Source organism: Sylvia atricapilla, chromosome 14 (genome assembly GCF_009819655.1).
Source record: "Sylvia atricapilla isolate bSylAtr1 chromosome 14, bSylAtr1.pri, whole genome shotgun sequence".
Classification (NCBI taxonomy): Eukaryota; Metazoa; Chordata; class Aves; order Passeriformes; family Sylviidae; genus Sylvia; species Sylvia atricapilla.
The window spans coordinates 10,676,930-10,787,517 of NC_089153.1; the positions used below are offsets into that span (position 1 = coordinate 10,676,930).

General features: G+C 43.5%; 4 protein-coding genes across 15 annotated transcripts; 3 read left to right on the forward strand and 1 right to left on the reverse strand.

Annotated features, from left to right (window-relative positions):
- Positions 1-15,251: 15,251 nt before the first annotated feature.
- On the forward strand, positions 15,252-27,769 carry MYOT (myotilin). 4 transcript variants are annotated; one of them, XM_066329067.1, is made up of 9 exons: positions 15,252-15,401; positions 19,432-19,585; positions 21,496-21,597; positions 23,543-23,592; positions 24,137-24,269; positions 25,335-25,542; positions 26,018-26,183; positions 26,677-26,810; positions 27,183-27,769. In XM_066329067.1, exons 2-9 carry the CDS (start codon positions 19,448-19,450, stop codon positions 27,353-27,355), a joined length of 1,104 nt encoding a protein of 367 aa, XP_066185164.1. In that variant the 5' UTR covers positions 15,252-15,401; positions 19,432-19,447; the 3' UTR covers positions 27,356-27,769. The 4 variants fall into 4 exon arrangements, with proteins under 4 accessions (XP_066185164.1, XP_066185165.1, XP_066185162.1 ...); XM_066329068.1 differs by having other exon boundaries at positions 19,435-19,585; XM_066329065.1 differs by lacking the exon at positions 15,252-15,401 and adding an exon at positions 17,130-17,732.
- Positions 27,770-36,078: 8,309 nt separating this feature from the next.
- FAM13B (family with sequence similarity 13 member B) lies at positions 36,079-80,424 on the reverse strand. Of its 8 annotated transcripts, none has more exons than XM_066329071.1 (25): positions 80,227-80,422; positions 69,632-69,798; positions 68,498-68,688; positions 67,841-68,053; positions 65,701-65,878; positions 64,930-65,074; positions 62,794-62,951; positions 56,988-57,029; positions 56,163-56,318; positions 54,123-54,258; positions 53,877-53,900; positions 51,519-51,586; positions 50,934-50,988; positions 50,388-50,535; positions 47,822-47,887; positions 46,549-46,759; positions 44,912-45,041; positions 44,370-44,451; positions 43,872-44,101; positions 43,449-43,532; positions 42,554-42,649; positions 40,276-40,359; positions 40,012-40,184; positions 39,485-39,586; positions 36,079-38,449 (listed from the first exon to the last, which is right to left on the reverse strand). In XM_066329071.1, exons 3-25 carry the CDS (start codon positions 68,652-68,654, stop codon positions 38,326-38,328), a joined length of 2,862 nt encoding a protein of 953 aa, XP_066185168.1. In that variant the 5' UTR covers positions 68,655-68,688; positions 69,632-69,798; positions 80,227-80,422; the 3' UTR covers positions 36,079-38,325. The 8 variants fall into 8 exon arrangements, with proteins under 8 accessions (XP_066185168.1, XP_066185167.1, XP_066185170.1 ...); XM_066329070.1 differs by having other exon boundaries at positions 80,159-80,422; XM_066329073.1 differs by lacking the exon at positions 42,554-42,649 and having other exon boundaries at positions 80,159-80,422.
- Positions 80,425-89,626: 9,202 nt separating this feature from the next.
- Positions 89,627-92,350, forward strand: LOC136367295 (thymosin beta-12-like). Of its 2 annotated transcripts, XM_066328814.1 has the most exons (3): positions 89,627-89,720; positions 90,605-90,712; positions 92,144-92,350. In XM_066328814.1, the coding sequence occupies exons 2-3, from the start codon at positions 90,613-90,615 to the stop codon at positions 92,179-92,181; spliced, it is 138 nt and encodes a 45-aa protein (XP_066184911.1). In that variant the 5' UTR covers positions 89,627-89,720; positions 90,605-90,612; the 3' UTR covers positions 92,182-92,350. The 2 variants fall into 2 exon arrangements, with proteins under 2 accessions (XP_066184911.1, XP_066184910.1); XM_066328813.1 differs by lacking the exon at positions 89,627-89,720 and having other exon boundaries at positions 90,544-90,712.
- Positions 92,351-103,924: 11,574 nt separating this feature from the next.
- WNT8A (Wnt family member 8A) lies at positions 103,925-108,017 on the forward strand. The gene is made up of 7 exons (XM_066328815.1): positions 103,925-104,074; positions 104,553-104,768; positions 104,856-104,889; positions 105,103-105,241; positions 106,122-106,247; positions 106,362-106,504; positions 107,439-108,017. The coding sequence occupies exons 2-7, from the start codon at positions 104,698-104,700 to the stop codon at positions 107,997-107,999; spliced, it is 1,074 nt and encodes a 357-aa protein (XP_066184912.1). The 5' UTR covers positions 103,925-104,074; positions 104,553-104,697; the 3' UTR covers positions 108,000-108,017.
- The last annotated feature ends 2,571 nt before the right edge of the window (positions 108,018-110,588 follow it).

Below are 110,588 nucleotides of genomic sequence, written 5' to 3' on the forward strand. Positions count from 1 at the left end.
TGCGGACTGGGACACTCTGTGTGCTCCCTCACAGCTTTCAGGAAATTATTGCGTCTGGCTTTGTTACAGCATCCCAACTGCGGAGACGGCATTTACAGGTTCTTGGAACAACATTCTTTCCACGGCACTGAATGGTCCATAGGAGTCACATAAAGGACCCTCAACATCCACTACACACAGCCTCTGGGGCGTGCCTGTGCCATGTGCACGCCAAAGGTACAGCCCAGAGCAGCAGGCAGGTGCCACAGGATGCCCAGGGACTCCCCAAATGCTGTTGTCTGTATTCACACCTGCACATCCTCTGCAGGTCACAGCCACGGGCACCAGAGCCTTCACCCCAGGGCCTCCACGTGTCAGGCAGTCTGGGCTCAAAATCCTTCTAACATCTCTGTAATGCTCTGGCATGCAAAGAAGTGGGACAGGGTTGGGTTTTTTTTTTTTTTTTATAGGGAAGAAAGAAAAGAAATCATCAGGATTTCTGTTTGACACGAATATACTTTAACAAGTATGGAGCCTCATGACTTCAAGTGGAAGCTTAGCATCTCTTAAAATAAGCTCTAGGCTCCTTTTAATGTCGGTGCTTAAAAGGGGATTTAGTCACTTGGTTCTAGGAACTCCAGTTTGACTCAAGTGTCCAATATCTGTCAGCAGTTCAGCTGTTATCCAAATAAGGGGAGGGAAAGCCAGGATTTTCCAGCCCTGAGAAACAGCTGTGCTCAGAAGAGGCATCTAATACGAGGGATAAAATTAATTCCCCCTCAGCCCTGGTGTGTGAGCCTCTCCCAGCCTCTGGACGAAGGGTCTGTCCCTGCCAGAGTGTCCCACAGGCTGTGGGGCCACGGGGAGCCTCTCGCTAGGCGGCCCCCGAGCCCCACCAGGGACCTGCCCTCCCCCAGGGACCTGCCAAAAACCAAAAGGAGATTTGGAGGGACAGATATTGAGGCCCCGTCTCTTCACTCTGCACTTGCACCCTGCACCAACACCCCACAGGCTTCACAGCCACGAGAGCCACACACTGGGTGTGTTTGCTCACCATCTCATCAGGGATGTGCTTAAAGTAGTTCCAAAATTAAGCTTTCCACTGTGCTCTTTCCTGTATTAAGGCTGCTGTTGCTCAAATGCCCTTACATTCTGAGTGCTGATGCTCTTTGCTTTGCATCATTTGCTCGGTAAAATGGACAAACCCAACTTAAACTTAGCAGTGGCTTTGAAGCATGGAACACAGCACACTCATTCCAGTAGCCATGCTGGTCTCCATGCTTGACAGTCTTTGATAATTCCAGAGGAAACCTCTCCTTGAAAGGCAGCACATCTTTTCCCGCTTCCCAAACATGAATGGAAGTGCCCACAGGAGTGCCAGGCACAACTTTTGAGATGCAAATCTCCAACCTGCTTCATGGGAGGCATTAAAAGCTGAATTCACAGAAAGCAATCCTCTGAAATTGTGCTCTTTGGTGCTACCTGTTCTGAAAATATGCCAAAAATAAAAGAGGCCTTTGAAACATACTCAGCTGCATTTCTCCATTTTAGAAAGACTCTCAGCAAGCTTCACATCCAACCAGGATTCTGCAGTTTCTGTGAATACCTTATGAATGGCTACAATAAACTCTTGCAGCTATTTGATTATTTTCAGAATATCCCAGCTGATGCAAACCTGCCCCATTTCCCACCTGAAGAGCAGTGATTTTAAGAAATCGTTCCAGGAATCACAGCTGTCTCTATAATCCAACTGATTTTCTCAGGATTCTTGGAGCGTAGGAAGAGAAGCAAATAAAATCACTCTTTTCTCACTTCCTACTGAAGTCTCGTTATTCACATCCCAGGAGCAACAGGAAAGCCACTCTCTAATCACACATTCACACCACTAATGTGTGTGAATAAGGAACTCACAACTAGAGAGCTCACTACTGAAGTGGTGACAATTTCCCTGTTTAGCCATATGGCATGGAAGAAATAGAGCTCCAGACAGAGCTTTCTGCAGCCCACTGCCATTGGGAGAGCCTCGTTCTTTGCAGACCTCTTCATATCTCTGTTAAGCCCTACAGAGTAGTGCCACAAGATACCCAAGTGTCTAGCACACGCTCCCAAAGCTTGAACACCTCTATGAAAATGAGTAGCGCCATCAGGTACATGCAGATGGCCTGCAAAATGCATCATTTTCAAAGTGATTGAAAGCTGAGTGTTATCCTGTGTGTCTATCCAAGCCTGTTTTTTAAAGAAAAGACAAGCTGGTACATTAATGTGATGTTGCAGTCTAGCTCTGCCTCAGCTCTAAGTGTAAATTCTAAAAAGCACTCCTCCCCTCTACACACACTCTTTGCAATGCAGTGTATTTCAGATCCAGCAGATGCTTGTCTTGCCCTAAAACAGATTTAATGTATTTTCCATGATCTAAACACCTGGCAGAAGGGCTCCGTGCAGATTTAATACTTTCCTAGCCCTGTGTTAAATTTGTCCTACTGTTGCATATAGCATAATTCTGCAGCCATGTCAGCTATTCAGGTAATGCCAGAATGTCGTCACTAAGGTTTGTGTCAACAGCGTGATCTGCATGTACCTTGTAATCATTCTGGTGTTGGGTTGCAAAGGTCCTTGGACTCTTCATTTGGCTGACTCTAATTCTGTCCACAAAGGTCTAGAGTTACACTAAGTAAAGGTTGACATTTACATGAGACACTAGGACTGCTAGAATGACTCACCAAGGTAAAACCTTGGCTAGATATTCTTTCAAGGTCATAAATTGTAGGGTGATGACTTTTCACAGAATCATAAAATTACAGAATGGTCTGGGCTGGAAAGGATTTTAAAGACCATCTCATTCCAACTCCCTTCCCATGATCAGGGACACCTTCCACTAAACCATGTTGCCTCAAGCCTCATCCAGACTGGCCTTGGACATTTCCAGGGATGGGACAGCCACAGCTTCTCTGGACCCCCTGTGCCAGGGCCTGCCCACCCTCACAGGGAACAAGGACTGCTCACCTATTGTAGAAAACCTCTCTGCTTAGCAAGGCAAACAGACAGAGGGGCAGGTCACACACAGAGCTCCTCAGGATGAGGGATGAGGATCTCAGAAGTCTGAGAACTGATAGTTACAGAAGCCTGGAGCATCACTCATAAGGAAAAGGAGATGTGTCAGAGAGAAAACAGATACCTCAGAGTGACCTTCCAGTGTTTTCCTGGAAGCTGAATGACCTCCTCTGGTTTTTACTGCTGAGCCATACACACAGGACAGCTTTGACCTCCTACAGAAGCCCACTATTTCAACCACGTGAAACCAATTAGTAGTAGCAGGGCTAGTCAGCATTACAGCCAGTGCCCAAATGCTCTCAGCCTATTTACTCTCCCAAATACACTCCGCCCTTTAAAGAAGCACCAGCCATCATGTTCAGCAGGCTTGAAAGTCTCCTGGTTTACTAAATATCCTAGTCCTAATGTCTGAATCAAATCAAAATCAAATTGAGACCTTTTAGGTCTCAATCAAAACCAGGGAATTCAGACTAGAGCAGTGACTGTCCCAGCACTGAAGCTCAAAAGCCTTTTATCTGTTCCCATGAACTCTGCTTTACCTAAATCTAATATTAATAGTGAAAGCATCCAACACACTCATGAGAAGCAAACTGTGGAATAGAAGGACCACACAAGAGGAGGTGAGAAGAGAGCGTCTAACGTGAACCATGTGTGTGAAGGAGGAGCTTGTCTACAAACAGAGGTGCTGCCAGCAACGTGGATTTCAAGGACGGCTTCTGCATTTTAGTAAACACCTACAGCAGCCAAGAACAAACAGAATCCCCAGTGATGGGGTCTTCCCTCAGCTGAACTGAGGGGATCTGCTCTGATGAGAGCTTAGCCCAGCCTTTCTCAAGCACTGGCAGCTGCAGCAGCCCACACAGAGCTGCTGTATTTACTGTGGGAGCACTGACTGGTGTGTCACAGGGCACCAGGCCAGGCACACTTGCAGCCCTGACAGCCACCATCCCTTGGCCATGCCTCTGCCACGTCAGGAGGTCTTAGCAGCAATCATCACATCGAGGAACTAATGCCATGCAACTGAGTAACTGTCTTGAGCACAAATTCATAAGCTGGTGCTATTCCTGCTTAGTGCTTAAAGTTCAGTGCCTCTTTCATCATACTGGAAACTTGTCAGGAGCTCTTCTTATTCAGTTCAGTAGAGCAACCTCTCTCTAAGACCCTGCTCCTCACTCCAGGTACAGTATGTCCAAGGGCTCCTGCAGCACCTCACTGTGCTGTGGTCCTGAACCACAGATGGCCACAGTCCTCTCTGACCACTGCACAGGGCAGCCTCTGTGCATGTCTTGTGTGAGTGCAGACTGATCATGGACTTGGGAACAGAGTGGAACAAGAAGAGTGTTGGCAGTTCTGAGGATAATGAAGTCTTTCGTTGTGCACAAAAAGAAGTGGCAATGATCCTCCAATGCAGTTTTGTTAATGGTGTCTCAGGTTCATGGGACACTCTTTAAAGCAGATAAATCTGTCCAGGAACTCCATTCCTAATCTGGACACGTCTGATTTTTCATCACTCTTTTTCTTTGGTGGCAAAATAGGAAAAAAAAACCCCAAATCATCCAATATTGCAGGTCCTGAGAACTGACTATACCAACTGTTACTGATAGACTGGCAGGCAGCACTGCAGCCAGCACCACAGGAATCTGTGGTGGAGTCCAGCCAGGATTGGTTTGCAGTGGGAACCCAGGGCAACTCAAAAACATTGGCTTCCCAGGCTCTGCTCCCACATCCAAGGGTTTGGGATTATCCAGCAGCCCTTGCATCACAGCACAGCCCTGTTGATGGCCTCATGATATAACCTTGGACAGGAGCCATCCTTGAACTGCTTGAGACACGTTTATAAATCAAGAGCAACAGCTAGAAATATGAAGGCCATGGGTGGTCCAAGTCCATGGGAAACTGTGCCTGGGGCCTCAGGGCTCAGTAACACACTGCAGGTGTAAATGAGACACGCAGGGATGTGTTCTTATTATAACCAGGCAAACCCAACTAGACTGCAAAATATCCATCATGGTAATTGGGTGTCACTCTTTTGGAGAGTGCTGGAAAGCAGAAGAGAAAGAGAACAGATCTCAAGTAAATTATTTGCACCAAAGAGCTATGCAAAGCCTCTGAGGAATTCAGACACGTACATTGATTTTATGTGATAAGATGGGTTATTTGTAGCCTACTGACCTCTTCAAGGTAACTAAATCCCACCCTGCTGGGGTATCTCTGTCTCTCTACACCCAAGTACCCATCTGCAACTCCAACACTGTCCCAGACAGGTGACAGTCAGCTAAAAGATCTCCAATTTGCAGTTACTCTACAAAATGTGTCTAAAAAACGCTGCAAGTGCCACACTCTACCATGTGAGATCAACAAGGGTAAGATCCAAACCCTGAAGAACCAACCACACTCTTCTGACTTAGAGCACTGTCAGGAAAACAGCTGAAACCTTGAAGAGAGTTAATGTGCCAAACCATGACCTCTCACATCTGGACCTTCACAGACAGTGAACACAAAGGAAAACTGCCACACAGGCAGGGGCTCAGGCAAGGAGCTCACAGGGGTACACAACAGTGGCCTTCACAACTGAGCATTCAGCAGAACACAACAGCTCTGCAAACATCTGCCAATACCTTCAGGTGCTGTCTGCATGGCCACAGGCTCAGGGCTTGGCTGTGCACACCAGCTACCAGGCAAGGTGGAATTTGATGCCACCAACAGCAGGAGAGAGTGGAATCTGCCCTAATGGATGGGGAATGCAAATCCCAGGGCTTGCTTCTGCTCAGGGGGATTGCATCACAGCAGTGAGCAGCAGGGCACCTCCACGGCTCCTGCAGCCCGCAGAACACCAGCTCAGGCATTTCCATGTCTTCTCCTGGCTGGAAAACCACCTCCATTCCTTCCCCACAGCTGTAGGCACAGGAGCACTGTCACCATGTGTCACACGTGCTGCTGGCCCTCACCAGGGCCACAGTGCAAAGGCTCACTCCAGCAGCAGAGTGTGACAACAGCCCTGCTGCTGTTCCTGCAGGGTGTTTCTCAAGGCTGGCCTTTGTCCTGGTGCAGGTGGCCCCAGGAGAAGGAGGGTTGGCATCCTGGGGTACACCAGCAAGAACGATCCTTCTTGCTACAGCAGAAGGGAAGCAAAGAGGAAACCTGCAAACCCTTAATTACCATGGTGAGCTATTAAAATCTCAGTAACTGCTTTTTCTGTGTCAATCCAATGCCCTCCAGTCTTCATGCAGAGGAACCTAGCAGCTGGTTTATAAGGTTGTATTTTCACTTTCACTAAAGTAGCAAGGGTTTTTTTAGATTTTCCCATCCAGATACAGGAAAACCCTAGTTCCAGCATGAAGCCAGGTTTCACATGTAACTTGAGTCTTTTATAGAGGTCTGTATCAATAATCTTCTTAAAGTGTCTGTGTTCTGGAGGTGACCTGAGCCTACTCCCTAATACTCAGGATGCTTCTATTTCCTCTGGCACCTCTGTGTGACCCCAAGCAGCCTATGCTCTGTTCACAAAACAGTCATTGCTGTGTTGTAAGGAAAAGGAGATAGTTCTAAACACACACTGCTTTATGTTTGTCTCTCCAGGTTCTTAAGGTAAATCCAAAGGCTAAGCCTCCTTGTAAGTCTCAGCATCCTGTCGGGGCCAGAGGAATGTCACAGTAAGTGTAAATATTATTGGATCATGTACAATGAGCCTCCTAAAGCCTCTGTCTCCATCCTGCCCTGTTTATTTTTCCCCACACACTAGGCAAAAGCAGAGATCCACCAGTGTTTTTCTGTCCATTGTTTCCTCAGCCACTGCAGTCTCTCCCAACCATTCAGTTCACCAGAGTTACACCACTTGAATTCAGCCTTATCTGTTGACACTCAAAGAGCAGGTTACACATGTTCTAAATTATTATTTACAGCATTCTAGAAATAATTTGCAGGGATCAGCTCAGGCTCATCTTCAGCAAGTGTCTAAGAGGCAAGGATCAGCATGAATGTCAAGGTCTGGACCCCAAGCTCTGGAAAAGGGCTTTCTGGCTTGGAATATTTCCTAGTCAGAATTGCCAAGAATTGGTGGAGCAGGTGACAGGACTGGAAATGCCCAGGGAACTGCCACAGTTATGCTTCAAAGATTCACTTCAGAACAGAGAGCTGGTTTAGAGCACACATGTGGCCAAGAGCTGGAGAATTCAGAACATCTGGAGACAGATTCACATATTAACCCAGGCTGGGAGGGAAAGAGATGAAAACATGGGTTATTTCAAAGATAAGATTATAAAAAGGAGGCCAGTGTCACAGCAAAATAAACCCAAGCACTTCAGTTGCACATTTATATGCAAAACACATGGTTCCAAAGCTAAATGAGACAGAGATGAGTGCACATCAATACTTCACCACGGAACAAGGACATATCTTGCACTGCAAATATTTATCATCTCAAAAGTGCCTTTCTTGCCTTATCAGAGGCCTTACTGGAACTTCTGTGACAGCTGAGCTTTTAAGAGAGGATGTCAGGACAGAGCAGAAAAATCCTGCTCATTTCTCTATGCTCACTGTAGCAACCACAGACATGACACAAGCCAGGGAGTGCCAGACCTGGGATCAGCTAAACCAGGTCAGGATCTCTGGGGAAGGGGGCAGCTACTGGCAGCAGCACTGATCTTTACACAGAGGCTGCAAGATGTGAGCAAGTAATTGGCTTAAAGCTCTGAGCAACATTTACTGGTTATCACCTCCTCTTCCCACTAATTTGGTGTCTGCAGGCCAGAGAGTTATTTCCTCTTGAAGCCCCTGAGTGGAGGAGACTTTCCATGGGGAATTCATTAGCCCAGAACATGAACAACAGATAAAACACTCATCTTCTCCTTCAAAGTAAAGTGCCAGCAACACAGCCAGGTTTCTGCATGTGAAAAATTCAATCTATAAAAATCTCTTTTCTTTGCCATCTAGATGCAGAGCCCCTCGCTGAGTCTGGCTGGGTCTGCCTTTGGAACCACACCTGTGTTTACAAAGGTAAAGAGCACAAGTTGTCTGAACAACACATCTTTCCTGCAACTATCAGCATTAGATTTTGCATTTTTGTTGTTGTTGTTGTTCCATCAGAATGTATTTCTAGGCTGGAACATTGGTTCATTTACAATTCAAAAAAGCCAGCATACTTGGTTAGTGATGCTATCAAACTAATATCTTAATTGGTAAACGATCCAGACAGACAGAACCACTTATAGGAATTCGTCTCATTTATTTCCTGCAAAGGAGGCTGAAGTGGAAACCTCACATTATAACCAGCTTTATTATTGCATCCAGCAGAACAGATGTTTTTTCCTGCATTTGTATCTTTATTTAAATGCACAAGCAAGGCTCTAATGAACACTGGTCTCCTGGTGAAAAAAACTTCTACCCACAACCCACTGCAAATGCATATAGAATTCAGAAAACTATTGTAAGCAAAATGAAAATACAGGTGAGACCATCCACCTTAGTAAAGGGTGCATCATTTCCTAATAAATATTTCAACAGGGGAATACTCAGATCAGGCATTTAACACAAATATTTTCTCCTCCAGGGTCTACAAAACATAAGAGCTACCAAGGGGCAGCTGGTGGTGTTTGAGTGCCGTGTTCACTCCACGCCCACCCTGCAGGTTCACTGGTACAGGGAATATGACCAGATCCGGGATTCTGCCGATTTCCGAATCCTGCGGAAAAGTAGGTGTGCCTGCTCCTGTCTGGTGTTCAGACAGCCCCCTGGGACAGGGATAAGACAGGGGTGACAGCTGCTATAGAAATCAGGAGGTGTTCACGGAAGCAGAGTTAAGTTTACGGTATCAGATGACCCCAAGTCACAGGCGGCTGCGCGGTCTGCACTTCCTCTGGCAGTGCATCAGTGGGTCAGGCACAACTGGGGGATATTCCAGGCTGTTAGTTATTAATGACAGCCCTGCTGGGCCATGGAGGCATTGTCACCATATGCCAGAACTACTGATGAACTCAGGGGAAAAAAAAACATAGCCTCATTTCAAACAATTTCTTAAACTCCCAGGATAGAGATCAGAGCTGCAGAGGGCCAAACCTACAACAACCAACTCCAAAGTCAGTGGTATCCATATCACCTCTTCGTGTATCACCTCGGTGGAGCTTCTTGTGTATCAGCTCAGTGGAGAGGTGTTTGTACCACCAGGTTCCTCAGCCACACCTGAGCTTTCCCTGTCCAGATGCTACTCCTTGTGATGGACAGAAAGGGAGATGGGTCCCTTGTAACCTGGGTGGCAGCTGAGGTTAAGGGAAAGGGAGGGAGGGTTAAAGCGTTTGGGTTTTTTTTCCATTCTGACATTATAATAATTTAAATTATTTCTCTCTTATCTTGAGCAGAGGCTTGTTCATCAGCAGTTCCTGGTAAGTACACTATGCACTTTTTGTTAGACTCTTCACCACACTCAGTATTTCCCACCTAATCCAAAATAAAACAATAATGTCCAAAGGTAGCCAGAAGATAATAGTCAGTTGGGCCAAGACCATTCAAGTTCTTAATTTTGCTGCAAGCACCTGAAAGGCCCTGATTTTTTTTCCACTACCATAGAAAAAGGCATCAATCCTTTTACATTCAGCCAATGAAGAGTAGTTCCCTGTGGTAGGAGAAGGCATATCAACCATTCTGACCTATAATATTTTAAACTTGTGCAAGGAAAGACAGAATTTAGGGAAAAAAAAAAAAAGTAATGTGCTTTGTTTCATTAATGTCACAGGAAGAGTCTTCTTTAATCTTGCTCCTTCTAAAGCCCTTGACTTCCTATGCCCTCTATATCACTTTTTTTGCACTTTATTAATGCCAATCCACATCACTAAATAAAGAGCCCTGTAAAGTGCACTTCCTACAGGTTAACATCATGCCTGAATCTCTTATTTCAGAGGAAGTTTGCACCCTGGTTATTACAGAAGCTTTTCCAGAAGACTCTGGAATATTTAAATGTGTTGCTGAAAATGAATTTGGCTCTGCAGCCTCCAGTGCACATCTCTCTGTTTCCCCAGGTAAGCACATGGATTTCTGTGTTGAGCAACTAAGGACAAAAGAATTTGCTGTTGCTCAATATCAGGCAGAATCACAGATATTTCCCAAGCAGAAGCTAGACCCAAACAATTTTGTTAGGCTCAAAAAAAGAGAAATTCCAAAAAAATGCAGTCTGCTTGGGTACCTCTCAAAGCTGGATGCAAGTTGTTCTGTGTTTGTGCTTTTGGTCCCTCTTCTTGCTGAGTCAAGGATGACAAGGTGGAGATGCTGTTCCCTCTCTCAGAGGAGTCTCATCCTTGAGCTCCATCCCTCCAGGGATTCCAGCTTGGCCCACACACTGGCAGTGTCTGTACCTTGTTTATGGTATAAACACAGCATGAGCCAAACCTGACCAGTTTGGCTCGTGCTGGAAGCCATCTGCAAGCAGAGCAGCACCTGGCACATCCCCAGAGCTCACCAGCCCTGGCCAGCAGGCAGGTTTGGCTCATGCAGCTGTGCAGGTTTCAGTCTGTGCCTCATAATGAGCCTCATCCACCTGCTCAGACATTCCAGTCTCCCATCCCGTGTTATTGCAGTGCTGTACTGGTGAGTCCCCACTGCTTCCTACCTGACATGGGGACAATTCTACTTCCAGGAGCTAAAGAGCTGGAAAGCTTTGGGGGTGCTGCCCCCAGGCCAGCTGTGCAGGTCACCATGAAGAAACCCACCTTCCCCAGGAACAGCCAGGCAGGAGCCAAGGACCGTGGGGCAGCTGCTGTGCCATCCTACAGCCCAGAGAGCCCTGGGCTGGCCACTCGAGCAGCAGCCACAGCCTTTGGTCAGAAGAACTCCAAGAGCCAAGCTGAAGATTTCCATGGAGCTTATGAAAATTCACCTCAGGCTTCACCTCTGCGGTAAGACAGAGAGGAAATCACACCCCTGGGTCAGCTTTTCACAACACATGAGGCATGAACTTGCAGTGCTCCCAGCTGCACAGCCCAGTGCCCCTTACCCTGACAGGGATCAGGCATATGCAGTAGCCTGAGCTGCTTGCCTGGGTGACAGTGACAGTGTGCAGCACCAGCCTGGCAGGTCACAGGCTCTATTTCACCAGTGTATAACCACCTAAAGCATCAGGGGAGTGCCTGATGTCGTTTGCAGGAGTGCCTCTCTGTGAGTAACTTAAAAGCATCACCCCAAATAACTGTCCTCTAGGAGACCTTTGGCTCTACAGCAGGGCATGAGGCAAAGATTATAGTACCTGGAAAATCTCAAGGTACAATCCTGTTGCCACCACCTTCCTTGGTGGCCTTGGCATCACCTCACGTTTCTCTTTCCAATTCAGAAAGACAGCAATAAAACTCAAGATCCATAAGCATGGGGCAGACAGGACCTGCAAAGCACTCTGTGGAGGAAAAAAGCACTAAACCAGTGACCCACTGGATAGAAGGAAAACTGTCCCACGCCATGGTAGGGACACTCAGGAGTCGGAGATTCTCCCCCAGTAACAAAGTATTCCACTTTATAAAAAGACTTGATCCAATTTCCATCCCAAATGCAGCTCTCAGGTCGCTGTACACTTATTTCATTATCAGTTATCCTGTTTGATTGCTCCAGAGAAGTCAGAATGCATAGATTGGTAATGTCATCCCCATTCTGGAGGGTTTCTCAGGGGTTTATAGACACAATAATGACCCTGGATGGTGACAGTTCAGCCATCCAAGCCCAGCAGAGGATTCCCTCAGTCCTGTCAGTGACACTGAGAGCTACGTGGAGGCAGACGTGTGCCTGCCCCAGCTGAGTGCCAGCCTGCAGCTGCAGTGATCCTGTTACAGAGTGGGGAAACGGCTGTCCCTGACAGAAAGCATTCCCTGGCTTAGAGATTATTTTTGGATGTACTCAGCCATTTTACCTAACCAGTTATTTTAACAATTCTGAACACCCTCCTTTAAATTTTACTATGGGAGAGATCATTTTTCAATACGGATGTCTCCACGCAGGAGAGTTACTTTTTTGCTAAATTACTGAGTAAAAATGGGTTTGCTTCAATAACGAGCAGCAGATCATTAAGAGGAAGCTCTCATTTTCGTTTTAAGCCCTTCTATGAAATCCAGGCTCACTCCAGGGAAGTCAGCTGAGACCCTAAGCAGACCCTAATGCATAAAGGGATTTACCATGCCACCAAAATCAGCTATGTAATGGCTCTTAAAAATGCAGGTTACATATGTATATATATATAAATAAATATAAACAAAAAACATTAACTAGTCCAGACTTTGGACATCTCAAAATACAGAGAGAAACTATAAAAATTTCTAGATATACCCATCTATGAGAATTTAAATACCTTTAAATCCCACAGACATACTGCCAGGTGCTTTGAAACATCATTATGAATGTGACTCAGCATTGTAAATGTTGCTGTTACCTCAAACTCAGCAATCATAGCTGATGGCTGGCTGTAAAATAACTGTCTTGTTAGTCAGATTTAGCATATAATTCCCTCATGTAGTGTATGTGGTTGCAAATGTATTACCAAAGGCAAATACCAACAAAGGCAGTGATGACAGAGCAAAGTCATTACTGGGAATAGCTAAAAATGAATGAAATTCTTGTTCCCATATTCTCTCAATTATTGCCTAGCAACAGGCACTCCACAAAAGCTGGAGAATGCAATTCGACGAGACTGTCACTATCAGCTACTCCTTTCTGAGCCCTTTACACCTGCAGCTTACAAGTGGCCTCAATAGCCTTGAGGAAGCAGGATAAAACCAGTTTTGATTATTAACTTCATTAAAGAAACTCAATCCAAGCAAAAGAAGGGGCTTCAGGCACTAATATACCGCCAGGTATTTTAGGTAGCTTTTAAGTATCTTAATTAATAAGCAACAGATCCTTAACTCTTTTTCTAGGCATTTTTTTTGCTCTGACTCAAGCAATGAGGAGAAAGAACCCAATCAGAAACAGCAGGGCATCATTCTTAGAGAGTAAACTGAAGGACAGAAAAGCTGATTTCTGACACCTCGCAGTGCTGGTCACAGCACTATTAAGTTACTTGGCACAGGAGGTGAGATTTATTCCTCTGCCTTCATCAGTTCAGCTTCCAGTTCTTTCACCTTTTTCCTACCTTCTGGATGTCACGTTTTTCTGTTCCTTCTCTTTCACACAAGCTGTCCCGGTTGTGTGCAGTCTTTTTAAGTGTGTAAACTGTCCTTAAACTGATGCCTGGCAGCCAACTTTAGTGCTAAGTTGAGGCTGGTGTGAAGCCAGGGAGCCTGTCTGAGCACGGAGCCTGACCTTTACCGTGCTCACAGCTTCCTGCAGGGCAGTGGTTTCATCCACGTACCTTGTTTTCGAGTACTCGTCTCTCTTTGGGCAAACCGCCTCTTTTTAATTATTTTACTTTTGTTTGTTTGTGTTTGGTTTTTTATGTAAAAAGCAATTAACCTCCGACAACTAGGGACGAATTCCCTCCCTTAATCACTTTCACGAGAGGAATTTATATAAATTAGCACTCAATTAACACCTGCTCTGTAGTTTTGGTTCACGAACGATGGGGCGATGTTTAAATACAAACACTGGAGGTGGATTAACCTCTTGAGGATCGCTGTGCTGACAGACTCACGGGCATAGAGAAGGGAGATGGGAGGCAGCTCAGAATTTTCGGGCTTGGGGTGTGTTTAAACAATAGGCGAGGGTTGCCGAAGTATAATTAAGATATTTAAAACACTATCGTGCTAATTTAAGATGCAATTAGGCATTGAAGCTGGTGATTCAAGGGGTACAAATCACCTAACCTGCCAGCAGGATCTGCTGCTGCTCTGGTGAAAACACCACAGCTGCATTTTTTTAAATCCACGTAAATAGCTGTAATGACAAACGCCAGCAGCAAAATATTACTATTTACCATATTCTTATCACATTCTTTCCACAAGGCTAGGTTTGTCACTCAGTTTATGACTGCTCAGACACATCCCGAGCCCGCACGGAGCGGGCTGTGGGTGGCCCCGGGGCCGGGGGAGGTGGCCCGGGGCACGGAGGGAGAGAGAGCTCGGGTCTGCGGCTGGGGGGGTTCAAACCACCTCTAAATCCGGCTCTAGGATATCTGCTGCCTTCAAGTGCATAGCCTTAAAATCAGTGCCAGAGTTTCATCACTACAGAGGCAATTAGCTACAAACCGTTAGTAAATGAATTAAAGAATGAATTTAGAACTATAGAATGGTTTGGGTTGGAAAGGACACCAAAGAGGACCCTTTTTTCTGCCATAGGCAGGAAACACCTTTCACTAGACCAGGTTGCTCAGGGACCCATCCAAGGCGGCCTTCAACATCAGGGATGGGTCAGTCACAGCCTCTCTGGGCAAGTCGCTTGGGATAACAAAGTAGGATTTAGGGGCGTTTATTGCAGCGGTCCTTGCTCGCTGCTCCCTGGCGCTGCTATGGGCAGAACAGCTGCTTTTCTGTACAAAAACTGGCGACTTCTTCGGTTCTCCCCGTTCCGCTGAGCCGGGGACGACCCCGGGAGCGGCAGCGCTGAGCCGCGGGGCGGGACGGGGCCAGCGGGGCCGGGGCTGTGCCCGCCGCCAGCCCGGTGATCCGGGGCCGGGATGGAGCCGGGATGGAGCCGGGATAGAGCCCGGGACATGGCCTGGACACAGCCGGGACACAGTCGGGATAGAGCCCGGGGCAGAGCCGGGATAGAGCTGGGATAGAGCCCGGGAGAGAGCCCGGGACACAGCCAGGACAGAGCCGCGGCAGAGCCGGGATAGAGCCGGGACACAGTCGGGATAGAGCCCGGGACAGAGCCGGGATAGTGCCTGGGAGAGAGCCCGGGACAAAGCCGGTATAGAGCCTGGGGCAGAGCCGGGATAGTGCCCAGGATAGAGCCCGGCACACAGCCCGCACACAGCCGGGACACAGCCGGGACACAGCCGGGACACAGTCGGGATAGTGCCCGGGATAGAGCCCGGGACACAGTCGGGATAGAGCCCGGCACACAGCCCGCACACAGCCGGGACACAGCCCGCACACAGCCCGCACACAGCCCGCACACAGCCGGGACACAGCCCGCACACAGCCGGGATAGAGCCTGGGGCAGAGCCGGGACGGGCGGCCCGCAGCAGCCGCGGCCCCGGGAGCGGAGCCCGGAGCGCCGGGCGCTGCCAGCGCTGCCCGCGGGCACCTGCCCAAGGGCCGGCCCTCACACGGTGTCCGGGCTGCGGAGACTCTTATTGTGACAGCGGCGGGGGCCGGGGACACGCAGGTCCCGCGGTGTCACCGCTGGCAGCACATTAAAGCCTCCGGTCTCGTACCGCCGCGCAGAGGGCGGCTATGACAGCCCGGGCCGGTGAATGACCGTCCCTTCCCAAAATACCGGCCCCGGTGACAGCTCCTAGGCTGTAGGTAAGGTGCCCGTTCGGGTTTTTTCCACGTCGCCTTTCCCTCGGAGGCTGGCTCGGGAGGCGGCGGTGGGGCCGCAGCCGGGAGTGCCGAGGGGCAGCCGTACCTTTGGGGAGCGGCCGTGTCAAAGGAACGTGGGCGGGACAGAGCCAAAAACCTGGGTTTGGGTGTCAACAGGCAGACTGTCCCTGTTGTTACTTGCTGCTTTCATTTCGTGAGGTCAAATGTCTCTTCGGATTTTTTATTTTTTTTTCCCTTCCCAAATCAAGGTGGAACGACTTGAGGAAATCATGGCTTATACCTTGCTGTGCATCAGAGCTTGGCTAAGTGCAGGGTTCTAGAAAACAAAGTGAACGCTGGTTGCTGCCCACAGCTTGTGGTACAATGAGTGTACCAATCCCTGCGCAGGTAGTGATATAAAAATGGGGTAAAGACAAGACTTAACGAGTTTTCTGCACCAGTGAATGAGGACATAGTGTGGACGTGCTCCAAAAATTTGAGCCAGCTTCAAATTCCAAGAGCATGACAGGGGAAAAGTTAGGGAATTTTTACTATAAGGTCTCTGTTTACTTACGGCTAATTCACAACTAATATTGACGATTACCTTTAGGAAATGAAAACCTTAAGTCTTTAATATCAGAGCAACGTCTCCAGTTATCTCCCCCCGTGGGAATTTATGACCTCGTGGAGCCCTTCTCCAGGCTCTCCAACGAGAGGAATACAATATACTGGGTATATATAGCAGTGAAACAGCTGATCTCAGTGGGGCAAGATTACAATATTTTCCAGCACATGTAACTGTGGGGATTTATAGTCTCTCTCTCTCTCTCTCTCTCTCTCTCTTTTAATTTATATTTTTTTATTGCCGGCTTTATGTTTATTTTGGGGGATTATTTATTTATCCTGGAGCTGAAGTCACTTGTCCATTTAAAAAAGCTTGCTCAGTGAAATGTTCCCAGGTCTTGAACTGATGGAAAGCCCAGATTTAGATATCAAACACCTGCAAAATAAATGCAGGACTCTGAGCAGCTCAGCTTGTCCTACCCTATCTTGCAGTTCATATCATTCCAGCAATTAGCAGCCTTAATAGCAAATCTCAGGAAATCACCTCAAACAGAGACACACAGTCCTTGGCATTCTAATCCCAAATCTCAGCTGGGTATTAGAAGCTCTGAATTCAAAACCCATTAGAGGAAAAAATCAGGAGATTTGGTTTCAAAAGTGTGGGTTTAGACTTAAAAGAAAGTGAAACTTTCATGTTTCCCTATGGTACGAGGAATTTCTTGGCACAGATAGCTGGTTCTGGGAAATAATACGTTTAGCATTTTGACAGGGCACAAACCAGCAGGATCCAGGGATCTTTAGTTAAGATGATACATGGGAAATTACCTGACTTAGCAGTAGTATCTGTGTATATCTGTAGACTTAGGCAGGTGGTTAACCAATTGCTGTTTCCTTTAGAATTTACTGGGCTCTGGCATATGAGACAAGCATGGTGATCATTGCACCTGAGCCAGGCAGACTGAGTTGTTGTTATTGTAACCCAAAATGCTCGTACAGTTGTGGGACAGTTCTAATAAATCCTAAATAACTTTATTTTAGGTTCAAATCTTAATTTAGTTGGACTTTACCTTCATAGTGTTTGGATTGCTAATGACTGCTCAGAGCACAGTATTTCTGTGGTTCAGCTTGTGACGTACAATTTATTTTATCTGTATTGTCTTCCTTAAGGGAAAATCCACTCCAAGAAAGCCTCTATTCTGCAAGGCAAGGGTTCCATTCTATCCAGGAGCCCAACCAAGAAAACTTTTGTGGCCTACCACCTAGCTTTTACCAGCCACCTATCCAAAGCCAATTATCACCAACAAAAACCCAGGACAGCCGGGAAACCTCTCCTATGAGTGTCCCTAATCTCCCATCCGTTTCCTCTATGTGCCAACCAACCATGTTTAACTACGAACGTCCAAAACACTTTATCCAGTCTAAGAATGTGTGTCAAGGGCAACAGCAGCCTCCAGGACCTGCAGCCTCTACAGAGCCAAGCAGAGAGATCAAACAGTCCTCCATCCTCATACAGCCTCGTAACCCCAGCGGGCAGAAATTCTCCTCCTCGTCATCGCTGAGCTCTTCAATCACGCTCTCCTCACCTTCCTGTAGTGCCCCTAAGGAGTCCACATACCCCATCACACCTGCATCTGCGCAGTCTCCTGCTAGCTCATCATCTGGGCAGAGGCTTCTACCCATGCCTAACCAATCCCCCGCAGCCTTCCTGTGCTCAGTGCTCCCCTCGCAGCCCGACTATAACAGCCCAGCTCCTTCTCCCATGGAACCTCAGTAAGTATACACAGCCTGCTAACCTGCCCTGCTTCCCTCTGGCCTGGCCTGTCCCCAGCACTCCCATCCCAAACCCTGGTAAAGCACCGGGCTGGCCCGGCTGATGGCACAGCCCCCACTGACTGCTGGTGGCCAAGGCAGAACTCAGAGTCGGGTTAGGAGGCTGAGTGCCTGCCCTTGTGTGGGAAGTAAACTGCACAGTGGGCATGTCACAGGCTGCTCTGTGCGTTTTCTGGAGCTGGTTTGGTTTGTTCAGTTTGATTTGACAGAAATCTCTTAAGGTTATTTAAAACAGAGGACAGGCACCCATCTCAAATTAATTTCTTTCCAAAAAACATGGCCTGTGAACAGGGAGACAGGGGGAAGGCAGAAGTATTCCCCATACTTAAACAACTTAGAGAGTCCTAGCAAGCCTCAGCAGTATTTTCAGATTCCGCATCATGATGTGGATCTAAACTCACCTACAAGACCCCTTTTATTAATCATACATGTAGAAGAAAGGCAGTCCCTTGAAAATTTTACCCGTTCAGACCAAAGACTAAATTCTTTCCTGAATGTGTATTATATCATTTTGCCTTTGGGCTGCAATCCAAATATCTTCCAAGGTCAGTGAGATCTCAAAGGGAGCTGGGCCTTGCCTTCTCACCAACTTGTATTCCTGCCAGTATCAGCTGGAGGTCCTGGGGAAAGTCAGGGTAGAATGTGCATAAAGTGAGATATTGGAAAGTTGATAGGAGCAGGGGGTCCTGCTGACTCGGATATAAATCCAGGTTTAAGTGTCAGTTTGCACTCAGGAAATCAGAATATTTCTGTCTGTTTTCTGAATCGCAGCACTGAGGGAAGGGGGAAGGTAAGATGGGTTGGGTTAACTGAGGAGTGTTTCCTCAAGTCCTGCAGTAGTGTGGGGGCTTTGGACACAGCTGGAGTTTGTGGCTGCTGGGGTTTCTGTTTGTAGTCTGGGGTTTTTTGTTTCCATACAGAGAGCTTGGGTGCTTCACTATGCTTTTCATATAAACTGCTCTTAAAGGCAACACGTGGTGAGATGAGGAATTATTTTACCAATCACGCTACTAATAAGCAAACAGGGACGTGAAATGTATTCACCTGTTGGGCAAATCACTCAAGTTTTAAAGTTACAACTCACATTAAGTTATTAAGTCCAAGGAGTACTGGGAGTATTCTGGAGTTATAACACTTCTACTCTAGTCTGGTCAGCAGGACAAATTCCCAGGCAACAGGAGGAGGAGGGTTTGGAATGGAAATAATTTCTGAACACAAGCAGGTCACAAAGCAGGTCAGAGCCTGTCGGGACAGAGTGCTGTGACCTCCAGCAGACCTTTGCAACCTGTTCTGATGGATGCTCCTCTCTTCCTGGCATCTGTCAGAATCAGAGGTTGTACCCAGCTCCAGGAGCTGACTGTATCCCGTGCATTGCAGGGTCAGGCTGTGAGGATATAGGGATGCTGAACGAGTTGTGGGAGAGCACTCAGTGACTTGGCTGCATCATGGTGCTTCTTCCCCTTAAGGTTTTGATACTCAATTACCCAACTTGGCCCGTTCACCTCCCAGAGGCTTTGTGGGTCCATTTGAACCACAGTTTTTATGAGGCAGGCTCACATTTTCCCGTGCATTCTGTGAAGCTGTAGCAAGTAATCCAGCAGGCCTATGGAAATAACTTTGTTTTCTCTCCCTGCATGAGTAGTTACTCGCAGCCCATGTATAACAAACAAGCCAGCATCAACTCTATGCAGAAGACATCAGACCAAGAAATTCGAGGAACAAAAGAGGCCCTCATCCAGGACTTGGAAAAGAAACTCCGATGCAAAGACAGCCTTCTCCAGAATGGCAACCAGGTGAGGGATTCAAGAGCTCTCAGTAGTGCGAGCAGGGGGGCAGAAACTGCTTCTACTTCCCTAAACTGAGCTAAAAGCAGAAGGAAATGCAGGAGCAGCACTGCCCAAAGACCTTTACTCAGAACCTCAGCATATCCTATGAGAGCAAAAGCCATTTATGACCAGAACATTCTTTCAATGTGAAACAAAAAGGAACATGTTTAGAGCTGTGGCTCCTTTCTGGGGATCGTGTTGAACATCACATCCACAGAAAATTAAAAATCCAAGGAGAATGCCTCCGTTCTCTAGACACGACTACCGCCTGGTTTTCAACACTGGGGGTTAATAAATATCTCAAAATCATTAGAACCTGAGGAAAAATTGGAATATTTGAAAATTCATTCTAGGAACCACCACCAAATAGGGTAAATTTTTTCTTTTTATATGATCACCGCCAAATGGGGTAAATTTTTTCTTTTTATATGGACAACAATAAATGAAAGAAATTATATGAGCTTTTATCATAAAATCTGTCTCCTATAAGTAGGTTTTTAGTCTTGGTACTTATTTATTTATTCTGCAGAGGGTCACAGTGGGATCCCCTTTGCCAAGAAATCAAAATTTGGCAGAAAAATTTGCTACCACTGGGGAAGCCCACTGCAGCAATCTAGAGCAGGCAGGTTTCTAATGTGGGAACCTTTCTGGTGGCTGGAGGCAGACTGGTAAAAGGCCAGTGTTTAAAGTTTCCATCTACTTTCCCCTGAAGTAGAAAGGCGTGTTTTCATGATCATCAGTGAGAACAAGTTTGTGTCATATATGTAATTTTAAATACTGAATGGGGAAAAAAACCTGACTGAATATGCCCCTAGACAAGAATGTCCTATGTGCTGTAAGAAAGCTTGTCATAGCAAGTCAGCTTTCCTTCCCATAGGAAGCCAGGCTAAAAATAAGGCTTATGCAATCAGCACTGTGTCCTCCTCCCCTTGTCCTCCAGCAGCGTCTGAGCCAACTGGCCAATCTCAGCCACACTTGATACACACGTAAGGACCTCAGGGATATTCAGCTCTCACAGGTTTTGCTAAAGGTCTTGTGCTCTCTTCTAAAGAAAAGTCCCACAAGGCTCCCTAACCTTTCCCCACCCAGCAGTAGACACACGTGTATCTGTACAGAAGTAGAAATTCAGTCAGAGCTTGTCCTCGTGACACAGAATCCAAACCTGAGTTAAACTTCGTGGGCAGCAGAGTGTCAGGTGTTCTGGTGCCCAGGGCAGTAACACACTTTTCTAAGGGAACCCAACTGACAGAGTTTGAATTTAGCTCTGCTCATTTTTATCCCTGTGTGCCACATCCAGATTGTAGGAACTTACTGTGTCATGCCTGAAAGGTGTCCTTGCCTCCTCCCCAGACAGCTCACAGCATTGCACCCTGCAGATGTGCTGGCATAAACCTCCCCAGGGCTTTCAGGGGCAGTGGTGCTCCTCTCTAGCTGTGCCTGCTTCTGCTGTGGCTCTTGCTTTTTTTGGGAGCATCCATCATGCTTCCAGCTCCACAGCTGAATGATTTGGGAGGTTTTCCCAACCTTAACAGAAAGGTACCCTGGGAATTACTCTGGCTTCTGAGGATGATGCCATCAGCTACCCATAAATAATCCCAGCAGAGAAAGGGGAGGAGTGGAAGGCCACAGATGGCATTAGGGAGGCTTTGATGAACAGGCAGTTTAATCTTTTATCCATTTCAGTGCTGTATATATTGAGGCTGACTTCAGTTGGCATCACAGACTGCAAACCCTTTGGGCCAGACGTGGGGCTTCTGCTGAGCTCCCGCTTCCATTGACAACATCCTGAATTTGTGGCCTATTAATGTGCTCTTAACAAGCTGATCTGAAATAGTAAATGGACTTCTGAGTAGAGTTGCTCTCCACTCTGCTTTCAGCGCTTGACTTATGAGGAGAGAATGGCTCGCAGGCTGCTGGGGCCAGTGAATGCTGCCTCTGTGCTGGACACACAGGGCGAGGACAACATGCAGAACGCACAGGTAACTGGGGACCTGCCTCTAGAGCAAGGGTTCCCTGTGATTGTGCTGTGGGCTGCCGGTGCCTGGGTGGGGCAGAGATGGGGTTTATTTGGTTTATTTGCTCTGAGGGGATGGCTCAGAGCTCTCCATGGCAGGGCTTGGGTGTTTTCACAGGGTGATGGCCGAGGGGGAAAATTGAAGCAGCATTCCCTTGCTGTGACTGATCTGTAGGAATGACCTCTCCAGGGAGGAATTACAACAGCTGCTGCACAGCACAGCACCCAGTGCCTGTGACAGGCAGGGAGCAGCACCATGAGGGAGCCAGGTACCCAGCCTTGGCCAGGACAACAAGGTTTACACCTGTCCCTGTTCGGAATAAGTGACATTGGCTTCAAGAGGTCACGGCCTTGGGCTGGGATTGGCTGGGTTTAGCCCTTCCAGGGGCCTTCAACCATTAAGAGAATGCAAAGCAGTTATTTCAGCAGCCCACATGCTGATAGACAAGAATCTATCATTACTGGCATTTTCCAAAGTGTTTTAGTTGGAGACTTGCATCGTTTGTTGGTTATTCAGGCCAGTTAGAAGCTCTCTTTGGCATTTCTGTGCTCAAAGTTAGTGGAAACGTCTGGTATGGCACTGGGTTCCTGTGCAGGAAAGGAAACACCCCTCCTACTGCAGGCAGCAGAGAGCCAGGAGCAGGCATACACCTGCCAAAGTGCCCTCAGCAGAATTCCTGCATGGAACAGACACTTCAGATCACAGCAAAGGAGGAACACACAGTTTGAGCTATTTCTCCCCAGCCTGGCAAGAGCAGAAAAGAAGGGAAATTTTTTAATGTCAGACAGCAAGGGAAGCCTCATCTTTTGCAGAGAACAAGGAAATACTCAGTCAAAACAGGATGACTGACAACTTTTCAGTGTGTGTGAAATGCTGCTTTAAAAAAAGAACATTGGAAGCAGAGATTGACTTATGTTTGGGACACCTTACTCCCGTTGTTCAGTCTTATTTTTAAATATTGTAGTCACTGATTCATTCAACCTCCTGATTCCTCAGGAACGTAACTCAGTCCATGTGACAGGTCATTAGAATCATCAGCAACTTCATCACTACAGCATCATTTGACAGGACCAGTAATAGCTGTACAGAACTTGTGTAAATGAGCAGATACAGGCAATTGCCTTTGGACTGCACATTGAACTCAGCCCAGCAATGTTTCCTCTGAACTTAAAACTGCCTCTGTGCTTGAAGTTTAAACCCAGGCTTAAATATCCCACAGGACTGGGCTGCAGAGCACAGAACCAAACACTGACTGGGATGGTTCAATAAAAACACTCCAGAAATTTTCAGGCCGCATTTGCTCTCTCTGACTCCATTGCTAAAACGAGTCGCTGGCACCAAACTCTCTTGCATTTTCCAAACGTCCCAGCTCCTAACAGGAATCAATCCTGGGTGCTTTAGCAGATTTAGTCATGTGATTGCAGACTTGTCAGCGAGCTTAGCTGGTGCTGTGATCTAGAAAGAAAAGTATTTTCCAGCTCAGCATGTGTCCATCATTGCTGGTACCATATTTAAGTGGGCACAATACAAGGCTCTTGCCAGCGATTCCACTTCTATTCCTGCTGTGGGGAAGGACACTCTGTACTCAGCTCTCAGTTTAGATATTTCCAGGAGCCCTGCTTCTCTCTAACAAAGGTTATGGGCTGGCAGAAAACTTTGTGTGCCAGACAAAGCTGCTGCACCCATCACCTGGGCAGCAGTGAGAAGTTCTGCCGTGGCAAAGCCTCTGGTGAACACAGAGTGTGTCAGGTCCTCATGAAAGATCCTCTGCCTAATGTCCCAGTGACTTCTGAAGTAGATTCATTTTGGTTTTAAGCAGCAGTCAGGATATGAACGTAAAATGGATTCTCATTCAGTCCACAGAGAAATCTTTCTAAGTGAATTCACCTCTCCTTATTCTCTTTCCAAGCACCAGAATGCAGAAAACATCAGGCTGCAGGTTCCTACAACACATGTAAGGTAAAGCAAAAACTTTGCTGTGCTATTCTTCAAGATTTTATTTCAAGCATTTCTAGACAATGTTGGTTTAATCTCACTACTCACCACTTTTGCTAAAGTAGTGATCACTAATTCACTCCCTTTAGACTAAAATGCTACCATTTGTGGATGTGGATCCCAGTGAATTCTAAACATAGCATTAGAAGTTTAAAAACTCCAAGCACCTTGGAAAAATACTGTTTGTATTCTAGAAGATTGATTTCCAGTCAAAGAAATATGAATAATTTGAATTCATATAAATTTTGAAAATTAAACACAGCCAAATTTCTCTTGTCAGTTCTTTTGGATATTAGGCCGTAATGAAGGTCATGCTTCTGTGTTGAATTGAACAACTTGAGCAAGAGAAGTGGCTGATCAAAAGTTATGACTTGTAGGTGAAAATCCAACCAGAACTGTAGTGTTGGATTCCTAAATGTGTCAAGGGACTCCAGCTACAATCAGAGCTTTGATGTCACTTGTGCTACAGTAGCTTTTCCACAATTAACTGTTCCTGTCCCATTTTCAGGAGCAGACCGTCCTCAAGAGGTGATGATCGTGGACATGACTCGATCCAGGAAAAGTTTTTTCAGCCACGTTTTACACAAGTGCCTGAAGATGTTGTGATTGAGGAGGGGCGGTTCTGCAGGCTCGACTTCAAAGTAATGCCAGCCTCTCCCTTCCCATTCCACTGCCAGCCTCTCCCTTCCCATTCCATTCCCTCTTGGGCTGTGGGGCCTGGAGAGAGGTCTCTGCAGTGCCTTTGCACTTTAATAAGCCAGAGCACTAAAGGCAGATGGTTCAGGGTCTCCCCAGGCTATGGAAACCGAGGAACAGGAGATGGCTAAATATTTCAGCATTTTCCCTTGGAAAATGTAAGTGGAATTAGCTGCCTAAGATTATGATTGAAGCTAAATAATGGTAAATATAGACCACTACAGAATGTCTCTAGACCTCCTTGGGAAGAATGAGTATTAATGCCCTGCTGAAAAAAGGCTTTTTGGCAGGGAACCTTGGGCTTTGCACAGGGACTCCTCTGCTTCAGTGGACACACAGCCAGTGAGGTCTGTGTAGGACACACCTCCCGTTATGAGTCTTCCCTGAGGTCACTGTACCCTTGCTGGAGCAGACAGCAAGGAAATGTCCTCAATAGAAACAAAACTCAAGAATGGCCTAAAACTTCATGGCAGCTGTACCAGCCCTGGGGTGAGAGAGGACCCTGCTCTCCCTCATAGGCTGGGCTTTTCCAAATGACTGCCAATCTCTTTGCTCCAGTAAACTCTGACCAAACTTACACATGGCCTTTAGCCATCTTCTTCCAAGTTGCCTAAACTTCTGAATGCTGTGGAGGAGCTGGAGCAAGCCTGCAGGACAGCTTATTTACTGCCCTTGTCAGTTATGGGCGTCAGCACTGCTGCAGTGATAGTTGTGGGAACAAAAGTCTGAACCCAAAATGAGCATCTTGGGCCTGATCAAAGCCACCTACAAGAAGAGAACAACAGGGGGTTGCAGGAACAGCAGCTACTGTCTTGTAGCTACAGCTCATCTTGCCACAGCACTCCATGAGCTTTTCTGTGCAACATCACATTAATATTCAAAACTAGGCAATGCTACAGTTTTGCAGTAGAAACATGGTTTGATCACCTATCAGCATCAAACCCCCTGCAGTATGGGAGGGATTTTCTTATCTTAAAGGTGTTTTAACTCTTCACTTCTCTCCCTCACAGGTCAGTGGGCTCCCGACTCCAGATGTGATGTGGTACCAGAATGGAAGGATGGTTCATCAGGATCAGTTCCATAAAATGATAGTGTCAGAGAAGGGGTTCCACTCATTTATTTTTGAAGCAGTCAAATCAGCTGATGCAGGAACATACGAATGCGTGGCTGTCAACCGTGCAGGAGAAGCATCTTTCACAGTAAAAGTGGAAGTAATTGGTAAGACTGGGACCACTGATAATTCCCTGGCCACACAGAGAAAGTCTCAGCAATCTACTGCTTTCCTCCCTGTGTTTGGGACATTAAACTAATAAGAAGCAGAGGTAGCACTCCACATATTCAGCCTTAAACAATAAAAATCCACTTACCTGTTCCAAGACCATTTTAATAACTACATCTAGGATATTTATTCAAGTCACTTCTATCAGGATATTTAGATATGGTGAGATGCCCAGAATTTAATTTAATTAATGTAATTAATTTTCCAGTATTGATAACATATGTTAATTGACTCTCCTAAAGTGGACTGTGTTTACTACACCCTTATGCTCGTGGGAACTGCCTGCAGGCTAAGGAGATGCAATGAGGAACACATGTCCTCCTGAATTTAGCCTCCTGAAGTCTTAAAAAACCAGCATCACATGAGCCTTCCACACTTCCAGTAACTCCTCCTTATCTCTCCTCTTTAATTTAGCAAAAGAACATCACATGCCTCCAACTTTCATTTTCAAGCCACAAAGCAAAAAGGTTTTTGAAGGAGACACAGCCAGACTGGAATGCCAGATCTCTGCCATCCCAACACCTCGAATTTACTGGAAAAGAAACAACGAAATGGTACAATATAATACAGACCGAATAAGGTATCCTACTGATGAGTTCTGATGGGTTGGCCATTGGTGTGTTAGAAAACAGCAAGCAGTATTTGCTGAATCAAATGTAAATGGGCTGGTCTCTAAGAGCAGCAGGCTGGAAGGCTGGATCTGCCCCTGCTGTGTGCCACAGGGGGCACAGCCCCGTGTGCTGGCCAGGCACGGTGCTGAGAGCCGTGCTTTGGGGACACAGAGGGACAGAGCTGTGCCCAGGTGCCCCTCTGGGTGCAGCAGCAGTAGAGGGCCCATGGAGAAGCACAGCTCTAGGAATGAAATGTGCAGTGTGGGGATACACATTGATGCCACCTGAGGGGTGCCAGGATGTGAATCAGTGGTGGCTCTAACACAAATGCAGCGTTCATGTCTGAACAGTGTGCAGTGCAAGTATTGTCCTGGGCTTGCTCAGCTCCTCAGCATGCAAACTGACTCTGCTTTCTCTCCTTCCCCCTCAAAGCACTTGGGCATTAACACCTTCATTTTTCAGCTTGCTCCATGACAATACTGGAAGGATTTGCCTCCTGATCCATAATGCAAGCAAGAAGGATGCTGGCTGGTACACCGTGTCTGCTGTCAACGGGGCAGGGGTGGCCACGTGCCACGCCAGGCTAGAGGTTGCAAGTAAGTTCCAGGTTTCAATGCCACAGAAAGTGCATCTTATATTCAGAGCTGGCCCTCAAGATTAATCTCATGAAGTTCAGACTGCTGGGAGGATTTATTTCCTAGACAAAAAAAGTATCCTGCGAAAAGCTCTTTTGTTTAGGACAGGACACTGTGGAGTGTCCTTTTGCCCTTTTTAAGACTACGGTTTCCCTGACACTGAGCAAGAGGGTGAATATAAATCTCTGTTGTCTGAGATGTGGGTTTATCTGCTAAATTCTTCCCAAGGGCTGGCTGGTTTGTATTGCAGATAAAAAGCAATGGGGTTGCTCTACCATGGGTGTCTCCACACTCTGGGAAAGCACTGAAAGAGGATTCTTCTCTCTCTTCCAGCACATGCAAATAAGCCACTTCCAGCCCCAAAGCAGTTACGGGTTCGACCAACTTTTAGCAAGTATTTGGCACTTAATGGAAGAGGACTGGATGTGAAACAGGCTTTCTCACCAGAAGGGGAGTTTCAGCGTTTGGCTGAGCAGTCTGGACTGTATGAAAGTGATGAACTTTAACTGGAAATGAAGAGGAAAACCTCACACCTATAAGAGACAGTTACAACATAGATGCAGTTAACTGGTGATTGCTCTAATTAGCAAAATACCTACTTGCATATTTTTACTTTGACTCATGCACATTCAGCTGTTCCCATTTTACCATGTTAGATTTTATTTATATGGTTTGGTGACTGTAACCATTAACTGAGTATTGCATTTTAACTAGAAAGCCTAAGAAAGCAGGTTAATTAGTTTTTACAAGTGTGGGCGGGCTTAGTTCCACCTGTGCTTGGTTACATGCTAAGATAGTTTGGTTTGTACTGCTTCTCTAATATCACTCGTGATAATATCAGAAGTCTGAATACTAAACCAAATAGATTAGAGTGTTTTTATGAGAATAAATTATAGGCAAATAAAATTTTAAATAACCAACATCAGCTGTGACTCTTCCTTGCTTGGTCTGTTAAAAGCAGCTTTTGAATGTCTGCTATCAGCTGCAGCCTGGGAAAGATGGATTCTTACCCTCCTAAGCTCTCCCCTTGTCCCCTCCCCTGCCTGTTCCCACTGTCATTTGTCATCTGACATATATAAAATATTCAGCATAAACTAAATGCCGACACCCTATTAACAGTACACCATGCCAGTGAGGCAACATCAATATTTATTCTCCTTGCACACTTGACCCAAAAGCTGCCCTCTATAATATGAAGCATCAGGGCTATCATGTTTTCCCTCCTTTAATCAAGGAGTGGTTGCAACTTATCTTGCTGTTGACTCTCAACAAGCTGATGATTTGAGCCACCCAAGTGGTTTGTGTGCTGCTGTTCACAGACACCTTGCTCAAAACAGTATTAAATACCATGGAATAGGATTTTGCTGAATTCCAGCAAACCAAAATTGGAGACCTTTCAGCTGTACTTCCTACAAGAAAATTTGTGGGGGCTGATCTAGCCTGAGCTCCTCAGCAGGGTGCACAGGCAGCAAACCCCTCAAGCATCTTGCAGAACAGAAAAAAGGAGGCCTCAGTTTCACCCTGCATTGCTGTACCATTAAATAACCCTCCAAATGTGAACTGCATTACACTGACCATTAGATTTCCCAAAAAATCCTGCAGCTCTACCACCACACATCTCCTCTGGGCTGCCCAAGTGATGAACTACACTGAGATAACACCCCTGTTGCACATCTGGAGGTGGAGCTGATCAGATTCAAACCAGTACCCAGTTTGCCCACAGGCTCCAGTGGAAGGTTGGAAAGTCTGCATCATTTCTCTGGCAGATGTCTTCACATACAAGTCATGTGAAGAGCTGAGGTGACTCCCACATTTACCAGCAATCATTATGTCAGCTGTACCTCACTCAGTGCTCACTCCTTACTCCACACATCATCCACCCAAAACCATCCCTGCAGTGGGAATGGCTCTCAACTCGCAGCAGCGTGACTTAGTGACAGCTGGAAATGGCAGAGCAAGGTTAGAAGCTGTTGTCACCCTCTAAATTCAGCCTGTGAGTGTCCTCTGCTTGCCCCTTCTCCCTGGTGATGTTCAGTGTGCTCCCTGAGCAGAGCCCACCTCTGCCTGGAGCCTTCCCCCTCTGGGGGTGACAGGAGCAGTTCTGGGAGCTGATTTCTGCAGGGCAAGGCTTTCCTTGTCAGTATGTTTTCTTGTAGAGAAACAAGTGAAGAGGCTCCCTCACCTCACCTCGTGGTTCTCCTGAAAACCATGTGCCAACTGTTGTGCTTTTCAGCTGAAGAAAGGCAACTCCTTCAAATGCCTCTGGAGAAATTCTGGCTGCAAAAAATACTGATCCTTCTGAATAATCAGCCTAGGAAGACAATAGGCAAGCTAATTGCTGCATCATATACTCAACACAGGGCTTGGTCTGGAAAAAGTCTTCAATAAAAACTATTTTCATAGCTTGCAAAGAGATCCCTGTAGGATGGACTCTGCTGGGAGAGATGCTATCACAACACAACATTAACCCTCCCAAACAACAACAGCCATATTTACTAGAAGAATTTGCCTTTGGGAGTAGCCCAGGCCCACCAGCTGAAAGGAGGCAACACCACTGGATCCATCCACCTGTAACTCCACACATTTTTAACATGTTTACAGCAAATGCCATTATTGAGCTGAAGACAGGTCTGACTTCACTCTAAGGAATCAATCTGAGCAAGTAGTCCTGCGTGAGCACAGAAATGTTTCTGAAAGTGCCACGATTCTGCAGTCAATAACAGCCATGAGTGCAATTAGCTGAGCTTTTCTCTTGTTTACATTGAGATAAACCATGGATTTGTTTCTGTGCCAACATTAGAGCTGGGTATTTGGCATGGGAAATCCATAGCAGAGAGACAGGAAGAACTGGAAAGAGCGAGCCCAGCTGAGCAGAAGCACATGTTAGTGTTCCTATCTCCTCTATCATTTCTGGAGAAATCAATTATAGGAGACCTGAATTTAAATCACATATTTATAAATTGGAATCAGGCAAAAACACTCTGGAAACAGTCTGCTTCACACACTTCATTTAGCACTGATTTAACACAATGAGAGACCATGTGAACATTCCTAAGTAACAATGAACTATGTAAACCAGAGTTATTTCATTTAAGGTAATGAAATAAGGTTTTAAAGTAATAAAGTGCCTGGCCCATGCTGAGTGAAATGCAGATTAATAAGTAATTGCTGGTACTGAGGTACTAAAGGTGCTGAGCAACTAAATAAAGGCACTGGGAATATGCTAAGGCTGTATAACTCGTTAATACCTCTTGTAAAGAGAAGTGTTATTTCAAGGTCTGTCTTAAGTGGCCAGAAGAACACAAGAACTAACAAGGATTACAAAATAAAAGTCCAGGTTTACGTCAGTTTGGCTTCCATAAGCTGAGCTGCTTTGTTTTCCCATTTCTGGGAGATGGGAATACACCTCAGCCCCCTCATTATCCCCATGGAACTGGGATCTATGGGCTGGAGGATATATCTTCACTTAATCAAAGCAGGAGAGTGTGGAGAGACTGATGTTTCTCAGGCAGAACAGCTAGCTCTCTAGAGGAACCAGAGCTGCATGAATCATGCTTGTGTTTGTATTTCATAAACATAAATGTATCTGTGTTTCTCAAGATGCAATGTTAATGTGAACCTCTTCTGGATGATCAGGTGAGCTCTTACCTTACTGTGTGTGAAATCCAATTTACTGGGGTGTGATGCTTCCATAAAGGCACAAGGAAAGGCTGGGCACCTCAGGCATGTGCTGCCACTTTTCCTCAGGCAGCAGCTGGCAAGACAGCAATTCATTAAAAATGCAGAAATCCAGTTAGATCGGGAGCACACCCAGATCTCTTCCCATTTTTTTGGCAATAGTTTGTGTCTGGTCTGAACACTGGTTGCTGCTGGCTGTTTGAAAAGGTTTCTTATCCTTTTTCAAGGCCAAAGACTGTATTATTAGTCCTTGTAATTAGCTATATTCGACAATTAAGGCCTGAGATGCTTCAAAGGGGTTGTATTTATCACCAGCCCCCAGTTTTTTCCCTGACACTGAGGCTGCTCTCAGCTCCCCACACACCTCCTACGTGAAGTCCATCAGAGCAGACACATGATTAATTCCTGTGTCCTTGCCAGGTCTCGTGTTGCCTCTTTGTCATGGCACCCATCATCTAGGGAGCTACAAAGACAGTAAAACTGAGAGAAAGAAACTCCTCAGAAGTGCCTAGAACTGGCTGTATTTGCTGCTGTGGGGGTGAGTTACCCCTTGACTTTCACCTCTGTGTTTGCCAGCCTCGGCCAGCACTGGCTAAAGAGCAAATGAGGCAGAAGAGCCCCAGTGTGTGCCTGGTTCCACTGAGTCTGACCTGTCCTACCCTGAAGAGGCTGCACAGACCAGCACACAAACCCCTTCCTGGCCTGGCTGTGACTCTGTGTCCTCCCTGCTCATTTTCCACCCTGTTTGTTGTATCCTGAGTCCTCACAGAGCAGGGAAATGCTGGAGCACAGCAGAGCTGGCACAGTAAAACTGGAATGTGTGTGACACAGCACAAGAACTGTCATAGCACAAATACAAAAGGTTTGGCCTGTAAATTCTCATATATACAGCTCATGACAAAACATCCAAAAAGCTCTGGTTCTTCAAATCCAACCAAGGGCCTTTTGAAAGGATCCAGTCTTCCCTGTGCAAAATGAGAGCACAAAGAGAGGGCAGGGAGCTGGACTGGAGTCCCCCTGGCTTCTGCTTTTATTCAGGATCCATCCTTGCCCTTGCCTCCAACACCTACTGCTCTGCAGAAGGGTCTCTGCTAAAGGAAGAGCTGCTGACTTCCCATGTCTATCAGGATTGCTATTTCCTTGCATCCTGGTGAACTCTTTACAACAACATGTTGTAAACATGCTGTCAACATCTTCCTTCCCTGGATAAAAGTTGGCTTGTATTCCCTTTCTCTGTGCTCAGGAATCACAGTGTTCCTAAGCACAGCATGAATGTTCACTTTTACCTTTTCATGGATGAGCTGCAAAGGTGGAGCTCAAAGGGAGAATTCTGTTTATAAGATTCCAGAGGAGTTTAAAATTACCTCCCCCACATGAACACGGGTCATGCAAATTCCAAGCTCATCTAAAATAAATTTTGCACGTGGGCAGCTGTCTCCATTGAAGCAGGTGGGAAATCACCACAGGCAAAGAGCCTCCCTAAACTCAGCCTTTTCCTAGACCCTGTGTTAGCCAGGTATGACCTGTACAGGCTGTAAGAGAGGAAGACAGTCACAGTTTTGTAGCCAAAACCTATAAAAAAGTAGCTTCTTCTCAACTGCAGAAGGAGGCAAAATGTTGTGACCTTGACTCAGGACTGCCTTCATGATGGGATGCCTAATTGGATTGTTTTTTGGTTTTTGTTTTTTTGCAAATACATCTGCTGACCTCTGGACAGAGAGTGCGAACTTCTTCAAAATTAGGAACTACCTTTGTTCCTAACCATGTAGTCTAGGGCCAAAGAAATGGAGATTGTGATAAGAAAAAGGTAGGCTTTATTCTTTCCTATTATCTTAGAAAGTGCTGGTTGCATTTTGAAAGTTGAAGAATACAAAGGGAGTCACAGTTGCCCCCACTGAGACTTACAAAAGCTAATTCTCCACAGGATATATTTTTTTATCATAGGAATAGCAAAAGCTCAGCCTATAAATGAAAAATCGCCAATTATGCCCATAAAGTCAAATGAAAGCTTTTTCAGGCCAGGTCATACACTGCAACAGCAGAATTGGCAGCAGGGTAAGATCAACGACTTTTAGCAATTGTATGAAGTTGTGAGCTGGACATTTGCCCAAATGTTAACCAAAAGCAGATGTATGGAAAACAAATAAGTTTCAGAGCAACCTATTGGGTCACAGGCTGCATCCACAGCAAGAAGAGATATTACTGCAGCTTCTCTTTGCTTTGCTAAAAGGTTTCCAGCAATCTTTGTTCCAGTTCCATAGCTGGGGAACTAAGATAGAACTAAGTCTGTCTCTGTACAACATATTTTTATTTCAAAGTCACTTCTGCAAGAAGAAAGGGAAAAGGCCCCAGGCTGGCTGTAAACACTACTGTACAACAATCCCTGCCATCTCTCTCCACTCTGCAAAGAAATGTGTATTTCTATATCCTGTCTTTTTAGAAGGGCCAGAAGGAAAACTTACTTTCAGGCAGATGTGGAACATTTTTCCCCACAAAGATGCATGTATCTCTTCCTGCAGGACTGATTGTGGTGCTGGAGCCCCAGTCAGCCGTGCTGGCTTTGTTTGAGATGATTTCTATCTTTTTTTAATCCCTCTGGTGTTGAATTTGGACTTTTCAAAGCTACAGGAATGGAAGGAACTTCATCAAGGATATCCACCCTCTGAGGACAGAGACTCAGGCACAGCTCAGGACATCTCCAGAGCAGCATTCCAGCAGGGTGTGGGAGTCTGCTCCTGCAGATGTTGTTCCCATCCCCAGGCAGCTGCAGCCCTTGCTGAAACCTCACCGAGCCACAACCCGAGAGGCAGAAGAAGTGCACAAAGTCAGTGATTTTGAGATACTTTAAGTGCTTTTATATTGGCTGACAGCTGCCCTCAGGGAGGGAAGGATTTACTAGAGCTTCAGGAAAGAGGGGACAGCAAAATGTCTGAGACTCAGCTGGTCTGAGTCTGTTGACTGTTCACACAGTTTAATTAAAACCAACTATCCCCTCCCCCCCTCCCCTTTTTTCCCCCTATTTCTGGACAAGGGAAGCAGGACTGTCAATAAATGTATAAGCAGCCACTGCTTCTGGGTCTTTCTTCTGAACCTTTCAGGCGCTGTTCTGAGAGGAGCTGCCCAGCCCTGCTGGAGCTCTGGGCAGGCACCTCTACAAACGCCTTGATGATGAATGGCATCACCTCCTGTGCCTTGTTCCGGGCTGCTCTGACAGCGCTGTGACCGAGGAGCAGCCCCCGAGCCCGGCAGCATCCCGGACCTGCTCCCCCCCGACCCTTGGTCATGCATCAGCTGCCGAGGTTAATGCTTATCTCTCCACAACTCCTACCGCATCTCTCTGTTACCTTTAGGGGAAAAAGAATTAATTTAAGCTTTCAGGAAAATCCCAAATCTCTTGTCCTGGGTGCTGGAGCTCACAGCTGTCGGCACCAGAGGGCGCCTCGCTTCTTCCTCGCACCAGGCGGAATTCCGGGAACATCCTTTTGCTTCCTCAAACCCTTTATTCCCGTAGCCCTAGAGATAAGTTGTGTGCAGGCCAGAAGCTGCGCACTCCCAGGCAGTCAGTGCTGTCCGTAAATCGCCAGGACTCCGCTGCAGGAGAAGGAAAACACGTGTCCAACGCCATCCGGACAATGCCCGGGGTAAAACCCGGGGCCAGCCCCAGTCCCTGGCCCGGGCAAGCTCTGCTGCTGCACTGCTCGGCTCCTGCACGACACACAGCCCCAGCCCCTAAAGCCCTGAACCTCAGACAAATCCTGCAAGCAGTTGTATTTCAGAGCCAATGTCCTGCATTTTCACGCTGCTAACATGGGCTCCGTTCTCCCTGTGTCTAATCGCAGCGTGGAGCAGCGGGGTCACAGAGGAGGGGGCAGCGGCGTTCAAAGGGTCCCAGGAGGGGATTTCCAGCACAGTCAGGGAGCACAGGGCACACAGCACCCCTGCCAGGGGTCACTGACTTTGTACTTTGGGCTCCCGGCTGAGCCAAGCAAGTCGTCCACTCTCTCCTAAAGGGACCAGTTTTAAAAACTAAACCCGTCTTCCCCTCCAAAGAGATCGTTGTTGGCAGGCAGTAGCCCAGGACACTTGTCCCGGTACACATAGGTCACTGCTGATGTTTATCCTGATTACTCAATAGCCTGACAGCAGGAAAGCAGGTGTATGGCAGCCTTGGCATCTCCAACCTTTCCCCCTCCTGGCAGCCCTCTCACACAGAGCCTCAAAAACTTTGGGTATCTTTCCTCTCCGAGAACTTCCCAAAAGAGCTTTCAAGCACTCCTCAAGCTCCCCCCAATCCCCTGGGCACAGGACACCCTCTCCCCACCCTGGCCGGCTTTTCCCTGCAAGCTCTTTGCCTGGCAGTGACTGTTTATAGAGGAAAGCTGAGAAAACTCTACTTATACTGTCTCAGAACTGGATCTCCAGTAATAGAAGATTTTCCTAATATAACTGTGCTCTTTGCACCCTCAAAACCATGCTTCTCCTCCATTTTGACTAATAGTGTTCAACAGTTATTTTCCTCATTAAAACCTTGGTTCAATGCACATCGATTTGCAGTTCCCACAAAATCTGTCTTTGAAAGAATTTTCTTTTTTTATCAGCATCCTGATCACAGCAAGCTTCATTGAATAAATAATGTAATTAAAGTAAAATGGGGGATTGTGGAACAGATGTGTAGGAACCTTGTTCATTCTTCAGGCCAATGTCTGAAGAATTTCTTTCCTCTGTTTTCAGAGAAGGCGCATGTGATCAGAGGGAAGGTTATTCTGTCCCAACTCAAAGGACATGCCCAAGGCTGCCTTCCATCTCCTCTCCCTCACTTGCTCCTTCAACTTCCTGGTTTCTTCTTCCTATTTACCTGCAGTGCCACACATCCACAAGCAGTCCACCTTCAGGACTTCACCCTCAGCCCCTGCCCTTTCTTCTAGGCTGAAGAAAGGTGGATTTTCATAGACTACAGCACAAAAGTCAGCTCTAAAAATCTTGATCACTTTCTATGAACTCAGCACATACTAAGAAATAAAGGCAGTTTGGTTCAGAAGAAAAGCATCTTCTGGTGTGTAAGAGCAGTGGTTCCTGGCCACAAACAGCAGTAACTGCTGCAGTAGCGATTCCAGGGATGAGAGCTCCTCATGGATAGAGAGACACAAGTGATGTGCTCACTGAGGGTGAGCACTGGCATTGATTCACTGGCACTGAGTGAACTGTCCCAGTGGTGGCTCCCTACCCCATCTGCTCCCAAGCTGCTGCTGTTGGGGCAGGAAGGAGCCAGACCTCAGTGTGCTCCTGTGTCAGTCCCAGCAGGAACTGAAGCCAACCAGCACCATGGTCCAAGCTGCCAGTCCAGGAGCTGCTGGGGCCCCTCTCCTGCACGGGCAGAACACGGCCCCAGGGGATGCAGCTTCACCCGAGCCATCACCAGGGCACACCGTGGAACTCAGACCCACCTCACAACACCCTGCAGCTACAAACAGGAGCAGCAAAGACTCAGCACTTGGGTTTAAGAGATGGCAGTGGAGGAGAAAGCATGATGAGAAACAAAGACACAAGACAATAAAGGTTAAGGTACTTTTATTATAAAAGTCTATACAATGAGCACCAGACATAGCAATGCAATTATATCTGGTTTAGTTATATATATTCCATATCTATATATCCATATAGATATATAGGTTTTGCTTTTACCAAAGTAAAACTGTTATATCACAAAATGCCTAGTTCTACCATTTATTTATTGCTCAACAAGGATGGCACAAAACACACTCAGCATAACTGTTGCCATGCTTATCTACTATACTGAATAAACAGCCAAACACTGCATAACAAACACAAAGCAGCTGTTAATTCTGAATTGGAACCAGTCTGATCACTCACTCACTTATAAAAATATTGGAATCATATAGATTTAAGCATTATAAAGGAGGAATATATTATTTAAAACATTTAAATAGTGCATATTGACATTTTGCATGTGGTATATAAAACACAAACATTCATGTACAACACTATACAGTACACATTAGTTTCAATGTTTGGATACACCCGTGTCTGCAGACTGATAGAAAAGGAACTGAAGTGTACATTGCACAATGGAACTGAATAAAATTGGTAAATGGTCTCAAGACTAGTTTAACCTCATAATTCTCTAAGGTCCCAGATAATTCTGCAGTTAAAAAAAAAAAAAAAGAAAAGAAAAAAAGGCATACCACCAGTGCTCAATAGTTTTAGTGCTTTTTTTTTCTGAATTCCAAAATTACATGCCTACAAGCAGAGTAAAACAAACCAAGAAGTATTCTACAGTACACAAATGAAATCTGAGCACTAAGAATCCTACTTGCAACCTATTTCATATGCTTCATGACAGAACAGCAAGTCTCTGAGGTTATGTGTGAGCCATTTCTTACATCGTGAGAAAGTTAATTTTTGGTCTTTCATAAAGCAGAGTGAATCATTGCTATGTTGACATTAGCCATAAAAACATGCAGTGAGAGAAGGTGCATGCAAAACATGGCCACAATCAAACTGATACACTGAAATTTAAAAAAAAAAAAAAAAAAGGAAAAAAAAAAAACCAACTGAGAAAGCACCAGCTGAAATTAACTTTTTGATTCTGCCAGACCAGAAACAGCTGCGGATGGCTGCTGCAGAGCAAAGCTAGTCCCTAAATCATCATTCAGCACAGCAGATGTGATACTCAAAACATTATTTAGATTCAACTCTGAAGCTAAATCATGCAAGGCCCATAAACTGTTTAGCTTACATCGTAAGGATTAGATAATGTATTTTTATTCTCCAACTGTAAAACAAAACCGTGATAAACAGCAGTAATCTTTGCACTCCAAACCGACGGTTCTCCCTGTGTTGTGTGTTAACTACACTGATTTTAGCCCTTGACACCATACTCATTTCAGGTACAGTGGGATTTTAACTGTCCTAAGCCAGCTCCTTTCTGTGGAGCCACACAAGTCTGAGCACCATCAGATTTCCCAAACACCAAAGTGTTCACTGTGCTCCTCAAATCTTCCGAAAGCGGAGATGCCGCATCCAATTCAGCCCAAACACTACGTCACCACTGGCTGATAAACAGCAACTGAAAAAGGGATCAAATGAACAACAATGACAGGAGTCCTGTAGGCAGCATGTGATTGAACTTTTCAGTTTTCCAGGGTTTAAAAGCCACTAAGAAAAGGTCACTTTCTGGTTTGTCCACTGTCATCTTTATCAAGGAGGAAACATGACTGCTAATGAGCAAAATCCACAGACGTTAATTATTACTGTGTATAGGTGCAATTTAGAATACAAAAAAAAAAAAAAAATCAAAGTTGTTCCACAGCAGTCCTTTGAAAGGTATTACAGTCTGTTTAAGTGTTCCAGGAATTAAGAGCTGTACCCTTAATTTGCTGATTTTTTTAGGCAAGAGGAGTAGTTCGGTGTAGCATTACAATATAAATAATTTCTTCAACAATGCAAAAGGTTGATAATAACAAAAGTCTCAAAGTTCTTGAATGCTAAAGAAAAAAAAAGCTATGGTTGTTTTGGAACAGGATGAATGTATCTGGAATACAAAACTTCGATGGAAACTGTGTTTGCTAAAGTTGGATAGAGCAGTCTCAAACTCAGAAACCTTATTTGCTCTCTAGACAGGACCTACTTACCCTTCAAACATGTCCTAGTGGCACCACAGTAAAGTGCACAAACTGGATTCTCTCAACAGTGCATGACACATGAACACAAGCACCCAATAAGTACAGGGATAGTATATGGAAACAGCATGTTACTCAACAGGTTGGAGGAATATCATTTAAATTGATTTTGAAGAATCTTGTTTGCTGATAAGGACTTCTAACAGCCTCAGTTTGGCTTTGATTTTCTTGTACTCCCTGTACTCATCCAGCATTGGGACCCGATCTTCTTTCTGTACGTTCCTGTAAAAAGAAAACCATCAAAATTTCAACTAAATCTTCCATCCTGCAGCAAGCCAAACACAGAAGCAGCTACAGAAGTTATTTTAGGGCAGATGAAAACATTATTGGCAGCTTGTTCACCAATAACAGGCATGACATTATATTTCAGTTTATTGTAGTTAAAACTGACATCAACTAAAAAACAGAACTGAAAACCCAGCAGCATTCAGCACAACTGCTGCAGCACTGGGTAAATATCATCACCCTAAGCACTCCTGGGAATTTTACTAACAGGATATGAAGAGTTTCATTTCACATCCTGTGTACACACTACAAAAAAGGACAAATTTAAGTCAATCTACCCTTTTTACTGTAAGTAGATTGACCCATAAACCAAATTCTCTGATTGGCAGCAGAGAATTATTCTTACTGGACTATAATACATAATCTATTAATATGATTAACCTCATTATTTGCCATTGAAACCAAAAGGAGTTTTACTGGAATTTGTATGACCACTGCTCCAGGAATTTGTAGTTCAGGAGAAGACCCAGCCAAGTGAGAGCATTTGCCAGTCAAGAAAGTGACCTCTTAGGAGTGTTGTTAGTTTTGTTCATGACATGAGACACCTCAAAAATACAATGGGCAGCAATGCAATCCAATTCATGACAAAACAAATTCAAATAAGAAGCCTAAAAGAACTAAACAATATGGAGAAGAATAAAAATGATAAAAACCTTTAATGGTAAAACAAATATCCACTGCCAGAACTGACCTACTGGAACAAGAGGCAAAGGAGCAAATTTCCCTGCCCTATGTTACAGAGGAGGGATAATATGGGGGTTTTAAATTTAAAAAATCATACTTTTTAGTAGGTATTTTTGAATTATTTTTCTAAATGGAACTGTTAAAAATACACGAAGTTATCTCCCATAGGAGATTATTCACAGCAGATCAAACCAGCTCAGATTCCAGCTGCCAGCATTCAAAGTTAGAAAACATACTTGGCTACATAATGAGATTGCAGCCCAGCATCTGGTTTTGTGTTAAACGAACCTTCCATTCTGCTGATAAAACTCCTCTTCAAATTCTCGTAATGTCTTACGTAGCTTCTTCTTCTCAGCTCTGGCTTTCCACAGTTGCTCCAATAATTCAGGCCTAAAAATTTCAAGTGAAAGAAAAATATGTTGGCTGTATGATAGAATTCAAATTCCTCAGAAACAACTGAGCTAGAAACAACTGCACCAATAATTTATTCGTCTGGCTCATAAGGAACATGGTGTCAGTTTGAAAGTAAAATATTGAGAACAAACTAGCAGTTAATAAAGGGGTATAAATTTTTCTGCTGTCTACACAGCTCAAGTAAGGCTGAAGAAGGTGTAGAAGATACTAAATAATCCACTGAGTACAAAAAGATCTTAGTCAGATATGTCAGAGCAAAGAACACTCATTCAATCCAAACATTTCCTGAGAAGTGCTGAACATGTCACTCCCTTCCACCCAACATCATAGATTTAGTATCATGACTCTAACTACAATAATTACAACTACTATAATTAAATTATCCCCTTAGGTGTCCATACATAGAAGCAGCTCGGGTGCTGGAGAGCCTCAGGTCCCGGGTGAGTTTCTCTTGACCATCTTCAATATCAGACTCAGAGTTTTCAACTGGGCTTAGGACGGGCTGTGTTTGGGCAGCAGTTTTTAAGATATCATTCAGGTCTGCAGACAAACCATCACTTTCCTCCTCTTCTTCCTGAAAGTGAAAACAGAAATTCAAAACAAATATGTATTTCAGTTCCCTATTACAAGTGCTGGGAAGTATTTTTTAAATGCACTATACCTACCTTAATTTCTTCAAAAAAATGGGCAGTTTCACCTTCAATAATGGGCTGTAACATCTGCCCCCGCCTCTTGGTTGATGGTGATCCCTGAAAAATGGAAATTTGTTTCAAAATGTACAGTAAGACATCAAGTGTTGTTTGAAGTCAGAATTACATTGAAGTCACCCAATATTCCTTACTTGAGATGAATAGAAGACTGCAAACATACTTACAGAGTACAAATAAAATAACCATACAATCCAAAAAGCTCAGATACCCAAGGTATTCTTGACACAGAAACAAATGTTGTAACTTGTAATTTGTTTTAAAATATTCCTTTTCAGACTTCCAATAATAAGCATTTGCTCTCTCCATGTTTTGTACAGGACTGATAAAGTGCAGTGATAGCTCTGAATTTGTATTTATTCTTGTTCCTACCAAACCAAAGCAGTTACAGAGGACAGAACTGGTTATCTCCTGCCAGGCATCCACTGGGAATAATCCTGCCAGGTTCTTTTTCCAGACCACTCTGAAGCCTTGCAGTTGGAAGTGTGACAGAGCTATCTGTTGCCACCTCAGACTCAAAGTCCTTTGAACACCAGCCTAAAGCAGGTGCCCCTGTGATGTCCAGGTGCCTCTTTGCACACCTGCCATCCAATGTCCTGCTCATCCCTCAACCCCAGACAGCAGAAGCAATTCCAACAGATGGTCTCTGGACAGGAAAAAGGTGAAACACAAAAGCCACACAGACAATGATCTGTCAGAAACTTTAGTTCATGAAAGGTAAATAGTCTCCTGTTTCTCTGGGCATTTCCATACAGGCCTCAGTGCATATCATTAATGTACCAGGATACAGTAAGAGATCTCATGGAATCAGTGGTCATATAAACCTAAAAATCAATTCTTGTAATATCTGGCATTGAATATAGACTACTTAAAAGCTACAACTGAACAAGCCTTGGCAATACGGGAGAGTTCCTCATATCTCTTATAGGTTTCACAAATGACCCGTGAAAAAGATTTTACAGATAATACAGCAGATATTAGGAATCATGTTACTGACATCTCTCCTGAATTTAAAATCATTCTGGTGAGGTATCATCCATGCCTTTATTTCACAGCCAAAAAAACAGAATGAGTATACTACATTCCTAAGGCTACCCAGAATGTAAACCCCATCTCAGCTGAAGAGCCAGATTTCAGAGGGGAAAGATGGGATAGAGCTCAATCAGTCAAGGGCACCACCAAAAAGCTGTGACTCACCAGTCACAGAGGAACACATCTGTGTTTATGGAGTTCAGAAAAGAATTGTGATAGAAAAGCCCTTAAACTTGATTGTGATGCAAATCGCATTTTTCTTTAAAAGGAGCCATCAAAAAAAAAAAACAAAACACCTATGTGCAGGAAAGGCAGGATCTTGACCTGGTCCCTTTATCTCAATGTACTCCAGCTAGAGGGGAGAGCTAAGAACTGTCAGTGACAATGTAAACAGCAGATTAAGTTCCTGCTGAGTAAGCCCAGCTACCCTTGTCTGGGAAGAACTGTCTGTATGCAAAGAGATTATCTCATATCAGCTATGCTTCCTTCCAAAATGGTCAGCAGCCAACATCCAAACAGGTATTTTGCAAGTCTGAGTCAGTATGCAAGGCTTGGATTACAGCTCATGCAGAACAAAACCAGCTGCCTGTCATTCCCCAGCTGTTTTACAGGTCCTATAAACTAGGTTAAATCAATTTCCTTGCACAGTATGAAAACTTTTCTTCCTCATCTCTTAGAAGACCACAGAGAGAGGACAGAAAATTCAGAAGGAAACAAAGTAAAAACACAATGAAAAAGCACAGATGTTGTACAGATGCTGCAGGTGCTGGGAACATGTCTCTCTCTGGAGAAGCATGAAGGAATGAAATGGTTCTGATGGCAATCCTGTCACTCAAGCCTCTGCTGACAGCAACCTGCACTGCAACTGGTGTTACTATTCTGGGGAGGACTGAAAGTACAGTATGTCCTGTGGATCCATACCTAGCACAGGCACTTGGGAACATCTCAGCCACAGCAAGCTAGCACAGCTCACACACTTCCACAGAGAACCATTTCTTTCCCAAGAGCCATCAAGGTCACAGGCAGCTTGTAACTGCTCTCCTCTCAGCAGTGAATCAATCCAATGCCTCAAGTACAGTGACAACAATATCGTACATCTTCCACAAGAAAGATGTTTCACAGAACAGTGTTACTAGCTCTTCTAAAGGCAGCCTCGCAGTTCAAAAGTGGGAAAATAAACAGAAATAGCATTTGTTCTACTCACAAGAATAGGAGTAATGCTTGCTCTAGTTAACATTTGTTTTACAAGTCTGTATCTGTCATAAAGTGGCTTCACAATATGTCTTTCTTCTCTAGTAACCTAGAGGCAGAGAAACCACAGAATTAATTATACCGGTCACTCAATCACAGACAAGCAAACACAAAGCCGTGTGCTTCTCCTGCCAGCCACCAACATTCCAACTAGGAATATAAAACTACCTTAAATTGTGCATGTGAAAGGGGGTTTATGCAGACAGAAGGGAATAAGTGGGTGCTTTTTCATTCTCTCTCACTTTAACAGTCTGTATTTGTCAGGGAAAATATTTAAATGCTTTCTAAAAATTAGGGGAGCTTCAGCACAGGCAAACTCTCTGTCTTTAGATATCCATGGATAAGAGGCAAAAAAGGGACCAAGAATTGGGGAAAAAAAGATGTGTGCCTGGCAATGATGATGGTTCTACAGAAATGAAAGGGAAAAAAAGAAAAAGATGGAACTGTAGAGAAGGGGGGTGGAAACCGTCTTTTCATTTCTGTTTCTGTGAAATCCAGAATAACATTTCCCGTCTTTTCCCAGGAAATTCAATAATCTTGTTTATTTTTAAGACATCTCTTTGCCTCACAGACATATAGACACCAAATGACATCCATCACTTTGCACACTCCAATAACCTGCTGATTTCTAAAAAGGGGGCCTATTAATACATACTTTTTTCTTTTTTTAGAAGTCAATGCAGCAAGTTCCTCAGATGGCAACATGGAGGCCAATTGATACCTTTGTGTTTTGGAGAAGGAAAAAGAAGAACCCCACACACCAGCATTAAATTCTGAAGTACTATTGCTCAAGAGTTACTGCTGTCTATGCACACAAGGACACAGTCTGAAATAAAGCCAAGCATTACCGGCCGTCCATGCTGGCTTTCATAATACAGGAGGCTCTTCTGGAGAGATGTTTTCTCTTCTACCAAATGGTCCTTTGTCATTTTCTATCAAGAATAATTAGCATTTAATCAAACACAAGTCACTTTTACTTGCTATACAGATGCCTAAGCCAAACTTAGCTTAGTTAACATCATACAATCCACCTTCCTTCCATTTCAAGCTATTCAATATTGTCAGTACATACTTGTAAATATTTTAATATAGAGCAAGGAAAATGTGGTTCATGTTGATAATTTCCCCACTGAGTCTGAACTATGATGGCCTGGCAAAGGGCTGCTAGCAGAGGCACCACAGTGTTGATAAAATGGCATCTCAAGTGTCTGACAGTGCTCTATTTCCCCCTTATTCTCTTAGAAAAAGCCTATCCATAACTTTATGCTTACCTTTATATCTTCTGGTAAACATCTCTCAACTCGTTTTTCCTTCAATCTTTTCAAAATGAGTTCAACTGTAGCCTCCTTGGTGGGCTTCTTCTCTTTCTGCACAACCCGCATCTCATCTTCATTTTCTTCATCCTCTTGGTCAAGAGAGGAACCAAAGCTTTTTGGAAGAGTGTTACTCCGTGGACGTGTTTGAGGTATGAATTCTCCCTCTGAGCTCCTCTGCTTTGCATCTGAAATGGGAAAAATTGCTCAATCCAAAGGTTTAAAAGAAACTACACACTCACTTTGTTTAACTGCAAATACAGGAACATAGCAATTTGCATAGGGAAAGTTTCTCTCCCAAAGAACTAAAGCCAAAATAATTTGATTTTTGAATAGTGCAGAATGTAGAAATGAAACATTTTTGTGTGCTCTGGAATTTTACTGAAAGACTTGGGCATTTCAGTCATGCAGCTAATTTGTGTTGGTAGAGAACAAGAAACTGTAACAATCTCTTACCTTTTATTTGCTTTCTCAATTTGGTAAGTTCAGTCATCCATTTTAAAACTTTTGGATTGGCTGCAATATCACTATAGGAGGGCTGAAAAAAATACAAATAAACTACATATTAAAACAAACACACTAAATCTTGTTTATAAAGACTTCTTTCAAGATTTGTTAATATTTGTGACAGTGAACGTGAACAGTTACAGGAATACCACTCAGTATCAGATCAGATCTCAATGCGAACATAAGGACAACAGTTGTGAAAATAAAACTGAAACAACCTCAGCAGCTGAACCAGAGAGTGGTAAGACACTTCTGCTTTTCTACACATCTGATCTGAAGTGCCCTCAGTCTCACAGCAGAACTGTCACACTGTCCTCCTTTGGCTCTGGTATTTTCTAATATTGCTAATATTGCTCAGCTCTCTTTTGCAGACAGCAGTGTGTAACAAAATTCTCATTTGTGTACACAGTTATTCAGTGATGAACTACAAGAGTCACTCAGCACTCCCACACAGTCCTTTATCCTGAGTTAAGACAGAAGTGCTAACCTACCTTACTGTTTTTTTCTTTTTCAAACTGTTCCTCAAATTGTTTTATTTTTTTCTGTAATTTCTTGACAAGCTGATAAGGTGTCTTGTCTTCCCTTTTGTCATCTTTTGAGCTAAAGGATGCTCTTCGTGTTCTGTTTAAAAACATTTTTAAAATGTCATTTAGATAATTAAATGAGTGCAAGCAACATGTATATTTAAGTAAGAGATTAATAATTTCACTTTTTCTCCAGTTTATAACCCATTAATTTTAAGTTTTCAGAGCTATTCACTCAAACTACTTTGAGCTGCTGCCTTCAAGATGTGATATTATTTTTGTCTCCCCAACATACGTAATACCCACAACACAAGAACCATATTTGAAATTCAAGTGTAATGTACCATTAATTGCCAACTCTCTGCTGCCTGGGCTATTTACCTAAGTTACTACATACTCAGTTGTGCTTCAAGTACTGGGCACAGAATAAAGCCCAGGCAACAAAATACCATTGAACAATCTTTGGTAATTAAACAGCTTCACTCAAATGTCTCAGACAAGTTAAGAGACACCTAAGTCAAAAAGTACACACATAATTTGTAACTCTTATTAATAAATTTCTTTGATTTTACTAATAGACTTCTAAAGTATGTGGTTTTGGTTTTACATCATCTTTCACACAGCTCCTTGATATTTGCTGCTCTTGTAAAACATTTTTGTTCCAAGATTGACATGAGAATTTTCCAGAACACTTCATTATACAAGGTGCCTGAAACATCCCTCAACACTCAACACAGCCAGTGACATTTATGTAGTTCAAGATATTAGCAATGCTAATCTAATAATCTACTAGAACAGATCCTTATTAGTTTCAGAATGAGGAGAACAGCTATTATCATCAGCACTTTTCTGCAGGTCAGTCTTCTACATCATTTTAACAGTACATGTTAAATATCTTCTGTGGCTAATTGGAGAAAACTTGCACAAGAATGTTTCTACATCAATAAATCTGTCAGAAAGACAACTAGAAACTCTAAACTTGTTCCAATCTCCTGTTTTCTGTTTGCTCATTTTTATGAGACTATCTCTTCCCTAAAAAGCATGAAAATTCTTTTCAACTTTCCTTTTCCCAGTAAGAGCAGCAGATAAGTCACAGGTTCTTTACAGTTTTGGAGAGACACTGCTCAGTTCATACAAATAACCTGCAGCTTGATTAGTGACAACTCTACTTTAACAACCTAGGTTAAAAAAATACAAGGGGAAAAAAAAAAAAAAAGCCAGAGCTTACATAAAATCACAGACCAGAGCCTGGTAAACAAAGCATATAAATAGGACTTTCAGCCCAGGAAGTGCCATTTGTCCAAAGCTCTGACCAAGTGCCAGGGAAAGCTCTGCAGTCCTGTCCTATTTTTATCCTCTTTCCCTTAGCATCTGTCAGTGGCTACTTGGAGAGACACCATCCCAGCTGAACCTCTGCTCTAACTCACTCCAGCAGTTCCTGGGCAGGCAGAGTAGCCAAATGGCTCCACAATGCTACATTTGACCTTGGTCTTCAGTTCATTCACACCATGAAAACCCACGGCCATCAACAGAGAGCTCAAACAGCTGCATTTCCATCCTGGCAGTAACACTTCCTGCCCATCAGACTGCATTAAAATACACACCTAACAAAAGAAAGTGCTTTGGATGAAGAGTCTAACGTTTCTGGATCATGTAAGAAACGCTGGCTTTGCCCAAAATCCAAACTCCGATGTGACAATATGGGATGACAGTCCTCTTCCAATGGATGATTAGTCATCCTCCCAGCCTGTGGGGAAAGCTGAGCTTCTCCAGATTCACTGTCCTCCTGCCAAGACTTGAAAGCAGGAAATGGATCTAGAAGATAAAAAAAAAAACCACACAAAATGGTATTTTTCTGTTAACAGAACTTTAAACAAGAGTCGAAACAAAAACGTGAACCCAATGCTTAGTCTTGTATGCTCTAGAGGATGTGGTGTCATACACAAAGTGAATAAAAACAGTGAAATACATCAGAAAGCTACAAATTCTGTCATATAACTGAAAGAAAAAGGTACTGAAATGAAGTATGCACACTAGGATCCCTTTTTCAAAGTGTATCTTGGGAGTATGCATTTCTGAGCAGTTCAACAATGTAAAAGAGCCTTATTTATGTATCCGAAATTTAGGAATAATATGTTTATTGTCCACTGCAGTGTTTTGCTGTGGAAATTAATTTTCGTATTGAACACACATACTTTGAAAGGCTGTCCTCTTGGTTTTGAAGAAGGTAAGTCTGACAGTACCTCTTTAGGTACAATGCCCATTTGCTTAAGTCTTTTTCAAGGAGTGTTTTTGGATTTTATGATAAAATCTATCTTGACACCACTGAGAAAAAGAGATTTCTTAATTTGTGGAAGGTGATTTTTTAGGAGGGAGATTCCAAAACAATCAATTCTTTCAAGTCCCTATGAAAAGCTCCTTGCTAACATCCCTTATAATTATTCGACATGGTTTTCTTGCTGTCTAAAAAAAAGCTGATATAGCCTTTCAATTACTTTAATTTAAAAACCCACCCCCCCTTTCCTTTCAGAGTTGCCTGTTTTTTTCTAGTTCAAATCAGAAATTTGAAAACTGGGTTCAAAGTGTGCAGAACAACAATAAAACCCACAAAGTAATCTTTAAAAAAAATAACCCTTGTACCTGCTTTCCACTGCACATTTACTAAGTATGATTGGGAATTTTTTTGTTGTTTTTCAGCTGTGATCTTGCCTGTTTGCACAGTACAAGATACAAGGAGGGGACCTTTTTGAATCAAGAAAAAAACTGCAGATCAGAATATTCCCAAGATATAAGGGACAGCAGGTGAAGGGTTAGTTAGAAAGCAAACCATCAACTATCAAAAGGCAGATAACTGAATGTATGGCGAACCATACTTACCCTCCCCTTCTCTCTGCAGATGCATTGTTTTGAAATCAATGAGGGGGAAAGTGATAGGGCATGGCGCTAATAAAATGAAAAAGAATGGCAAAAATACTGAAGTGAACACACAGCACAGTCAGAACAAACTATACATAACATGTAAAGCAGGAAGATACAGTACCAGGGAAAAACATCCCATCTTTTTGGACCAGGCCCTGAGCACTCTCAGCTTCCAAGAAATTCCCATGGCAGGTAAGGATGCTCAGTTCTCAGCCAATTTGAACTTTTTACTGGAAAGGTTTGCAAAGAACTGGTAGAGGAATAGTGAAGACTTATTGCAGTTTAATAAGAGACTCATGCATCCTCACATGAACAAAAGGCAAGCTCTAACGTTTTTGCAGAGCTTGTAAATAATAGAGATGGTGGTGATTTCCAAAAAGCAGGGCAAATGCAGAAAAAATACTCAGAAATATATATATCAACCATTCTGCATTTTCACCTTGGGCCAGCAAGCATTTGATGTTGATTTTCAAGAACTCTGTTGCATACAGGCCTTTGGGTTTTCTATCAGATTGGCCTTTATAACCCAAATTTATAACTGAATTTGGACTAGTACAGATTACTTAAACAAAGTCACTCTAGTTCAATGGAAAGCCACAAGAACTTGCAGTGCCTTGGAAGGCTGAGTTCCTAACAATCATCCTAAACAGGACTGAAGAATAGTCAACTTTCAAATACTTCACAGTGAAATAAGACCTCTTGCAAAGAACATGATTTAATACCAAGAAGTTATAATATAAATTTATAAACAGACATGCTGCTTTATTTTCAAAACAAAGGTCAGAAAGCTATTTGGGGAAGTAAAACCAAAAGCAATTTCATGAACTGATTTAAGGAAATAATGAAAATGGATGCCACAAACCTTCTGAGAATACATATTAAGTCATCTTAACATAAACAAAGGATGCAACAAAATGTAATGTGCAAGTAAGCAATTAAACTAAATAAAATACTGTACCATAAGCAGCATTTTTATGAGTTTTTTTACCTTTAGACTGTTCTTAACAAGAATGTTAATCTGGAGTCAATGTCTTTGGGTGCCTGCAACTTGAATTTTCTGTGCCATGACATACTCTGAATGTACAGTTTGCTGGGGCTCAAGAGCACCAAGCAGCAAATACTGCACAAAACTAGCTCTCAGATGAAGCCAACCACAAGTTTGCAAACCTCACTCTTTGCAAAATATTTAGAAGGGTTAAAAGGGAAGTGTGGACTCATGAAGCAATTAATCTGTAAGACAGTCAACAGCAGTGACAAACTAACAATCACTTCACCACTTGAGCTTCAGGACAAGGCTCTATATGCTGACGTGTGACAGCTCTAAGCTGCACTGTTACAGAACACACATTCCAGCTTTACTTCCCTCGTTTTAATATTTCCAGGACTGCTGCAACCACAAGTGCAGTGATTCCTTGTTACCAGTGTCCTGCTAAAGGTTTCACTGTGACACTTAAAGGCCTCTCAAGGAACAGCTGTCACTGGAAGAGCCTGCTCAAAGTTAAAACCTTGTCCCTGCACAGTTTACCTGCACTGCATCTATCAAGTTGTATTTCAAGTTTTCCAAACCAGAAACGAGTGGCCTGTGGCCACTGCACTGTCAGTGACAGCTCACAGTGGTTTAGCAGCTTAGATCACTTGCATTTTTTAAGGTGTGATGACTCCAAATATCAACATCAGGAAGAGGAAACACGATATAAGGAAGACAAAAAGAGAACTATTTTGAAAAGAAAGTATTGACAAGAGTGTTTTTCTCTGGTTACAACAAGCTTATGGTCGCTTTAAATAAAATAAAAGTTTTAAAAGTTACTACCAGACATCTGAGCAATAAAATTCAGTCAAGTCACAAGCTCAGAGGATTGCTAAGCCTGGAAGGCAGTGAAGAATAATGTCATAAACATAGAGAATCCTGTCTGAGAGAAAACTGCTACAAGTATTTTTCTTTCCCTAAAATGCAGACCATGGAAGAAGGGGCACAGAAAAATATCCATCTGCAACTTTAGCCTTTGTTTGAAAATTTAGAGCTTCTTCAAATTGTCCAATGACATGGAAACCAAAACAACTGACAGATTTTTGAGAAAAATTGAAATATGCACTGCTATGTTTGGCAGGTTATTGATTTTAAGTCAAATTCAGCTAATTCAATAGTTTATACTTAATAAAACAAAGACAAGATACAATGAGAATTTTAACTAAATTATATAATTAGACCAAGTGGTTTTCAAGACTTGGATGAGGGACTCAGGGTCGTGGAACTTTCCAAACAATAAGGAAAAAAAAAAAAAAAAAAAGCCACCTAGAATGAAACTTGGACTATTTTGCTTTCTTTCTTTAGTTTTTCCTAAGATTTTTTTAAGGTCCTCAGTGAAGTTGCAGATGGCTCTGAAACAAAATGAGACCTATATCTTGACTTGGTTAATCTTACCACATGTATAGGAATATCTTGTTGTCTGCTGCTTCTGCTTTGTAAATTGTTTTATTTATCACTCCTCCCTAACAATACTGTGAGCTAAAGAGTGAAAATTACCTTCCCATTTGTCACCATCAGATACATTCTTCAGATCCAGATGTGGTACTTGGACACCCGGAGCCTCCTCGGGAACATTAACGCTGTCATCCCCCAACACCTCTGAATCCGTGTTTGCATTCAGATCACAACTCTTGCTACTTGAATCCTGAATTGAAAGAACAAACAATTTTATTATTACTTAACAGCTGGAAATCAGGTACTTAATCAGTTCCAGCACTTCTAGAAATTTTAAGGGGGGGAAAAAAAAAAAAAACCAAAAAAAAACCACCACCACTTTCCAAATCTGAGGAATTACAGAGACACACACCCAAACAGCAATTATTTACACTACAAAACATTTGATGATTACATAAGATGCATAATAAACTTGCTGTGCCATCCTAAGTTTCTGTGAAGTGACACGATGAGCTCTCTAACAGAGGTCTTGCAAGCCTTGCAGCACCAACCACCACAAGATGTTAAAGGCTGAATTTACTATGCTACTTCACATTTGTATTTCTTATAAGATGCTGTGTATCAGTATATAAATGAAAACTTTCTTACCAGAAATGCCTCTGAAGATACTCTATCATTGCCATCAAGCAATATACTATTTTCCCTAAAAAGAAGACACAGAGCTCATTATCATTTTAAATGCACATTATCATTTAAATGCACTGTAAGCACTATACACTCCTCTCATTTTTTTTTTACAAACCCCATGCAGTTTTAGCAGATAGGCAATGTATTTACCTAAGGCAATAATTAAAACTCTGGGGGATAAACGTTTTATTACTTTTTTTCCACTCTGTGATCTTCACCTTGAATTTCAAGGTGTAGCATGTAAACAACAACTAGACTTGAACAAAGCTGGAAATAAAAACAGCTCAGACCTTCATTCTCAACTGAGAGTAAATATGTTAAAACGCAACTGAATAAAACTGAAATTTCCATCAGTGCTGAAGTAAAGCTGCAAATTAACAAAGCTTTCTGGCGAGTCACTGTTGCTAACAAGAGCAATAAATGTGCCAAAATATATTAAAGAAAATAAGTTTTTATTCTTCTCTTTCTCTTGCCTAGATCATAGGGCTGTTCAGAAAGAAAGCTGTACCATCATATAGGTTTGTATGACTATAGAAAAACACAAACCTTTCACTATTATTTTCTCCATCAACATCTTCATCTTCATCACATGGTTTCAATAATATGTCTGCAGTCTGTTGGGGAAAAGTATGTTTAGAAAGATTTGGGAATGGCTCTCCCAACAGAAAACATTTCCATAATCATTTCTGACCATGAAACGCCCTCCAGAACTAAAATCTTCTTGTATGTGGGGATGGAAATCACGCTTTTAACCATGTGACATTTTTACAACTCAAGCAAGGCCAGTGATCAGGTGTTTTAATCACCAGAAGTCAGACAATGACTTTCCATCTTCAGATAAAGCATTTTGTATTATTTCTTCAATAAAAGTTGTACCTAAAATTGCCACTCATGACATGAAGTTTGAGGCGACTAAAATCATAGGAGTTTGTACATCCTAATCTCAAAAACAGTTGTGTCCAGCATATATGAAATGAAACAAGTCTGACAAACTTTTTAAAGGAGCTACTAATCCCTGTTACTAAATAAAACAGCAACAGAATTGGATGGGAATGAAGAACTGCTGTCAGTTCTATGACACCATCTCACAAAACAAATTCAGATGAATCCATGTCACCACTTTGTTCACTGAAAGTATTTATGCCAAAGCCTAGTACTCGATTTCTTCAGAAAAATGTCTTATTTGAGGGAATACAAGAAATTTGAAATATAAAATATGTCATTAAGTTTTAGACTTCAAGAATTCTCACAAAATTATCTTTACAGCGTTTGAATATAGTATCAAGTTACCAGGAGAGTGCAAACACACCAACAGGTGCCAGTTCTATGCTACAGACAACAACTGACACTCTTATCAGAAAAAGACACCATTCTTCCGCTGACATTATCGCAGTCCTCAAGTCAAATTCCAATTTGGGGAAACAATTTTTAATTACAGTGCATTTGTCATCCTCCAGAAGCTAATTTCCACCCTGGAGATGAGCTGTGTAAGTCTTGCATAGTCACGCTTACTGGAGTTGTGGAAACAGCTGATTCTGTTTTCCATTTCAGGCCCAAAGGAGAAATCACATGCAGGGCTTTCTTTTCCTACAACCCTACACGCCCCCCTCAAACTCCTGCCACACTGGAGAATCACCACATTTCCCTTTAGCCTCTCCCCAAAAGGTACAACTCTCCAATAACATTTGAAACATTGCATTAAGAGGATGATAAAAACTAACACTGAAAAAACCAAAACTTCACACCAAAATGTCACCTTGTCACTAACAGCAATGGCAGAAGTCTATCAAAAAGCAAAAAAAAAAGGCCAAGAATGACACCAAATATGATAAAAGATTATCAAAGTATTTCTATCATGCACTCCCAAGCACCATGTTCCCCTTCATATCCAACACCACGCTTTATGCATTTTGTGCTATACAATAACAATTATTTTTTTAGAACAAGTTTTGTCACTGAAGGATGAGTAAAGAATCAGAACAATGAATAAATTCCGTGAAATTTACAGAATGAGATTTCAAAACAATATGCTAGCTGAAACAACTGAAAAAATTGGCTTGCTAGGTGACTGAAGAGAGTCATTTGGATCCCCAAAAGCAACCAGAAGCCCAAGAGCAGAACACATCATAACAGTGAAAAGCACTATGGAAACATTTTGTTTTAATAAAAATACAGATACCAGATGACTCAGTTTCACTATTCTAAGGCATCCATTCCCATTTTTTCAAGTTCAAAGGCCCATTAAATTCTTCTAGTTAATTTAAGTCTACTAACAATAGGTTTGCTTATCTGATTATCTTTCAGGAAACCCTCAGGAAGATTTATGGACTCAGAAGCAAGAAGCTGAAAACCATTGCAGAAACCTCTCTACACATGTGTAACAAACCTCCACTCACAGAATTCACCATTTAGCTTTGTAACAACACAATTGTTAGCAAATAAATAAGGAACTACAGATTTGATATTTTTCACTAGAAGGGCTTATCTGACAGCTGCATATGTGCTGCCTGATACAGAGTGAAAGAATACTCTCTTCTCTTGCACTTTACTGTTATCCTTGATTTAATTTTTGTCAGCACATATTTTAAAGAATTCCATGATTGCATCAACTAGGGGAGAGAGAAAGATGTGCTGAAAAGAACAAGACATTTCTGCCTACCACAGAAGAAACTGGAAATAGAGAGGAAAGACTGTGATTAGCTACTGACAAAAACACACCTTCCTAGTACAAGCACAGCCAAGAAGCTGCGAAGTCTCAAGGTGACTGCTACCCTTTCCTGAGCCATTCCATCTGACTGTGAGCTATGCTGCAATCTCAGCTCTACAGCCTCTGCTCCTCAGGAAGCCTTGACTGAAACAGATGCTGTTCTAACTAGTGCTGTGCTGCCTCACACATCGACTTACCTCAGCAGAAGGAAGGGCTGGTACCTGTGAAAGAAGAGTGGGAAAATATCAGTCAGAGTCCAAACAAGTCACACCAAAATACACAAAAATTTCTCAGTGCACATGGCACAGCAAGGAAGACAACTGACTGCACAGAGCAAGAGCACCATGTAATGCTACATCAGAGCTCTTAGGAAAATTTGGATCTCTAGAGCACTAAAGTTGCAGCAACTTATGATTTGATATGCAGGAGACTCTTGCTCTCACCTCAATGGTTTCTTCTTCCTCAGTTACAGTATCATGTTTCATAGCTTCACTGTCTAAATCAGTGCAAACCAATACTTCAGAGCAGTCTCCTGTGTTTTCACTGCTACCAGTGTCATTATCTTCAATAACATCATTCCTAAAGATATAAACAGAAGGACTTTAGAAACCAGTTGTTATACCTTCAAAAGAAGAAAAGAAAAAAAAAAAAGAAACACTTGTTTCCCCCCTCCTTAAACACTATCAAACATCAGGATGTTTTTTGTTTGGGTTCTTTTAACAGAATTATTTTGATGTGTAGGCAAAAATTAATTATTTATGTGATGTCTTCTACATCCATACATGATGGACATACTAAAATGTATTTATTTGGTTTTTGTCTAAAGGGCCAGGTATACACCCCACACTTACCATACTAATCTAAGGAATTAAAACACAACAGCCAGAAGCAATGACATCCTGAAACTACAGTGACTCAATGACATTGCTGTGGCTACACTGCTCTCAGTACTGAAGTCAGTTGCTTTATAGCTACTGCCACTGTGTTCCCCTCCAGTGAGAAACCCCACTATTTCTAACAATTAATCTGCTGAGACTTCAACTTAAGGAATCTAACATTACAGCCAGGTTAAAACTAATTGACACCTTATTTGTATTCACATATATTCTTTATGTGCCACCACCCCATTACCACATGACTCTGTCACTCATCACAAGCCTTTGACTTCTTTGCTTTCCTTCTCCTCACTCAAAAAGAATTTCAAACCACATTAAGAAAGCTCCTTGTCTATCAGATATAGAGATGATAAACAGGATGGGTTGAAAATTAACATTTTAACTCTTCTTTTCTTAATTCCAGCCATTAAGTTAGTACTGAGAAATTGGCACTGGATGGCTGCTTTCTTCAGTTCCTAATTTAACTGTGTATTTGCCTTGTGCAGTCTGCTGCTTTAAAGAACCCAGCCGCTCCCTTGAAGAACGATATCATGTATCCTCTCTTCCAGTTAATCCACAGTGGAATGATGATCAGAAGCATTTGGAATAGTCCCTGTGCCAGAGGAGGATACTGGTTTCAAACCGGCAGTGATGGCACTTGGAGCCTCCCCCTCTGAGATCAGCCAACCTTTGCAGCACTTACACTGGGACTGAAGGAATTCAGCTGTGAGGCAATTACCCACTTACAAATTACTTCAAAGACATTGAATCTTTAGCACTAAAACTCAGATTTAATTGATCATCACCAGGAATGATTATTACTTTTATGATCCACTGCAAACTTTATTCCTGTCTTCTAAAGCCACTAAAGATTGAACAATTTAGAAAAAAGCATTTGAGTTGTTGAACACTTCATGAATTTCAGGCTCTGTTCACATATTCCAGCTTTGTGCAACAAAGAAATTTAGGTACTGAAATCTTAACAACACATTTTTGAAGTCTGGATATTAATCACGACTATTTTTATTGAAGTACCAAAATGTACCAACTTCCAAATGCTGCCATGGCAATCACTACACTCAGAATCTGGCCTGATTTACAAGAAAAATAAAATCTGATCAAATAAGGTTGGAATGCAAATCGACCCACAGTGGTCATTCTATCCAATTTTGGCTGTTTCATTGACACTGGCAGCCAGAGCAGTAGTAGCTGTGTTGACATGGAAAGACAGGGTTATAAAACTAAAAGAGAATCTACAATAGCTTTAGTATGTTAAAATTTTGTATCATTGGTGAGATAAGAATGAAAGCACTTGAGTAAATTCAAGTTCCTATGCTACTTGCACAGAATTCAGCAGTAAAGCAGACATACTGCATGGCATTTTTAGCTATGCTTTATAGCTAAAGATCAATTTAAAATATTTGCTTCAAGAGCTATTGATTACTGGCACTGATGGAAGTTGATTTGTTTTAAAATAGATAAAATTGAATTCAACAGCCAAAGTTGTAACAAAATTCTGAGTTGTGGTGGGGGATTTGGGTAGGTTTTTTTGAAAGAGTTAAGATACACAATCTTCCAGAATTCATTACAGATACAACAAAATCTTACTGGTTGTTAGATCCTTCCTCATCTCCACTGGGAGTTTTTGTTTCATTGTTACAGCCCAGTCGTTGTTGCTGTATATGTTTCAGATCGTTATCTAAGCTGCTCTGCAGGTCCAAAAGATGCTGTTCCACAGCTGCTCTGATTGTTCTTTCTAAAATGCTAAAAAGAAAAAAAGAGAGAAAAATCCTATTAAGAACTCTACTTGGCCACACCCTCTCCTGAACAGGGCTGTCATCTTAAAAGGCAAAAGCCAACAAATAGCAGAGACAATCAGCAAGTACCTGCTGAAGGACACAGGATATGCCCAAAATTTCATCTGGAAAAGAAAGTATTCTTTAAAAACAGACTATTCTGCTGAGCACCTCTCAGGCAGCTCACCCCCAACATACAAGAAGCCTCTAAAAATTCTCCTTTAAAATCTGAAACTATTTAATCCCATTTTAACTCTCAAGTTGTGCTTTTATTTTTCCTCCACATCTGTACAAAGAATTCCACTGAACTGTACTCAGTATCACTGGTGCTAAAATTACAATATGAATGCTATTATAAGATTAATAAAAAACTTATGATGTATCTAAGTGTAAAACCAAAGTTTTGGACTCTGGATGCAATCACACTCTGCTCTCATGCTCCTGCAATCAACAACACTGACAGGCATTTGGTATTTCCTGAATTAGTGTTAAATGCCAGCAGTGAAATCCTTCACCCTAAAGTATGTTCCTTCATAACTGTAATCAAACCTACTGCATTTTTTGAAAGGATACATAACATCTATGCATGTTCTAGAAAGAGCACAATTCAAGCACTTTATATTTTCATTATACTTACTCTGCAGAGGCTGGCAAGATACTTATGGGAGAGATATGAGCACTGCAATAAAGGAAAAAAAAGTTAATATAATGCAAAAACTTATCACACTAAATAAAAGTCTTGAAGTCAACAGAAAGCAACTGAAAAATATTTAAATATTGCATGTGATGCAGCTAAGAGAAGGATAATAAACACGTAAGGAACACCCTGCTTTGCAGTCCTTTATTATTTAAATGACAGAATCCAGAAGGAGCACCATCACAAGGCAGAAAGTAGAAGCAGCAATGCAGATTTCTGTCTCTCAAGAGCCAATATTTGTTGTGTTACAAAGCTCCAAGCTCTCAGATGTATGGTCTTTCCCATGGGAAATACTAATCATTCTGTAGTCAAACATTTCCTGACACCTTGCTTAAGAATGCAGATTTTAACCCTGCTGCCTAAAGCAAATTCCAAATTACTCTGCTTTCCTCCACAGGTTCTGCACACTGTTGCACAATTTTATTCTGCAACACTCAACAGATCTACACTCTCTGAGCACAGCTACAACATTTCAAGTAGAAGACAGATTTTGGGACAGGAGCCTCACTTTTGTAAAGCATCTGGGAATCTTCAGGCCAAGCCAGTTCAGCCTAGGATGTTAAACTATTTGAGGAGAGGCAGGAGGGTGGAATTGGACATGACTGACACAAGTCAGTTAATTCCTCTGTGTGTGGTCCCTCTACAATTTTTCATTAATAAGATTAAAATTTTGCTATAAACAGAATACTTTAAAACTTTAGACAAAGTGACAGTAAAGAATAAAAGATGAGAAACCTACTATAAACAGCCGTAAATTGCAATACACACACCTCACTCAGAAAAAAGTAAATATTCATTTCAGCTTAACTTGGAGGCAGGGAAGGAGATAAAAAAAGTCTTTTTCTTTCTCTTACAGATAACTAGGCTAAAAAAGCTGGAAAATATTTTATTCTACTCTTTACAACACTGTTGCCAAAGTTGATTTAAAATATTACTTTCATGAAGGCATAAGGTAAACCCTGAAATACAAGGGAGCTTGCCACCCCCCTTGAGAACTGAGCAAGTTATTACCTCTGTGAGATGTTCTATCAGTTTTGACTGCTATGAGCCTTGCTTGCACTAAAAATTGTCTCTCTGTTTACCCAAGAATAGTTTCAACACTAAAAGAATACCTTGGTTAGAACTTATGAAGTTTATTAGCAGTTCTGCCACCAGAGAGAAAAATCACCTCAAGCAGACTTTCTATTTTTCCTTCCTCCAAGTAGATGAAACACAAGCACAAGCAATGAAGGGCTTTCAATTAAACATAAGCTGATAAAGAAAGTGGTTTAAAATATTTATTTAAAAATAACTACACCAGTTTGCCTTAGATACCTTGTAGTGGGCCAAGAGCAGAGTGCATAGCATTTAAACTCCATATGGCACAAGTGAACGAGCAGGTGCTCATAGATGCTTTTAATTTCTTTTCTTCCCTTTTTTTTAAAAATGGAAACTAGCTAACAAATCAAGTCCATCTTATGATTTGTGCGTGTGTTTGCCTGGTGAAAAGCCAAAGCTGATACATTCCAAATGCACTGACAGAACAGACAGCACTCTACTATTTCAAAACTGACATAGCTTTGGGAAATTAAAACACCTGACATAGAAGCCAGATCTGGTAGCCACTGATTTCAAAGCTGCAGATCAAATAACTGAGGGGGAACACGCTGACATTTTGTGTTTTTCTTACAAACAAAAAAATGGCTGGAGGTAGTTTACAGTTTAGGATATTCACATTTTGTTTGTATTTCCATGCACAGAAGTTCAGCATAGCCCTACCACCTCTACAAAGTCGATTTCCTGATAAACATACTTTAGATTTACAATACTTGAAATAAAAAATTAAAATATGGAGCTACAAGTTTAGCTTCATGAACAAGGTAAGAGAAAAGAAGCATGATCTTGGGGAAAAAACCCAGTAACATTTCAAAATATGAAAAATGTAGTTTTAATTATCCATCTCAGTAAGTTCTACAAAAGTTTTATTATAAAAGGTATGCTTGTATTCTTAAGGTATAAATACACAATTCTGTAGATTGAAATCGATTTACTATTAAAATAGCCACTCCTTGGACAAACTGGGAGAAGAAAAATGAGGCAATTAGAGCACAGAACACTGCAACACCCTAATTGCAAAAGAGAGCAAGAAAAAATCAGTCAAGGGCATAAGTACAAACACTATTTATAGGAAATTGTGATGACTTGAAATCCTTTTATTCTACCACTTGAGACAATGAGGAAATGTGTCAAGAATAGGGAGACTCAAACTCATCTCCAAAGAATCCAGATTATTTCAGACATGGTTCAGAACAAAATTTTCCATCCTAGTGTGTAACCTTCAGCCCCCAGCACAGGACAGTTCTCCAGTGCTTTTACTCAACACCTTTGGGAGCATTAGAGGTACTCAGCAAAAGCTGTGCATAAATCAGCAGTATTACAAAGCCTAAAGAATCCTCTTACTCCATGAAGAATATCTTACATCTATTCAATGAATCACTTCAGCAATTAAGCACTTTCTGAAACAAATGTGACAGTCTTAGGTGAAAACCACTAGAACTTCTGAGCTCACCCACCACAGTTCAAGAATACTTTTTAAAAGCTGTAATTTATAATGCCAGACAGAGCCTTAACGCAGCATGACACAGCAAGACACAGAAAGGTAAACATCTTTGTTTCATAATGCCAACTCCCTCCTGAGAACCCCTTCAGCACTGGCTCCCTATCCAGAAAAGGTCCCGGTAAAAATATATCTTGAGTAGAAAAATACATTAACTGGAGATAAAACATGCCCAAGTTCTCCTTGGTAATCTCCTAACTATACACAGATTCTTATTTCTCATTAAATTAATCAGTTGTGATATTATTTCATTTTGTATCTCCAAACCACATTTAATTTCACATTAATTTTAAAGTTAAAGCCTTAACTTGCGATCACATCAAAACGACATTTTCTTTCCATATATTTACCTGTGCAGCAGAACTTTGCAGGCCATCCTGATTATTTTTGCTATCCCAAAAGAGCACTTCATGTAAAAATGCTTCATTTGGAAGGCAGCAAAACGTGCTGTGGGCTGCTGGCTGTGCATGCTGCTGGCTGTGCTCCGGGGGCTGCCTGTGAGCGGCACCTCTGGAGTGCTGCACTAAACCCTGCAGTCTAAATAGAAATCGACTGCAACATGAGGTCACTCCTGACAATAAGCTGCCCAATCAACACTTGAAAGCTCTCCTAACGTGTTGTTTACAGATCTTCCAGGATGGAAGGAGGAAAAAGTGTTCAGATGCTAAAAACCAGCAGTACATTAAAATATAAATGTGTTTTCTAGCAATTTAGGCAGCTCTTCTATTCAGTCAGCTATACCATGCATTTTGTCTCCCCTGGCAGGGGTTAATATTATCACTTCTCTCTGATTAGAGCTAATTAAATCACAAAAGGGTTAACAAAAATATCACAGAAGCAGTGAGGATGTTGCCCTTGTCACTGCATTTAGCAGAAACAAACCAAACTGTTTATACAACTTACTGCCTGTCGTATCTCGTATTTTTACACATATAATTTTGAAAACTCCAAAACCAAAGAGTTTTTATATTAAGCTTCTGACTGACAACATTTGAGATGAACTGCCCAATTAAAGCAAATACTGCTTGGCAAGGCTCAGAGATGAAAAATTTGGAATAATGACACAGAAGGATTCTAAAGTACTTATTTCAACAGCATGTCTTAAAATTCAGCTGCAATGCTGAGTCAGTAATTCTTTACTCCAAAAGTCAGGACAGCAGAAAGAGCTGTGGGGAAGAGACTTCTGCTAAAGGAGAAAAGTTTCCTTTGGTGCTCAATGCCAACCTGTGAGCAACAAATGCTCCCTGCTGGGTAATGGGCTCAAAGATCACTCCATAGGTCCATTAGAAATACCATTTTCAAGCAGTCACTAAACCAAAGTGCATTAATGATTATCCACATTCTCACAAGACCTCTAACTCAAAGTCAAATTAACACCACGCAGAAAGGTCAGAGATTTCAGCAAGAACAAACAGAATGAGTAGAGAAAAAAGGCAGTAAGCAAAATCAGAAGCAACTTATAGTCCAAATAACAAGAAGGAAGGTAAGATGCCTCATTGTTTATCTTGATTTGTACAATCTCTTTTAGTAGTCTTCATAGAGAGACCAAAATACAGATATTTGCTTCCCAAAATCTGACAACAGCAAAAAGGCAACAAAACCCCAGCTTAAAGTACTGCAATAATCATGTTTAAGATCTACTTCTCCTCCTCCTTCCTGTATAAGCTGCCACAAGCTCTACATCAGGACAAAGATAAATAATCCAAATAAACCTGCATTAACATTTCCTTTCTTAATTTTTTTTATTTTTTTTTTTTTTTACATCAAGGAACTAACACCAAAAAAAGGCCACTAAATGCATACATAAAAGCCATTAGGTTTGAGGAAATATTTACAGTACTTATAGTGGTTGAAAGTTTTATAAAGACCACTTCTCCATTCACTTTATTTCTTCTTAAATGCTTCCTGCAGTTGTTCTGGTTTTATAGTCAAACTTCTGATTCTTCTGAAGGACTCCTCTTTATCCTTCCCCACAAATTTTGTAAAATGCCAACCATAATTAATGCCTATTCATTTTTAATTAACCTTAAACATTAAGTAAAAATGCTTTTCTCTTCAGGCTATCCAATTTAAACTCTCAAACATGTTGAGTTTGTCACTACTGCTGTGTTTACACATTCCAGAAGCAACCTAATACCTGCGAATAGTTACATTTTTAAAAAATTTAATTCAAACCAAAAAAAAGCTTTATTAATGATAAAGATAATTACTGATTAAAATATAATTTCAATTACAAAACAGAATCACGATTCTGTCATTATTTGATATTTTACAGCTTCTTGCCATGAAGCAGAATGAAGTATGCAGCCAGCAGCTGCAGAGATTCAGCTTTTAAACCAAAAACCCATATTCTTGAAACTATCCATTCTTAGGCAGTAACTTACTTGTGATTTTCCCTGCATTTCTTCTGCTTTTAGTCACATTCTTATTTTAGATTCCTCCTCACTCCTCCCTACAAGTTCTTACATGCAATGCCCATACCAAACACATGTTGTAGAGGGGAAGAGGTAAAATGCACCATCTGTAGAACGTAAACTCTAAGGACAAGTAAAGCAGACTTAAAAATAAAACCTTGCATACTACAAACAAGTAAAATATAAATCTGTGTATTACAAGCAAACACCAATAAGCTCTCAAATGAAAGTATGATTTTATGTTTACACATTCTTTTATGAGAATTGCTCTTAAAAGCTGGGTGACCCACCAACATTCCTGCCTACATCACATTTTGCAATTTCCAAACCTGCCCAGAGCTCTCCAGCACCACGGGACAAGAAACAGCCCCAGGATTTCCCCTTGGAAGGATGGTACAGCACAGGTTTGGATCTACCAGTATGCAGATACTTCCTATTTCTGCTGTAGAATTTTCGGTTTAAATACCACTTCACAGTTTCACTAAAATATGCCCTTTCTACCTCTCCCTGCATAAATCCCCATACTTCATCTGATCTGAATTCTACAGCCATTCCTCTGCTGATTTGGAAACAGTTATTTTACCCCATATTTTACTATTTCAAGAACTGCATCTACTTTCAAAGCTGCTGATTGTAGATACCAACATTTTTCTCCGAAGTCTGGCAGTTTCTCTTTCTGACAGAACACATTACAATCCTAACTTCAAATCCAAATGGCAAGGCAGAAGCAAGTTACCTTGTTGATGCTGTAACATTCCTGGAATCTGGGAGACTCCCTGTCATATCTAGATGCACCACAGCTGGCCTTTCAGCAGGTTTCTCTGTGCTGTCTTCTGGAAGTTCTTCTGACTGCTCAAGCTTTACATCTTCCTCTTCTTCCAAGAGATCATTGATCTAAAAAACATTTAAACAAAGTTAATGGATTGAAAAGTTCCTTTCAAGAGGTCCAGAGAATTAAAAGAGCATGAAAGGTATGAAAGTAATGTGAAGAACACTCTTCAATTTTGGGAAAAAACAGACACACTAGACTTGGTTTTATGTAAAACTGTAAATTCCACACCATTAAAAAGTTGCTCTTGAACACGGGACAAAAATCAAAAAGCACCTCTGATGCCATAAATGAACACAAGCAGAATGAAGAAAGGATAAAATCCCATTCACAGTGAAATAATGAACCTTTCTTCTTCTATATCTGAAACAGATAATTCTCCTCTATTCCACAGGTAGCCTTATTCATGTATCAGAAGCGTTTTCAAACCCTCCTGGGAAGGCAATACAGAAGTCTATGAACCCAAACTTCAAAGCTCGGAATGAACACTTACAAAGTTTCTGTGCTCGTCTATTTTTGTTTCTTTGTTTCCAAACACAGATGTTTTTACTGAAGCAGTAAAATATTGCCAATTTAAAATCCAAACCAATATAGCCAAGTGGCAACTCAAGACAGCAAACTTCACTTTTTTAGAAAGCAACTATGTCTAAAACATGAAAAGGTAAAGAGGAAAAACTGATTCTCTTAGACACCCAAGGTACCTCTGTGACTGATTACTGATCTCCCGATCTTGCAAACCCAAAAATTAGAGCAGCAGCCTCAAGAAAATATGCTTTATGGTATCTGTCACCAGTGTAAAACAAAAGCACTAAATTAAAAATTGAAACTTCAGAAGTTTAAGATTACACAGAAGACAAGAAAGGAGATATTTGTTCATTTTTAAAAGGGGTGTGGCGTATTATATGTCACTACATTCCAGGCCAGAAATGTATTTATCCCTGATTTTCCTCTGTAATTGCAAGAGGATGTGCCAGTGAGGCAAAGGCAAGCCCACCCACACACTGAGGCAGCTGCCACCAGGGCTGTGCCCTGCGGGGACAGCAGCCCTTCTGTCCCCACCGCACCAGCCCGACAGAAGTGCACTGTTGACATCTGGTGGAGACACCACGAAATAAAGGGACACCCCATCAGCCCTCCAACTAAGGGAAAAAACAAACAAAACCACACACCAAACAGATTTTGTGCTTAGGAAACCCTTTTGCTGAAACATATAATGAGGCACAGCCAAGCCCATAATTTCAAGCATGAGAGCCCAGAGCAGCTCTGGTTTACAGAGCAGCTATCCCAGCTCAGTGGGAGCCCCCAGCTCAGGGGTCACAGGCTCAGCAGCTCCCTGCACGCAGCAGGGCTGTGGCAGCTCTCAGTGCCAGACATTCCTGCATGGAGCTCTGCAGAGCAGAACCTGCTGCCCACGCCTGGCACACCAGGCCAACATCTACTGCAGGGAAGAGGAAGCAGCCAAGTGCCCCAGTACTTGCCTTACCTGTCTTGCTAGAAGAGGGGTTTGTGAGATATGCTTTAAAATTCAGTACTCTTTGTTACCTACCTTAGCAACTGCTTATAATTTATCCTTTTTCCTCTTTACAGAAAATACATCATTTTCAAGTCTTAGAATCAGAAACATCATTCAAAAACTTTGGCACAGGAAAGCACCACTGATAACATCATCCAGAGGAGTGCAAGACCCTGCATGTTCCTGTAAGACACACCTAGAAATACTCTTGACCAAGACCAACAACACAGTCGCTCTTCCTTTGATCAAATAACAGTTCTTCATTCCTAAATTGGTAATTAGAAAGCTGTTTATAACTGTGTCTGTGTTGGGCAGGATATCACTGTTGGTTTATTTTCTAGGTATTTTTCAATATAGGACAGCTATACTTACTAGAAAAGCAAGAACTTCACAAGCATTAAGGAAGAAGTTTCTTGCAAACTGACAAAACCTAAGTCATACTAAAGAAACTGTATTTCAAAAAATCTTTCCAAAACATAAATGTGTATGACAGTTAAGCGGTAACATATAACCATTCAAAATATTCTTACCTGCTCAGTTATTGAGCTTAAATCATTAGTGGATGAAAAATCTTCCTCTTCATTCTCAAAAAACTCATAGTAGTTCTCCAGAAGTCCCGCCATTATTCTGCTAACTATTTCTTGTTCTTTCAGATCCTCCACATCTGTGTAAATGCTGAAGATTTCAACACTGTTTTAGTTTAAAAATCTAAATGCAACATTTCCCCAAAGCACACCTCTGCATGTCTTCTATGACTAAGTGCTACACTTCACACCATTATCCCCCCACCCATTCCAAACACACAAAACTTTAAGCATGCCTTCACAACACTGCCTTATAAAGCTTTATACTATTTCAGATTTAAAAATGATGGATTAGCAGCTACTTAGTCAAATAACTTTTCATAAGGAATATTTAGAAGTCAAATATTTTCCTGTGGAGAGGAAACAACAGTAAAAGCTGGTACTTTACCAGCCTTCTCCTGGAACTGTTTACTTGCTAAAAATAGTAGCCTTACAGACTATCACTAAAATATCTGAATCTCAGAATAAATACAGTAATACAACAATCAAAACAGTGGTTTCTGATGCCACAGCTCAGAGTCAAGCTGCTGTTTATATCTTAGCAAAAATTGTAAAACCCAACTGGGGTGAAAGAGTGTGTGGGAACAGAAAAAGATTCTGCCTCAGACATATTGTGCACTTTGTTTCTGTTGTTCACCGACCAGGAATGACTTTGAACTACACAAAGACACTCAAATTCCCACAGAAACAGTGAATGAATTTTTATAATTAACTTACTGAAAAACATCCGGGCCAAAGACTGCAGCTAAAGAACTTGCTGACCAAATTTCTTCATGATGCGATGCTACGTTAGCTAAAAATTTACACAGAAACTTTAACAAACTGTAATTAACAGGGGGAAGCTGCTGCAAGAGGAACCTCAACTTTCTTCCAAATTCATCTTCATTATTATAATCTGAAAAGTTAATAAAAATATTTTAGACACAAAGAAGGTATCTTCTTATATTTGATAGTGATTAGCTTTTTGCCTCTGACAATTCCTTATTTCTGAAAGCACAACTAATTTAGTCAAACTACAACCTAAAATGTGAAAACTGACTTGCATTTGTTCAGCACTATCCACCACATTCTCTTCTGCACGTTTTCCCCAATTAATGCCCACACAAATTCCTGATTTCAGAGGGCAAACTCTGTATGTTTTTGTTTTACCACTGTTACATACCAATTGCTTCACAGAAGAGCTCTAGAGACAACAACAGCTCCAGATAATGAGTCTACTTCCATCTAGTTAAATTCTTCTGGCAGACAAGATACTTTGACACCTTTTCCTTTACAGGCATGCTATTCTCACCACTTTATCTGCTTTTATAATACTTAACTGATAAATCCAAGCTATCTCAATGTAATCATTATCACACTGCTTAGCTTGAAGCTTGCTGATTCAATTTCAGATCTGAGAAAGGGTCACCATAAAACCTCCTCATTCTCACCCCATTTAACTATACTCTTCATCAAAATATGTACCCATAAATCTTATTTGTTACCTCATCAGCCTAACAGGCAGCAAGGTTCAAAGCGTTTACAGCTGTTTGTACCTAACTGAGAAATTCCATATATAGGAAATGTCAAGAAAGCAAAATGAAAGAAAAATTTATACAAAGAGGCCTCCCCTTCTTTTTCAGACACTTGAAACTCTTGTAAGATCAGTTAGAGGGAAAAGCACATTTGAAGATGATGAGCCATCCCTGTCTCTCTAGATGAGGGAGCAGAGACATCCCAGTCCTTAATATCAAAGCAAAGAGTGAGTAAATCCCCTGTGGAGCATGTACAGGAACAGCAAGCAGGAACTGCAGGATTTCATCTGCTCAGACACAGTCAACACCTACAGCAGCTGAATACAGGCAACTGAGCACAGAAAATGGTTGTCTCAACACATAACACATTAAAATTAACATTTCATTGACAGTTCTTACTCTAGAAATGCACTTTAGAAACAGAATAGAAAAAAAAAATACTTTAAGAAGTACTTTAACAATGTAGCCTTTTAAAAAGAAAGGGAGCACAGCGAGGTGATAATCAGACCACTCTGAACATACTTATCTCCATGTTTTGTCTAACCAATCCATCCTGAAATTTAAGTTCTAAACAACTAGAGGCCCAAAGGCAGAATATTTTTACCTCTAACTGAAGTCCTCTGGCACTAAAGCAGGAATACACCCTCGCTGGGCTCCTCAATTACCCAAATCATCTGTCTTTGAGGAACCACCTGCCTGCAATGAGCTCCTAATGGTGCACACAGGTCACACCTTGCTGTATAATGAAGTTAATCTGAGGACTGATTTAATCTGAGCCTGACTTATGATATGGAAGGACTGCTGAAGAGGGAGAAAACCAGAACAACATTTGGGTCAACAATTACTACCACCTTCTGCATTTCTTTAAGCAATTCCTCTGCCTCAAATGCAGCTGATGATGTAATTCTGAAAACTAACTGAGATACCTCTATCAGACAGGCAAAACCCAATTAGAGAAAATCAAAAGTCTCATTTTAGCATCTGAAAACACTGTTTAAGGGTTTATGTTGTTTGATTTCCTTGTTACAGATAACTTCTCATTTTTCTGAAATAACTTTTACACTTTAAAAAAGACAGTAAAGAATAAGCTGCAAGTTTAAGTGAAGTTTCTCTATATATTTAACAAAAGGGAACTGAACAGGGACTTGCATGCTAAAAATAATCCATATGTAAACCCATATGTATACCTCAATCCCATCTCCAGTCCTGACAGAGAACACCGCAACCAAAGTGCACAGCAATATTACCACTATTATTATACAGAGAACCAAAGACACCTTAGTGCCACTACAAATCTCAAGTCAATACTGGGTTTTACTCTTAAAATCATAAAATATTATTACCTTGAGAAAGTTGCATCAAATGTATGTGCAAACTGCCTGGAATAACCGGCTCTGGAAGTTCTTGAAGAAAAAATCTAAGAAGGCTGATAGCTGAGGGTACATCTGCTTCTTTAACCAGGTCCACATCTTCTCCATTATCATATCGTTGCCGGAGCCACTCCACTGTCTCAGCATTCCCATTGACTTGGAAAAGTCCTTCTTGTTCCAGACCCCCTAAGTCAGAAAATAAATTGCAGAAATAAACTTTTAGCTGCAGTATGGACAAACATATTGGAAAAACTACTGATAATCAGATATGCACCATTCCCATTCTGAAACTGAAACATTTTCTGGACAACAGTTTTGCACGACTTCCAGCAGTTCTCTTCCCAACACACACACCCTTGTGCCCAGTGACAATAAAATAACAAGGGAAATGCCAGCAGTACCTAAACCACAGCATTTCCTCTGAGGTGCCCTGCAGAGCTGACTACATTACTGCTGGCTAGAAAACAAGTGATACACAGAGGGAGCAAAGAAAGAAAGTACCCAAAACAACCAAATCACATCCAGTTCAATACTTAACTTCAGAAAACAAGTACTCCTCAGACCCCACAATCTGTTCTGTAAGAATAACAGTGAAATATATTATTTGAAATACAGCAAGGTGATACATACCATGTTCCTCAATATAGTCCACGACATGGCGGACTATGAATGGAACCTCATTGTCTGGTTGCCCTTCTTGCTGCAGCTCATCAAGTGGAATTCCAAATATTTTGTTAGCAAGAACAGAGTTGCAGTTACTCAAGGAAGGGGAGGAGCTCTTCCTCATATCTTTTTGCAGCCAAAAATCAAAGCTGTCTTTTCTGTCAATAGGAGAAATTAAAACAAAAACCCCCACTTCAATGTATGTTTTTGAAAGCATTGATCTGTAAACAAAGTGTTTTAATTACCTAATGCAAATACTCTCTAGTCTGTCTCCATCCATTCACTGCTTTAATGGGCAGTCCTCTAATGATTCCAAACAGAGCTAACTCAATAAAGGACTATCTATCCCTCAACACAGGACTGAGAAGAACATATATTGCAGCAAGGAAAATGCAGAAAATTCTAGTTACCACATTTTTAATGAAGTTTTGGTAGATTCTTCAGTACTTCTTCTGATGGTATTTAGCAGTCAGGATTTCAAAACTCAATACAAAAGCCTCTTAACAGGAAAAGAAACCAGTGCATCACACCAAACCAAAACCCTAGGTTTCAATTATATGAAATTATTAAGTATTTTCTGATACACAACTGTACTGTAATAATTTTAAAATATATTTGGCATTTTCTGGTCTACATAATAAAGCTTTCAACACCTGCATCAAATTAAAATTTTTACTGAATAGAAAACCCCTAAAGCTAGTTTCTAGAAGCTCAGTGATACCATTCTATCATGCAGAAGCTCGAGCTTCACTTACAAGTCTTTGCTTGATAAAGGATCTAGATAGATAACAAAAGGGCAGTGTAAGTCACTCAGCCAAGCTGATACCCTGTCAAAACCAAAATATTTCTTCTAGCAAAGAAAAAACTGTCCTTTCAAAATAAATAATAAAAAGAAAAGAAAACATACTTGCTAAATGCAAGCAGTCACTTTCACTGAAGCTGGCACACAGAACACAAAGTATATGCTGTTAGACAAAGCACTGCAACCAAACTAAAATTCTCTTTTTACTAAGAGGTAAATCCTAATAGATCAGACATTCTGAAATCTACACTTGCTCTTTTTTTTCCTTTTTTCCCAGTAAAACAATGTAAGACACCCACCTCAGAGTACTTAAACAGCCGAGTTTGAAAAACGCTTTCTGCGCCAGCTGCCCTCACTGACCAAGCATTCTTTTGTCATTTATGGTTGTTTAAGATTATGGCAAAAGATCAGCCTGTAGTTCCTCATTGAAGAATAGCAGAACTCGATCAGTACTTCAGCAGTTAATCTGCAAATAAAGAAAATATTATTAGATCATAAAGTTTTCAACAGCGTTAAACTCAGTGAGGAATCCAAACATCACGTTAGAGGAATTCTTGTCAAATCATCAGTTTCTTGTTCTGAACAAGAAAGCATAAAGATCACATCAGCACAGCTTATAAGAGAGCCCCCAAAACACCAAATCCCTCTTTTCACTTACGAGTTAACCAAATCTGAAGTGAAAGTTAGCATGGGACATCTAAGTCTTCACAATTATGAAATAATTTGCAGACTCAATCCAAAAGAATCCAAACAATCAAGGAGGGCTAAGTAGGTTATACAGGGTGTTTTAAAGTATCTACCATACTAAAATATTTAATGGCTATGAAATTTTTAGAAGGATCTCAGGCACTGGTCTAATACAACATGGTTAAACAGCAAGACCAAAACCAAAATCCTAACTAAGGAACATTTAGAGTATACCAGTTTTCAGTGGTACTGATCATCTTCTCTAGGAAGTCGACTACGTGTCCTAACTGCCAGTTCAAAGTCCAACTGATCATCAGGTCTGGATACAGGAAGCAACTTCCTCAAGTCACATTCCATAGAACCACCCACATTTTTCCCACCTTTTATTTAGAATCCAGATTATCTAGACATTTTTCATGTTCTCCACTTTCAAAATAGCTAGAAATCACAGTAAATGGCCTTTATGATTTTCTGTAGTATTAAAAATTTAAATTGCAGCTTCATGGCACAGTGGAGCCAATGTAATGCCCAGAATCAGTCAAAGGGTCACCTCAGCCCCTTGATCTCCCCCATCACTGATCTAAATAAATTCAAGTTACTGTGACTGGGCAAAACAAGCTTGTGACATACACATAATCACAACACTCATCACCAAAACTGGACAACAAAGAGGCTTTCCCCAGCTTCAAAGTATATTCACTGAAACCTTTTGTTTCATAACTGGAGATTGATATGACAGACTGGAGACAAGTACCTTCTCTCCCTTTGTTCTCCCACACAAGCTCCTGCTTCTGTTCCACATCAGGACAAATAAACTTTATCTTTGCTTGCAAATTCCTGACAACCAAGCCCTCTGGTTTCAGTACCAAAATGCCAGATCATTCATTAGCCTATCACAACAGGAGCCCAGAGTACTCTCAGTAGCTTGACTAAAGCAGTTTTCCTGCTCCCAGCCCTCCCCAAACTGCATCCATGTGCTAAGGGAGTTGGTCATAAGCTCTACATAAGACTGCTTCCACCTCCTCAGCATTTTCTTGCATTGAGACCTAGAGGAAAAAACATTTCAGGCTTAAAAGTGTTTAAATTGTCTCTGTCTATTGCCTTGTATTACACACAAACTGTAAATCTGTTACATCTCACACAAGTGAATCCTGGTCTGAGATCAGGACTCCAGGTGAGCTGACAACAGAAAATGAAGGGTTCTAGTCAATGGGTTTTGCTTTTTTTAACACCATCATATTCAAATCTGTTATTGTAAATTCTTGGTTACTAACAGATGCTACCAGATTCCACCGGTGAAGCAGCTGCAATTCAAGACCCCCCCTGTAATTCATGGACAGCCATTTTCTTATTTTATTTTGTTTTGGTATTTTAAATGAAAGTCAACATAATCTTTGCATGCAAGTAGATTTCAATCAATCCAAATACACCAAGCCGATTTTAAAATATGAAGTTGCACACAGTTTGTTTTCTCCAGAACACCTCACACTGGCCAGCTGCGGGGTTAAGGGCGGCTGGGAGAAAACCTTTGATGGATCTGCCACAATGCTTCAGGCTGACCTGCTAAAACCAACAAACAAACCTTCAAAACAAACATCACCTAATAAAAAGACTAAATTAGAAGTAACCACTTTAAAACTCGGCACCAAATGAACAATCTTGCAGCCCAGCTTTCTCAGCAGAGGCAACTTCGTGCTCAGTTCAGTGACATGAAAGCTCAGCGACTTCTGCCAGGTGCAGCAGATGAACAGGCTGCCTGAATATTAATTTCATTCAGGAGGCATGAAAAAAAGAAAGTATTACAGATTTCTATTTTAACTGGCTTAGCAACGTAACAATGCAGTTGAAACAGCCTGGTTGTCTCATTTTTAGAGCAAAACCGGATTTACACCCCAGGTTTATACTTTGAAGAAAGCTTTATATGGCTTATTATCACCGAGAAAAATTAGTGAAAGCCTCATTTTCACCCTCTCAGATACACACACTTTTACACACATTTCAGTATATCATTATAGGCAACAATCTACTTTCAGAGCATTTCAGTCTTTTCCCTTTTACTTCAGGCTTTGGCATCTTCACACGCTGTGATACGATTAATCCAACACCAAATCTAGAAAGAGCTAGAAACTCTTGAAGTTATTCAAATTCCAGCAAGTTTTATTTCCTGCTATTTCCAACATTGTAAAAAACTGTTAATAATTAAACATTTTATCTCCACTTTTTATATGGATCAGAAGATTTCCACCTTGCCCTCCCTTGACTCAGGAAGTACAGCACTTCACTGCAGACACATATGAAAACTAGGACAGGATATGGAACCTTCAGGATTATTTCCAGAGTCTTTTACAAATACTAAGCAATGCTATGGAGTTTATTAATACTTTTTTTGCCCTGATCAAATAACTCAGTAAACAGGAGCTAACCTACTCAGCCAAGTCTTTCTACTTTTGCCCATATCATCCCGAACCTTTTGAGCACATGCTTCCCCCTCACAATTTCACAACCTAAATGCTTCACAAGTTCTATCAAGAAAAAGAAAAAAAAATAGCGTTAAAAAAAAAAAAAAAAAGCCCACACAAAAGAAAACTACCTAGTTTGAGTTTAATTATAAACATTCTGGTTGCATTTTTTTCAGTCTACTTCCCCTCCTTGTTACTACAAACATTTAAAAACATCCTTAAGCTACAATCATGCTCTACAAAACATAGATGCAGGAAAGTAAAAATACACCTTATTATAACCACATATTATACCACAATTTTACAAGAGACTGAAAAAAACTTATTATGCCCTTTGCAACACGTTGAGCCCAAGCACCTTAAATGAGGGTAAAACACAGAGTTTTGTTCTGTATTGTGGATTTCAGTGCTCTCACACATTATTTAAAAAATTTTAGTTTGCTTTTTTTTTTTTTTGTTAAGGCAAGTTTTTCATAGAGTCTGCTGGGAAAACAGCACCATGAGCTTCATTTTGCCATCACAATAACATTCAGTTATCTTGGCAACTCAAGAAGTATTTACACCCACACATGAAATGTCACTAAAAACCCCACAGAATACATGGCTAAATGTTAATATTTGAGGAATACACATGAAATTTAGACTTACTTTAGGTCAGCTTTTACAATAATGACTGAGGTACAAATAATACACGGGTATCATGTTAAATTAAAGCCCTCAGGGTTCCATCACCTTTCCTTAAAACAAAGGAATGAAGCAACAAGGAAAAATAAACAAAGAAAGACTGCAAACTGAAACTGTGCCATAGGAATGAAAACATTAATGCTGCGTGTACAATGTCTGCCACAAGTCTCAACTATTTAAGCAATTCTTTTATTTGCTCATTTTATGTAGCAAGAAATTCGTATTATCTCTGAAGCCAAACCCAAAGCTAACACTGACTGCTGTTTTGCTCTCTTTTTAATATATTATTTCGTGGCATTAGCATACATCACCAGTGAGCATTTTTTTTTAACGCACAAAAGTAAAAACTAAGATTTTTAGACAGGAAAAAAACCAACAAAATGGTCTGTCCCTGCTTCCCAGGAAAGGCACCTCAAATTTTTGGCTTTTTCAGCCCGCAGTGCTGTGACCCTGTGAACCACCACATGCCTGAAAACCGGGTCCTAACAGATCACATACACATCCTCCAGTACAAAGAGGATCAATGCTCCTTCTCTGCAACAATTACTTATAAATACAATTCCACAAAAAAACATTACAGTCTCAAAGGTTTTGGATTTCTTATTCTATATTTGATGAAGAAAAAGAATGTATTACGTTACTTACGTGACTTACAGCCAGACAAAACTGTGATGTCGCCCTGGATGCCTGCAGCAAACATGTTCAATCCAAACACATAATCGATTTTTTTGGCTAAGTTTGAAATGATCGAAGTTTAAACAGATTTTCTAAGAAGAATTTCTAAATGATGGCCAAAACTTCATGACACAGATTCCAAGCTGGGATCACAGGAACTGTCCTCATGACATCACCCAGAGGCAGCTGCCAGGCAGGAGCAGGGGCAAGGCGCCTTCTCCAGGAAACGTTTGTGTCCCAGCTCCCGGCACAACACACGGAGCCACTCAGCAACTGCTCAACTACATTGAGTTACGTTTGCAAAAAATGCCAACCAGCACTCTTGATCTTACTCCAAAGTTTTGTTGAGTTAAAGGGAAACTGATTTTTCGTAATGTTATGTCAGAACTGTAACAGTTAACACTGACTGATTTTATGCCATTTGTATACTCGAATTACTGTGAGCACTCCCAATGGATGAACCGCTTTTGGGTGAAAGAGCTTTTGCTCATCTGATTTCCAGCTTTTGTTCAGTTAACAAGTAAAAAAAAGAGTATTTTGCTTGTTTGAATTAATCTAGTCAAAATTGAAAAGATGGCCAGGCTGGGGAGGGGACACGGCTTGGAGTAAATTTATACAAAAGACAAACTGAAATAAACCCCACAAGCCGAACTCTACCACAAACCCAGGACACAGAAGAGGACAAATTTGTCTCAAGAGTATAGTAAAAGGCATGCAGAGATGTGCCAATGCTTGAACAGACACAGAACATCCTCCATATAAAAAGAATAATCACATTTAGGTATTCATTAATACATTTGTATAGTCAAAACAGTAATTATTTAAAACACAAGTTTTTAAACCAGCAAGATTAGCTTAAAATAGACTCTTAAAGCAGTATTTCCTCTTTTTGACTCAGTGAAATCAGCTATCAAGAGGTATTTTAGTCACAAGTCTAGACTGGCAAATCAGACAACTGGGCTCAGTTATTATTTTAAATGTAATAAGCTGGATTTCTTAAGAACACAATTCCCACCCCCATTGAGGCACACTGTTTGAAATTAGGTGTAACTACAAAATTTAACTTGCAGTGTTGAAGGAATCCATGTTAGAATAAATATCTTCTCATGCAGATGTGACTTTCCTGCTCCCTTCATTTCTCATTGTGGTTCCTAACTCTTCCCTGCCCTGTTTGCTCTCTGATTCAGTAGGAATGAGAAGGAAAGCAGCTCACTGCCTTTTGCACACAATCACAGAAGGAGTCAGCAGAATCACGAACACCAGCTCATTAATTAATGAGCTGTTTGCCTGTGTATGTGTTCACATGTGCACTCACACTCACATAAAACCTCAACTCTATTAAGCAGAAATTCCCCATCATTTGCCACCAGCACTTTTGAGAGAGTCTCAAAAAAAACCCCTCAACTGACAAAATACTGGTTATATTGACAAAGCAGGCAGAAGCACAAAAAATTCCATATAAGATTTAGTGGAATGCAATTCTAATGCAATTTTTGTTTCCTGGGAATGTGGCAGCAAGCTTTCTAATTTACAAATTAGAGCAATTTAAATTAAGCCTTTATGTCCTTACCATGCAAGAAAGAAACAAAACACATCATGAAAGGTCCTCTGGAAGAGACATAACTATAACTAGAATTTAGCATTTTGGGTTTTTTTTTTAATTTACAAGTGAAGAAACCATGATACTGATTAATATTTATTTTCCAGTCATTAAGGGTTAGTCTACAATTTCAGCTGACAGAACCTGATCACACTGTCCCTGAACAAGCCCATCATTCATGGACCTTCATGACAGACAGATCCTATCTATTAGAAAAACCTCAAATACAGTGACTAATTTTCATTCCAAAACAATTCTACACTTTTAAAGAACAAGCTGAGAGATCACCAAAATGTTAGCTGGTTTTGATATGCAAAAATAATGTTTTATACTCACTTACTAAATAAAATCCAAAGGCTTCTTAACAGCATTACAGCAACTTACAATCCTCCAACTACATTGTAGCAAGAAAATAAAACCATCAGCGATACCAGAAAAAGTAGATGTTTGCTCAGTGCCTCACACCCACCACCACACACTGCCAGATCTGCTCTCATCTGCTGCTGCCAATGCACATGTGCAGAATTCTAAAGAAACTTCCTGCTCACACAGATCCCATCACACTCTTAACAACAGTAGTTAATAAATAAAAAGGCTTTTGTATCTTGTGTAACAGCTAATTATATTCATCCTACTTGCCACCCCCCAATGCAAAGCTCTACTCCACCAACCACACACATCTCATTGCCCCTGCAGCAGATAATGCAGAATTTCAGTGCAATTGCATTATAAAAGTACAGTAAAGTAACAGGAAGAAATTATCAGCAAAACTGTGCAACTTGAGAGCTTCATGTTATAAAACCAAGGCAGTTTAACAATTATCACTGCTGTTGAAAGACTTTTTTAAGGAACAGAAGTCAAGCTATCTCAGAGACACCAAAAAAGCAAACTATAAATATATAATGCACTTAATTCATTATACATAAGTTATCCTATTACATACATTTATTATCAGTTTGTTCCTCCCCTCCCAAACAGGTAAGCAGAAATACACACTGGGACTCAGCAGATCACAAATCGGTTACAGAGCCCCTCTGCTACGGAAACATCGCCTCTGTCAGAGCCTTGAGCACGTGCCACCAAAATAAAGCACAGGCTCAGCATCCCCACTGCAGAAGAAAGACACTTCAGTGAAGAGCTCAATGCTGCAGCAATGATGATTCTCTGAATTTCAAGAGATGGGGAAAGGAAAAAAATAAAAAAGGAAAAAAAAAGGGAAAAAAAAAAGTCTGGTATACTGAGGTCTCCCATCAAAACTTCATTGTGACTAAATTTGAAGACACCAGCAGAAATCGTGAGGTTAAGAGTTAGACTGCAGACTAAAATTAACTAGCCTGATTACATTTCTAGAGTGCCAAGACAACAAAAGATTTCATTAAATATAAAGTTCAGCAGAAAGGGAAGAAAACCTTTCACACACGCACACGTAAAATAAGGGTACAAAGAAAGAAACAACCACATTCATACAGTTCCAGCTCTCACCTTTTCAGTTTTGTCCATGTATTATTAGCCTACACAGCTGAGCACAAATTTTAATCCTGCCACACTGCAGGGAACACTGAAGAGAAGAGACACATGAGGAGAGCTGCCCATGAGACTGGAACCTGGACAATCGGTGCAGGGCTCCCACCAGACACAGGGCTCACACCGAGCACATGCCCCACCCAAACGTCCTTAGAAATGCCCAAACACTGAAGAAAATAAAAACCATTGAAACCTCTCTATAGGAAAAAGCCTCTGCAACCACAGTCTTTGTTACAAGCTGTCTGAACACAAACATAAAGCCCTATCTGTATTTTAAGCTCGTTTGGCTTTTTTTTTTTTTTTTAAAGACACATATACAGGATTTCACACATGCACGGGGAAAGACCACAAGAGTAGAACTGTTCGTTATTATCACAATAGAACTATTTTCATTTATCAGAATATGGGCTGCAAAATATTATCCATTTCTTGTAGTGAACTATTCCACCCATATGTTGCAAACGTAACAGGTTTTGACCTTCTAAACTATGTTTTTAAGACTTGAAAACAAATCGGTTCTACAGGAAAAAAAAAAAAAAAAAGCCTGATAGAAGATGCAGTAATAAATACATTATGGTTTGGGGTGCAATAATCCACAGAATTCACTTGAACTGACTGAATTTCCACAAATCTCAACAGCTGGCTATCAAGCCAGTACAAACTGTGAAGAGAAATCTGAATTTACCAAAGCCTTAAAACAGCTAGCTCAAACAAAATTTCTGCAGGTAAAATCTCTCACCTTACAGAAAACAATAGTCATCAAGACTGAATTGCTCAATTATACTATTTTTCCAGGGAGCAACATAAAATTCTTGTATTCTCTGCCTGAATCCAGTTTTGACAAGAGATATAGAGCCCCTCTGCTGAAAAACTAATCGAGTCTTCACTTTACGCCAAGTAACAACTCCCTCTTCCTTCACAGAAGATTTAATACACCTTCACTTCTGTACCTCCTCCCGGTATGTTCTGGATTAAGTGTTATTTTTCAGTTCTTAAGTAACAGTCCTCACATCTGAAATGATCCATAAATATACAACTAGGCCTGCAATGCAAGGAAAAAGTTTAAAAAGTTTGTCATCCTTCATCCTTCCAGATGCAAATGACGAATTGCCCTGCACGGAGTTAATTCACTCTCGCCTAATTGCCACTAGATTTTTGTGTGCTAATATGGCAGTAAAATTTACCTGGTGCTATGCACTGAATCAGAGGACAACTTGAAGCATTCTCTTACCAACATCACTCCCATGTAGCTGCAGCTTCTTTTGTGGGGGATGGGAAAAAAGAGAACCACTATACCAGGAAAAAAAAAATACAAACTAAAAAATCACCTCAGACTTGGCAGGTTTTACTCACTTTCCAACGAGCCCTGGAAAGGGGCATCACTGCTCAGCTGTAACATTTGACCAGAAATCAAAAGGCTGAGTATTAAAAAAGGAAAAAACCCTACCCCATAAAGCCTCCCCACACAGCAAGCAGAGACTCACAGAACTTTCTGATGTCTGCTCCAAATGCACAGAATATTTCTCCAGCCTCACCTGCTTTTGCAAACATGCCATTATGTACATTAGAAATCAACGTTTCCCTGCTTGCACAGGTTCTCAGGGTATGAGCCACACATGACAAATGTTAAATTAAGTCTTTTAATGAGCTGTGAGAAGATCCTCCAGTGTTCCAAGCAACACAAAAACTAAGAGCCCAAACTAACACAGAGCAGATAAAAACTATCATTTGCCAAACTGAAATGTTTTGACGAGTTGTTCATGTCAAAATCTGCAAGCATTAAAAGTTACCAGGAGCCTCTCTGAGTCAGCTTCCTTAAATGTAACCATGGGACAATCTACTTGATTGATTTTTCTAAAGCAATACTGTAAATTTCCAGTTTGAGGCTTTCAAAACACTGAGGTATTTAATTCCTTATTGTTACATAGGAATAGGAGACCAGGAAAGAAAAAGAGACAAGCAAAAAATCCCAATGGAGCCAAACAATGTATAAAATACAGACAAAGAAGATTAAAAGAGATTCTAAACATCTTCAAGTCTATGCAACAAAGAACACATAAAGCAATTTACTAGTTATGAGCAGTAAAAAAAAAAAAGAAAGCAAGCAAAGAAATAGCTAAACTGCTTATAATACAAGCAAACAAATCAGCTTTCTATTCTTTTTATGCTGCAGATTAAACTGCATGGAAGACAGAAAAACTTCAAACCTAAATGCTAATCCAGTTTAACAATTTGTTCTAAATTCACAATCTAACAATTCCATCCCTGAGGACATTCACGAACACATGCCAAAAAAAAAAAAATAAACAACTGTGTAAAATAAACAACTGTGTAGGTTTTTATATATTAACTTTGTTTTTTGGGTTTGTTTTTGGTTTGTTTTTTTTTTTTTTTTTTTTTTAAAGGCAAGAGTTACTATGTGGTATTTACTTTGTTCATCTGTTACCTCTTTTTCCCATCTTGAGCCTGGCAGCACTAAGAAATTTTGTAAATATTTTTTTAAAATGCAGCCAGACCAAGGAACTTGAGAATAAGAGAGCTGTGCATTAAAAGCTGGCGTTGCAGTATATGATGGCAGGGTTTTTTGTTGTTGGGTTTTGCTGGTTTTTTTCCAAACCTTGAATGAGCATCCCAACACTGGGACATCTCACGTTATAGCAACTTTTTGATCGCAAGAAACACTTGCATTCAAATATTCAAATCCCTAAGGAGCTTCCATGAACAATAGAAACCCACACCGGCAAACCCCTCGGAAGATACATTTGGTCACAAGCTGGCGCGTTAAGTCCATGACCCAGCGTTCTTCATGCCAGCGCTGCCCTGGTGATCACAGGCCATTGAGTGACTGCCCTTTCAATTTCTGGGACCAATTTCGCTGTCCGGGAGCTGCGAGGCTGATGCTGTCAGCGCGCCAAGCCCCATGGCAGGGGGCACCCGGCCGCTCCGGGGGACGAGGGACCAGCCTGGGCATAACTCCCGCAGGAGCCGGGCTGTCAGCGCTGCCCGCGAGGTGCCACCGACACCCGCCTGGGAGACGCCCCCGCCTCTTGACAGCTCCCTGCGAGCGGCTGCAGCGCCCGGGCAGGAGGAAGTTCCCGCGCCCCGCTCGGCGCCGGTGCCAGAAGGTTCCTGAAGCCTGACGTGACACCGAGCGGCCCGAGCGGGGACCCCCCGCGCATGCGCCCCGCGCCCCTCACCGTTGCCGGGTGACTCGCCCTCCCCGCCGTCCTCAGCACCACCAGCAGGTTCCTCCGCCTCTTCCTACCCCGGGGGCCGGCGCGGGCCTCTCCTCGCCTCTCCGCTCTCCTCGCAGCCCTCCTCCGCCGGCCGCTGCCCGCGCCGTGTGCCGCGGCCGCCGCGCTGCCGGACCCGGCGCCGTCCGTGCCCTCACAGCCGCTCCGAGCTCCGAGCCGCGAGCGGGGGGTCCCCGACGGCAGCGGCGGCGACGGGCGGAAGTGACGCGCTGACTGACAGGTGCAGAGCGCGCGCCCCCCGCCCGCCTCCCCCCGGGGGTCACGTGCCGGGGGCGGGGCGGGCGCTGAGGGCGGGCGGGGCAGCGCCCTGAGGCGGCGGCGGCTGTGAGTGGCCCGGTTAGAGGGGCGAGTGAGGGGCGCCCCAAAATTAACGTTTTCTTCATGTACTCGCCCGCACGGTAACTCAGCCACCCACCCGCCTCGACCTGTGCGGGCTCAGAGTCACAGAATCAAATAGCTTGGGGAAAACCTCTGAGCTTATCGACCCAAACCTTGGACCGGACATCACCGTGTCCCCCGCACCAGGGCACTGAGTGCCACGTCCGGTTTTCTTCCCTGGGCAGCCCACTTAAATGTCTGATCACCTTTTCCGTGAAGAAAATTGCTCCTCAAGTCCAACCTAAACCTCCTCTGCTGCAGTTTAAGACTCTCCTCTTACCCTGGGGTGCCCAGAGAGTGACCATGGCCAGTAGTGGCACCATGAAGGCTTGTACCCTGCTGGCTTTGGTTGGACATGAGAAGAAATCTCTTCACAGAAAGGATGACCAGACATTGGAACAGTCTGCCCAGGGAGATGGTGGCATCACCATCCCTGGAGCTGTTTTAAGAGAAACCTGGATGAGGCACCCAATGTCATGGCCTGGTTGACACAGGTTGGACTCAACGACCTCAGAGGTCTTCTCTGGCACAACTGATTCTAACATCCCAATTTTGCTTTTCTCATAACCATATTAAAATATTTCCTGTAAATTTTCTGAATTGAAGCCGCAAGAGCAATCACTGCCAAGTATTTCCCAAATGTAAGCACGCCAGAAGTAATGAAGTGCCCTTTGACAAAGAGCTAATGCATTTTGAAACACAAAATTTAGCACCCTTAAAGTGAGTTAGCATAAGTTAAGAGAGGAGATGCAAGCTTACGCCCGAAGTGTTAAAACCAATGCCTGGCAGTCTGTGGTTCCCACATGCCACGCTGAAACTACAACAGCTTTTTCTGTCATGCAGTGCCAGCAGCCATAGGTGGTGGGTTTAATAAGGCATTTAAGGAAACTTGGATTTAGTTAGTAAAAATCCTCTCAGGAAAAGCTATTTTCTTCCCCCATGAAAAACTGACAAAGAATATATGAAAGGGAGAGGAAATTATACAAGCAGGATGGGATTAATTGAGACCTCTGTATTTTCAATAGCTGGGAGGATTTTGTTTCAGGTTCTCCAGCATGGATTCTGACTTTTATCTAAAGATACATTTATAAGACTCGTTAAAAGGTTTTGTATTTAGAATCCCAAGAAGGGAGAGTCACAATCCCACAGTAAATTAACCTGGGTTTAATCAGATCTAAAACTCTGTTTTCCTGCTGGAAGATTTGGTGTCATTAGGAGGTACCACGCAAACCCAATAAAACGTGTAGGGTCAGGGGAAATGACTTCTCAGGAGGTCTGTGTGTGCTATCCCTCTGTTTCCACAGCAGACTTCTCCACTTGAACCACTAATAAAATTTCCTTGCATCAGGATGAGGTTTCTGAATTTGTATTTTGTATACATAGCCGTGTTCTTTCTGATTCATTTAGCCTCATCAACAACAATAAAGATACTGAATCAGAACAAGCTGGCAATTTTGTTGATGAAACATGGGAGAGAGCGGACTCCAGCTGGCTCTTCAGCAGATACATTGGCCAGTTGACAGGAATAAAACTGCAAGAAACCTGACACAAAAAGCACACGTGGTGAGAGGAGACAGACAGCAGAGGCAGGCAGGTAGGCAGGCACTGCACAGCACCTGTTTGCTGGTTTTGAGTCCAAGGCAGTGGCTTCTCTCCTCTGAACTGGCTCTGAATACGCCATTTCATGCCAGCTTATCCTACCTCCTTTCAAAGGCTTCCAAGGCTCTTTGCAGGGGGCAGACATATGCAGTCCCAGGCTGCCATTTTAGGCGTTTCTGCTCACTTTGTGTTCTTGCTGTCTACTTGAAAGATTGAGGACAACCCAGGAGTCACAGTCATAGAATATTTCAAGTTGGAAGGGACCCATAAGGATAGAGTCCAACTCGCTGCTCCTCACAGGACTGTCTAAAGCTAAACCATGTGACTAAGAGCATTGTCCAGATGCTCCTTGAACTCTGGCAGGCTTGGCGCTGTGACCAGTAAATCCATGTCCAGAGCCACACCATGAAAGGGGAGCCATTTCTGCAGCTCAGTGTGTTTTCCTACAAATCCTCAACAGCTAAATTGCTCAGCTTAAAAGTTTTGCAGAGATTGACTGCTAAGTGCTTACAAAGTAACTCAGTAGATCTGAAATAATTACTGGTGTAATTCCCTTGTTTTCAGGAACAGCTATTCAAAAGCACAAATCACTATTGCCTGTATTTGTCACAGAAGAACTGGAGCCATGTTTCCTTCATGTATCCCCACTTCCCATCCTGACCTAGTATCACTTTAGAATAAATATTCTGTGAAGAATTTAGCTTCCAATTAAATCTACTTCCAGCAAGAGCCCTGCATTACACCTCATCAGAAATTGAAGAAACTTTAAGAAAAATGTCCTTATCCCAACTGTGCTCAGTGTTGTACAAGGCTTAGTACAGAGTGAGCTGAAATACTCCAAAGCTCAAATCAGCTTTGAAAAGCCATCGAATCCTTGTAAGGTTGATTGATTGCCTGCCATGTAATTCCTCGCCTTCATACTAGGTTATTGTCTTACTAGGAGGAAATGGGAATCTGACACGTAGTAAAACAAGACACTGTCTCTTGTAATACCTGTGTATTATATGCCAAACAGTTTTTCCTGGAAATTATCTGTATGTCAGCAAAGTGTTTGCTTTTGGGCTTTATTGCTCACCTACAAATTATTTGATATGTTCTTCTGAACTTGGAGGTGCTCAATTTTTGCCTTAAGTGGATCCTATTGATATCTCGCAAAAAAATATTGACAAACACGAGTCCTTTCCAAGGAGAGAATTAGCAAACACTTTCCAGCTAGCTGCTCTGCAAAGTGCTTTCCTTTCCTGTGTATTTAATCCAGAAACAGAGACATGGCCCCAAGATGAGTCTTTACTTCATTCTTTCCCAGCATTATGGCATTTTCTAACATACATTTTGTTTCAGGATGCCCAGCACATGACACTTGGCCTTGCTGAACATCAATAACTCTCCGTGAAAACTCCATATCAGCAAGTATCCAGCTGTTTTAACTCATGGCGTCCAAAAGGGCACCTAAGAATCAAAGTTCATTTTTAAAGCTTTGCCCTGTATTAATAAATGAGACTTCACAACACTCAAACAGGTGAAAGGATCTATTTTACAGAAACTCCAGCCCAGGGAAAACCATTCATCATTTCAGACTGTCTGCCATTACTAGATTCATATGTAAGAATTTTTTAAAACTGAATTCAGTATCAAAGGCACATGTTTTGTGTAAATGTCAGACATTTTTACTCATTTTTCTACTAGAGTTCTGTGATTAAAATAAACATTTACAGCATGAGATTTTTTTCCCCAGCCTCTGAACACTTTTTGGATCTGAATTCTGGTTTTAGATCTGTCTTTAAAGTAAAAATCTAGGAATATGGGTCAAATGTGGCTTTTAAGGCTTGTTCATATTTTAATTGCATGGTTGCAGACTTAACAAGAGAGAATTCTTCCCTCCTTGAAATTCAAGACATCGAAAGGTTAATTCAGTCTTCTCAGTTCCATTTCCTTCCGTCTGTTCCCCTTCCCACACTCCTCCCCACCCCCCATCTGTAGACAGCTGAGTTATTTGAATTTTATGCAAGCTAGTATTCATCCAAAGGGGAAAATCACTCAACGTACACACCAGTCAAGCAAAAATTGCAGTACTGCACACTTGCATTTTTTACTTCCTATTTGCTTTTCTCTGCATTTACCAACTTGGGCTGTGGACATTCACACTCATGCTCCAAAGATAAAGTTAGCTCAAAGTAAAGCTTGTGTGTCCTCATCGCTGTTGAATTCCCATTCTTTGCACTCACGTGGAATCTGTGCTCAAGCTGCTGTGGTGCTTTTACCTTGGGCTGAGGAAAGGCTACAGTTCACATTACCACAATTTGTCAGCTGCCAACACAATCACTCTCTGCTGTTCCCATGTTATTTCATGGTGTGGTCAGTCATACTCAAGGTACATTAACTCCAGAGGAGTCACTTTGACAGAGCTCAGGTTAACCCTGGAATGAAGCCAGAGCTTTAATCCAATGGATTTTGTCACTTTATGTATATTTGCAAGAAAAAAAAAATCCATAAAACTATTCATTAAAAGTGTTCTAGCTCACTCAGGTTCTGAAGAAAGAGATGTTCGCTTCAGATGCCAGGAAAGGTAAACAGTGGAACTTACTGATTACAATTTTCTTACATAATTGTTGACCTTGTACACAGCATGTAATACCTATGTGTTTGGCTTCCACTGTATAACAAGCTTATAAAATTGGAAAACAATTTTTGGAAAAGATGATGGAGAAATACAAGTTTTTATTCTGTAAATTGCTCAAAGTAATCAGCTAGAAAAGATGACTTGGCTGCCTTTTTATTCCTCTGCTTCAGCAGCCTTGTCTCCTTAAGCAGCTGAAAAATTTCAGGGTTTATCTTCTCCCCAAACATAAAACCATTCAAGCTACGAGGAGTCCCAGGCTATTGAGAGTGGAATGATTTGGAATGAGATCCATCTATTGTCCTTTTTGCTCTGGACAAAAGGAAAATCTGAAGTTAACATAAAGTCAGTAGATCTCTGGATTTTATGATCTATGATCTATCTTCTCCCAGATTATGTTGGTTATCTATTTGCTGCACAGTGGGTGCCACAATTTCAATGGTAATGTTTCTCCTGTCTGAAGCAAAGAGAGGGAGAATCCCAACAGTGGATTGTTTAATTCCAGAGCAGCCAGCTACACTGAGAAGAGCCATGTTTGAGCACACTCCCAATGCTCATCCAAGATTTCCCTGTCTTACTCCTTCCCTAAACTGCTGGTTGCAGGAGATGCTTCTGTCCAGAGACAGAAAGGAGGGAAGAAAAAAAAAAAAAAAAAAAAAAAAAAAAAAAAAAAAAAAAAAAAAAAAAAAAGACAGCCAAAGACTCAAAGTCATGCTAAACTTGTGTCTCTTGTGTCTCTAGATCAGTATTCATCACAAACTGTCATGTGCTCTGTAGCACTAACTAATGTGACTAACACATCACATGCTTCATTCCCCACCCTGCATGGACATTCTGTATTAATTCCACTTTTTCCTTTAATAATTCATGCATGGGTCAACACATTTTGCTAGAAGGGGCCAGGCCAGAGCCAAGTACTTTGTGCTGAAAGACGCACTTTTGGGTCAGTTCTTGAGAAAGCTCTGTTGCAAGAATCTCCATCTGGTTAAACTTTAAAAAATTCACCCCAATACCAAGCTTTATAGTATTAAAAAAAAAAAAAAAAAAAAGAGAGAGAGAGAGCGAGGCAATTTCTACTCCCACTACCTTATGTTTTCTCCTTTTGCTCTTTGCTGCAACAGGGCTTCTGGTATAGACTTGTCTGAACTCCTGAGCTATTTGGAAAACATGGGGTTGGAAAAAAATAGCCCAAGGAGAAGGACTATCTACAACTGCCTCTCCTCCCCCCTCATCTCCTACATGTACCTACCCTCAAGGTTCAGTGGTCTTGATAAGGAAAATGAAACACCTTAGGTAATGATAAAACATCCAGTGTAAGACAAGTGCCGCGTGTTTACTCACTGGCAGTGCAGCACTACAGCAGAGTCTGCCAAAGAGGGATCAGTGCCTTCCTTACACCCCCAGGATTCATTGTCTCTTAGCCTGGGAACCTGTCTCCGTTCCCAAACAGGGATATTTTTTTTGGCAGCAAGACGGAACAAAAGGCACAAAGAGAACTAAGAAAACCCTTTCAGTGAAGCTGTAGTCTTTTCTTTTTCCTGTTCCCCTGAGGACGGGAAACCTCCTAAGGACAGCTCATAATATACCAAATCCTGCTACCTGCCTGGAAGGTGCTCAGTGCTCACAGGGACCTACAGGAATTAGGGTCCATGCAGATTCCAGCCCAGCTTTCAGCCTTGACAAATTGATCCCCTACCTTTTGCACCAAAAATACCACAGCATTTTGAAAATGAAATCACTGTTATATTTGAGTGGGTGTGTTATTTCGAGACAGCACTAATGTGATTATAAAATCAGTTGTGTCAGCTTATTGGCTCAGCTACAGACACTGATCTGCTCGAGCGTCTGTTCCTCTACCCGGCTGCTCGCGTTAGGGTGCTTTGTCCCCCCTCAGCTCCCCATGGAAATAAGAGACCATTTGATTCCCACTGCTGCACCAAAGAGAAAGAAACCTCTTCTTCTGGCAGTTGCCCACCTCATCTCTATGAAACTTGGCTTTTCCAGAGCACCTCTTGTGCCAAACATGCGCACAGCATCCCCCAGCCCATTAAAGGCTACAGTCCATATATATATATATACATATATGTATATATATATACATATATGTATTTATATACATATATGCATGGGCTGGGCATGCTGCTTCCAAGTGACAGTAGCCAAGGGAAAAGGTCAGGTGGCAGCAGGGTGCAAACATCCCAGCCTCACTTTTCAGACTCTTCCCTTGAACTCCCTCTAAACGTTTCCTCTCACCTCTTACCGAATCCTGGGAGAAAGTGTTTGTTTTTCCCTGCTGCTCTGTGGGTGTCTGACAGACTCAGTGGCTTGTGCTGCCAGGCATGGTTTAATGCTGTCAATGGCAGGTGACTCACTGGTATCAGAAGTGTCAGTCCTGGCAGGTTTGACTCAGCCCTTCATCTTTTGGCAGCAAATTGAAATAAAATACAGTTTCCATTGTATGAGGCAGCTTTTCAGGCATAGCCATACCAGTGCAGTTTTGCATGCTTTATGTGTAGAGCATCTGTAAAGATTCTATAGTCTGCATGCTCCACTGGCTTCCTGGTTTTTCACATTTCTATACACTGGGATCATTCTGCTGCCTCTGTGCAACACGAAGAAAGTTGAGGTTCATTGCAACCACAGTCATCCCAAGGGCAGGTAAATGCCATATTCCCCTTACTGAAGATGGCGACTCTGAAATCCCGCAATTAAAAACCTGACAAAGAACAGCTTTGCTGCTCATATAGCAAAAAATATTTCCATTACTAGTGAAAGGAAAAGGCATCTGAGTAAGATATTACCTACCCATCTTACCTCAAAGTATGCAATGCCCTCAGGCCAAATTCCAAATTTTCCATATGTAAACTGTATCCAGCTGTGTGTGCTGCACGGAGTGTATAAACATGAGGTTTGAATCCCACACGAGCTGTGTTTGACCACAGCACGGAATTTACAAGCTACAGAAACCTGACAGGCACTTTATGCAATAGTCAAGATGTTTGTTATGGAGATGAGTATCTCCTGATTTCAGCAGAGTGAGAACGTGTCATTTCTCATTATTATGTTGTTTGACTCAAAACAGTTGCACCTTCCTCACAAACCCAACCCAATTTCAATTAAAAACTTGGTCATCTTCAGTCTAAAACCCCAAACCATGTATTCCAAACTGTTTTAGTATTAGATTTGCCAATAAACTGGGCAATTAAAGTGGTAGTGGTGGTGAAAACAAGCGTGCTCACCCTGTCTTAGCATGTTTAGAAGAGCCTGAGCTCTGCTGTGGATCCTGGGGGCACAGCCCATGACTGGACACAGAAAACCAAGAGTGAGGCTCTTCTGCTTTGCTGTTCTCAACACTTTGTTTGCTCTCTACAACTGAGAGAACTTGTGCTACTCTTGAAGTTTAAGAGGTTTTGTCCTTTTAGTCTCTCTTCATAATCAGAATTATAATTATTTTTTTAAACTGAAAAATATTTTAAAAACTGAAACTCATGAACTGCCTGGATTAATGTATCACTCAGATTATGTTTTAAATTTTTTTCTGATCTTCTAAATCTTGTGTCCGGCCAAACAAAAGGTTAATGCTCTTTCTCTAAACAGACACAAAGACTCTTCAGTGCCAAATCTCAGCTACAGCTTAGACCAAATATTCACCCGGTGGCTGCCTTCCTGCTTTTTCCCAGGGGGTTTCACTCAGGAACACAGCTTTCTATTTGTGACAACTGGTTGGATATGTGGGATAGAAGCAAAGGAATCGAGTCCTGACATTAAATATGGAACACACACACAGTGATTTGGTGTGGTCAGTGCAGATGCAGAGATAACCGAGCCAGCCTGCACAAGTCCCTTAGGCTGGGAAAAACCTTTAAGATCAAGTCCAACCACAAACCTGTTCATTGTTTTAGTTTAAACAAACATTGTAAGAAGAGGTCCTTAAGACACATTTAAGCACATTAAAACCATTTTCTCTGTGCCCATGTATCAGACTCAAACCCACTCTACCTAAGCCAGTGGTGCCAAAGAAAGATCCACAGACACTCCAGGACTCTCAATCAGCTGAGAGACATCTCTGTCTCTCTGAACTCATTGTTCAAGCTGCCTTACAGTCAGTAGATAAAACCAGGTATTCCTATGCAACAATTAATTTTATCCCAACTTCATTGTCTCCCCTCTGTCATGGAGTCATATGGAGACACTGAAAGGTACACAAGAGGAAACCCACACCAGTATCCAGGAGATGCAGACAGCCCTTCTGTCCCTGCTTCCAGAGCCATGGGCTGAGGGAGGCACCGGCAAGTGAATTAACAGCTCCCAAAACAGGGACAAGCAGAAATTCATTATATGTCCCTTTAGGACACATTCCTGGGTGTCACTGTGGAGCTTGGGCTGTGCTAATCTCAGACTTGGCCCTTGGTGATGGTAATCACACCCATGGCTGTGCTGAGAGCCCTCCAGGGCCCCAAGCTTGTGCTTCTGCCAGCCTGGGCAGGCAGGGATGATCCCCAGGCGTGCTGCTGAATGCACCTACAATCCCCTCCCTGAAAAACTAATCTCGCAACAGCAACCCCCAAACCTCGCCTTTACTCCAAACCTCAGCACTGGAAAATGGTGGGATGGGAAACTTCAATAAGATTGTCATGGTAAATGAAGAGAACAGAAAAGAAAGAAGAATCAAGATGTAATTTGGCAGTTTTCCATGTCAGTTTTCCCATTTCCCTCCCTCGTGCACTTTCTACAGGAGCAATCTGTCCTTTCCCCAAACGCTGAGCAATCCCAGCACTAAACTAATCAATATTAATAGCAATGGGTTCGGGAGGGGGAGGAGGGGAGAGGAGAGGAGGGATTACCCTGACCTTTTTCAACTCACACTGCCTCAGACGGCCACCAAGCAGCTGAAGAGAGAGCAGCCAGACGGTAATGCCATGTGGTTTTAGTAGCTTTTCATTTTTTAATTTTTTTTCCTTGTGAATATTTACTCTGTTGTCTCAGTGCAGATAGCAATGAAATCTGATTTTCAGCAGGAAGGAAAAAATATAATTATATCAGCCATCTCGGGGCCAAGCCTTGCCTTGATGGGAAATTCCACTGAAATAAGGGGAATAATGCCCCGGCTGGATTTTAACTTGAATTTCTTAATAAAAAGAGGAATTGGATTAGGGAAGTTTTGACAGGTGAAATGCTGGTGTGCTTTGTGGATTTCTATTTATTATAATAGAGTATAATCAAAGCCACTGAGCTGTGACTGGGATATGGAGCAAGAGCAAACAAAGGGCTGGGGGAACCGGTCCTCTATTGTTACGCTCAAGTGTCCACAGCAGCTCAGGGGATGGATGTACTCAGTACAGGAGGCTCAGAATGAAAGACAAATCCTAGTAATTAAAATAAAATAATAATTGAAGCTCTTTGTTCCTATTGGGTTTGGGGTTTATTGTAGATTTTCCAGTTAGCAGCATGTCTTAAAATACAGGTTTATGTCAGGGGGCACCGTGGATTACTGGCAATTAATCATTGTCTCTTTATTATTGATAATTCTTGTTGCCATGTGCAAAATATGGTTTTTAGAAATTTCATCTGAGAAAGCTAGAGAAAATTCTATTTATGCTTGTCCTCTTTTGCTCTGAAAAAGCCAAGCCTCAGGGAAAGGTCCCAGATTGAGTGTTAGGTTTGTGGGGGTTTTTGAATAAACATTTTTATGGTATTTTCATATTTTTTCTCTTGAGGAGAAAATGCTTTGCAGATGGCTGATATCACAGCACTAGCTAATGAAGCCATGGGTGTGTTTTCCCTTTCTTTGTCAGGACCCATCATGTCCGACAAACCAGATTTTGCAGAAATTGAAACATTTGACAAGACCAAACTGAAGAAGACAGAAACCAGAGAGAAAAATCCACTGCCCACTCAAGAAAGTAAGTGTTTATGAGGCTATTTGAAGTACGACTAGCAAGGACGTGATCCGTATTGCAGTTCATATGCAAAATGAATACTAATCACAGGATTACAGGCTCAAACTCATCCCTGACTTTAAGTGGGGATAATACTGAGACTCTATGCTGGGCTTCCAAGGATATCAGTAATTATAACCAGCAGTGCATTTTGTATGAAAAACCCTTTCTTGATGGGATTGCTCTTACTTCTGCTAAAAGCAAGACCAGTGTTCCCACTGGGTGCTGGTAACAGGATCAATCTGTTTGTAATTACCTTGTTACCGGCTCCTCTGAAGGCAGGGGGAACCTTTGCCCATCGCTGGCAGGGCAGGCAGTATCCCCAGAGGGTGCCCAGGCTCTGGATTTAATGTTACCAAGGCAGATGAGCTGCTGCCTCCCACTGGTACCTGCTGTCAGCCCTAGGCAGAAGATCTCCAGGCATCCTGTCTGGGAATAAGGCTGCAAGCAAACCCATCATCATCCTCATCTAACAGGCAATCTGCCTCACAAAAGCACCCCTGAGCTTTTCCCATGCAGGGTCTTCTTCCATACACACTGTGCACAGGCAGCTAGACAAGGCTGGGATTCATGTTCAGCTTCAGATGTGAAAAGAGCATTTGGAGCAGATTTTGTGAGCAGTTCCCTTCAGAAGAGTATTGCTAATCACTGTGGAAGTGTGTGCTGATAGCCATGCACACGCACAGTCCCTCAACATTAGATATCTGGTTTTTTCCCCTTATTTTATTACCCTTGCCAACGCTAAAGCTGTAAATACAAGAGGAGCTTTGCATGCCATGAACTCCTCCCTTCTAGCTATGCAGATGTGGGAACGAGTTGTCACTTTCAGGGTGATCAAAACAACCAATTATGGAATTAACCATTCTCTGGCTTTAAGTATGACCATAGAAATCAGTATCCTGCAGAACTATTATCACTGAATCACAGAATGGTTTGGGTTAGGAAGGACTTCAAACATCATCATTTCAGCCCCATGCCATGGGCAAGGACACTTCCCACTCACTAGATCAGGTTACGGCAAGCCCCGTCCAACCCAGCCTAGAACACTTCCAGGGATGGGGCAGCCACAGCTTCTCTGGGAAACCTGTGCCAGGGCCTTGCCACCCTCAAAGGGAACAATTTCTTTCTCACATCTAATCTAAACCCTGCCCTCTGTCTGTGTGAAGCCATTGCCTGTTTTTTTGTCATTCTAGGCCCTTGTCCAAAGTCCCCTTACAGTTCTTTTGTAGCTCCTTTAAGTGTTAGAAGCCCTTCTAAAGTCTCCCCAGAGCCTTCTCTTCTTCAGGCTGTACACCCCCAAAACTCCCTCAGTCTGCCTCTATAGCAAGGCAAAGTTTCTTGTTCACAAACAGCAATGTTTACTGATGGTGTTTTTGTTTCCTGTTTTTCTACCAGCTATCGAACAGGAAAAGCAAAGTGAAAGTACAGCCTGAGTATAAAATCGAAGATGTGACTGCTGCTTCTTCAGTGGGGTTTTGGCTTTAAAACTGGGGGTTGTTGTTGTTTTATTTTGTCTCTCCCACCCCATATTTTTTGCTCATTTATTTTAGGAAACATTTGTTCATTTAATGTTCTCTGGAGAAGTTCGTTTTGTGTTTGTTAAAGAAGATACTATGAATTCGTATTCTTAAAATTATAATTTCAAGTTCTTTATCAACCCCATTACTTGGCCAAAAAAGAAAAAAAAAAGCAATTTGCATGGAAATTGTTTTCCTAAACCTCACAATAAACAGGTTTCTTCTGACCAATTGTCTTTGAGCCTTTCAGAAATCGAGTTTACACTGCAACTCTTATTAAAGTCCTTCCCCCTTTGTTTGCACTTCCACAGCAGCTCAGGGGCTTGGGCAGGTTGGGAAGGGTTACCCCAGGCACTCATAGGTCCCTTGGCTGGAACACAGCACTTCTCCATCATCTGTGTCCTGCAGAATGCCAGAGCCCCAGATGGCACCAACCCACAGGAACCCCCCTGACTACCTTGACAGCAGCCTGGAGACTTCACTCCCATCCCTTGTGTCACTCAAGGGTGTTTCATGGGAACCCTGAGGGACAAACTGTGCCAGGAACTCCTGCACTTGGAAACCTCCAGCCTGGCAGCAGGCATGAGTGAGAGGGGAAGCCACCAGCCTGCTTCAGTCTTGTCCAGCAGTAGGTTAGACTTTTGTAAGTACCCACTTACAAATTCCGTGCCAGATTGATGGTTAGGCTGAGGACATACTCAAATTAACATTCCAGATGAAGAAAAGGGCAGCACCCTCTCCACAGCTTTTTTATCTCTCTAACTTGCAAAGATCCAGTCAACCTTGGCATAACTGCAGCACAAACAAAGCCTTTGGCCCATCTCATACCAAGTCTTGGTATGAGATGAACAAGGGAAAGTGGAAAGAAGAAAGGAAATTAAGCATTACATTGATTTTTAGGGATGAAAGACCTTTAGCAGCACAGAGGTGTAAGACACAAACCTTCAAAGCAAGAAAGGACTCCCTACATCTTAGTTACTGGTGGGGCAATAACATCCTCACTGGTCTGCAGAGGACTTGGCAAAAATAGACTCTGGTACCAGCTCAGGGGACTCTCAATTACATGGTATCACATTATCTCTGGAATTAATTTGCAATCATATTAGAAAACCAAGTGCTTACTCTGGGCAGATAAACTGCTGTCCCTGGAGCTTCAGTTTGATCCTACTTGTGCTGTGAAGTGAGAGAAGCTCCCTGTGCTTCAGCAGAGCTTGTACCTGCGTAAGGTGAGGCAGAACACAGCCTTACAGGCTTCAGAAAGCAGAAGGGAATGGTTGGGGTGATGTCTAGACAGCTCTTGTTTACTTAAGGGCTGTTTGACACATGGCATTTAATGTGAATAGTCAGAACTGCAATTAAAAGTTGCAGTGGATCTACAAAACTGTGACCTTTGGTGGCAACAGAAAGTAACCAGAGGTGACCAGGAGACCAAAGGAAAGCACAGGGCAAGAGGACCAATGATTTCTGTCAGAGCTTTGTTAATGTGATGGTGTCCAAAGGGCTGAGACTGCTGTTTCAATCCACATTCACCAGTTCGACACTGCTGATGTTTTCTTTTCCTTACCAAGGGGGTTTTTCACATTCTCATTTGAGGATCCCTTGGCACCTGACTCAAAGGGGTGTTTATTTTAAGGTTAGTTGGATTTATTAATACTGATTTTTATATAAAAGGTAAGGAATGCCAGAGGTTGAGCAGCAAAGAAAACAATGCTCTTTTCTTTGTGAGTCGTGCCCTCCCCTCACCCCTGCACGCTTCAGGGTCAAGGAGCCTCTGACATTATTTAAATATTTGCTTTGATGATGATTCCTTCAAGGAGGAAGCATTTAGAGATAGCACTTAGAGCAACACCACCTATGGAAATCTGTAGAGTTCCTATTGTTCAACCAGATTCATTCAATCCATTACTTTCCCCAGGATGGTTTTAAGGTCTGTCCTGCAGCAGTGAGGCCACAGATGAGACTTTCTCCTTGGTTTTGTCCCACACGATGATATCCCTCCATCTCTGCCAGTTCAGAGTATCTGCCAACTCGCTCAGCAAATACACTGTAAATCACCAAAAACCTCTTTGGCATCACTGAAACAGGGGCTCGTCTCTATGCTCACAAGTTCTCCTAAAAATCAAAGGTCTGGGCTGTGTCCTCAGCCTGCACTTTTTGGTCAGAAGGGAAGGGAGGGAGGGAGGTCTGGCCAAAGCAAGAAAACAACAGAGACATTCCCCTCTTGTGTTTGAAGATACAAAGGATTGGCAGCACAGCTCAGGTTTGCCCAAGCACTTGGCTTGGGGCTGCTCCTGGGGCTGCTCAGAGCTCAGACTCCCCCCATGAAGCCTGCTCCCAATTGAGCTGTTTGAATTTAAAGCCTGAAACAGTGAACCCAACATCTCGGTGATTTTATCCACACATCTCACCCTGCTAAATAGGCTGAGAAGAACTTTAGTCACGTTCCCCACCCCTGGATCTGACTACAAAGGCTACAAACACCTGCACACCTGGAAAAACTCCTCAAGGTTAAAGGCCAGATCTTCCCAGCTTTCCCCTGCCTGCCCCAGGTGGAGTGCAGCTTTATGGCAGGGCTCGGGGAGTGCTTGTTTCACAATTAGCAGTTCAGAGAGCTCAAAGTAAAAAACAAGTAGCTGCAGTACTCTGATTTGAGGAATGTCCCTCTCTGCTGCTGAGGGAGACCATTTCAACCCAGGGACTGCATTGGGAGATTAAAGTTTGTCAAGAGCAGGGACAGGTTTGGCTCCCTGTTATCTTAACCAAAGAGCATTACAGCCCTTATCTGTGGGGCAAGCTGGGGACACCCACCAGGAAACTGGTCATTACTTCAGGCTGAGACAGGGAATTTTCATCCTTCCAGGCATTACACAAGGAAAGATTTGTTGCTGCCACTGAGAGGGAGCTACTAGCAGAGCCAAGCCAAACCAAAGCAAACATCTTACCCACACCTAGGAAACACCTTCTGGGTGTTAACCTGACCTTCAGTCCCTGGAAGAGCATCCTTCAGCCCCAAGGGTCCCCAACAGGCACCACTCCAGGCGCTGAGGCCCTTTCTCATCCTCTATGGTGATGGGCAGCTGAGCTGGAGAAAAGCTCATCTGTAAACAGAACTAGCTCCAGCTGGGAAACTTAAATATTTCTGTCAATTAGCAGCAGCCCCTTGCTGTTATGTAAAGGTACATAAATGAGGTGTTACCTTGTAACTCCTCCAAAGGAAAAACGCCTTCCATGCTAATGCAGTTACGGCCAAAAAAGAAATCATTATATGCAGATGAACATTATATGCTGATAAACACCCACTTTCTTGGCATCACCATGAAGCCAGTTTTGGCCCCCTGGATCCCAGGGATAGGGCTAGCCCTCTCAGGATCTTGGCCAAGTCCACCTGCCCCTGTGAGTCACCTCTAATTGCTGTGCACAGTCACAGCAAGCCCTGGCCGGGCAGAGGAGATCTGCATTCCTGTCATTGTTACACCAAAGTGAGTTGATTTAATAAATCTCATTAGGCAGGCATCCGATAGCAACAAAAGCCAGGGAGAACAAGCCCTGAGCCTAGTTCTAGGCAAAGGGCATGTGTGTTCCACCTCAGCTGGGGACCAGCTAAAAGGCCCTGGAGGTCCTGCCAGCCCCAGCTCAGATACCATGGCTGAGTCTCAAAGCTCATGTGGAGTTTTTTTCAAATATATTTGGGGTTTCTCTTTTATTTGGGTCCTTAGCCCCATGACTGCTGAGACATGTCACAGCTCTACAGCGACAAGGGCGATATGTTTTGGCCAGTGGCTTGGCCACCACAACAAAAGCTGGGATGCCAGTGCAAGGCCAAGGCTGGAGAAGCCTTTGGAAAACACCTTTGTGTGTTTGGTCTGCGCTGGTCCTGATGCAGCAGAGACTTCTCCTGCTAAGAGAGGATCAGGGAAAGAAACAAGGGAGAGATGGGAGCAAACAAAGACCTGCAGAAGCTCTGTGAGATCAGGGGTCTGAACTGCACCGCGTGGGAAGCAGGTCAGGGGCTGGGAGTGCAGCCAGGGAGGTGCCCACAGCAGCAGAAACTCAAGGCAGAAGAAGCCAGGGTGGTTTTCATGCCTCTGCCTGACTCGCCCCTTGTTTTTCCAAAAACTCAGGGTGAAAACAATAGTCTTTTGAAAAGCACTAACCTTCTGGTGCCAAGCTGGGGGAGCCTCCCACACTGTGCACGGGCAAACAAAGCCACTGTGTCCTCCTGGAGCCCTGGCACGGGCAGCCAGCCCTGGCCTCTCCACCTGTTCCCAGCCAGCGTGTCCGTGAGTCCCCGGGGAGCTCCGGCTGTCCCGGGCCGTGCAGGGCACGGAGGTGTGTCCCGGCAGCACAGCCCGGCCGGCTGGAGCGGGGAAGGCACACGGGCCGGGCTGGGGCTGAGCCAGGCTCTGCGGAGCAGGTGTGTGCCTGTGCGGGGCTGGTTCTCCAGCTCCAACGCAACGCCGCTCAAAGTGACAGCAGGGTAAGCTGTGCTCCCATCTCCCGTGTGCTCGCTGTCTTGTCAGGAGAGCTGGCTTGGGAAGGAACAGTTGCTGGGGATGGTTGGTGCACATCTTGTGAGCTGTGCTGACAACAGCTCTTGACAACTCCTACCATCAACTGCAAATCTCCCGGTGCTTCGTGTTTGCTCCAAGGCTCGGGTCCAGAACCCATTCTGTCCGTGGGGAGTCAGGACGAAAGGAACAGGAGGGGGGAGCAAAAGGGGCTTTTTAGCTGCTCTGGTCAAAGGGACACGTGAAAATGAGGTCTATTAAGGCTCCAGCAGTAGGCACTGAACAAAAAGAATGAGAATTTTCAAAATAAGAAAAAAAAAAATTCCAGGAATTTTAAGCGGGTTTCATGAATTCAGAAGCCAACTCGGTATCAAAATTTTTGATTTGGCAAAGTTGCAACAACAAGGGAGGAAAAAAAAAAATTGTGTGACTCCAAGTGGGTGTTTTCAAACAGCATCTTGTTTGGGGAAAATAATCCCTCTTGGTCTGCTTTGTTTTCTCATGATGCTGGAAATAATTCTTCTCCACAGAGAGAAGAATTGGGGTTTTATTTTTTTTATCTAATCACGAGAGCTCCCTCAAATCATGCCTGACCACAGCTGGTCCCCCCATATTGCTAGCACTGGGAGGAGTCACCACCACAAAGTGTTAAAGAAACACGTGTGCAGGTCCAAAATCACACATTTCATTTAGCAATGAAGAAATCAGGCATGAGGAGCCTTGGCTGAAGGCGTGTGCTTTTGGGGCTGAGCCCAAGGACAGGGATGGAGGCGGCAGGGATGCCCCGGGGCAGCAGCATTGCTCCCACTGCCAGGACCCTGCTCTCCAGGGAGCAGGAGCAGCAATAGCTTATAGTACTGCAATAGCTCCATAAGAGCTTTATAATAGCTCCAGCCTCTTCACTGCTCCCCCAGATTCACCGTTCTATTTTTGTCCAGGCTCTTATTTCAGTGGGATCTGGGTGACCCAGGCTCACAGTGCTGCTCCTGGCCGTGTGCATCCACTGCAGCACGGACCTCAGCTGGTGCCAGCACAGGCAGCAAGGAGCACGGGCACTGGCAGGGGACAGGTGTCACACAACTTGTGCCAGCTGCAGTCCCTCACACTGGCAGACACCCCCAGTAACGCTGATGACTTCGGTGGCATCAATCCAGAGCGAGATGGGGGCAGCTACAATGACGTGACCCTGGGGGCAGGAAGGCTGTGGGTGCTGCTGGAGGATTGCTCTTGTCCACCCAGCTCCATCCAGCACGGCCACATCAACCACACACCCATAACAGAGGTGGGGGTTTGTTTTGTTTGGGCTTTTTTTTTTTTTTTTTTTTTTCCTCAGTACGTCTTGAAAATCCCAGGGCTTGGCCGCCCAACCCGAGCAATGAGCATGGAAAAGTGTCCAGAGGCTGTTCCGGCAGCGGGACTGCTGCACAGCTTTCACCGCAGCTGCCTCTCGAGGTGCTGGGCTGGGGACACCCTGCAGCCTGTGCCACCCCCGTGTGCCCACCGGGCCACTGTCACCGGCAGGGTGGGCGCGGGATGGGCTGGGGGACGGTGTGCGGTGCGGGGACGTCCCACAGGGGGGAGCCTTGTCACCAGGCTGCGGGGACACTGCCGGGACACTGCCGGGACACTGCCGGGGACACTGCCGGGGACACTGCCGGGACACTGCCGGGACACTGCCGGGACGCTGCCGGGACATCCCCGCTCCCGGCGCTGTGCCTGCGGGTTGGATCCCGGCGCTGGGGGCTCAGCTCCGTTCGCGCCCCCTCCGAGTTACCAAATGAGCTGCGTTCATCCTCACGGGGCTGGGCAGAGATCCCTCCAGAAACACCACAGCTCAGGGGTTCACAGGAGCTGATCTGGGATTTACCAAGCAAATATGATCAAGGAAATCTGTTTCTAAAGGGTGTCACTGGGAAAAATTCACCCCATGGAGTGTCCTAACAGTTCTCTGAGCCTGGAAGATGCTGATGAGCTGAACCCCTGAGCCAGATCCCCACCGTACACATTCCCACTGGATCAACTTTAAATTGAACAGTAAAGGCCTAAAACTGGTTTAGTAAAACCAGAGACCTTGCAAAGAGCTGTCATCCCACTCTGACCTCAGGTAACACTGGAGCTGTCTCCTCCCACCTCAAAATGAATAAATGCATGGCACTACCAGGCTGATGGAAGGGAGGTATGAACCCATCAATGCCCAGCTGCACTGTGAAATGGAAATATGGAGCTCTGCCCTGTGAGAAGACAGGCATGGCAAGAGGGATTTCCTTAGGGGTAACCACAACAAAGTGCCAGAGCCCGGGTGGGCACCAGGGGGAAAAAACCCCACAGCAGCACAGGCTCCCCACTGCCTTCGTGGGGACAGCCAGTGCCAGAAGCAACTTTTCTCCTCACTTTGTTTTTCCCAGCAAAACTCAAAGAATTTTTAAAGCTGCTCTCAGCCCAGATTCCTCCAGAGGAAGCCACAGCTTTTCGGCATTTGGAATCACCTCTGTCCAAAGAAATAAAGATAAGTTTAAAGAAAATATTCGTGGCTCAAATCACCATTTTCTTCTGTGAGTTTCAAAACCTCCCACACTGAGTGTGCCAGACAGAGCCAGCAGCAACACCCATATCCATATCATCCAACTCAGATTTAAGATCTTTGGGCTTGATGTGTGACATGAAATGGATGGGGGGGACAGGAGGGATGACAGAGCCTCAGCCACAAAGGGGTAATACAAGGACCCATGCTGGGAAAGGATGGGGAGCACCGCATGAGCCAGGTTGTAATCAGTTAATTTAACTTGAGTTTGGCTGGGAATAATTAAGAAGGAGGTGATAATTTTCCTCTGTATCAAGTGCTCAATCTCTTCCTGAACAGGCTTTCACCTACGAGGTGACACCTTGCCAGGACAGAGATCTGGTCCCTGCATGCAGATGCCCAGGCAGTAACCTATCAGCTGCACTGACACTGTTTGCATGACACTTCCTTTAAAGAGGGAGAGAAAAACAAAATGCTTGTCCCTACTTTATAAGGCTGCTGTGCAAACAGTTCTATAGGTTTTGGAGGCCACACCTAAAGGAGGCAGGTAAGGTGAGGCTGATCAGGTCATGGAGCCTCTCCAGGGCTGACTGGGCAGCCAAGTCCTCCCTAGAGCTTTCCTCAGAGAGATGGGCACTGCTGCTGACAGGGTGAAATCCCCCTCCAGCCACTGTCCCCAGTCAACTGGGCTGGAGGGGTCCTGACCCATCTCCCAGCCCATCCTCCCCACCACGGTGGGGCCGTGCTCATCCACCTCACTCCTGACACATGGTGAGCCCACAGCAAGTTAAATCTATCTCTTGAGCCCCTTGCTCTGCCTCTTGTTGATGGAATAAAAGTTTCCCCACCCCTATTTTCTCCTTTTTAACCTAAACACATCATCCCATGCACACAGATCCAAGAGCTCTGCAATGCTCTGAGCCTTTTCTACAACCCAAATCAGGACATTCCCAAATCACTTTGACAGCCCTTGCTGGGAAAGCATCTATGTTCCTGGCCAGCTTGTGTCTCAAAAGATCAAAAATTGGCTTCAAACCTCAATTTTTTTTTCCTTTCTGGAACCAAAAGGTACAACCTGGAGCTTCTTGTGGTGCTGGCTTCCATCCCAGGGTGTGTTTCCTTCAGTAGAAGAGGCTCTTACCTTAGGCTTGCTGTTTTGTGGCCTCACTGATGAAGTTCACTGCTCACCCCATGACGCTACATGAGGCTGTGCTGGGAATCAGGGTTAAGATTAAGACAGAAAAACGGAGTGCATTGGTACAGCTGAGGGTACAAAGTGCTGCTGAGAGACAGGAACTCCTTGGGATAGTTTTGTTGCTGTGAAAGCACACCCTAAGCTGGCTCTGTTGGGTGGTTTAACCTTGTTTTCAGTAAATATTGGGACACTTCTATGTGCCAAAACAGGCATGAAGAGGACCAAGCCTGTGCAGTAGGTGTGGCACAGTATCTGATTCCAGTTACATCTCCATCCCCAATTACTATTCATTAATAAAAACATATTCATTATACAGGCAAAACTCTCTCCCCAGCATTGCCAAGGCCAGGGCTTGGGTCCTGCTTCTGTTTGCTCCTGCTGGGAACTGCAGCAGCACACAGGGACTTTGCAGCAGGCAAAAGAGCAATGGGGACATATTTTCCCCAATTCAGGAAAGCTGAGAAAACTAAAAATATCAATTGCTGGAAGAGCTGGGTGTGCAGGAGCGCTGCCCCATGCCTGCAGTGCTCCGGGGAGGAGTATTGTGCAGCACAAGGACACATCCCCTTTGCAGTGTACAGACCAAGGGCCTTGGGAGGCTTCCCAGGGTGAGCAGTGTGGGAGAGCACCATAAAACACCCTCCACCTCACCAGCGAGGGGGTGGCTTTCTAATTACCCAGGTGGGTTTCTATTGTCAGGAGGGCAGCAATGCAGGATTTGACGCCAGGGCTCTGAATGTGTCACCTGCCGAAGGCAATTTAGCAAGTGGCCTGTGCTTTATTTTCCTGTTGTCCACAGCCAAGGGGCAGCACAAGCCAAGACCCCACCCCTGTGGGACCTGCCACCCTGATAAACTGATTTACCTCATGTCTGCCTTCCCTTAAAACCCACATCGTGGTGTAAAAAGGGTTTTGTGGGTGTGTGGGGCTGTATATACTATTGTTGTCTCTTTAATTAAGGCAGATACCCAAATACTTTAGGATTTTGACCATCCCATGAAGAGCACTGCCTGTTTGGTTACAAAGCAAGAAAATAAGAAACAAAGCATCAACATTTTTTCAGTTAAGTCAAGAGGGTCCTGCTGACACTCAGGACAGTGCTTTGCAAACAGCCTGTCCCTCAGCATCACACAGTGCAGCCTCTGGAGCTGCCTCCATGCTGGGCAGCTGATGGCTCATGAGGTCCAGGCTGCCCAGAACCACTGACAGTGCACATTCTTCATTACCAGGTAAATTCAACAGAATTTGCCTTCCAGACTTTTTTTCCCCATCCAGAACCAAAACAAGAGCAGGTCTCTAGGCAGTGGGAAAATCAAAGGGAAACCACCTTCAGCATCATTTCCCAGATGACCCATGGGGTGACCAGTGGGCTGTTCCCATGGGAGAGCACCCAGCCCTGCAGCCTCCAGGGCCAAACTGAGCTTGGCCCACACATGCCCAGTGACTTCCAGAGCAAAGCACCAAAATCAGCTTCTAAACAGCTCTGCCACTGATCCACCCCAGATCTCCAGACCGCCTATTTCTGTGCCTCAGTTTACCCAGCTGCAAACAGAGGTGTGTACATTTATTCTCTTCTATTGCGAGGATGTTGCACAAAGTGGTCTGTAAGTGCAAATTTATTAATACAGTATGACCCAAGTCTGCTTTTGCCTAAGGTGGAGAGGTCAAGCAGTGATACAGTTGGGATCACTGCACTCACTGCTGGGTGACCTGCAGAAGTGCTGGCTCCTGCTTGCCAGACCTGAGCAGTTAATGTGGAAAAAACCTGGAGCAGCGTGGGAAGGCTTGTCCCAGCACGCTGCTTTGTTTGCTGACAGCTAGTGCAAGTGACAACGTTATGAGTGACTTTTAAGATCGCTGTGACTTTAATTAGAGAGGACATTTTTAATAGCCTGGGCAAAGAGCTGTGTGGTCCTGCCAGCGGCTGCTCGCGGCACGGCTCACGCCCAGGGACGCTGTTATTCCTCTGGCATGTGATTGCAGTATCATGTGTGAACTGACAGAGCAGACATGCCAACTTTTTTTTAGCTGCACAAGCTGTCTCAGACAAGGAAAAAAAAAAAAAAAAAACCACATTTATATGGCCTCAGGGACAGCCAGACACAACCCCCCCAAAATTACCTGTGTGCACACAGAAAATGCACGCAGATTTCCAAGCCTTATGCATGGGCTTTAATCAATGAGTTTCTCTGATACATGGGAAACACTTCATTCCCAGTAATTGCCCTTTGACAGCTCTAACAAGTAGGATCTGCTCGGGATGGTAATGATTAAAATGCTGACTCACAGAGGGTTTTCCATGCTGGTGGGACTGCACCAGCTTTGTGCTCACTTGGAAGGTATTTTGCATCTCTGCTTTTCAACCAATCTGCAATTTTAATCCTCTGGTTAGAAACGGGTTGTTTGTGGCTTTGCCCAGCTGACTCCAGGTTTCCCCTCTGCAGAGTCTGGAGGGAGAGGGCTCTCCCCTCACTTGCTGAGGGGCAGCAGGACAGGGAGAATCCCTGTGCAGCCAGGAGCAGTGAGGAGCTGTCTGCTCCGTGCAGGAGAGGAGTGACAGGTCTCCAGCAGCGGGAGCTGAGCCCACAGGCCTGCACTTCAGACAGCAGCTGTGAGGTGTCAAACCCCAGGGCAGGTTGCTGGCTCTGCAATGCTCTTGAGCATTTCATGGCAGGACAGAAAACTACTTCTCAAAGGTATTAAGGTGCCTAGCCATTGTGCTGCTGGTTGTGGCCACTTGCCTGAGTGTGAAGATGGGGTTTTGTCCCTGTGTGTCCCCTTCTGCTTGTGGGGAAGCACCCCAACTGCCATGTCAAGTGCAGTCCTGTTCCCTTGAACCTCACTTTTGCCACTCTTTTTTCAGTCCCCTTGCAGCAGCAGTAGGATGGTGCACCCCAGGGTCAGTCAGGGAGTTGAGACGAGGAGGAAAAAGGCAGCACTTCTGCCTGCCACAGAGTCAAAGAGGCATCATGGGCAGATACTGTGTCTGTGTGCCATGGGACAGTGACAGGCAGAGCCAGGGGGCTGTTTGTCACTGCTGCCACAGCACAGCACTGCTTTGGGACCAAGTACCCCCACTACCCCATGGAGCAGCCAGGATCCCTGCCCAGGGCGAGCCAGCCCCCGGTGGGACAATTTACCCACAGGAAAACAGACCAAGAAGTTTCCATGAACACCATCTCCCCATTCCTCCATCAGCTTCATTAGAGCTCCTCACAACCCTTAATGATACTGGCTGTAACTACCAAAAGGCTTTTGGGTTTCTTCTGATAAAGATTTTCCTTTCCCAAGCACAGATGATGGCTCAGCTACAGCAGAGACCCCTCATTCCACTCAGGCTATGGGCAGCTCCTGCCTGGAGCAGCAGCAGCTGTGCCTTTGCTGCTGCAGCCTTCACCGTAAGGAAATTGCCAACCCCAGAAAACTGTTCCCCTAATTACAGCGTTGGAGCAGGGAGAAAACCACATAAATGATTCACACAGTGTTCCCAAGCTGCAGCCGCGTAAATTAGAGAGATTTCCAAATACTACAGAGCCATGCTCGCTGTTATCAGGATGGAAACGCAGAAACTTTCATCGTAAAGAGGTGAGGAGGAAAAAACCTGCCATTAAACGCATCTCTGCAAACCAAGGAGACTTGGGAGGTCTATCCCCTATAGATCTTTACAGAAGGGTTGTTAAAACTCCTCAGGGAATTCTCATAGGAGGGAGCAGGCAGATAGCAGGGGAACTATAGAAATGCATCCACTTGTTATTTTGGAGGGACATGGGGATGGAGCCTCTGCTGGCAAGGAGAGGATGAAAAGGAGAAGGCAAGAGGACTTGGGGCCAGCAGAAAGGGATGGCTGGTGGCGGGGAAGAGAGTTTAAAGTGTCCCATTGTTAGGGAAGTTTGCTCTCCTTCAGACCATCCCGCTCCCAGGGACACCCGCCGCCTTTTGAAGTGCAACCTTAGGCGGTTCCTTGTCACCCATTGGAGCAGGAGCTTTTTTACCACATTAAGTCATTGGGTAGCAAATGAATGGGGGGTTTTGACTATTCACAACTTCACCTTATAAATATCAGGGTTGGAGGTTCCTGCAGCTTTGCTCCATCCCTATATCTCACCTTGGGAAGGAGTGGAGGGAGGCGGCCCTGCTTGTGCAGAGACCTGCGGCGTGGAGAGCGACAGAGCAGCCAAAGGGATCCAACCCCACTCCTTGTGACAGCCATGAAGAGAAGCACCCTCCTCATCCTCTCCATCACAGGAGTCTACAGTGCCATTCTCCACACAGCAGCATGGTAGGGTCCAACTCGGTGGAAAGGGCATTTTTTAGAGATGCTCTTCAGCCTGTGGTAAGGTGATTTATTTTATTTTCTTTGTTTCAGGTCTGTGAATAACTTTCTGATGACAGGACCTAAGGTAATTAACATACAGACTGTCAGGAATTTAAATAGAGTGATTTTGTTTTGCAAATGGGGAATAGTACTTTCCAAGGAACCAGACTTTCCAAGCATATCAGCTCCAAGTCCTGCCAAGTACAGAGGGAAAGGACTCTCAACCTGCTTTTACGTTTGTTTTCACTGACAAATGCTAAAACAGGGTGGATTTTAACCCCGCTGTTTCCCATGCCAGGCTTACCTGACATTCTCCAGCAGCGTGGCGGCCGGGGCACACAGTGGGATGGAGGAGTGCAAGTTCCAGTTCGGCTGGGAGCGCTGGAACTGCCCCGAGAGCGCCCTGCAGCTCTCCACCCACAACCGGCTCCGCAGCGGTGAGTGCACCTTCACCTGCGGCACCGCTCCCTGCCCGCCGTGCTGGGGCTGCCAGGCAGCTGGTGCTGACCCATGGAAAAGGGCCTTCCTGTCCCCAAAATCACAGCTCTTCTTCCTTTGTGTCTATTACTTGGTGTCGTAAAGAGCACTAGTATTTCCTAAGCATCCCAGGCACAGTCTCTGCCGCAGGGCTGTTCCAAGGGTCTGCTCCTGCCCCTTTGTGGGCAGCATCCCGGGGAGTGCAGTGCTAGGGACACCCGAGCTTACAGTGGGGAGAAGTGCAGGAGAGGCAAAGGGAGAAACCAGAGATGTGCACTAAGAAACTGCCTTCGTAAAAAAACTGTGCATATATTTCAATATAATCTATTTCAATGTGCAGAAGTCTCCTTTTAAACCCAGAGCAGCATCTCTATTTTAATCTCTGCAGAAAGGACTACACTACGAGTGTGGGTGCAGACAGCTGTTAGCACAGGTTCAAAGGATCAATGACCATTTTCTCCAGCAGGCAAGATCAAAGCACAACATACCCCCAGGCAGGGAAGGACAGAGATGAACTGAGTGCCAGGTGAAAGGTGAAATAACTCACCTTGGCCAGAGCAGGACTATGGCATTTCCTTAAAATCCTATCCCTGGCGAGAAGTTCCATCCCCTGTATGGATACCTGCATAATATGATACCAAATTATTGTATCCTGTGATGCTGAAGCCTGAAAAGATCCAGTCGTGAGCATTTCATTTCTGTAGCACTTTATACCTTTTTGCACAGAGCATGTGGCTATTTTCTCCTTGCACCTTTGCAGCACAGGAGATCTTCATTCCTGATAATCCGGGATTGATGTCTATATTTGCATGTGACAGCTTTTACCCCCCTCTCCCCCAGCTACCCGGGAAACCTCCTTTGTGCACGCCATCAGCTCTGCTGGGGTCATGTACACCCTCACCAGGAACTGCAGCCTGGGGGACTTCGAGAGCTGCGGCTGCGACGACTCCAGGAACGGCCGCGTCGGTGAGTGACCGCCCAGGACAGACTGACCCGTCCCTCTGTCCCCACACACCGCCCCACACACCTCAGGGCAGGGTGTGGGGCAGGTCTGTGCTTAACCCTGTGTCTGTCTGTCAGGTGGCCGAGGCTGGGTCTGGGGAGGATGCAGTGACAATGTGGAGTTTGGGGAGAAGGTTTCCAAGCTCTTTGTGGATGCCTTGGAAACAGGACACGATACCCGTGCGCTGATCAACCTGCACAACAATGAAGTCGGGAGACTCGTAAGTAATAATAATTGTATATAATAATAATAATGTCTATATTGAAAACAAATTCTAGGCTGCTCAGGTTCCCATTTTCAGGTCCCTGTGACAATCCAGACCTGGTAGTGGTTGCATGGAGGGGAAAAAAACACAGCCAGAATCTGGCCTTGAACTTCAACACAGGGAATGACAGTAAGAGCTGTTCCCACTCCCAGCTTCTGCAGCTGTGTAATGCAGTTAACTGCTGGCACACAGCACTTATTCAGAAATGCATGGGGTTTGTACTCACATCTAGGCTTGTCTATTCTGTAAAACAAAGCCAGAACCACCTTCTTGCAATATGCATTTCCAAGCTCTTTGGCCGGGAAGCCAGGTGTGAGCTGGCCCTGCTCACGAGCCACCCAGACTCGCCCCCACTCCTGCCTGGGCCATGGAAGCTCTCAGCATCTTGCCAAACCTCCTTGTCTGTAAAAACAAGGATGACAACACTTAACATACCTATCTCATAGGGTGTGTCAAGGCTTAATCTCACATAGATACCAGCGATTGGGACCTTATAAATACCAGAGGGAGATAGGCAGATAATATCTGTGAAGTGCTTGGCCTGGAGGAGATGCAGAGAGCTTGGGTATGATTATTCCAAAGCAGTTTCACACATTTTGAATGAAACCTCTGAAAGGGATGATGGGTTGATGCTGGTGAGTGGCGTGAGAAGGGCATGACCTGACAAAGGCATTTTTCCTGGCCTGGATTCTCTTGGAAGGGCTGGAGACAATAGTTTGTGCCCACTTACCTCTGGGACAGATGTTTTCCAGGAACTGAGAGCATCAGCTCTTGGAAGGACCCGAAGTCATGCCAAGCATGAGCCGCTTTAGATGCAGTGTCCCCAAATAACAAGTGCTGCAGAGCCCGATTTTGAGATCCCCTAATTTCTCCACCTCATCCCACCAAGGCGGTGAAAGACACGATGAGGAGAGCCTGCAAGTGCCACGGGGTGTCGGGCAGCTGCAGCATCCAGACCTGCTGGCTGCAGCTCGCCGAGTTCCGCGAGATCGGCAACTACCTGAAGATCAAATACGACCAGGCCCACAAGCTGGAGATGGACAAGAGGCGCATGAGGGCCGGCAACAGCGCCGACAGCCGCGGGGCCACGGCGGAGACCTTCCACCACATCCACGCCACCGAGCTCGTCTTCCTGGAGGACTCGCCCGACTACTGCACCAGGAACGCCAGCCTGGGCCACCACGGCACCGAGGGCCGCGAGTGCCTGCAGACCGGCAAGAACCTCTCGCAGTGGGAGAAGAGGAGCTGCCGGCGGCTGTGCACCGAGTGCGGCCTGCGGGTGGAGGAGCGGAGGACCGAAGTGGTGGCCAGCTGCAACTGCAAGTTCCACTGGTGCTGCACCGTGCGCTGCGAGCAGTGCCGGACGCTGGTGGCCAAGCACTTCTGCACCCGCCGCGACCCCGCCGCCCCCAACCACATCAGGCAGAGGAGCAGGGGCCACAGGAGATAGGGGACCTTTGGCGGCCTCGTGCCGGGGTCCGCAGGGTTGAGTGTGCGCCGTGTGAGGGGATGGGCTCTCCTGTGGATGGGTGAGGTGGGATTAGGAAGCACAAGGCGCGGGCGCTGAGAGACTTTGGTCCATCTTGCTTCCATGTCTTTTCCTCAACATTTACCAGTAGCTTCTTTCTTCTTGGGAGTCACTTTATCTGAGTATTGGACAGAGGGAGAAATGTCATGGTTTGGGTGGGCTCATTGTGTCCTTGCCAGTGGGTCTGCCAATGGCAGCAGTGGGGCTCCAGCCCCGCAGCCAGACAGGTGGGAACAGGTGCTGTGGCCAAAAGCAAGTCCAGCCAGGTGATCCCATCCCTGCAGCCTCAGGTCCCGGCCGTTCGGGCACAGCAGCTGCTTGGCAGCATTTGTGGAGGAAAACTTATGCACTTTGTGATGTGAGAGGAGGTTTGACAGTGTCGTGGTGTGTATTACCACAGCTGCAGCCTTTTGAGGGCTTTGAAAAGTTTACAGCCAGTGTTTACATATTTCCCTCTCCCCCCTTTTTTTCTCTTCCTTTTTGAATTTTGTATTTTGGCACAAAACCCCTTGCTCCAAATAGACAATAGCTTCATGTAATTGTGCAGGATAAAATTAAGCAGTTTACAGTTCCTATACTTTTTTTGTTTCAAATTAGCAGATAAGAATTCAGAATTCTTTATGCCTAATGTTGTTTATTAATAAGTTGTATTATTGCTTAGCACAATCTATTTTCACTATGTATTTTGAAGATATCCCTTATGTGAATTAGGTTTTGGACTGTATTTTGCAATAAACCACAATGAAAAGAATTGGCTCTTTCCTTTCTGGCTTCCTAGCACTATGATTTTAGGTGTAAAATTGTCCCTTTCTGTGTAAAACTCAGCACTTCCAGGAATTTCCTCATCATTAATCCAAAAGCCAGCAAGGGCAATGAGTTTGTTGTTCTCCTGGATCTGGGTGAGTTGGCTCCAGCCTCCAGTCCCCGGAGGGTTTGCTTTAGTACCTATCACCGTAATCTCGCCCCTTCCAAGTGCTGAGTATGCAGACACAGCCCGGCTAAAGCCGATTTTGAAGCTCCCAAAGTCTCTTTAATTTGCCTCGACCCGACATCCCCCAGACAATACGAGGCTGCCTTGCTTTGATGTGGAAAGCGTCACCATCGGCACTCACTGCAAATTTCTTGGAGGCACGAGAGGAACCCTTTGAACTGGAGCAGGAGAGAAAACTTGGGGACAGTTGTGAATGTGTCTGCTGGTTCCCTGCTGCTCCGGGTGCCAAAAGCCCGCACAGGGTCGGGAAGGGCAGGAGGGGACAGCGCTGGCTGCTGCTGTCCCAGGGCAGGTCCTGCTCCTTGGAGTCAGAAGTGCTCCAGAGGGAACCAGGGCTGTGCCATCACACACACCCACGATGCAGGGCAAGGATGCTCTCCAGACAAGGGAGGAGGAGGAGAGACAAGTGTAAAAATCACCCTACAGCTCTGCCAGCACATTGCACCCACACTGCAAATGCTTCAATGCTATTTTATCCAGGTCTCCCTATGGCTCCCTGTGTAAACACAGCCTTGACACACACGAGAGCCAGATCGGGGAGCTCAGCTTGCAAAACACACATTTGGGAAGCACAGTGCACTTTCATGCATTTATGTAATGCAAAGTGGGTTTTATTAAAGCTGGAAGGGTGACACCATCAGTTAGGGGGCTTTGCTGCCTTCAGGGTAGCTATTTCTAGTAAGTTACCTTACCATAACAAAATACCCCAAGATTTTTGCACAGTGTTGCCACAACAGCAGCTGCAACCCCCAAAAATTTAGGCTGAACTGGGAATGATAAAAACAGACAAGCAAAGCTGCTTTCCTGCACTGGTTGACTTGTCTGCACAAATATTACCCCCAGGGTCTCTTTTTGTATTTGTTTGGACTGTGCCCTGGAGCCCCAGCAGCTGCAGGCACAGGGTACCACCAAAATCCCATTAAATGAGGTTATACAGAGTACAAGACAGTCCCTGTTGATGTGCTCTCAGAGGAGGGAAACCATTTCACCAAGATAACTCCCAAGCACACGCAAAAACCTTCCTACCGTATACCAGCAGCAGGTTAATAAACCACACAGATAAATCCCAGGAGACGAGGGCTCCCAGTGAGCAGGAATGGTGGGACGTGCTCTGTGTCATCTTACCCATTTCTCTGCAGCATCTTTTCAAACTAATATTAATGCAGAAAATAAGCAACAGGTTTGTAGTGGCAGCAGCACCAGACCAGACCTCTTTCCCACAAAGGCTCCATCCCAGGGAAATAGGGCTGGAGAGGGAAGTACAGATACCGCTGCTGAGGCAAATCCTTTCCACACTGAGCCCTCCCATTCCCACCGACTCAGCATTCATATCCACCCCATTGTATTTAAATGCTGGAGATGAACTGTTCTTCCTTAAATTTGTCATCAAAGCCATTAACATTTCCGGTAGCAAGACTCTTATAGCAATGAGCAAATCACATACAAAAGCCAGAGACCAAATGCAAACTGAAGCAAAGTGAGGAGAAAGTTACACACCATCCCATGACACAGATTTCCAT

Coding starts and splice junctions, on each gene's coding strand:
- MYOT (XM_066329065.1), top strand. CDS start 17,296: ATGAGTGTCCCTAATCTCCCATCCGTTTCCTCTATGTGCCAACCAACC. Junction 19,586..21,495: donor TTCTCCAGAATGGCAACCAG/GTGAGGGATTCA, acceptor CTCTGCTTTCAG/CGCTTGACTTATGAGGAGAG. Junction 23,593..24,136: donor GTTCCTACAACACATGTAAG/GTAAAGCAAAAA, acceptor TCCCATTTTCAG/GAGCAGACCGTCCTCAAGAG.
- FAM13B (XM_066329071.1), bottom strand. CDS start 68,654: ATGAGGAAGAGCTCCTCCCCTTCCTTGAGTAACTGCAACTCTGTTCTT. Junction 50,536..50,933: donor TATCTTCAGAGGCATTTCTG/GTAAGAAAGTTT, acceptor CTTTCAATTCAG/GATTCAAGTAGCAAGAGTTG. Junction 44,102..44,369: donor ATTGAGAAAGCAAATAAAAG/GTAAGAGATTGT, acceptor TTCCCATTTCAG/ATGCAAAGCAGAGGAGCTCA.
- LOC136367295 (XM_066328813.1), top strand. CDS start 90,544: ATGGCTGATATCACAGCACTAGCTAATGAAGCCATGGGTGTGTTTTCC. Junction 90,713..92,143: donor TCCACTGCCCACTCAAGAAA/GTAAGTGTTTAT, acceptor TTTTTCTACCAG/CTATCGAACAGGAAAAGCAA.
- WNT8A (XM_066328815.1), top strand. CDS start 104,698: ATGAAGAGAAGCACCCTCCTCATCCTCTCCATCACAGGAGTCTACAGT. Junction 105,242..106,121: donor CCACAACCGGCTCCGCAGCG/GTGAGTGCACCT, acceptor CCTCTCCCCCAG/CTACCCGGGAAACCTCCTTT. Junction 106,248..106,361: donor CTCCAGGAACGGCCGCGTCG/GTGAGTGACCGC, acceptor TCTGTCTGTCAG/GTGGCCGAGGCTGGGTCTGG.